Below are 144,179 nucleotides of genomic sequence, written 5' to 3' on the forward strand. Positions count from 1 at the left end.
AAACTGCTATATGGAACAAACACAATCCCAATCAAAGTACCATTAGCATACTCACAAACTAGAGAAAACATACCTAAAATTGATTTGAAGTCAAAAAAGACCTAGAATAGCAAAGACAATTCTGGGCAAGAGGGCATCACAATGCAGACCTGAAATTATAATGCAAAACTGCAGTAATATAACCATCCTGGTATTGGCACACACAAAAAATCCAGGCCTGAGGATCAATGAAACAGAAAAAAGATGCAGATGCAACCTCCAACACACTCAGCCACCTTATCTTTGACAAAGGAGACAATCTTGTTCATTGGAAGAAAGATAGCTTCTTTAATAAATGACATTAGAAAAACCGTCTACATGCCAAAGATTAAAACTAGATCCATGTCTATCACCATGCATAAACCAAAGTCAAAATGGGTCAAAGATCAAAATATTAAAATAGAAACACTAAGTTTACTGAAAGAGAAAATAAGTAGCAATCTTGAAGACATAGGTGTAGGCAGAGACTTAATGAACAAAACTCAGACTTGAAGGCAAGTATTACAAAGAATCCTTTGTAAAAAGCCTCTCTCTTGTTAAAAAGCCTTTTCACAACAAAAGAAATCACTAATAGAATGAAAAAACAACCCACAGTGTGGGGAAAAGCTTACATTATAGTCAGTTGTCCCACAGACAAATGACATCTAGAACATATAAAAAATTGAAAAATCAGATTCCTCAAATTCAAAGACCCAATGCAATATGGTCATCTGAGATGAGTACATAATTCTCAGATGAAGAGATACAAATGGCAAATAAATACAAGAAATAATTGTTCAACATCATTGATCATTCAAGAGCTGCAAATTAAAACAACTCTGAGTTTCCATCTCACTCCAGAAAGAATAGCTATCATCAAAAAATTAACCAACAACAAATGCTGGAGGGGTTGTGGGGAAAAAGGAACACTTCTCCACTGTTGGTGGCAGTGCAGACTGTTGCAATCACTGTTTAAATCAGTGTGGAGATTTCTTAAAAACTAGGATTAAAGGTCCTATCTGACCCAGCTATTCCTCTTTTAGATATCTTCCCAGAAGAATTAAAGATATTCCTCAGTGGTACATGTGCACTCATGTTTATAGCAACACAATTTGTGATAGCTAAATCTTGGAAACAATTCAAATGCCCATTTGAGTAATGAATAAAAGAGGTGTTCTTTTTTTTATAATAGAGTACTACTCAGCTACAAAGAAGGATAAACTGTAAATTTTTATAGTTAAATCGATGCAACTTGAGACAATACTCATAAGTGAAATAAATCCGACCCATATGTGAAATATATTGTCTAATTAGTATGAGAAACTGAATCAGTCAATAACATCTAAAATGTACAACACATATTGTGAAATGTGAAGAAACTGTTCAAAAGAAAAGACAAACTGTGATGTGGGAAAGGGGAAAGAAAGAAAGGGGAAAAGAAAAAAGAAAAAAAATATATTTACATAAAAATAGTCAATGTAGTTATATAGCTATTTTCTCTCAGTTCACTGAAAAGAAAGGTGTGTGCTAATATTGTTTGGACAAGATATCATGCGTATATCTTATACTCTGAATAATTACTATGCAGACAACACTATTCAGTATATTAATTATTATTACTATCCTTTATTAACCTGTTTTGAAACTCTGTTTCTTTGTTGTTTTTATCTTTTTTCTCTTTAAAATTAAAAAACCCCAAAATTCCTATTGCCAGTCATGTTGCACCATCATATTGTCCTAAAGACACAGCACATCGCTTGTGTGTTTGTGCTGATGCTGGTGTAAGCAAACCTGCCACACTGCCAGTCATGCAAAAATATCATATGTGCTGTAGGTACATAACACTTGATGGTGCTAATAAATCACTATGCTTTTTGCTTATGAATTTACTTCAGTTTTATCATTACTTTTAAAATGTATGTTCCTTTTATTTATAAAAAGCATTTGCTGTTAGGCAGGACATTGTGTTACATTTGAAGCAGCCTCATGCATGCCTTATTTACCAATTCTTTGGATTGCACCAAGAGGCCATGTGGAGTATCTGATCCACATCAGCCAGATTTGTGTAAGTACACTCTGATGTTTGCACAAAAATGGTTTCCTCATGATGTGGTTCAGAGAATATATCTTCATCATTAAGTGATGTCTAGATGCATAGCATATTAGGAAGCCATTGGTAACTTCCAAAAGATTATTTCTGCATGGAGAATGGATTGCAAGAGGAGCAAAAAATAAACTGAAGACATCATCCAGGAAGCTAGGATAGTTGTCCAAATGGAGAGCGATGATAATTTATTTCAGTTCAGTGGTACTGCAAATAGAGAAGTGATGGGTACAGGTTGTGCTCCAAAAGTGAGTGGAGAACATTTGCTGATGGATTTGATGTGAGGAAACTACAGAAACATAGAATAACACCCAATATTCAGAAGGAGTGCTTGTGTGATGGAAATTCTAGAGGAGGAGGAGTAGCAGAGGAGACCAGAAGATTAAGAGTTTTGTTTTGACTGTGTTATATTTGTGAATCCTATTAGACATGCATGCATAGATATTTGTCTTGATTACTTTTCTCATTTCTAGGGCAAAATATCCAACACCCAAAGTTAAAGAGTGATAGGTTTATTTATCTCACGGTTTGTGGAGGTTTCAGTCTGTAATCAGCTCACTGCAAGAAAGGGTAGCACGACAGAGGGGCAACAGTTCATGGCAGCAGAAGACAGAGAATGTGAGAGCAAAAAAGGGGAACACAAGCCTCTTTTCCTCCTGTAAGACAGTATGCAGGATACCTGCCCTAGGTAGGTGTAGCACTCACACTGTTTCCATGCCCTTCTCTTGTACAGCCTGAAGATGTTTACAAAGTGAGGACCCTGGTTTCCTGCTGAGTCAAACGACATGCCATAACTGTCTCCTGAGGTATGAAACGAAGAGGTCCACGTGACTAGGGACTGAGAGCAGCCTCTGTTCAGTGTCCAGTGAGATACTGAAATCCTTAGTCCAACAACTTGTAAGGAACTGAATTTTGTCAACAACCTGAAGATGAATCCTTTTGTGGTCAAGTCTATAGATGAGACTACAATCATGGCTTGCATTTTTATTGAAGCCTTATGGGAAACACTAAGCTGGGAGATCCATTTAAGTCATGCTTGAATTCCTTAACCACAGAAACTATGAAGTATCGACAAGATACATATACTAAATAATACACACAGGCTAAAATACATTCTTTTTATAAATCTAATATTGTCAGTTGTGTCTGTATTGCATCTGACATTTGGAAAGTTAAACACAAAGAACAGTACAAACTTTAAACATTAATATCTCACATTTTCTTTCAAATTTTTTTGAATATAGCACTGTAGAATCTTCATTAGAAATCAGCTTTTCCTAGCTTTGCCCTTTATTTGTTTATTCATTTATTTTAAGGGCAAAAGTATAAAAACCATACCGAATTTCAAAACATAATAATAGGAAATTAATACTAGTTAATATATTGTATATTGTTACCTTCAAAGTCATTGTTCAGATTATAAGATTTAGGCATGGATGAACAATCAAACAATGAAAACACAAAGTGTTCTTTTGATGAACTAACATAGATGAGTAGTATAGTTATCTATCTTGTAAACACATATGTTTTGGAAACAGGGTCTCATTATTCATTTCAGATCACACTGTGTAGCTTGGGCTGGGCTCAAACTCACAGTGACCCCCTTCCTCGGTCTCCTGAGTGTTGGCATTACAGGCAAGCACCGCCACTCCCAGCCTTGCTTTGCCCTTTATACACTACAGAGGGGTCACTGTCAGGAGGGGCCAGAGCTTTGTTTTAATCTCCATGCCTAGTATCTAGTATATTTTCGTCAAGCTAGAGGTGAAATCCATAGTGTCATTGCCCTGGGTTCAGCAATTTCATGATTGCAGAATTTTGGCCATAGTTTAAAGTAAAGCCAGAACTAAAATTAGGGGTGCTGTTTTAATTTTCAAAGTAATTTTTAAAGTACAATATATTGGAAAACAAACATGGAGAGTTTTCAGGACATCAGAGTGAACATCCCAAAATCTTAGAAACAACCAAGATGCCCATCAACCGCAGAGTGGATGAAAAAGATGTGGTACTTTTATACAATGGAATATTACCCAGCTATAAAAAGGATGATCTTGAGGCCTTCATAGGTAAATGGAGACAACTTGAGACTATCCTCATTAGTGAAATAAATAAGAATCATATTTATAGATATCACATTGTCTCTCTAGTGTAAAAAGAAATAAGAACTGTAGGAGGAATAAAACCAAAATGTGTAATTGCTATCATAAAAAAGAGAGGAAAAGAAAGTGCTCTAAAGGATATGGCTGCATGTATGTTGAAGTGTGTAGTACTGATAACCATATTATTAGGTTTTTGTTGGATCCTTGAACAGAACTGTTTACAGTCTTGCTGTTTGAATGTCCAGTTTGTATGCTTTACTTTGATAACTTGAACAACTATTTCTAAGAGGACAATGTGTAATTTTAATTAGTGATTTCTTACTGTTTATTTTCTTGATATTATGTATTATTTCCACCCTTTTTCTTTTTTGTTTTTTTCTCTTTAAATAAAATTTACAAAAAGAAATTCCAAAAGCAAATTATCTGAACAGTCTGAAACTCTTAATCTCCTGGAAGTTTGAGAAAACATACACATGGTCTGTGTTGAGGGCATGGGTCACCCTCACAGAAGTAGGCTTCCTGCTGCCTATACATATAATTATTGTGTGTTCATAATTGGCCCTGGAGTGCTGGCTTCTTATGAGGCTCTTTTTTTTTTCTTTTAAAGAGAGCAAAGCAAAACAAAACAGACTAAAAAAAATGATACAAACAACACAATTTCAAGATAAAACAAGGAAATCAACTGTGGCTACCATAATGTGTCCTGTTTTTCCTGAAATAGTTGTCCATATCTTTACACACAATGAATTCAGACAAGACAAAACAAAACAGTATGAAACTGATCAAAACAAAAGAATGAAAACATTATAGGCCTTCAAAACCAGACAATAGGAAAATCAACAATGGCTACCATAATGCACCTTTTTCTCTTCAAAATAGGTGTCCATACCTTCATGCATATTGAAATCAAATGATAAAAAAACAGACTAAAACAAATAAAAAAAGAATAAAAGTATTATTGAACTTCAAAACAAGATGATAGAAAATTAGCACTGGTTCTTATTACTTTTGGGAGGGGGAGAGAATAAAGTCAAATATGGCAAAACAAAGCTGTCAGTCAAAACCAAGGATAGACATAGCACATGATGTAAAACAGAGTACAAGGTTATCAACAATGGTTATCAACGATGTCTCTTGTTTCCTTAAAAAGAATTGTCTATCTCATTAGATATTATAAAGTTGAACAAAACAGTAGAGAACATGTCTCACTTTCTTAAAAATAGCTGTTCATACTATTACAATATAAAATCAATTCTTATAAATCTTGTAGGATAAGTTCTAGGTATGTATAAGCCTGTACCTGTACATCTATCCATTCTATATTAGAGGGAAAAACAAAACAAAACAAAACAAAACAAAGCAAAATAAAAAAATAGAGACAAATACATAACAATAATAAAGAGCCCAAAACAAGAACTATAAAGGCTTTCAAAACAAAGTGGTAGGAACATAACTAACTAAGGTTGTTCTTTTGCATAGTTATCTTCAAAAGAGTTACTAAGATTACCAAATACAAACATACAAAATTGATCCTATGAATGGTAACTGCTTTGTTCCAAGAACTAATAGAATTAGTTGTACAATCATCTTAGCTATCTTAAGTATACAAATTTATATCTGTTTTCTTTTCCCTTCCTTCTTTTCTCCTGTTTTCTGTGAGTTATTTTTCTCCCTTTAAGCAGTTTTTTGCCCTTTCAAAGTATTCATTGAAGACTTTTGTGTCTTGCTTACTCTTTCAGTTTCTTATACTAAGGAGACAATACAGTATTTACACATGTGAGTTTGATTTATTTTGTTTATGAATATGATCTCAAGTCACATCCATTTGCCTATAAAAGCCTCAATGTGATCCTTCTACATGGCTGAGTAGTATCCCATTGTATAAAACTACTACATATTTTTTGTACATTCCTCAATTGATGGGCATTTGGCTTGTTTCCAAGATCTGGCTATTACAAATTGTGCTGCTATAAACATGGGTGCATATGTATCACTGTGATATGATGTTTTCAGTTCTTCTGGGAATATGCCCAGAAGTGGAATAGCTGGGTCAAATAGGACTTCCAATCCCAGCTTTTTGAGGAAACTCCAGACTGATTTCCACAGTGGTTTCACCAGCCTACATCCCCACCAAGAGTGGAAAGAATTCCTTTTTCCTCACAGCCTCTCCAGCATTTTGTTACAGTGGTTTTCTCGATCCTGGCAATTCTTTCTCGAATGGGATGGAATCTCCATGTGGTTTTAATTTGCATTTCTCTAATGACCAATGATGATGAACATTTTTTCATGCATTTATTTGTCATTTGTATTTCTTCAGCTGAGACATATATGTTCATCTCAAATGCTCATTTTTGGATTGAGTCTTTGAATTTTGGGTGTCTGTTTTTTTTTTTAATTCTTTATATGTTCTAGATAGAAGTTTTTTGTCTGAGGGACAGTTGACTAAGATTGTTTCCCAATTCATGAGTTTTCTTTTCACTCTTTTAGAAAAATTTCTTTTAACATGCAAAAAGTTTTTAACAACTGAGATTTTAATAAAAGTTTTTAATAACTGAGATCTCAGTTATTGATTCTGGAAGTATTTCTCTTGAAGCTTGATTTTTGTTCATGAATTCTCTGCCTACTTCTATGTCTTTACGATTTCTACCTACTTTGTCTTCCAGTAGATTTAGGGTTTCTGTTTCAATATTTAGATCTTTGATCCATTTTGACTTTAGTTTAATGCATGGTGATAGGCATGGGTCTAGTTTTAGTTTTCAGCATATGAAATGCCAATTTTTCCAGCATCATTTAGTAAAGAGGCTACCTTTCTTCTAGTGAACATGTTTGGCCTCTTTGTCAAAGATAAGGTGGCTGAGTGTGTTTGTAGTTGTGGTTGCATCTTCTAATCTATTCCATTGGTCTTCTTGCCTGTTTTTATTCCAGTACCATTCTGATTTTATCACAGTAGCCTGGTAGTATAACTTCAAGTCAGAGACTCCAAGCCTCTTGCTTTGCCTTTGTTGAGGGGGCTCTTGTTTTAAAAAGTGAAATCTGTGCTTAAACCTAGTGATATTTCATATTTGGAGAAAATGAAGGAAAATGTGTCACTGTTGTCCTCATTGTTAGTAATATAAGTAGCTTTAGTTTATGCTTTTTTCAGCACATCATAAAGCCATTTTAATCATTAAGATCAGATAAATTAACACTAAAACTTTTAAATGATTTTTATGACAATTGCAAGTTATTTTTAATGCTAAACCAATGGGCCAAACACATTTTCTTTAATAGAAATGTTTATAAATATTTAGATGACATTTTATATTTTGAACTATATTGATCTAGTGCTTTCTTGTGGCACTGCATAGTCACTTTTAAAAAAACAAATTTCTGCCTCATTTCTACCTTTTTTTCTGTTTTGCTTTTTTTTTAATGAAAAAAAGACAACAAAGAATAAACTATAAGAAAATGCTTGGCTGCCTACCTGAAACAGCTCCTATCTTCTCAATAAAATATAATGAAATAATGAAAGTATTCAATATTACCAAAAATGGCATAAACATCCTATTTCTAGAAAGTGAGTTATCCAGTAACTACAAGGCCAATGCACTTACTGTGAATAGAGAAAAATACAGTCATGAGAGGCTCAGAGAACCTTTAAGTAAGGTTTTTGATTATTGTCCTTCTGTCTTGGAGTCCAGGCTTCTAATGAACATAAACCCTGGCAGCTTTGCCTGGAGGCTAACTTTTGTGGGAAGGAGAGAGTATTTCTTAACAGTACAGACCCATGAATACTTGGTTTCCACATATTTGGGACTCACCTTACCAGTAAGAGGGAATAACAACATGATTTCTGGATGCCACTCCAATAATAGAAAGACCATTGGCAGAGGAAAACAGCAAATACCACAGGATCTTAAGTGCATAAAACTGTAATACTTCTCTCCTTCATTGATTGCAAAGTCGGAGAATCAAGTAATGCGATTAGAAATGTACTCAGAGTTCCATGAGACAACAATACCCGAGCATATCTTTATAATAACATTTCAATAGCATGAGGTTGATTCTTTGCTTTTACTGAAGGTGAACCATTTCCCACAGTGTGTCGATGTGTCATCGCATAACTACTTATGACTCTTTTTCCTCTCCTTCTCTCCCTCCTTCTTTTCCAATGTCTTTTATTCCCTCTGTCATCTTTCTTTTGCAGAAATTTATGGATTGCCATCATTCATCTCTCTCTTAGTTTTCCATGAATATGTAGCTGCTCTAAGTCCTTCATACCTTTTTCCCCTGTCAGATAGACTCATTTTGTAAACATTTCCTGTAATTGATGAGTACACGGCATTCCTTTATTCTCTAGGTTTTAAATGTGGTAGATGAGAAGTCTGATGGAATCTGGTTATTTGTAGCCACTTTGCTCTCCTTACTGTTACTTCCATCTGGAAACTGGACAGATTTTCTATTTTTGTGTCTGGACTTTAAAAAAATCATAGTGTATATGTCTACTGAAGGTGTTTTCTCTTCAAAACATTTGAATTTGATAGTCTTTCTTCTGATGAGAGTCTACTTCTATGAATAGTTTAATTACTGGGTTCCCTAGATCTGTTTCTTTGTCTTGCTGGGGCTATTGGGTCTCTTATTTGTTCTAGGACATCATTTTTCTTATCTGACCTACCTAAAATATTTGCATTATACCACTATTTATTTTCTATGTCCTCCAACTTTCTGTCCCTTCTTCTGCTTGTTCTGCTTCTCTCTGCCAAAGCTCCTCAGATACATGACTCTACCTTGGAGATACAGCCTCAGTTCCAACTAAAAGGAGCTGATGTAGCAAGTATTAGAAGAGGCGTGACTGGGGGTGGCGTCTGGCTTTCTTAGAGGTCCACAGGAAGCCTGTTTCCTGTGTCTCTCAATCTTCTCTGTCCCTCCCAGAAGTGGGAGTCAGAAAATTCAAATAACTGTGTAGTGGGTAGGAGAGGTCGTATCGTTATGCTATGAATGTCTATCTCCTTCACAGAACTCAGGGATCTTCTGGAGGCAAGTTCTTCTAGTACCATACATTTAAGATCTTGGAAATGTCTTTTTTATTTCACTTTCACTCTTGTACACAATCCATGGAGGAAAGAGGACTACAGACGCTCCTACCTGCTGTTGACCCCAGTAGAAATGGGTTGATTGCAATAAGAATTATGCTAAAGAAACATGAGAAGCAGTTAGCTATCTTTTTCCAGAATCTCTTCCGAGATAAAAACAAAACAAAACAAAACAAAAATAAAACAAACAAGCAAAGTAAAAAAATAACCTCACTCAGAATGAAGATTCACTTGAGATTCTGACATCTATCTCATGCAGACAGCTCTTGGCTTGACATTCTCTGTCTTGTAAGTCACTATTTGTTTCCATACTTCATTAACATGGTAACTGATGCTCACAATTAGTACCTTTGAGACTCTCTAAAACCTAAAAGACTTAACAGCTTTGCTACAGACAGTGAAATTATCCTCATCATAAGCTTTAGTGTTGCCTGATTTTACACTATTCAGACACTGAAAATGCAAACCCACAGATGATTTCTGCCAGCGTGAATGTCAGACTCTGTTGAAAGGGACCACTTTCCTAGCTGAAAATATTCACTGATTATCTCTGAGTTCAGTCAAGTGGAGTTGTTCTAAGCCTTATTTTATAGTATAGAATATGTTTTTCAAAGTTTTCCTCCATACTATTATCAAACCTTCATCTTTTGCCAAATTCCAGAGGTTGAATTTCAAGCTGATGAAACTTTTAAAGAAAAGTGAGTAGGTTCCTTGCTTCTTTATTCTGTGACTATTTTTCTTACTTTTTAATAGAAAAAATTTTATTTCTCACCCTCTTAGTCTTAGTTGTGGCAATTTTTGAACTGGTAGGGCTGAAACTTGGAGTTTCTTAACTTTCATTTTCTTCTTTTAAGAAATCAAGGAAAGAAAAAGAAATATTAGCAATTTGAATCTAGAACTTAATGGCAATGGAATTTTAGAAAATCTGTTAGCTGTGTAATGTACAGGTCTTGGCACAAAGGTAAGTACATTGCCAATTTCACAATGTCCTTTTCCTTATTTAATAACTATAAGCAAAGACAAAAAGATTTTGATTTCATAAATATTTACACTCATACAATCTTTCAGATATTGTGTATCTTCTTTAATAATTTGCTTTGCTTCTGTTTTTCTGGCTGTAGCATCTAAGAAAATATTTTATATTGAGGAGTTAGAAGAACAGATTTCTGATTCATAAACTGATGAATGCATGTTTTGAAATTGATAAAAATGCCTAATAGATAAAAATGTACTATAATAGAAGTATAACATTGATAGATTGATGACTTTCCAATTTTTATTTGCATTCCAGATTTTTCTCTTAAACTCATGATATAAATCTTACAACCTACTTGGCTTTTTATGAAGACATTTACTATGTATCTTTCACATTGTATGTCAAAGTAGAGTTCTTTCTGTCCAGTTTCCTGCAAGGGCTGAATGCCTCCTCTCAAAGTAATGGATCACCTGCATCCTCAGATGTGATCTTATTTGGAATAATGATGTTTGAATAAGTAATTAAGATAAAGAGATTAAGACAAATGCATCTTGGGTTTAGGTGGGCACTATATCCAATGACAAGTGCCTTATAAACACAAAAAAGCAAAACACAAAGGCCCAAGGCAAAAAGACTGAAGATCAAATCAGCCAAGGAGTTATGCTGCCCTGTCCCTTGGGTATCTGAGGATCAGCAGCTGCAAAAGTCTTCCCTGCACTCTTTGGGTGGAACATGCCTTGTTATCACCTTGATTCCAGATTTCTAGCCTCCAAACTCTTGAGAGAATAAATTTCAGATGCTTTTTAAGCCACTTGTTTTGTGTTAAATTGTTATACGAGTCATAAAAATGAATATACCACCTCCTCTGAAAACTGTTATTCCATTATCTTCCAAATGCAAGCAAATGCTATCTTCATTCACAAAACATTGAGTCCATCTATGGCTACTCTGTTTCGTATCTAAAATTCAGTCTATTAGCTAATTCTGCTGGCTTTACCATCAAAGGTAATCAGAATCCAACTGCTTCTCACCACCACTGACACGATACCCAACTCAGGCCACCACTGTCCTTTGCCCAGGTCTTGGAGGTCGCCTTCCTGTCAGTCTGCCTTGCTATATTCTTGCTCCTCTCTCTTCAAACAGGTGCCAGCACGGTCCTTTTAGAGTTAATCCACACCACTGGGGCTCAACCTGAGGGTTAGAGCCAAAGATGCTGCCAAGTTCTCCTGATCAGCCTCCTCCTAATGAGTTCCTAATGAGCTCCGCTGTGAGCTCATTCCCTGACATTCTTTAGTGCCCCATGAGCTTTCTCTGACTTCTTCCTTCCCTTAGCTTCTCAGTAAAAGCAATCATGACCTGGCACACTGTGTGTTTGTCCACCGCCACCCTCCCCTAGCGTCACTAGGCAAGAGCCCTGTTTTATCTGGTTTTTAGGTTGTTGGATCCCTCGAGCTGATGCTTAGTAAGTACCCAGTATTTATTTATTGAGAGGTCAGACTGTATTGTGAGAGTCTTGCTAATATTCATTTCTAATATTCTTTTTTCTAATAGAAAAAACCAGATATCTCTTTTATAAGTTTGTTTATGATCTGTTTTTTTTTATTTTGTTAACGACTAAATTTTATTTTAAATGCAATATGATTTTGATAGGGTTGGTTCATAGAAGTCTCAACCTATGTAACTGTACCTCACAGGAACCAGAGAACCTGAAAGGAAAAAGTCCAAAATCTTCTCCATCTCTCTGGCATTTTGTCTGCAATTCAAATTTATCACTGCTCTCCTATGTAGATTTTAATTTGCTTTTAAATTTTTATTAGTGATTAAGTTGGTCCAGTTAAAATGTAGCAGGTAGGTTTTTGTTGTTTCTTTTACTTCAGCAGCATTAAAAATACTTATAACTTGGAGAGTCAGAGGGAATGGCAGCCACCTCTCCCCACCCCCCATCCTTCATTCCCCTGCTCTGGGGGTGACAGCTACACCCACTCCTAAAGCTGTCTTTGCTGAGCATCCAGTGACGTATTCATGGCTCAATTCAGGAGCCTCCTGCCTTGTTTTCTCAGTATATTTAGCTTTTGCAACTTCTCCCCTTGGTTGTGGCATGGTTTCTCTCCTACCTATGGGCTGATGTTCTCCACTTTTCTCTGTAGCATCTGTTCCCCTGGCCTTCTAAATATGGGCAGAACACAGAACCCAGCCGGTCTCCCAGGCCTTCTGCACTTCCTTGGAAGCCTTCCAAGATGACATCTCTTGTTGTCTGTTTCTCTTTCTCTCTCTCTCTCTCTCTCTCTCTCTCTCTCTCTCTCACACACACACACACACACTCTCTCTCTCTCTCTCTCTCTCTCTCTCTCTCTCTCTCTGTGTTTTTTTCTTCCTCGTTCACAAACACAAATCTATGTACCTTTCTTTTACACACATACACACAAAACCATATACCTCTCTTTCATAGCCAACTTTGTTAGGACTATGTCATGATTTAGGCAATAACATTTCATGTAAGTATTTTGAAAACTCTCATTTTCCAGCTGACAAGAGGAGAAATGTGCTGTCATTGAAGAGAACTCAAGAATTGTGAAAAAGTAGGTGTCAACACACCCTTCTGTAAGATTTATTTTAAGGAATTGTTTCTGCTGGAAATACACATATATAATTGTTAGTCTTCCTTGTCCATGTTTACTCCTTTTCGACATTGTGAGACTATTCTCATGTCATTTAATACTGTTTTAATTCCTTCCAGGTCCCTGTCAGTAGCTATGTAAGACACGTTTTCTCTGACTGACCTCAGGACAATCTCTGAATACAGAAGGTCCTGAGCAGTTTCACTGTGAGTACCCTCAGGAGTACATTTTATACGTTTTATTTTTCCATTACCACTTCCATTCTAGCAAGGCTTCATCCCTTTTAGTGCTATGAAATGATACCTCTCTAAGGATCAAAAATATGAGATGAATTCCTGCTCCTTTGTCTGCTGAGCCTGGCAGTTATTTTCAATCTGTGTGACCCTTAGAGCTATTTCTAGTGGAGAAAACTGTGGGTGCTGAGGGGCCTGGCAAGAAAGTCACATGGGGAGCAGTTGAAAGGGATGAAGATGTGGAGGTAGAGAGAAGGTTTAGAAGAGGCGGCCACAGCTATCTTCAAACCCTGGACAAGGGGTCATGTCAGGGACAATATGGCTCATTCTAGCACCTATGGAGAGTGGAGATGCCACCAAAATGGGAGTAGATTTTAATTCAATGAAGGAAACCTTACTTTTTAAGATTTCTGATAGTTCAATAATGGAGAAAACCTAAGTTCCCCAATGGCTGCGGGGTGGGGGGTATTCTAGGGTCTCATGGGCAATTGGATGCCAAATTGATTCTCATATTCTCTTTGGGCTTAAGCTACGATCCCACAGTCACCCCCCCACCCCGCCGCTGCCCCAGAATTCTGTACATTCAAATAAAGTCTTAGCTGCCACCAAGTGCATTATCTCAGGCTGATTTTTGAGGTTATGTCAGATTTCATTCTAAAGAATGGCTGATATCAATAAAGAGTGCTGTTATCCTGGATGATTGCCTTTTTCATGAAGTCTACAACAGTCAGATGGTGATGTACAGCTAAACCGATGTACAGTCAGGGTAGGGCTCAATGTACCCTGCAGTGATAACTGTGGTTTCTGAATCCCAGCTCTGCCACTTTGCCAGCTGTGGGGCCTTAGGCCACTTGTCAAAGCCTTCTGGTGATTACTTTACCAGGCTCTTGTGAAGATGAAGTCTTTTACGGTTGGTAGAGTGCATCCAACTCCATCTATGATTAAGCACTTAGGTATTATTGTATAGAAGAGGTAATGCTGAGTGCTCTGATTTCTCAATAAACTCATTACCTGCTCTGCTTTGAAGAAACTCTTAACCTAATGGAAGGTACTCTCAAGTGAAGCAAATATTACTATGAGGTATGTTTATGCTCTGAGGAGGTCTGTGCAGATTCTAGGGTGCCCATGACCAAAGTCTTGAGGGGCTGGAAGGCTTGTGTGGGAGGACAGCTAAGCCTGAACTGCAGAGCAGTTGGTGAGTAATAAACTGGGTCAGTGTGGGCAAGACTTAGGCAGTGAGAAGAAAGAGATCATATGAGAGGAGACTAAAAGTGGGAGAGAAGCCAGTGTGTTCCAGCAGAGTTGGACACCTGCTGACAGTGTTAGGTAGCAGAGGTGCATGGTTGTGAGACTTACAGTAAGGCTTCCTAACAAGAAGAATGAATAACTTTTCATTATGCTTATCTTGATTCAGGATACGCTTCTTTTTCAGGAAGTCTCGTGTTTTAGTTTGAATATCTACAAAGCTTTGAAGGTTCCTTTTATCAGTGAGCCTTCTGCCTCCACTCTGCTCTTGCCTCGTGTCGTAGGCTCCTAAAGCTAATACTCACGTGCATAGACTTAAAGCACCTTATTATGGCTCCAGTTAGTAACTTCCACTGTTTTGAAGGAGTTCTTTTGTTGTACAGAATTCTGCTATGTGCCTGCCTATTTTTTGATGATGAACTAAAATAACCCTAATGAATAATACGTGGCCTGAATTAATTTATTCAGAGGTTGTTCATTTGATCATTTAGAGATAGTTAATTATATAAGTGCTGAGGCATCTCTCTCCCAAATAGTCTCCCAAAATAGAATATTTTTCAGACTTGGCATTTCTGTCTCATCCCAATTTGTTTCCTTATTTTCTCCCTTACTTTGTAAGTGCAGTAACATAAAAATGTTTAACTCAGTTTCAAATATGGCTCTGTTCTTTATAAAGAGCAAAAGATCATGTTTCCTGATTAGTATAAGATATAATACTCTGAATGATCATTTCAGTTATTCAGTTTGGCTCATATTTTCTTTATTATGCTTCCTTTGCATGTTGTACTATTGACATTTGTAGACTTGCTTTTATTAACATGAAATGGACTGCATTTATTATTTATCCTGGTAAACTTTGTTGGCTTCTTACAGCCTTTTATGTCACTTGAAGAAATTTCAAAATGCAGAAAGTCCTTAGTGTTCTAGGGAGACGACAGATTGTTCCACAAATTTATCACCAAATGTGTTTTAAATTTTCTCTGAAGTTTCTTTGATTGAAACAGACACAAAAGTAGAAGCCACTCAGCCTGGGTCCTCGCCCTCTTGCTCCTCCAAAGGAAACTAACATCAGTGCCAGCTGGCAGTTTGCAGCAAAACAACATTAACAATGGGCTTCACTGGTTTTAGATTTTGTTTCCCGTAGTAGATACATGACCCCACCAGAAGGGGGCAGAGTGGAGCAGTGAGAGTGAGGAAATCCAGTTAACTAAACAGCTTTATGTGTTATACCCTCAAGGTGTTTTGTTCTACAATTTCTATTTCTTAAATAAGAAGAGCCAAATACAGTGACATGTAACCACCTAGCACATCTGTTGATAGTGAAATAGCACTGGATGCACTCCATCCAGTTTGCTGTGATTTTTTTTTTTTTTTTATCGGACTGGGGATTGGACTCATGACCACCTGCTTGCAAGGCAGGTGCATAAGCCACTGAGCTAAATCCCCATCTGTGATTTGCAAAGGTCTTCAGTTAAGGGGACCATTGTCTTAGCAACTTAATCACTTCATTTTCTTTTATTCATTTATTTAAAGAGAAAAAATTTTTTAAAAAACAGTAAAAGGATACAAATAATACAGAATTTCAAGAAAAAATATACAGTAAGAAATCACTAGTTAATAGATTACATAGAGTTCTTATTACTTTTTTTAAGAGAATAAAACCAAACGTGACTAAACAAAACAGAGTCAGTTAGAACAGAAGGATGGGCATAGTACATAATGCAAAAATACAATACCAGGTGATCAAAAATGATTACCATTGTGCCTCTTGCTATTTTTAAAAAGAGTTGCCTATATCATCAGGTATAATAGAATTGATCAAAACAGTACAGAACAAGACCAATAAAACCTACACTGGAGACCTTACAAGTATGTGGTAATCATGATTCCCAATCATATTGGTTTGATGTCATATAATGTTTTCACTCATTAATTGCAATGGTTTTAACTTGGGTTGTTTGATTTTAGTATCTGTGATAGCACTTCACCATTTTCTGCAAGGAAAGTTAGGTATTGAAGAGTAAATGAAATTAACCAAGAGAATTCTGTCATTTAGTTTAAATGAAAAGCCATGCTTCAAAGAGTGATGTATTCCAACCTCTGTGCATGCAATTATTTAATCATCAGTTTGCATCAAAGACTTCTCTAAAACATACTACTAAAGTAGGCGCTGACGTATGCTCTGTACATCTGCATCTTGTAGCTGCCTGGGTTATTCCTACAGTCCCCACGTGGGTAGTCAATATTGAAAAGTACTTCATGCAAATTATCGTGAACTGCTAAAATATCTTTTCATTGTTTTTTGTCATTGTGAATGTTTTCAGAAATGGAAATTAAATTTCATTCATTAAACATGCACTTTAAAAATCTTGTTGCTGCTAAGAGGGCTTACCGCAAAGTGACAAAGAAAACCAAACAATGAAATAGTTGTTGACTCATATTGTAAAGCAAACTAACAAAACTAGCACAGAAGAGCCATCGGACTCCTCTGTGCACTCTATGGCAGGACTGTTCAGTCTCTTAAACTCCTTTATTCACTTAAGCTGCACTTTCCCACATTGCCCTTGACAGCACCAACATGCAACTCAGCAGTTTCCTGCACTGCACAGCCTATAGGTAGGTCACACCCAATGGCTAACACGGCCTAGGAGTGTCACATAAGGTCTCTGGGCCGTATTATCTGAGCTGCTCCTTGGATCAGCAGTGTCTTGAGTGGGAAATGTTAGCCATCATAGCTCCTTCACTTTCAAATTAAACATGTCAAGTGGGCATCCTCTTTTCTGGGCACACACTATGTCTCTCACATGTGAGGGACAGCGCAGGGAGAAGCTACAAGCTCAGAGTTCTGCCAAACCCACCTTGGCTTACTGCAATATATCCAGAAACATCAAGGGCGAGAGCTTAACCACAGGACTCAGGAGCATGCAGCTCTGAGAGACAGGGGAGCTCTCTTGCTTCCCTCTGGCTCCTTTATCCTGTTTCTCCACTTCTTTAAATGCTTTTTCATTTTAGGAGCAGTGCCTTGGCTCTCCCACTCCTTACTTGAACTTTTTACAAGCAATAAAATCCAGTTTCTTCCCAGCTTAATAATTTACAGCTTGGCTTTACAGGTTTAATGATGATTGTAACCTGACATTTACTTTTTATTTTTACTCGAAAGAGAAAGAATTTATTTTCAGTTACATGATTGAAAAATTATTCTAAAAAGCACTTGGATTTTAACAACTTTATTTCATTTTTCTCTATCTACTCTTCAGAGAAGATACCAGTACTCGTAGAAATAAGAGGATCAGGAAGACAGAAGCTCTCTTATAACCACAAGTTATATTTTAGAGAATACCTCAGAGAAGGCTAGTTCCGTGGCACTGTATTAATTTACTTTTCATTGTCTTGAAACTTTCTAAAATATATCTCAGTCTTTGTGTTTCTCCAAGTAGAATACAAACTCTTGGAGGGCTTTTTATCATGTGGGTATTACTCCAGAAATTTCAGTCTAGTTCCCAGATTTATTTAGCCCCTATATTTACTGCCATGGTAGTCAATAAACTTTCTCTGACCGCGGCTACCTGTACACAGGCTCCCTTTATCACTTTTCATTGGATCCTCATTGCCTTTGAGCCCAGTCAGTGAGTAAGGAAACGCACTGGAGGTTTAGCTGCTGGGATCTGGGAATGCGCCAAGAGGAAGCGCTGTCTGTTCACTAAGATAAATGAGACTAGGTGAGTTTAGTCCCCACAGCAACTTTACCTCTTTTTATTGAATTACAGCTTAGGACAGGGAAGTACACAATTTTAACTTTACAATATGATGATTTTTTTTTACACCTTCATGCACACGTGCAATCTTGCATCTAGAAGCCTCTCTCTTCCACCAACTCCTCCCATCAGCCAGCAGGAACTCCTCCTAAATCAACACCATTTGACTTCTTTAACCATAGGTCCATTTTGTTTTTTAAAGACTTAAAGAGACTTACAGACACTAGTATGTGGCCCTTTACTTTGGACAGTGAAATTTTTAATTAAATTATAAAAGGTAGTAATTATATAAATTACATAAAAAGGTATGTACATCTTTGGATTTTTTTAAAAAACTAATTTTAGCTAGCATGTAGATGAAAAAGTAAAAGGTGGCCAGCACACTAGGCTCTCCCAGCAGGTCTCAGCCATTCAATTCCTCAATGCCCAGGACAACTACTTGTGATTGTTAAGTGTAAGTACTGGGTGAAGAAACTCAGAGCAGATTATTAAAGCTCACCTCTACGTGTGTCTGGCCGAGCTGTGGAACCATGACCTTGTGTGCTATATCTGGCTCTAGTTGCTTATTCCCTGACACTGTTCTGCTCTGCTTCCTGGCTGCCATGAGCTGAGTATCTTCGCACCCTTCCACCACTATGCTTTTGTTGGAGTCTGTCAACCATGAGGTGAAGCCATGAAACCGTGAGCCTATGAAACTGCTCCTCTGTGAGGTGTCAGGTATTGGGAAAGCTAACATACCAATTTCCTGACTTCTTTAGTGTATCTTTACATAAATGGAGTCATGACTTATGTATAGTTCTATGTTTAACTTCTTTTCACCCAAAATTATATTTGGTAAATTCATGTAATGTGTATATTTGTTTATTCTTTTTCCACTTCTGCGTAGATTTCAATCATAGGTATATATCACCATTTAAAATTTTTATTAAATATTTCTTGTGACTTTTAGATTGTTTTCAGTGTGGAGCTGCTATGAGCATATTCCATCTTGTTTTCTGAATCTGTATCTGTACTTCTGGGGGATACATATATACCTGGTAGTGGAGCTGTGCATGTGCACGTTTGGAAGATACTACCAAGCAGTTTTTCAAAATGATTATTGATTTCCTTTTTATATCAGTATTGGGTGAAAGTCTGGGTTTTTCTCCTTCCTTACCAACCAACAATACATAGTGGTATATTCATAAGCTGACTATGTGCAGGGAAATAAAGCCTTACCTGTTGCGCTTATGATCTAAATATGCGCACTATGGCCAACTGGAAAATACTAAAATGACGTCATTAAATTCAGGGGTAGTTGAGCTATGCATGACCCCTCCTGCATATCCTTGGTTCTTTGCCCTTATCAGTGTGGCCCTTCTTTCTGACAAGGTATGGGATGGTTTTAGATTTCTTTTTTCCTGATGATTAGTGATTGTTCAGACTCTTTTCTAATATTTTTAAAATTCTGTGCCTTTTTCTTATTAGTTTGTAATTCCTTATGAACTCTGTATAAAAGTCTTTGTCATAGGCTGGGATTACACATGTGTGCTACCGTGCTCACCAACAGAATCCTTGAGAACAGAAGTTCTTGGCTTTGCCAAGTGTGCTGGTCCCAGCTACTCCTGAACTTGATGTGAGAAGATTGAGTGTCCAGACCGGCTTAGCTCACATGGGCAGATCCCATCTCAAAAAAAAGGAAAGTTCTTTGTTTTGATGAATCAAACTTATTGATGTGTCGTCTAAAAGTTAGAGTCTATAGATCCTGGTTAGAAATCTTAGCTTGCCACAGACCTGCAGAGGGGAGAGAAGGGAAAGTGGGAAGTAACAATGATAAAGATATGATATGTGTTATGTTTGTGCACTAACTCCCTGCAATGAATGTAATCATTACGTACTGCAAACATCTACAAATAAAAGTTAAAAAATACATAAAATGAAAACTCTCACACTACATATATGAGAAAAAGAAAAAACCTTTACCTACCAAAATCATACTTTTTTTTGCTTTTTTTCCTTCCAAATAATTGATTTAAATGTAGATAGGACATCAAGAAAACACTGGTTTCCTTTGGGGTGTCCAATTTATAGAAGATACCATTCTTTCCCTGACTATTAGCATTATCTTGGAAAGAAAGCAGTGTATTTTTAGCATGTGGGCCTTTCTCTAATTATCCAGTTTGTATCTTTGATCTATTTGTCTGCCCTGTGAATACCTCTCATTTTATTCCCTACAGCTCTTGGATTGGTCTTGCTGTCTGGTTTTGAGTCTTCCACTTTTGTTTAGCTGTTGTTTTGTTTTTCCTTAATTGGCTATTTCCACAATAGTGCTGCTTAACTACCCGACACTCTGAGGCACTCAGCGGTAGGTAAGTGTTTGTGCTTGCTCTCTGGGTTTGAATGAACTTGAGGGCTTTCTCTTCCCTTCTGGCTGCAGGTAGGTAGGTAGTGAGGATGACCTTGCCCGAGGTGTCTCATCTGGACCTGAGCCAAGGGAGCAGTGGCTGCACAGTAGTGGCAAAGCCCAAGGGATTGCATACACACAAACACATCTCCTATTCACACTTGCAGTGTAAGACACTTGGCTCAGTACCAAAACTGAGATTCCAGGAAGCATACTCTATCCAGTATTACTACAGGGAAAGAATTGGGACTCATAAGCTAATCTAACATGATTACCTTGGATATTCTTGAACTTTTGCATTTTCATACAAATTTTAATAACAGGTCAATTTCCCACAACAAACTGCTAGGATTTTGGCTGACATGTAGTAATCTCATAAACTGTTTGCTGATTATTACTACCTTTATACTATCAAGTTCTCCAAAACAAGAATGTGGTGGAAACTCCCATGTACTTCTTTAACTCTTTTGTCAATGTTTTATAGTTTCTGGGTAGAGGATTTATGAATCTTTCATTAGATTTTCTTATTAATGTTTGATGCAAATTGGTGCATTTTGAATAACATTTCTTTACTACTTTATATTTTTATTTTTATTTGAGGTAGAGGGACAGTTTTTATAATGATTCTATCTGTGATGATTTATTAAATTTTCTCTGAATATTAATCATCTGTTGGAGATTTATTTGGATTTTTAATGATCACAATTATATTTCTGTTAATAGTGATAGCTTTATTTTTCATTATATATGTTTCAATACATAAATATATGTATATGTATATATACTTTTTTCAGTTTAATATAATAACTAGGATTTGCAGTAAAATGTGATAAGGGGCTTGACTGAGATGTAATTGACAAATGCTGTATGTAAGTATATATAGATATCCAACATGGCTTGATATATGCATATATTAAACAAATGTGTTCCTTATTATACATACTTACTATTTTTCTTTTGTAGTGAGCACTGTAGATAGTATCTCTTAGCAGCTTTAATGTACACCATATATTATTTTAAAATTTTCTTTGTCTCTGAACTTTGGGGGAAAGATCCCAATACTTACCATTAAGTATGATGCTTAGAAAAGGCAACTTGTGATCTTGGAGAAAAAAATGGCGGCTTACTAGGAAGCTTTATAGAGAACCTCTCCAGAGAAAACAGCTCAGAAGCTAGACTTTGACAACATGGAGAGGGCCAGACGATTGGAGCATGATTCTCACTAACCCAGGAGGAAACCAAACAGAAAAATAAAATTAGGAAGAGGAAAGAAAAGTGCAGGTGGAGGGCTGAAGCCCAACATTCTCACTGAGACCAGTTCCGTGCTGTGCTGGGCATGCTGTGGAGTCGGATGATTCAAGGTCGTGTTGATGCCGTAGCTGCCAATAACGGGAGTGGGTGAATCCCGGGACCTTGGCAGGAGGATGCGACACAGTGTGGAGTGGAGCCAAGGTGGAGAGCTTTACTGGCTCTCAGTGAGTGCTGGAAATTGGGTCCCCTAGTGTAGGTGGCTGATTGGAAGACATCTTGGAGTAGGGCAGAGCGCAGCACCATGGTGGCATCAGTCAACCACCCCTATCCCAGAGAGGACTGGTGGGAGCAGCTTGGGCTGAAGCATGGTGTTGGTTGGGAACCAGCAGCCAGGGATGAAACTGTTCCAACCCTATGACATCCCCTACAGCACAGTGTAACTTGCTGAAGGCGCCTCCAGATTGACTGGTTCAGAGGGGGTGGGCCAGCCCACAGCATTGCTGTGCTCACCTCAGATATCAGCAAACTGGAGAGAGCAGCAAGCCCCCAGACAGCATGCTTTACAAAATTTGTAAGTAATACAGAGAGGACCTGCGACCACCTCCACACACCTGTCTGAAAGAAACCAGAAACATGACAAGAGCAAAAGATAAGACAAAACCTCCAGCCATTAACCCTGGGAAAATAATCCCAGGAGAGGTAAATACAGGAGAGAACCAGTCCAGCAATAATGCAATATTAGCCACAACATTAGAAGACATAAAGAAATACATTCATGACTTCATAGATGAACTTAAAACTGAAATTCTAACCCAAATGAGGCAAGAAATAAAAAGGTTGATTAAAGAAATGCTAAGCCCCTCTCAAGAGAACACAGAGGGAAGAAGAGAAGAACTCAGAAAAGGAAGAGAAACCTTTGGTGAAGAATATAAACAAAATTTAGAATACATGAAACAGATCCAAAGAGACTAAGAGGAAACTAAAAACTCCATTGAAAGCTGGAAAAATGCCCTGACAGAAACAAAAGCTAGTCTTTCGAAACTTGAAGAGAGATTTACAATATGCGATCATGAAAGAAAAGACCTATTAAAAATAACAAGGAACCAAAAAGTAACAATTCAAAGGCTAGAAGACAAGAGGATCTATAACTTAAGAATAAAAAACATAAACAAAGAAGCAGGAGTAACCACAAACAAATTACAAAGTCTATTCACAGAAATAATTAAGGAAAACTTTCCAAGCATAGGAAAAAGAAATGATATCCAGATAAACGAGGCATACAGAACTCCAGCCAACTACAACCAAAACAGATCTACACCCAGACATATAATAATCAAGATTCCAGAAACCCACCACAAGAATAGAATATTAAAAGCAAACAGAGAAAAGAAACAGATCACCTACAAAGGTCAAATCATCAAAATAATGACAGACTTATCAACTCAAACTATTAAATCGAGAAGAGCCTGGGAGGAAATAGTCCAAGCCCTGAAAGAAAATAACCTCCAACCAAGACTGATGTACTCTGAAAATTTCTTTCTCAAAATTAAGGAAAAACAAGATGTTTCCAAGATAAAGAGGAACTGTGGGAGTTCATGGCCACTAATCCAATCCTACAGAAAATACTAAAGGATATTCTAGAGAGAGAAAAAAATACCAGGATTCCAGCATCAGTGGCAGAGAGGCCTCAATGAACAGGGAGGACATTGAAATGAAGGAGAAAAATGAACAAATAGTAACAGAAAAGTAGAATAGTAGAATTGAGGCAGAGAAGTGGGCTATAATTTTTAACATAGATAGCGTAGATACACTAACAAGAAGAAATACAGGCAGAGTAGATTAGGAGGCAGGATCCATCGAAATGCTCTGAATAGGAAATATACTCAACCTGAAAGAAGGTTAATAAGCTGAAAGTCAAAGATGAGAAAATGGTGCTCTATGTGACAGGGAACCAGAGAAAAATAGGGACAACTCATCCAGCAGTCACAGATAGGTTGGAAAGTTATGACACTTCTGTGCATTACACAGCTAGAAGGAAAACCTTGTGGCTTTAGTAAGTAAAGGAGGACAGCTCAAGATCAAGCTCAGGGGTAAAAAGGTTCAGCAACACTCAGATAGATAACAGATTGACTCCTAATCTAAAAACTAAAGGAGTTAGTGGGACCCAAAATATACAAAGCATCCTGAGAAAGGGAAAGGTGAGGAATTGCCTGAAAGGAAGGCAGAGGAGATTGTGTATCAGGATTTAAAAGCCACAGTAGCCTTATTTTGCTTAGTTTGATTTTATTTTGTTCTGATCAGTCTACTCATACTAGATTTGAGGGCACAGATAGCTATCCCCAAAATAGCAGGCTATACCACAGTAACTACACTTAATTTCCTATTAACTTAAACTGAAGCCCTGTATTACTTACATTGTCTTAGTATGACTGATCTTATTTGAAGCTGGTTTGTTAAACTGCTGTCTTGCCTTGACTGATACTATTCAAATTTGGTATGCTTGATGGTGATAAGCCTAAGAGTAGAGGCAACTACTCTGAAGATAACAAGTTGTAATAACATACCCATTCCAGTTTGATTATTAACTGCTTTTGAAGTCCTACAATGTCTCCAAAGTTGTGTTCTTATTAAACTATCTATGTAATGCTATGTTCAATTATATTATGTCTGATGATGTGGACAACTCTGTTGAAAATAACAAGAGAAACATAGTAACTACTGTAGATCACCTAATATTGTGGTTTTATATGTCTTTTTCATTCCACGTTTTTCTAAGAACTTGTTTTTTTGTCTTTTTATGATCTGTTTTTCCCTATAATATAGAAAGGATAGCTATACATGTAGAGACTCACACATGGGGAGAATTTCTAAACAGTTTATAGGAACAGAGTATATAATGCACGATACAACGAACAGATACTCTGAAGAAGAAGAGACACTAAGAAACCCAGTGGTAACTCTGTTATATTATAATATAAAATCTAGCAAAACTATCATTCACTGTTCAGAATGATATTAGTCTAGTCTCTTATGTTCAATTTTAGAGTACGTAAAGATAAGGACAGCTACTATGAAGGGAATGAGGGACATTATGGCAGTCACTATTAACTTCCCTAATGTCAGGTCTTGAAGACCTAAAAAGTCTTCATCATCTTGTTATGATTAGATTAGTTCTATAATGTTCAGTATGTATTCACTTGTGTGAAGATGGGGGCAACTATTTGGAAGAAAACGAGAGACAGTAAGACATACAGTGAAGATCTCCAGTAGACTTGCTTTGAAATCTGTGCTTCTTAATATTGTCTCCTTAAGATTTGTTTTGTTCATTTTGTTATGTTTAATCTTACCCCCTTTTAGATATGGGCAGTTCTTTTGAAGATGGCAAGAGGCATTATAGTAGCCATTGTTGATCACCTTGTATTTTGTTTTTACATCATATACTATGTCTATTCTTGTTTTAACTGACTCCATTTTGTTTTGTCACATTGGTTTTATTCTCTTCAAACAAAGTAATAACTGTAGGAGTAATAAAACCTGAAGTGTGTAATTGTTATTATAAAAAAAGAGGAAAAGAAAGTGCTCTAAAGGATATAACTGCATGCATGTTTAATTGTGTAAGGCAGATAACCATACTACTAAGTTTTTGTTTGATCATTGAACAGAACTGTTTGCAGTCTCACTGTTTGAATGCCCACTATGTGTGCTTTAATTTTGTAACTTGAACAGCGACTTCTAAGATGACAATATGTAATCTATCAACTAGTGATTTCTTACTATTTGGGTTTTTTTTTTTTTTTTTTTTGAAATTCTGTATTACTTCCACACTTTTTTCTGTTTTGCTTTATTTTCCTCTTTAAATAAAATTCTTTTTTAAAAAAAAGAAAAGACAACTTGTAAATGGCCTTTATGAGATGAAGGCAATTCAATTCTTTAACATAAGATTTGAAGGATTTTTTCCAGTTTCCAGCTACTTATTCTTTATGTAGTTCTATGTTATCTGAACTCAGTTTCTTTCTTCTTAAATTCTCCTTAATATATCTTGTTAGTGATGAAATCTTCCAAACTTATATAAATGAAAATGTCTCTGTTTCATTTAGGATTTTAGTAAAACATGGGTAATGTGAAATTTGCCATTTTAAACATTATTATGCATACAATGCAGTTGTTTCATTATTACTGCTATCAATCTCCAAAACTGCCTCCAAGACTTTGAGTGTTCTCAGTGCCTCATACATGTAGAATCACCTAGAATGAGTCCTTTTTGTCCCCCTTCTCCCAGTGGTGTCCCTCTGTAGACCAAAGTCTTTGACACCTGGGCCACTGAGAGCCATTCAACATCCAACTATAGCAGTTACTGAGCCACTATGTATAGGGTGTAATGTATAGGGTTCTAGTATCTCTACATCCTCTTTGAGACTGTTCATTTCCTATGTTTGTCTTTTTTAAAAATAATTTCCATTCCAGTAATTGTAAAGTGGTATCTTAGAATTTTTATTTGCATTTCCCCTAAAAATTAGTGATACTGAGTATCTTTTTTAAGGTACCATATGACCACTGGAGAAATGTCTATTTAAATTCTTTGCCAACTTTTTAATGTAAGGCACACTTTGGTGTTGTTTTTGTCAGGAATTATCTATTATGTATAAGGATCTCTAGGCAGATGTATGCTTCATAAGAATTTCCTCCCATTTTTAGAGGTTGACTTTCATTGTCTTGATAATTTCCTTTGATGCACAAAACTTTTAACTTTGGATACTTTTATTTTATCTATGTTTTTGTTTTCCTATCCATGATTTGGCTGTTTCCATCTTTTAAGAATTGTGTAATTGGATATAGAATTTCAGATTGGGAGTTATGTTCTTTAAACCCTTTTAAAAGATCATTTCACTGTTTTCTGATGAAAATCCATCAAATGACTTCTCCTTTGAAGGTAGTTTTTCTGGGCTATTTTATTTGTCTGTTAGGTGTTCATTTAACTAGGTAATTTTTATTTTAGTGATCTTTGCTGGGATTTTTAGAGCTTCTTCAGATGTTAACTGATGTTTTAAATCAACTTACAATACTTGCCCTTATATACTTCATATGTCTCCATCTTTCTCTCCTTTCCGTATGATTACAAGTGTTTCAGGCCTTTTACTTTGCCTACATGTAGTTTAACACTATTTTCTGTATCTTATTATTTTTTCTTCATGTTTAAGTTATATATTTACTATTAATATTCTTCCAGGTATTAATATCACATATAGCTCTGTCTAAGATTTGTTAAACTCATGTATTGAAGTTTCATTTAAGATTGTATATATATTCAATTCTGTTACAATTTTCATAAATAAAGTTACTGATGTTAATTTTAAGATGTTCATCTGTAATTCTTGTATCATGGTTACTGGAGGTTGTTTCCTTTTTTGTTTTTACTTTTTTCTCTTTTGGGATTTGTTGTGTTAAAATTCTGCCTTTTAGTGTACCTTGTAATTTTCTTTGAAATATAAATGTTTTGTATATGGCCTATTGCTCAGAGAATGGTTACCATTTTTTTAAAAGGGAGGTAGAAACTAAAACCTATTCCAGATGAGAATCGTGTCAGGACTAGACATTCATTATGATAGGACTATTCTATCTCAGGATTGCTTCTGTTCCTCTTTGAGTTTTCCATGGAGAGTCTGCTGTGAGAGTTCCTCCCTCCTGAGAGATTATGAACTTTAATTTGAATCTGTGGCCATAGAAAACAGCAGAAAAGTGAATTCAACTAATGTCGTGCGAGGGCGGTCATCTCTGGAGTTCTACGAATTCTGTCATTCACCCCCATGTTATTGTCAATAACAGCGCTGGTTTCTTCGATCCCAACCCATAAAAACTTGAATTTTTAGCTTCTTACCTTGATCTAGAGGCAAAAAATGAACTCAGAGAAAATGCAGCCTATTTGGCTGAGGATTTCTCTTCTCAGAGTCCCTGTTCTTCATTGATTTATAGTTCTTAGGTGCTCTCAATAAAATAATTTTTGTTTTATTTTGTTTTTGTGGTTTTTCATGTTCCTGTTCCTGCATTAAAACTTGTTCTACTATAAGTTAGTCCATCCCACCCCAAGTCAAAAGTACATATAGTGAACATTTAGTGCATCTGTGGTGGATTAACTAATGGGAAACTTGTAACACCCAGTTAAACTGAATCCATGTGGATTTGCAGGTAGAAGGTCCAACTGAGCCCTGATGCCAAGAGAGAGAAAGGATAAAAAGAGAACTGGAGATTTATTCTCCTGGGAGAGCTTGTCACACTGGTTCTCCTGATATGAACTCATCTTTCTCATCATCTGAGGAACTTGGTCCTTACTGTCACTGAGAATGGTTATGGTTTGTTTTAAGGGAGCTCTGGTCCTTACCTGGAATGTGGCTTCCTGGCTCCAGTGCAGATCCCTCAGCCTGGTGGTACAGATCTTTCATATCACTGCTGCAGACTTTCTAGCTTCCACTGCTGAGATTTGGGGCTTCCCAAGGCTGATTCTTGGTAGAGACTTGCATGAGACACTGTCATGAACTCTAGACTTCCAACTGAACTAGTGGAGGACATTGCTGTGAGCTCTAGATCTTCAGCTGGACTTGTGCAGGACATTGTCAAGAGCTCTGGGTCTTCAGCTGGACTTGTGAAGGACATTGCCATGGGCTCTAGGTCTTCAGTTGGATTTGTGCAGGACATTGCCATGGGATCCAGGCCTTCTGTTGTATAATTTGGTGTGTGGACAGATCTCTTGTATCCTTCTTCATTTGACTCTTTGGGTGAATATTATAAAACAATCTTATAAGGTATATGTCCTTTATTAAGTCTATCCACTTGTAAACCCAAACAAAAACAGAATTTAAATATACAATCTAAAATTACCCTTAATTATGAACAAAGTGAATAAATTTTTATATATTTTTGCCAGTAAAGGACTAGTAAGATGTTATATTCATGCATTTTTAGTTCTATCAAAATTAGAAACAATTAGAATAAACTTATTTTGTGAACTCTTAGTGTCATCTATAATAAGAACCAGAATCTGAAATTACTCTATTGTATCAGATCCAGTTGACAAGTTTTTGCCTTCTGAATAAAGCATATATTTTAAAGTAGGAAACTTCTAATATAACAAAGAAAGTTATCACCATAAGACCCATGAATTTTTTCATTTATTTAGGAAAAAAAGACAGAAAAAAAAACAAAAAGCAAAAGAGAAAAACAACAACAAACCTAAAACAATAACAGTATAGGTTTCCAAAACAAGATGGTAAGAATTTAACAACAGTTGTAATATTGCATATTGTTACCTTCAAAAGGGTTGCTCAGATTACCACATACAGACATGTAAAACTGATCTAATCATATGTGTATTAACTGTTCTTTTCCACAACTAATATAATTAGTAGTATAATCATCTTAGCTATCTTATATGTATATGTACAAATTTATGTACATATAAATTTTCCCTTCCTTCTTTCCTCCTTTCCCCCATCCCAGTTACTTTTCCTCTTTGAGCAGTTTCTTACCTTTACACAATATTTATTGTAGATTTTGAATAGTATTTGCTCTTTTAGTTTCTTACACTAGAGAAACAATACAGAATTTATCTATGTGAGTTTGATGTACTTCACTTATGAGTATGGTCTCAAGTCGTGTCCATTTATTTATAAAAACCTCAGTGCAATCTTTCTTTATAACTGAGTAGGATTCCACTGTATAAAAATACCACATCTTTTTTATTCAATCCTCAATTAATGGGCACTTGGGTTGTTTCCCAGAACCAACAACTGGTATCTCATCTTATTAAAAAGTTTTTACATATCAAAAGAAATCTCCAACAGAGTGAAAAGAAAACCCATGAATTTGGAAAATATCTTAGCCAACTGTGCCTCAGAAAAAGGATTTCTATCTAGAACATACAAATAATTTAAAAAATCAGGCCCCCCAAAGCAAAGACCGAATCCAAAAATGAGCATCTGAGATGAATATATGCTTCTGAGATGAAGAAACAAAAATGGCAAATAAATACATAAAGAAATGTTCAGCATTGTTGGTCACTTGAGAAATGCAAATTCAAACAACACTGAGATTGCATCTCACTCCAGAAAGAATGCCCAGGAGGGGCCGGAGGGAAAATGGAACTCTTCTCTACTGTTGCGGAAATCAGTGTGAAGATTCCTCAGAAAGCTAGGATTAAAGGTTCCACTTGACCCATTTTTTCCCAGAAGAATTGAAAACATCATACCACAGTGATATATGTGCACCCACATTTATAGCAGCACAATTTTTAAAGCCAAACCTTGAAAATCCATGAATTTTACCGAATATTTCTCGTCTCCATTTTCCACACAATGTTATGGACTTTTTTTTTAGTGGTTAACCATTGTCAGCTTTAGCTATCTGAAATACAGTTTTAAACAAACAAAAACAGAAACTCTTCTGAGAAGTGAGTAGTTATATAACATTACCCATAAAATTTTAATTCAGAAGGAAATGGAATCTTCAGACTTGTAATAGTGACTTACGTTCTGTGTGATGTTAGCTTCCAACTTTGTAAACTAAACTTTTTGGTTTCTCCTTAAGAAACTTTGGTCTTCTTAGGTTATCATGAGTTGAAAATTAGAGAGATGTCAATGGACAGTGGGAGGACAGGGTAGAGGAACATTGAGGAAGAAGAGAGCTTAGTTCATAAAAGGGCACAGAAAAAGTGCCTACACATCAGGGAAATAGGAAACAGAGCCCAAAGCAAATCATGTGAAAACTGTGCACCTCCACCAACTTCCCCACTGTGTTAATAAAAAAGAACTATGCACTTAATGATATCCTCCATTCTCAAGGGACAGTTAAGTAATTTTTATATTAAATATTAATATTGGTCTTTATGTTTTCTATAGATTTATATCAGTCTTTGTATCCAGAGTTCCTCATTTCAGTGTGAGATGAATTAAGTGAGATGCTGCTTATACGCTTTCCGGGGACAAAGCTAAGGACAAAAAGATTTGGGGTCAATACCCAGAACTGCTAAATTTAGGTAAAGCCTTCACCCTCATATTTAATTTTTCTCTGAAACTAGAAATGTCATTTTTTTTCTTCCAAAGTGTTTTGAATCACTGTGTTCCATTTAAAGTTTTGATTGCTTTGTTAGTGTCAAGGTGATTTCTGCACAAAGTAATACAGGATTGTTGGAAGTGATGGCTGCTCATTTCCCATTCTTTGAAAGGCACTGTTTATTGCTGTAAGGAGATGAGACATTTGCTGCACATTTCTGGAGTGAGCTCTTCTGATGTAAAATACAGTGTTCTCTGTATCTTTTGTTCCCTGAATAGCTCTGTGATTTAAAAGCGTGACTCAGAGGCAGAGAGGAAGGAAGAAAAGGTAAAATACATTAAAAGCAGCTACCTAATTCCTACCCCAACTTCTAGTTCTATTGTTTCTTTCTTAGGAAAAGCATCTCTTCACATTAATCTAGTTGATCTCCTCCTCTGAGAAACTACCCATGAGCCCAATGACTTTCCTTCGTGGGCACTGTGCTATCTACCATCTCACCTTGTTCATTCGTTTCATCAATAAGCTCAGTCTCTGCCTCAATTTAGGCTACCGACGGACTCTGAGAAGGACCTGGGGAGCCCTAACCTGCTGACGTGTGTGTGTAGCATTAGTCCCTTTTGCTTGAGTGTTGGCGCACCCCTGAACACCCTCCAACTTATAATAGATGGTGGTTTATCACTTCCATAATAACGCTATAATGCATCTGATTGCAACTTGTATCTTGGTAGCAAACTTTGCTCCTTGTTGGCTTTGTGGCACAAGCAGCTATATCGTGAGGTAGCCCTTGACCAAGCTCACGAAGAATGGGAATGACAGCTCCCTGCAGCTGACAACCAGCAAAGAACAGAGGACTTCAGTCCAAAGCCTACCAACAGCTACTTCAGTGACCTTGAATCTGATCCTCCACCAGCTGAGTTCAGATGAGACTCATGCTGACCCATCCTTCACTGAAGGTGTATGAGACCAGGGGCTTATGCGTGGAAGGCAAAGTGTGAAATACTGAATAATATGCCCAGCATTTGATAGGAATATATGCCTAATGAGGTTGGAATTTAAATTTATAGGAGATAAAATAATAATTGTATTTTTCTCTTCTCCCTGGACCTCAAGTCACTTTAGTGCCTCAACTATTATTTTATATGCTGTGTTAAGTTTACCACAGTTAATCTTAGAGAGAGACAAGGAGATAAAAGTGAGAAAGAATGGAGGGAGTGTGGTGCTGAGCTGTATGGGAAGCTTCCGCTGGTGAGCTCTGGGGGCTTCGGGAGCCTGCACAAATGGCCTCTGAGCCCTTTCCTACATAGCCGGTACCCAGAAGGGCCCAGCAGTCTCACTCAGCTCAGGAGAACCCACATCTGTGCTCTGCACCTGCCTGCCCTGCGGACACACTTGCAGTTGTCAGACTTTTTACCACAGTCCAGCGTCACAGCCTTTTTCTTCTCCACGTGTGTTCAGAGACAGGGCATTGCAGAGGTCAGCTAGGCCCAAGTAGCTTTGCACTTAAGTAGCTTTGCACTTAAGTCTTTTCTGTGGCCCATCTCCTTGGACATGGATAATGCCATGCCCTACTCAGCCTTCACTTTAGTGATTCAACTCAGTGCAGTAGGTGTTTACTGAGCCATGCTCCACATGAGGCTGAGTAATTTGGACAAAGCAAAAGACAAAAACAAATATTATAAACAAATCCTGCTTCTCGGGAGCTCACTTTCTAATGGAATACATTCAAATAGAAAGGTGAGACTGACGGGAAGTGCAGACTACTGGGGGCAGTTTGCCATGCTGGGCACAGATGGCCCAGGTAAGTGTCTCAGAGAAGTTACCAAAAGGTGGGATGCTTAAGTGTGTGGTTTCCTCAGGCAAGAGTGTTCCAGAAACTGGAGGCACTAATGGGGTGCAGGCAGTGTGTTCGAGAAACAGAGTAAGTGAGAGAGAGGGTGGGGAGTGATGAGGGCGGAGCGGGTGGGAAGAGGGCCCAAGAGACAAAATCTTGCAAGTGATTTACGCCCCTGACTTGTACTATCATACATATGGGTCCAACACAGGATCCAGAAAGAGGGCTGTGATGATTCACAAGAGGAAGTGACATTCAGTACTGTCTCCAGTGACGGGATCTTGCTTCGGAAGCAACCTCTTCCAATACTGCGGCTCCATGTAGATGACCCCAGTCCTTCAGTCTTGGCCACCTCTACTCTCCCTAAATGCCAGGAATCTTGAGTTCTCAAAGCCTTTGGGTTCTTCAAGGTAGCTGTTTCTCACAAACTCCAACCCAGCCATCCCTATTGTGCTGGGCATGGCCTATTCATTGTTCTCCCACTCCCCGAGTCACAAGCGGTCCATTTCCCTCCCATTTCCCTGCACTCCATCCACACCTTCCGGAGGGAGCTCAGATCTCCAGACATTCAGCTCCATAAGCCTGAGCAGGATTATTTTCAGACATTGGACTCATCATACTTTCTCTGCTGGATTGAAATATCTTACTATATCACAGTCTTTCTCTTACTCTGTCAATATAATTATTCTGTCAAAGGTACTGGGCTACATACAGCAGATAAAAGTTGGGGGGCTGCTCTCAGCCCCCTGCTCAGAGGATTTCTGTCTGTGTCAATTATGTAAGGCTGTGGAGCCATGCCCAACAGTTTAAAACATTATTTCATTTTCTGTGGCTCAGGAACCTGGACATGAATTAGCAAGGTTCTCAACCTGTGAACCCCACCAGTGCAATTTTACCACAGAAGACCTTGTCAAACAACTGTACAGTCGATTAAAATGAATCTTCTTTTTATTGCCTGTGAAACACCTTAATTCTAAAATGTTTGAATAATAAGCTGGTTTTCTTTGATATGAAACTGAGGTTTGTCCTTTATTCTTGTCATTGGTAGTGGGAAAAGAATTAAAGTTTTGTACTACATTGTCTTTGAGAGTATTAGTTGATAGGACTGAAAATGAATTTTTGACAATATGAATCTGAAACATTTTAATATATGATATATGGATAGTAAAATTAGAATGCTAGAATAAAGGCTCATCTAATATAAAACATTTTGTATATGAAATACAAACTAGTTTCATTTTAGACAGTGTAAGTCCTTCTAACTCCTAGGTGGGATTTTATTTGATCAACAAATGAAGATTTCTAAATTTTGAACTTCAGCTTTATTAAGCACTTTGGTGTGTTGCAAGTATTATTTGACTCCTAATTAGCTGCAGAGTTCAAGATTTTAAAGGTCAATATTTGAACTATTGACAATACCTTCACGTGAATATGCATATACATAACACACAGAAGAGTTAACTAACTTTGTGCCTATTAATTCACAGGGTCTTCCGAGGAAGGTGATTTTGTCAATCCCTAGTACAGTGCGGGACTGGGCTCCTGGCTCCTAAATGGTTTCTCCAAGCTGGATGATATGTTAGTTTCCTCTAGCTACAATGACAAAGAACCACACATAGTGGCTTAAATACCAGACATTCATTGTCTTTCCATTCTAGGGGCTGGAAGTCTATAATCAAGGTGTCAGAAGATCAGTTTCCTCTTATGGGATATGAAGGATCCACTGTTTCATGCTTCTAATTTCCAGTGGCCTATTGCCAACATTTTTTGGTTTTTACAATCCTCGCCCTGGTTCTGTCTTCGTGTGTACATGGGTTCTCCTTTTGTGTATGTATGCATCAAATTTCCTTTTTCATAATAAGAACGTAGTCATATTGGATCATATTGGTCCACTGTACCCCACAGTGAAAATCTCACCTTAAGTAAATGTATTGTTTCAGAAACAATTTCCACTTCAAATAGTGTCTGGTTCTCAATGCTGGGTATTAAGGCTTCAATACATGCATTTTTGTTAGACACAAGTCAACCCATGATGGGTGAATTCATGGAGATAACAAAGTGCTGACTTTAGGAGTGGTAAATAAATTATTGTGCAAAGTAGCTTACATTTGTCTCTTTTTCATTATAATTGAGATAGTAATAATTTGAAAGGAACAAGCTTCTAATGCTACTTGATTCAGTTACCTTCACTCTTTCATGTCTCTCTGGAAGGTAGACTAGTGGCCCCTGGGTGATGTCTACACGGTGAGTATGAGAATCTACATGTGTTACTCTATGTGACAAAAGGGAGCTTGCAGTTAGAGTGAAGCATCTTAAAATGGAGCGATTATATTGGATTATTCATGAGAGTCAACCTAGTTAAGGCTTTGAAGTAGAAAACCTCTTCTGACAGAAGTAAGATAGAAAGGTGACTTGGGAGGACAGGAGTGAGGGAGCTGCAATATCACCAGCTTCAAAGACGAAGGGAGTAAAGAGTGCAGAGGAGAATGATTAGCCTAAATCTGAGTACAGGCTCCTTGATTTTAGTTCACAGGGACTTGAGTTGGCCCTTTGACTTTTAGAACTGTAAGGTAATAATTTTATCTAGTTATAGGCCACTTCTTGGGGTTGGTTTTTTTTTTTTTTTTTTTTTTTTTTTTTTTTTTGTATTGGGAATCAAATTCACAACTTTGTGCTTGCCAGGAAGGTGCTGTGCCACTGAGCCATATCCCTGGCCCAGGCCACTCAATTTGTAGTAACTTTTTCAATAGGTGCAGCAGAAAACTAATCACTCTCTGATTAGATCCCCATGTGTCCATTTACGTAATCTCCTAAACAAGGCCCTGCACTGGTTTTACATAAATCCTTTTATAAATAGTGTGAAATATAAAATCACATTGCTGGTTTGGCAAACCGCAATTATACCAGTTTGATTGTGTGTGTGTGTGTGTGTGTGTGTGTGTGTGTGTGTGCGCGCGCGCGCGCGCGCGCGCGCGTGTGTGTGTGTGTTGTTCAGTCTGAGAACAAGCTGAAAATATATAGAAATCTAAATTTAACCCCAATCTGTTTCTCAAGTACATTATATGGGTTCCCTGTTTCATTAGAGTCGATAAATCATATCTGGCCTTATACTATGTGTACTTCTGCTGTGAGTCAATTTTTGTAGTTGCCTTCATGTCCCTGGTAGTTCTTTCCCTGAAGGCTGAGACTTAAAAAACTAAACTTTATTTTGAAAATGAGAATGCAGGGTTGCCAAGACATGGGAGGAAGTTTGGCTGAGTTGTTTAAATATTGTGTCGGGTCCCCTAGGGAGGTACTCTCAGCCTAAATATCAGAGGCAGGTGGTAAAAATTATAATGAGAGAACTTTCTACAGTGACAGATTGTGGAATTGACAAGCAGACCTGTGAAGTAGCCAGCATCTCTGCAGGGGATGAAACCACACTGGATAAAAGCAAGAGATGTTATCCCCACTGAGAAAATTACAAGGCAGAGAATCCAGCCAGGGTTTACCAGGGTATTTCTCAGCAGCCAGGGAACACTGCGAGAAAGGGAAAATGTGTTATTGCCTCAGTCAAAGTCTAATAGGAGTTCAGTCAATTTTCCTTCCTCAATTTTTCTTCTTCAAGGATAGACGATAATAGCTTGTAGTTTTATGAAATAAGACAAGGGTGATTAGATGGAAGTGATCACTTTTCTGGTTCCTTTACCTCCTATTTTAATACCACCCCGTCATGTTTAGCTATTGGTGAAGGAGTGCAACTCCCCCTTACACACATACATGCACACACACACTAGCACACACCCAAGGAGCATATTGAAATTTCTGACCCCAAAGTAGTCACGTTAATTTCAGCAGAGTGCTGTCCTGATGATTTCTAGAGTTAAGAGGCCCCTGTGTTTCATTCTGGTTGTAGAACAAGATGTATTTTGTACATTGATAAGTTAGTAATAAAGACATTGTATTAATCTGCTTTCTGTTATTTCAGTGACATTTCCAAGACTTGGTGTATTATAAAGAAATGGACTTTATATAGCTTATGGTTTTGAAGAATGAAAGTCCAGAAACAGTGTATAGGGGCTCTGAAACCCCCTTGGCTGTGTAGCTCATAACATGACAGCAGGAAATTGTGGGACAGGCAGCCGTCCCAAGGCGAGGCAGAAAGTCAATGTGACACAAGGGCGGAGGAGAGTGACAGGAATCCTTTCGGAGGGCACAATCTCCTCCATTGACATAAGGGCTTTCCACTTTGAGTCTTCTCTTGAAGGTCCCATTATGTACTGTCATCACCACATTGAGGACTGAGTTTTCAATGCACAAAAAGTTAAGGGACACTCCCAAACCATGACAGTAACTATCATTTAAAAATACAATGTATAGCATGACGGAAATATGCATAGTCTTCTCTGTCCTGCATTTCAAGGGAAAAATGATCACAAAACAAGCTTCTATCAGTGTGTTATTATTTTGTAAATTTTTCTTTAAAGTCACTTTTGAGGTCTGGTGTATTGTCAGCAAAGACAGAATATCTCGCTAGACTAGGCACCCCATTCTGTACACACTTGGATCTACGTTTAAATTACTGGGCCTGAGCCATTCATAAGATATTCAGTTAACAGTAACATTTTCTCCTTAGTGATGCTTCAGAAGGCAGCAACAAAGAATAGCATATTTCAGAAAACTGTCATTCAATAAAAGTGAAATTAAAGATGATACCCAACTAAGCAAATTTTACCATCACATGCTGTGTTTCTCAGACTTTGGAAGTAACTTTGTCTCTTTCCTTTTACATGCGTTTTTAATCCATTCCATTAGGCAATACCATTGGATCTAACTTTAAAGCAGATTTCAAATCTAACCCCTTAATATCTGTAATAGTAAATCTGTAGATGTTCTGTGCATCACTGGAACCACTGTAATACCCGCCTAAGAGGTCTCCTGCTTCTAGCATTCCACCACTGTTGTCTACACAGCTACCAAATCAGTACTTCCAAAATGTAATCCAAATCATGCTATGCCTCTGCTCAAGACCTGCAGTGGTTCCTATTTCAGGGTAAAATCCCAAATCTTTGTCCTATTCTGCAAAACTATGCCATGTGGTTCTCCCACGCCATCCTCCTCTCCCCATGCATTCCACTCCAGCCACCCTGGCTTCCTGGCAGACACTTGCATCGTGTTCCTTGCACCTGATTCTCCTCGTCCTTCAACATATATTCAAAGCTCATTTTTTTGCTTCTCTACCAGCTTTGGCTCAAATTTCATTTTTTTCAAGAGATTTCTTCTTTAAATGTTCTTCTTAAAATGCACTCCTATGTTTCTCTATCCACTCATCTAGTCTGTATATAATATCTCATGGTACTTATTGTTATATGACATAAAATACCAAAATCAGTGTGTGTTATGTGTGTATATATGCCCACATAACACACACTGATTATTATTTACTTTTTCCTCTAGAATGTCAGTTCCTTGATGATGGGAAATTTGCCTATTTTATTCTGTTGTTTTCCAGCCTTCAAACAGTGCCTTGCATAGGAAAGATGCTCAATAAAACTGGTTTGATTAAGAGCATGGTGACTAAATGAAAGAGGTTTGATAAATTAAATGTACATAATCTGAACAAAAATTAACTGAAATAAACTCAGTTACCCTGCAGATATGTCAATCCATTAGGCAGCATTATTCCCATAATTTATTGTAATTTTATGTTACTAGAAAGCTTCTTTTATTATTTTGTGTTTTCATTAGAATATTAATTCTGATATTAGATCAGGTGAAGTTTCGTTTCCTAGAACAAAAATGCCATGCCACTCTGGTCCTAGGGTAAGTAGTTTCCAAAGACAATGACCACAACTTTTTTCCATGCCTCAAATTTATCTTTTCTCCTGACTGGTAACTTCTAAGATGATAAAAATGGAAGCCTGTGAGGCCTTAGTCTAGGACTATGAAACAACACTTCTCAACATATTCTAAACAACTCAGTCAAACAAGTCAGAAATTTGTCACCACATGTATAGGACTTTAGACTAAATTATTGAATGATAACAGTCTAGAAACAGAGAGAGAAGGCATGTGAAGGAGAACTGAGTTACTCTGTATGACAATCAGTGCCAGTTTACCAAACTATGGGTCAGGCTGTGTTGGACCCTCCAGTACCAATGAGCCACTTCAGCTAATATCATAAGCAACCAGCATTTTTCTTTTTAAGAGCAGAATATGTTTATTGAGGGAAAGAAAGCTGTCTGGGAGAGAGAGAGAAGGGATCCCCTGTGGGTTACCAAAGACTGTCTTTTCTAGGGACTTTTATAGAGCAAAACCACACTGTGAGGTAGGTCCAAGACGGGGAAAAACAAAGGAACTCAGAAGATGGGCATGAGGTGGAACAGAGCTGTGGTCTACCACTAAGATTAATTGTTCAGGTAAAATTGACCAAATCAGGACAAATAGGGAAGCAAGTCACTTAGCAAATGAGCATGCTTAAAGAGTAGTGACTTTCTGTAGGGGTTAGGATGGGACTTCTGGCTTCTTTAAGGTGAGCTATACCTATTTAGAATATCAATTCCTGATGTTTATACTTAGGCTGTGGTTGCATTTGTTTTGCTTTTTGTCTTGAGATCTGGCCCCCAGAAGGAGGTACTGTCTCCTCCGAGGTTTGTCACTTCCCCAGGGGAGGCTCAGATCCTGTAGCTATCCTGGCTGAAGCTTCACCAAACACATGCCCCACCCAATCACTAAAAACCAAAATGGCTGTAAGTCTGAACTGTTAAATTCTGCAGTGCTTTGCTATGCTGCAGCGGGTAACCAAACAACAGTCTGAGATAGTCCAGGAGAATTTCAAAGCTTTGAGTCTACTCCTTGAAAATTAATATTACACTTAGGAACATTGTAGCCATATCTATGTATCTTTATCTGATTTATATCTATATTCACACATTTTCTGTATTTGTTTTATTAAAAGATTAATATAAAAGTTAAATACCCTGTTGATGAAACCTTGGTAATCATATTTCTACTACTGTTGTATAATGTCATGGAAGCTTTGCAGTTTTTAAATACCACTCATTTGTTTGTTTTATTGGTTGATTTATTTTCAGTGAAGCAGAAAATTTTTTCCTTTCCAAAGAAAATTATAAAAAGTGTTTCCATATTCCTCTGAAATCTCAAATCCCCAAGACATCTAAAGTTCCTCTGCCCACCCCCTCAACCTTCTACTCTATTTTGAACAATTGATGAACTTCAAGTAAATACGTAGCCAGGATCCTGATATGTTTTGTTTTGTTCCATGGGGTAGTCAAGAAAACTTAAGGCGACTTGTAAGATGCTCAAACTGAAAATCTCAAGCATATTAGTAGAAATCTTAGAGTGAAGGAAAAATACAGTTGAGCTTTCTCAGGTGTCCGTTGTTGATTTTTTCCCTTGTGGAAAGGAGAAACAAAAGGAAAATATATGGTCTTGTGATCTATTATTTAAATCAACATTGCCAAGACAATGATAGATTCCTGTGACTTGGGAAGCTTCTGAGAAGTGATCTGTTTTGGTAAATGTACTTTGTCCCTCCTCTCAATAGGTTTAAAAATCTGTCATGGCTCAGATTTATTTCAAAATGGCTCTTCCAAAGTCAGCTCTGCTAAGAAGCAGTTTGATGTGGTACAGAGCAGTCAGTTAACAGAAGTAAATCGGCACAAAAATAAAATGGGATCTGTCCTAGGCATACGTGACTTGTGGTGAGAGCCACAGCTGGCTTAAAGACAGATTAATCTTTAAACCAGTGGCAACAGCTGAGACCAGCAAAAACTGTGAAATTCTGTCACCTCAAAGCAAGACAACATGGCGGCTGAGGACCTGACATGAAAATTCCTCGTACCTCGGTGATCGCAGTTAACAGACAATCAGGTTACTAGTTAACCATGATCTGTTCCTGTGCATTTTTCCAAAAACATATTTCTCAGTTCTTGAACCTTGACTGCATCAGCAGTTTACCCCCACTTCCTGCAGCCCACTAGCACACCCTTAATCAAGCTGGGTACCTAACAAAGGTCAATGGTACCACGCTGCATAGACTTAGCCCATCATTGGGGGCTAGCCATTCTGGTGCTCCTTGTAACTAAAATAAATCTTTTCTGTGTTTTATTCTGTTGTCATGCTCCTTGGCGAGGGTCTTGATACAGCTGGTCATTGCTTAGTAGAAAGGGAGGCCTCCACTTCCATGTGTGATTGCAGTGAGCTGCCCAGGCTCATTTTGACACACATTCAGGGGATATGCGCTAAGTCTGCTTTAATACAACAGGAATCTCAAAGTCAAACACATTTCAGAAACTGCATTTCTATACCATTTTATAGATAAGAGAACAAAAGGGAGTGAAGGTCAGAGAATAATACCAAGTCAGATGGCTCAGGGTGAAGTCCCACAAATATTAGGGGCCACTGGCTTAGACAGTTTGCACTGCCTTTTTAACCATGCGTTTATTTATAAGAACTAGCAAAGCGTACCTTGGATAGCTGTTGGGATTAAATTGGATCAAAACATCTAAAAAGCTGCTCAGAGTCTTCTTAGAGAGATTATTGTTCTGTAAGGAGGTTAGTTTTATTACTCTGAAAATAGAAAAACTGTGCTTTTGTCAATCATGTGAAATAGAAAAGCAAAATCCAAAGAACTGCTTTAGCTTTCTGCAGGTAAGGGAAAATAATCCACAGCAGAAATGAAAATAACTTTTAAAATGATTTTTTTGCTAGTGAGAAATGTATTTTTATTGTTATTTTTCCCAAAAAAAGAAAGCCGAATAAGTTGGTCATATGAAAGACTACTAATTTCATTCTCAATAAATATGCATTATTGATTGCATGTGATGACATGGATGTAATTTTTATGACTCACTAATGACAAACTTGTCATGTAAACTTAAACTCAAAGACTTCTTTTCAATTAAAAAGGTATTTTGATATTGTTTGGGTATTTCTGAACGTTCATTTTAGAAGGAATGTGCTTCTGAATTTTGGTAGTATAATAACACCTATCCACCTTTTCTTCAACTGCTGCCCTCACGCCCTTCGATACTGTGCAACATAGTATCTCGGCTGATAATGCTTTTAGATGTTTTCAGCTTTCTTGGTTAAAAAACAAAATGGAAAAATGTAGAAAAATATTCAAAAGAAAGACACCCATACTTTTTTCCTGAAAAGACATACTTTCACTTGCTATGTAAATAGCCATAGATATGATTACCTATATATTTTTTAACTTGAGTCTTATGTTTTGTTCATCATTTTTCTTAGATTTCTTTTTTTTCCCTTTTTCCCTTTTTTGAAGGTATTGGAGATTGAACCTATGGTCCCTCGGATGCTAGGTAAGCTCTGCACCACTGAGCTATACCCTCAGCTGTTTTTTTATTTTTTTCTTTTTTTTTGGAGATTCTATCTCAAAAAAAAAAACCTAGTCTGCCCTTGAATGAACCTGGGATCCTCCTGTGTCAGCCTCTTGATTAGTTGGGATTACAGATGTGCACCAGTGTACCTGCCTATAAATTACTTTTAAACTGATATTTAAAAGACATTAAAAGTTAATTCTATATTTTCACTGTTTCCCAAGATATTTTTCATTTTAATATTTAGTGACCACACACTCATATATTTCTCCTTTGTAGGTGACTGTGCTTTATTTAACTGATTCCTATTACAAAACTTTGGGCTATTTTACTGTTCCAAAATTATAATTTACACTTGTATATAAACCCTCACATACATCTTTTAATGATTTCTAAGGCATAAACTCATCAAAGGGGCATCAGGTTCATTATGATTCAGAAACTTAAGCTCCAAGCCTTACCCTGAAAATTTTAAAAATAATCTCAAGGTAAAGAGACTTAACTCACTTACGACTACTAATAAAAAACCATGTTAAGTTTTGTGGCACCTGGCGGAAATGCAGGACTTTCTAGACAGAAGGAAAACCTGTGTGCTACCCCCACAGGCGTGAAGCAAGAGGAGCCAGTCGGTGACTCAGTTTGATTGCAGCTGGGTCCTGATACAGAGGCTGAGGAGAGATCAAGGTGCCCTGCAGACTCAGGCTTATCTTGCAGAAGATGGGGAGCTGCCTCTCAAAGCCTCAGTGTTTATACAATGTGCTCCTTCTGCCCTTTTAGAAGATGACTGGACAACCGGAAGGACATGGTTTGAGATACAGTAGGAAAATGGAGACACAGAGAAGGCCCCAGCTCATGGGCTTGAATTTGCGAACTGAGAGACCAACAGTACATTAGAACAAGGGAGCAGGGGCCAGAGGCCAAAAGACAGAGATCAGGGTATGGTGCTAATTCTGGTCCTCTGAGAAGCAGTCTGCATGATTAGCCAGGTTGTGGGAAGGAGAAATGGAAGGAAGGGTACGGGAGTGCTAGGGACCACAGCACAGTGCTGAGGAGGTGTGGGTCATGCTGAATGCAGGTTCCTAACAGACACTGTGCTCACATAGCGTGGAAAGGAGCCTGAACTAATATCTCCTCCATGCTCTGAAGTGGCTTGAAGGAATCCTGGGCTGCTTCAAAGCCAGTGGTGGGTCAGTGGGGGGACCGAAGCTCCAGCAGCTGTGCTCCCTCCCACAAGAGTTCTCCTGAGGGTTAGCAGGCTTCACCGTCCTCAGCTCCATTCATTTCACTGTAGTCAGCCAAGATGACAAGGGCAGGGCTGGGGTGAGTAGGTTGGAGTGTAAATTTGATTGTCTTTAGGATCTTAGGAGATTGGTGCTGTCCATTTGTGGGCATGTCTGATTGGGTCAAGGAAGTAAGACTTTGGGTACTGTATGTGGTCCCTGGTACATGGCTTCTTGGGTACTGTCCTGCTGCATGGCTTCCCAGCCACCCTAAACTGTACATCTTTGCTCCATCACACTTTTCCATTGTGATGTTTCTGCCTTTGTGTCAACTGTCCAGGGACTGATTCTCTGGAAACTGTAAGGCAAATTATACCTCTCCTCCTCTAAGTTACATGGGGGGTTAGGTTTTGCATCCTAGTGTTAGAAAACTTTACTAGTATTAAACCTAAATTAAACCTAAAGCCTTCACACTAAAGCTACATTTCCCACTTTAAAATTTTTTTTTATTTTGATACAAAGTCTCACCTACTTGCTAAATTGCCCAAGCTAAGTGCAAACTTGTTATCCTCCCTGAGTCCCCATAGTGCTGGGATTACTGGTGTCCTTTTACATTTTTTTTAACTTGTTTACATAGAATATGCACTAATATTGACTACCATCTTGCTTCAAAATATTGCATAAATGGCACCACTGTGAACTCATGTTTTGAAATCATTCTTTCTCATTCAAAAATATATATTTGATATAACTATGCTTATATATTTGTATAACTACCATACAAAATTTTAATTTTAATTTTTATTAGTGCATGTTCATTCATTATGTGCTGAGAAGTCTGCTGTAATCCTAAGAGGTTCAGCCTTATAAGCGATTTTTTGCTTTCTTCTGACAGCTTTTAAGATTTGTTCTTGAGTTGGTCTTCTAAAATTTTGACTATGATAAGTTATGGAGAGTTTCCTTCTGGTTGTAATTATTTGGGGTTCTATATTCTTCAGTTATCTGTATGATGAATTCTTTTTTTTTTTTTTTTTTTTTTGTACCATGGATCAAACTTTTGACCTTGCGCTTAAGGCAGGTGCTTATACCATGGAGCTAAATCCCCAGCCCTGAATTCACTTTCTGTACTTAGTTTTTTGCCATGATTTCTGTTGATGAATTTTAAAAATTCTATTTTTTGTGTCTTTTGACATTTCTTTAATTAGTCTTAGATTAGTCTTCCTGTGTTGCCTAGTAGCCACTGGGTCAAATTTTCTTGCTTTCATGTTGTTTTGAAAATACCTGAGTGTATGGTTTTGTGTATCAGCTCTGCCTTCTAGATCCCATAGATCTAATAGAATTCTTTAGTTCTGGAATTTCTATTTGATACCTTTCATAAACTCTACTTATTTGGTACATTTTTCATTCACATTTTGAAAGGTTTGGGTTGAATATTTGATGGTTCTTGAAATGAAATGCACTGATCAGTTTGTTTATTAGTTCCACTATCTGGGTACGGTGTCTTTAACCTAACTGTGTTTCTTTGCTTTCTCTTTGGTCATTTCATGTAATTTAGCCATTTAATATTTTATTTCCTCTCCTCTGATGCCCTTTGAATCATGCTTTGGGAGTCTTGAGAGTGTTTGGGAGTTTGAGATCATTTTGCTGATGGTTGAGGTCAACTATTTTGAAGAGACTTTGTTGTTGACGCAAAGGTCCTTAATTAGATTCTGCTTTTCATGATGAGATCTGGTTCTATTTGTCAAGACATATTGTGTACCCTTTTGATCAATTCAGTTTAATATGATTGTGCCCAGTCAGTATGTTGCAGAGAGAATTCTTACTGGTTATAACAGCATCATAAATTCCAACCATACATCCATCATGAACATTGTTTTGACAAATTCACCCTTTTATCAATGCTTCTTAGACTGTACTCCTATAAATGTTTTTTTCTGGTGAAGGAAAGAAGAGAAGGAGATAAGAGAACTGTGAATAGATGAGAAATGAACCAGAGTTTGGATTCTGTAGGATTTATTTTATAGCTGAAGTAAAGAGCTACTGTTGAGGGGGTTTGAGAGAATATTTGTGGGTACTGGAGGAGGAATCTGGAGAGAGGGAAGTGTAATTAGAGGTTAAGGGACACTGTGGGATTGTGCAGATGGTACTACTTAATCTAAAGGATTGATTACTTCAAGTTATCTTTTATATATCTACTGGCACCTCCTCTATAAATGCCATATGAAAAATGGAAAGAGAAACTGGGGTTTTAGCTCAGTGGTTCAAGCACTTGCTTTGTAAGCACAAAGTCATGAGTTTGATCCCCAATATCTAAAAAACAAAATAAAGCAAAACAAAGAAAAACCTGATAGCTACTTTGGGGGCTGAGGATTTAGCTCAGCAGCATAAACACATGCTTTGCAAGCACACAGTTGTGAGTTCGATCCCTCGTATTAAAAAAAAAAAAAAAGATGGAGAGGAAGAGGATAAAGATAAGGGGATAAGAAATTAAGGAGAGAAGAAAATAGGAAACAACTTTTTAAAAATAAACAATGAAAAGACTTTAAAATTAGATTAAGAATATATTAATGTGAAAGAAACATGAACCATAATGGAAGAGAAAAAGGAAAGAAACCCAAGATAAATACACAAGACATCAAACAAACAAAACCACTGCACACACTACAGTGTCCCCCTGCTCCAAGGGCCACAGCTAGAAACTGCAAGCAGGCAGGCTGGCTCCCCTGCAGACCACATGGTTCCCGGGTAGCATGGGAGAGAGCTCCTGGGGTCTCTCTGGGCCTGTCTCCTGCTGTGCTGTGGGCATGGCTAATGCAGGCCTTTACTTTTGTCCCAGCATCCACCCACCTGGATTAATTTGGGAGGAAGACGATCTGATATAGTTTGGTGAAGACGCTTTTCCATTGACTTCCTCCGCCTGCTCCCTTCACTGCAGAGCAAATCCAGTCATCTTTGTTTTCTCATCTTTGTTTTGCCTACTGTGTCCCTGAAGCTCTCTGACCTAGGCACCGCCTTCTGACTCTCCCCTCTCAACCCTTTATCTCTGCCTGTTGGCATGCTCAGCTTTCCGACACACAGATCAGTCCCAGGCTTGACAGACTGCCTTTTCTTCCATTCAGAATGCAGGGCAGCAGAAAGGATTTCACACTGTCTCTAATCTCTCCAGTGTTTGGGGAATTGATGGAAAGTTGCTCTCTCTGGACCACACTGAGGAATCTCCTTTTCTCACCTGTGTCTCTGGGGACGCCGTTGGCAGTTCCCAACAGCAAGTTCCGTGTTGCCTATGGCTCATGGTATTCACTCACTCTCTGCTTAGCGTGGGAATCTCCCTTGTCATTGCTTAACAGTGGGCGATGGGCAGGATGCCACAAGCACATGGAGGTCCCTGATGCTCAGGGGCTTGCCTGTTTTATTGCCATAGGTTCTTTTTCTTCCCCAAGTGTCACCCATTGTGGTCTGCAGCTTCCCTGGGGTCCTGAAGTTAGCCTCCAAGCTAGGTTTCCTCATTCATGTGTGTGACAGAGTGTAGGGAGCTGCCTATTTTTGGAGCCTGACCTCTGAGGTGCTGGCATCTTTCCTCAGTCTGTTACAACTGGACTGGAATGCATGCTGGGGAGAGTGTGAAGGAGCTGCAGCAAAATTACTGAATTAAAATTAGAAATTATACAAAACTCCGAAATGCAAAACTTCAATTCAATATTGAAATTCCAAGCCAGCTTGTTGCATTGCATTATAGCTGCCTTCTATGGTTATAGAAAAGTAAGTTTTAAACCTACCAACTGTTAACAGTAGGACTATGAGTGATATCTATTTTATTGTTTGTATCTTTCTGTTTCCCAAATTTTTCATAATAACTATGTTTTTAAATGTGTTAATAAGACGTATTAAGACATCAATGTGAATAATTAGAGTGCTTTTTCATAAAAGTACCTGTTTTGGTTTCTGTCTAGATGTTTCTCCAAAGCCTCACGCAGTCACAGGGCTTTTCTAGATCGAGTGTGTGGTGCTGGGATAAAGGATGTGTGGTTAGCTAATCAGTCCACTGATGGGCTTGGCACAGTCCTGAGCAGGGGTAAGGGTGTGGGTGCTGCACCAGCCCTAGGGTGGGTAGCCTGCATGCAATATAAGAGATAGAAAGAGTCTTGTCTCCCATCCTTGTTGTTATCCTACAGACTGCCCACCATAAACTGCTCTTCTCTTTCATGTCAAATGCCTTCAGAGCCAGCTGATTATAGACTAAAACTTTTCAAACTGTGAGCTAAATAAACCTTTCCTCCCTTAACTTTGGAAGTCAAGTATTTTGTCTCAGCAATGAAAAAAAAAAAACCATAAGACACTAACTGATTAGGAAATTCATAGGTAAATATGAGCATGAAATATGATCCTAAAATGTGTTTCCAGCTGAGATAAAGAGATCTGGGGGAAGCTTTGGGCTTGCAGATATTTTCTCACTGTTTGCTAATGGTCTGGTGGGTTTGACAAAGAAGGGAGCTTACTGGTTTTTCTTTATCGAGACTTTCCAAACAGAGCTGAAACAATTCTCTTGGGTTTTCATGGGGCCCTTCTAATATGTGCTGATGAAAATATACTTGTCATTTTTCATGAGACAAATCATTGATTTTGTTCATTCTATAAATGAAAGGGGTTATTTTGTTCACAAGAAAGCTCCTTTGTTTGGAATGTGTTCCCAATCTCAGTGTTGGAATCTCAATGCCCAGTGCAATAGCATCCAGAGGTGGAATATTTAAGAGGCAATGACGTTGTGAGGGAACTGTCCTTAGGAGTGGATTACTGCCAAAATATTGTGGGTGCCTTATGTGGGAATGGATGGCTGGTGAAAAGATGAGTGCCACTTCTTCCTCCCCTCCTCTCTGTTTCCACATCCACTCACTTGCACTTCTATGTTTTGTCATATGATAACATCAACAGATGCCACCTTCTTAATGTGGGATTTCTCATCCCCAGTCTCTGGTATTTTGTTATTGCAGTAAGAACCTTATTAAGCTGTTATATTTTCTCCAATTTTTTCTTTATTGGGAATTTATATATATCATGATAAAAATATATAATATATATAACTTATTTTCCCATTTATTTTCCTTACATTTTTAACAAAAGTTTTTGTCCACTTCCAGGCAGAGATTAGTAAAATTTTCCCCTGAATATTCATAACCAAAGTAAAAATAGAGGAGCAGAATATTTTTCCATATTTTCCTTAAACTTAAAAATGTTGACTTGTATAATTTTGAAATATTTATCTTGGAGAAAAGTCAGGAGTCATGACATGGTGGGAAAGTTTCTCTGCTCTATTGTTAAAGTTTCTGCCATTCAGAATGCTGATAAATTATCTTCTTAATTCATAAACTCACTTAAGTTGAGGCTGTAGGGCCCTGGTCACTTACCACAATATGGAGTGAGACAGAATGATAATATTGATGGGTGGCAAGTGTGCTATGTGTGATGAAGAGCATTGTGCATGAACCAATTCCATTATTTTGTCTAAAGTTACTGTAAGTTAGCATTTGGGATATTTGTAAAGATGTATAAATTTGACCCAGGCAGATAAAACTAAGTTTGTTGCTACCCAGATTCAACATTGTATCTCCCTCCATTTGAGATGTTTTTTTCTATCTGTTTGCTTTCTGCATTGCTGCACCTCAGACCACACACACACACACACACACACACACACACACACACTCATGTTTGTGGCAACTGTGTAGACACAGTTTCTCCCGGCGTTGCTCGTGATCCTTACACACTGATGGTCCAGATGACTTGTGTGAACTGCGAGGGTACTTTACAGTCCAACAACATCAAGTGACGAAAATTGGTTCATTGAGTGGGAGAAAGCACTCAGACTGCTCTGTTCCCTGGAAACGTTCTGTATATGTGCATGTGAGTGAGACAGATGCCAAATGTCTCACACTCAGAAGGCCAAAAGACTGATTCAAAAACTGTTTAAACTTGTATTATTGATACATGGACTACTTAATGGAAATGGTGATTGAATAGTGTTGATGCATATAAAAGGGAAATTCAATTAAGAACATTATAGTCTGACTATACAAACCCAGTTTTATTTCTCAAGAGATAATATTAAAGAATAACTTTGGATAGTTGAATAGTAACATTTCCAAAATATCTTTTGCAGTAATCTATTTTTCTAAGTGCTACAAAAGCATGACTAATATTATTTTCTAAACAATGGTTTTTAAACTATTTTAGGTAATACTGCCTCTTTTACAATACAATTGATGAAAAATGAGTATTAAGGCATCAGCTGTCATTCCAAATGTTTTCTGTTGTTGTAGTTCATTTATCTCATGCTATAGTTTCTAATTTTACCAGGAAGAAACTGCTTACAAAGAAAGTATTTAGAGATGTTATAACCACATAACCTCTTTAATAGAAATTACCACTTTATTGTATGTTACATTGTCCAATACCATTCCTCTTGACAAGAGAACAGTTACAGCTCTACATGGTACAAAGACACTTGTCATTTATTGTTTACCACCTAGTATCTAAAGAAGGAGTTTTCACTCAGGTTATTTTAAGTTAGGTGTTATGTCACCATTATATAGGGAAGAAAATAGACTCTTAAAAACTAAAATTATGTGTTCAAGGTTGACTATCAAGAAAGCTATGGATGCAGGAGTCAGTCAGAGATGTTGTGGCTCCTCCCTCTGTGTCCTTTCATTTTCAACACAGTCTGTTTCAAAGAAGGAAGAAGACAAATCAAATGGAGTAAGAAGAGACAAGAAAGTGACCACTCACGCCAGCAGCGTGAATGTAGTTGAAGAAGCACACACAAGTACTAGAGGCCAACAGAACTGATGCTCATTATCAAGAAAGCAGCAGTTCTGGTTCTCTCACAAAAGGGCCAAGGGGCCTGGAGAGCTGGGCCTGGGGATGGGACTCCCTTTCCTCATTTGTCTCCCTCCAGCAGGAAGGCTCCAGGGCAGGTAACCATCAGGTACTCAGGACACAGAGGATGTTTTGGACAAAAAGGTTAGCTTGAAAGAATATGACCAAAAAGCTTACTATTTTTGCTTTATTGAAAGGAATGAATAGTTGATTAATATGTAGTAATTAATATTCCCCACAAGGAAATAGATAATTTTAAACATAAAATTTCAAATGGTAACATTTACTGTAGAGTGAAAAAGACAAAGAAAAGAAGAGAAAAAAAATAAGTTGGCTATTCATATCATCATAGCCATCAGAGTGGTAATATTCCAGGGTGGTGGTATATAGTAGCTGTATATCACCACAGAAAGTGTACAAAAGTAAGATACAGAAAAGCAAGAAAAAAATACCACTAAAACCAGAATATGGGCCCAGAGTTCTAGATTTTCATTTCAGTCTTTTGCCTTCAGGGATGAACTTGAGTCATCTGTAGCTAACTGGAAGCAGCCTGAGACCATGCTAACGGGAACACAAGAGACCTACAGGTTAGCTATTGTACGGTTTCTTCTATGGGAGAAACCCAAATACAAATAAAGAGCAAAATAAAAGACAGAAAATAGGAAGTAGGGAGACAGATCCTTCTCAAATGGGAAAGGGATCAAGAGATGGAGGCAGGAGGCAGATGAGGAAGAGAGAGGAATGAAAAAACCACTGAGAAGTGTTATGGAGATGCACCAACTCCACACAAGGAATGTAATCATTATGTACTGCAAATATAGACTAATAAAAACTGATGAAAAGAAGGGTTGAAATAAGTTCCGTTGAAATAAGTACACCGTGATGAATTAAAAGATTAATGTTTGCATGATTAAAGTGAAGAAGATTATGATAATGCATTTTTTTTTTTTTCTGGTGCATGAACAAATGTGGAACTTCAAAAGAGAGCCTACAGAAAGACACTTGGAGAGATTCTTAGATCCATGTAGCTAACAAAGCTTGTTTAGGGCTCTTATGCAAGAGTTTTCTAAAGATACAAGATTCCTCAAAGTTGATTTTCCACCCTGACTTGGTTGAAAACCTAAAATTTCTTCTCTTTTAGAAGATGAAACAAAGTTAGCTTTAGTGTTGATTCTTTACTGGGGGAAGCGAGGATGCGCTGTCCATGGTATCTCATGAGTAAGCCACTCTAAACCCATAACGTACAAGTTTTCCAACCTGGGTTCCTGAAGCCCAGAGACCCAGGAAGCCCTGTGGATAAATTAGGGTGATGTCCAAGAATGGAGCAGACAACTGAGGTTCCGCTGGACCATGGCTGTGTGGGTTCCCATCACCTTAAATTATACCACCTTAACTTATGTCTGTCTTGCTTTGTTGTTTTCTATGGAAAATAGATATTGTATCATTTCTTACTTAAAAAAAAGTTTGGCAGAATTTTTGAGAGTAAAAGTGAAAGGGGAATGTCTTAGTCCTTTGGAAATAAATGACACTGACAGTTCTTCTTTCAATTTAATTTCTGCTGCTTGCGTCGAGGCATCCAGATGCCATCTTCGATTAGATGTACTTAAGATAATTCTGATGGAAAATTCAGTATTTTGGCCACAATTATTGAATCAGTGAGTCGGGAATATGATTAGAAATAAATTAACACAGCCACCTGACTCCTGTTAAGGTCCCCATTTATTTGATCTTTGATGCTGTCCCAAGTAATTAGTGATATCCATCTCAAACTTATCATGCCTTAACAATGTTAAACAGACTTTTATTTGAAGAAAATTATTTTTTCCACATAGGACAAAGAAATAACTCTTAAATGTGTCTGTGAAAAATTTTAGTAATGATTTAGGTTCCTAATCTTTCTTCTTTTTATGGGAGAAATCCTATTTTGATTCTGAAAAAGGAAAATTAGAGGTGACCAGAAAGAGCTATTCCAGCCCAAAGCACTTAATTGTGTTAAGCCATTTTAAATTTAAAATTGATCGTTTTCTTTGAGGAAAACTCCTATCCCTATCTGTTTAATCATGGGGAACATTTAATGATGAGAACTTTTTCCTTATACTAAGTTCACTAATATTCCACCTATCAGGCATTGCGTGGGGGCACTGAATATGCAGTGATGAATGAAGTTAAGCTCCAGTCTTAAGCACACTAAAATAAACACTGAGACATGCATATTTTAACCTCTTAGCTCTTGACCTACCCTATGAGTTGCAAAGAGATTCTCAAAATGTAGAGCACTGTAATGGGTCTAAAAATCTTTTTCTACTCCAGGACAAGTACTTATGATTTTTTAAAACTTTTTTTTAACCTTTTATCGGTATTGGGTATTGAACCCATGACCACCTGTTTGCAAGGCAGGTGCTTATGCCACTGAGCTAAATCCCAGCCCCTTCATGATTTTTAAAGTAATTTTAATTTCTAAGAAAAAAATTTTTCATATTATATAATTTTAAATTTTCTTTTAATCTCATGACACATCAATTATTTTTTCATTTTTCTTAATCACTGTTAAAGTGTTAAGCTCAGAATTAAATGTGATTCACAGAACAGCGGTTTGTTTTGTCCATTAAAGTCCCAAAAGAACTCTGAAAAATTATGTACTCCTTTGAACATTTAGAATTAGATAACTAAAACTTTTTCATTGTAAGTATAAATAGTTTCAGAGGATATAATTGTACATAACTGAAAATATTAACTCTAAAAATAAAAGTGTTACATCACTATTTTTAATGCATTCAAGTAACTATAAACCTCAAATGATATAATACTCACCATTGTCCATTTTGAAAATACACACATGTTCCGCTGAGATTTAGACTCACTTTTACTTCTTCTTGAAGCATCCCATTTCATCCACAGAAGTTTGTCCTAATGTAATATGTTTAAAATCTTATAATTAATGACCTAGTTATTCCCTGCAATAATGAAATCAACTTAAGTTTTTAGTTTTTGCAGTGACAAGGATTTATGTGTTAAAATTTTGAGACCACACTATAATAAAAATAGTATATAATTAATCAGTCCACAAGCATGTTACAAATCCTGATAAATGATTATTAAATGAAAAATAAACAATGTTTTGTAATGACTTGAGCAATACTGATATTTGAATGAATTAACCTTGATTGAATAACTGGCTTCATTGTTCTTTTCTTTCTTTTTGATTCACATGAAGTGTTTTAAAACTTTGAGCAACACATCATTGTGAACCTGGGGTGAATGGGATCTATGTCTTCATTTTGTAGAACAGAAAAATGATGAGCAAGATGAGGCAGCGGAGAAGAACTTTGGCTGTGGACGCCTGCTCAGGTAGACCAGGTTTGGAAAAACAACTAAATATGTGTGGTAATAATCCAAAAGTGAATTTGTTCCTTTAAAATCTTTGTATCTCCCCATGGTTGAGCAATCACGTTACTAACTGTAGATCAGCACACTAAGGTGGACTCAGACCATGTAGAATGAGATTTTCACCTCTCTAATTTTAGAAATCATTCTTTTACTATTACAATTTAGGATCATCTTAAATATTTCAGGAGCCAAATCTTATTCATACTTTATATCAGCATCATGACTTACTTTCATGTCTTTTTCAACTATGCTTTTGAGAAGTTATAACCCTCCTTCACCATGTACTTATAGGAAAGAGTAAATTGATCTCTGTTGGATTTAATCTTCTTAGATTTGGCTATTTCTTCAACATGGGAAGACATTTTTGGATTGTGATTCTGTCTTCAGCTCATATAGAGCACATTTGGACAGTATAGATACATATTCCTAGGAACTAAAACATGTAAAATTTTCCTAAGATTTTGTTTTCACTAACTAAGATATATTTTGACTATTCTCATTCTGAAGAAAACGTGTTTGTTGAGGTGGTCTATCAGAAAAAGCCTTAAAAAGGCTTTAGACTTGTGAGAAGTGTTCCGCTTTTATTTCAGTCTTTCTAGATTATTCGTTCAGTCTTTCCAGATTACTGGTTCACTTTTAGAAAATACAAATGCCTTCTGTGTGCTGGTTTTACATTAATCCTATGAAATCAGGGATGAAGGGGATGATTCCACCTTCACAGAGTAAGCATATAAGAGTCAACAAATAGCCAGTGCAGTGCAGAGTGGGAAGCATTGTGAAAACAGAGGTCTGAAGTGGCCGGAAGTGCCCAAATATAGGGTTTGATTCATCTGGCTGGAAAGTGGGCAATAAAGGTTTCTCAGCCTGGGTGGTTCAGGAATCTCCACTAGTGAATGGAAGTCAGCGTGCAAAAGAATTCAGGCTGTGTAATGAAGACAACAAAGTGCATTGCTAAAAGAATGAATAACCCACAGCGCGACAGTGTCAAGGAGAGAAAGTATTTCAAATTGTTAAACTTATGGACTAGAAAAGAAAAAGTTCAGGATGAAATATAATGTGACTTCTGGGAAGAAATATTAGGAGAAAATGTAATTTATTTATTTTGATGTTGAAGTATAATAACCAAAGATAATGATGTTTCTTTAATTATGTGAAAATGAAGATCCCCATCAGTAAATGTGTACCTGGCACAGAAACAATTACAACCCTACCTCCTAATACCGATATTTTCAATGTTAGATTTCTAAGGAAGCTAATTCTTGAGTACAGGCTGCCCATTCTTCTGTCTCGATCTTGAGATATTTTTGATATTCTCTAGCTTGTAATAGCAAGATCCCCAATCTCTTACCTTCAGAATTTTCATGGCACTTTAAACATATTATTCCATAAATATTCCTCTATAAATACCTTATAGAGCACACAATAGTTTGTGGCCTCAAGGGAATCATGAGCTGCAGAAGAATAAGGTCTTTGTGTCAGTTGTGTATGTCTGTACTTACAGAGGTGTCTGCCATATTTGAATCTTAAGCAATATTTTTGAATAGAGTTTAGAGGCTGAAAATAAGGCAGTGTTCATATTGAGTATCACAGATACCACTAGAAGAGAAAACAATATTGAACCTATCAACTGTATATGAAAATACCATGATTGGATTAAAAAGTTAATAGTGTGAAAAAGAAAGGATTTATAGGGTTTGTTGTTTTGTACATTTTTGGTTGCCCTCGATAAGAGACTAGATTTCACTTAGTGACCAGCCCTTCTCAGTCTCCAGTTTACTAACTTCTGACCTCAAATGTTGCCTTCCATAACTGCATCAACTCCTCATAACATCTATCTATCCTTCTATCTATCTATCTATCTATCTATCTATCTATCTATCTATCTATCTCTATCATCTATCCATCCATTTTTCCATCCATTCATCCACCCACCTACATGACAATTGGTTCTGTTTCTCTACATAAGCTGGCTAATGCAGAGGTTCTCATGAGTGCTGCACTGAGATCTAGGAGCAGAGCGGAAGGTATAGGTACTGAACCTTTTGTGATGAGAGTAGCTCGCTGAAAAAAATTGATAATCAAAGAAAATAAAAAGGAACGCAATGGTGGGCAATCTTCTGAATATTTCCAATTTCTCAAATGATTATAGTCTTAAACTGACATTTGGTTCATGAGACACTAAATTCTCTCAGTAAGTGCATTTATTTTTCCTTAAAGAAAGTTATTTTTTACCTGTTATTTGGAGCCAGATGAAATGCTGCCAATGCAGATACTACTTCTACTTTATAAATGATCAGTTTGAGCCTCAGAGAGCAGTGAATTAACCATGACAACACAGTGGGAAGACATATCCAGAAACTAGAATTCAGTCATAACTGTACAACACACCACCTTGTATTCTACATACTGGTGATATAGCAGAGAATGAAACAATGATTTATGGAACAAGACAGCAAGAATGTCATTCAAAGCTGATATAACTAAGTAAGTGGGTATGCCAGTTATTGAGAACTGGTATGCTGAGTTGGAATGGGATGTTTTTTGGGGGGAGAAGATAGGCAATCAAGAAATCATGTTGTTTGAAAGCCCACTGTCCAAATGAAGATGGGTATTAATTAGTAATGGACAGCATGTGGCATTGAAAATAGATGGTTAGGAGATATTTTTGATATTTAAAGCCACATGCAGATAGAGAAAAGGTCATGGGAATATCCAACATATGGAAATAGATAAGCTAAGGTGTTAATCAAAGGTGACACAGAAGGTACCTCATGGTAAACTACAAATATGCTCTAAAACAAAGTGAAGAAAGTTACAAGGAAAAGCGATAATGGCTACTTCTATGCTGTGTAATGGGAAGACTGAAAAACTGACCATTGGATTCAGTGATGTGGGTGCAATCAGTAAACTTGATTAAGAGTGGTTTTAGTGTAGTAATGGGGATAAAACTTGGGTTAGCATTAGTTCAAAGAAAAGTGGTAGAGAGGCTGTGGCATCATGTACAGATCTTTTGAGAAAATGTTTATGAAAAGCAGCAGAGAGTTGAGACAGTAACTGAAGGAATTTTAGGACAAGAAAGATTTGCTTATGATGAGGAGCATCACAGTGAGTTTATGTGATGATGGAAATTGTCCACTAAGGGAAGAGAGAGAGAGAGAGAGAGAGAGAGAGAGAGAGAGAGAGAGAGAGAGATCCCTGGATGAATTAAACCTTTCCTTGGCCTCACAAATCTTGTGGTGGTATCTCTCCCACTGGATGTCAACTTCTGTGCCCAACCTATATCAGATTTATTTGAAACAAACTCCATTGTTAGATTTAGGGTTGTGACTCAGGAAAGCCACCTGCTCAGATTTAAGGTGCTAACTTGAGACAATGTATGAAACATGCCATCAACCCATGTCTCTTTAATAAAAACTACTGATGGAAAATTAATTCACTGTATTTTTAATTTGGTGCACTAAGCTACACTTGACTAGCAATTGTATCCCTTTCCTAGAAACTCAAACTTTATGCTTGTACAAGCTTTATGCATGGGGCTGACTTACTACTAATGGCCACATTATAAAAGACTAATACTTCAGTTCACCAAAGCACTTTTTCTTTCTAGTTTTCCTTCTCTCCTTAATTTATGTTTTTATATTAAGGAAACATCAGTATCAACTAAGTTAAAATTTGATTTTCATGGCAAGTGAACCTAAAGTTACACCATGATTTAAATAATACTGGGTTTCAAAAACTCTATATTTATAATAGGTCAACTCTACATATGTAAATTGCACATGTTCCTGTTTGGAGACTTTAAACTGCTGCTCTCTGATTTATAATTTTAGGACGAAAGTTGAATGTAAATGGATTTAGAGGACATACAACTTCTCATTTTCCTAAAGCTCATCATTTTTTATTGTATTATCTTTGGCTGTTTCACATGCTTCATCCCTGAATGCATCAGATTTGAAGAGCCTTGCATGAAATGAAAGAATCTATAATATTATATTGAATTTAACAGATTATTGTCAGGAAAAATAATTTTGCTCAGATAAACTAAAGAGACTCACATTTAGATACTACTTAAGAGGACAGGTATGGTTAAGTGTACAAGCCAGTGACGGCAATGAAGGCCAAGGTCATGGCCACTGCTGGACCTGAAGACCAAGGGAAGCAAAGAATATTACCAGGGCCCATGAGAACTCAGAGTTGTAAAGGAAGAAACTGCACAGGTAAAGTGGGGGAGGGCAGCACCTCAACTCTCTTTTCTCCTGCTGTAAGGCATTGCTTTGTTCTAATCAAACCCATTTGGAAGCCATCCCAAAAGAAAATATTCATGCGAGTTATAAGTAGAGGTCTGCTACTTGGAACTCTGAAAGACAAATGGAGAAAAATAAAACCTAAGTTAAACACAAGTTTAGACCACATGCTCACAGATATTTACAGGCATGTATAGAAAATATGTAGGCAATTTTACTTGTAGATGAGTCTCTGATGAATTCAGCAGCTGTAACCATTAATCTTGATTTTTCAACTTTATTGAGTTAATTAGATTAGAAAAACATGCTACTGAATGTGTTGGGGTGTTCGTGGAGGTGTAACCTTGAGTTCTTTGTATAGTTACTACCCCATTCCTCTCGGGCACTGATCCCCCACTTCACGGTTGCCGTGAACTAAGCAGCTTTCCCCTGCCACACCCTCCCATCCTGAGGTTTCTGATTCAGAGCCTGCTAACCATGTATGGAATCTGAAACCGTGAGCTGAATTAAACTTCTCCTCCTTTAAATTGTGAGTGTAGGTATTGTGTTCCAGTGAAGGCTAATACAGCAGCTCTTCATACACTTTAAATGCTGAGGATTTCAAATAAATACAAACCAGGAGGTAATTTTGCCACACGTTGCCCAGTGCATAGGCTGACATTGCAAAATCTACCATTGCTACTTCACTTACACTGTAACGTTCTGAGACAGCATTTACTGTTTTAGCACAGATCTAACCCTGAGGAATATGGCCTTTTTCTGGCTAGAGTTTCTCACTTGAACTTGCCCTTGGACTTATACTGAACTAGAAGTCGTAAGTCATCCAATTTTCTTTGAAGCAGATCCATGCCATTTGGTTGACACTAGAATCTACCAAGTCTTCCTAGGTCTAAGGGCCTGGGATTTACCCATGTAAGGGCTGAGATCCTCTGGAGTGGCACCTTTATTTGAACATCTCCTCTCTGTCCGGTCACATACACATATGGATACAAATTTTAATTTGACTTTCCTACAGTCCTTTATTAGCACCATTAGAATTAAGGAACTAAATTTAATGTCTTGATCACTAGAAGTATGTCCCAAAACCTGTCTGATAAGTTTTATGGGGGTTTCCAACCCCATATAAGATATTTTAAACCTTGACATAAATACACATTACTATCTGTTTAAATAGCCAAGGCAATTGATCATATTTATGAGATCCTTCTACAAAAAGGTAAAATATTTTATTGGAAACAAACACTTGCATTAGCACTAGAAGGGAAGAATCTGTCTTTTTTTTTACACTAATATTTCCCTTACATAAACTTGTGTTTTTGTTTTTTTCTTTCTCCAATATAATCATCTGGCCTTGTCTGAGAAGCTTGGTAAAAGAATGCTAACTTGAGTAGATATTACTTGCATATCACTTACATATGTCACAGAATCCAATTAATTCTTCATTATCTTGTTTTGCAAAGCATGGATAGTCCCAGAATTATTATGCCTTCTGGTGAAACTGGAAACTTCAATAATTTCTCTGGCTCAACATCCTTAAGGCTTTTCCTTGGCAATGGATGCATAATAAATGTTCCATGGTGAGTTAACATCTAAGTTATGCTTTATCAATTAGTTTTGCTGTATGTATCCCTTCGTGAATATGGAAACTATTTACTGAATTCATTGGTAACTTCTCATAGAATATTGTCCTCATCTTGGCAGGGCAGATTTTTTTTTTTATTTGTGCATAAAAAGTGCCAGTGGTATAAGGGGTAAGTATATCTCAGGTCAATTCTGTAAAACTTTTATTCTGTTAATCTGTTCTGATTAACAAAACAAAAGCTTTAAAATCATTCAAAAATTACCAACCTGCACTTTGCTTAAAGCTAAATGTTACTATCCCATTTTTAAACCATTTTGATTTTTCTTTTTCTTTTTTTCTTATTTTTTATTAGTATATGTTTGCTGTACATAATGATAACATTTAATATGGGAGTCGTGCATGTGCTTTATGTCTTAATTTTTCTTGGTTCGCTATCTCTCCTTCTCTCCCTCCTCCCTCAAACTCTTTGTTTCCTAATCATTTGCAAAGGTTCTATTTTCATTTAGCAAAAATAAGAGTTTGATTTGTTAATTTGCATATATATTTACTGTGGAGAAACCAAATTATCCCTTTCTATAAATTTTCATCAATTCAACATGAGCTTTCACGTGATGCTATGAATGAGAGATCCACAGCATTTCTGACTCCCAATTAACTGATTTTTGACACACAATTATCCTTCATTCCAATGACAGCATCCAAGCCATATTAAATGTTTCTGAGCAATTTAAAATATATCTAAGATATTTCAAAGAAAATATTCATTTACTTTGGAAAAGAACAAAAGCTTAGATACAATCAGCAAAGTTTGATGTAACTTTGGCTAAGAGTAATTAGTTTCTAGCTATGAAGAAGCTCACTTACAGGGGCCTAGGTTCAAATCAAATTCAGAGTTTGTTTATAAGAATAAATACACAAATTAACTGAAGACTGAAACTCCCTTGCCCAACTTCTGATCAGGCTCTATGAGATTCCAGGATAAGCAGTTGTCTAGTACATCCAGCCGAGATAGTATTACTGTGAAATAGCTCTGCCATGAGCTCCTGTCTCTTCCCCCTTTCCCTTCACACCCACACACTGCTTTTCTTATTAGCCTTTTCCTCTGGGTTAGACCATCAGCTGCGAAGAGACTTGCATAGGGAGCAAATATATCCCCAAAGGATGGCATGGCAAGGCATTAGTTCTTATCACACAATTAACCCAGAGCAGTGGACTAGCTTGAGTAACTATCACCCAATAGAGCCCAGAAAAAGTAGAACACTTGATTTGTAGTCTGGTGTGAGGAATTGGGGAGAACAGCAGGAAAAGAGAAAGCATGAAATGTGGGACTAAAGGGAAATGTGGGCTTCCGTGGACAATTCCCATGAAGCTGAGAATCCAGTTGCAGCATATTATATGGAAACTTAGCCCAACTAGCATTTCTACCTGTTTTTTTTACACTTTATGCTGTATCTTTGAACAGGAAAATTTATCTTCATACTTTTAATAAAGGAACTTTTCTATCAGTCAGTCCAAGAGAGTTGCTTTAAATATTTTTCACTATTCATGTTGATTATTTTTTTGGTGCATGACACAGAAGTTTTTTATCATGCTGATTATAGATTTAAATGTTATTATCGATGACTGCTACAGTCTGAATGTTGGTGTCCCCACAAATTCATATGTTTAAATCTAACACACAAGGCAATGACATCAGGAGGCAAGGCCTTCAGGAAATCATTACATCATGAGAGATTTGCCCTCATGAATTACATTAAAGCCACCATAAAGGAGGCTTAAAGGAGCATGCTTCTTTTTCATGCAAGAACACAGCAGGAAGTCATCATGTATGAAGGAGACAAAGACCTTTACCAGATACCAAATTATCTAGTGCCTCAATTTTGAACTCACAAGTCTCTAGAACTATGAAGTCTCATTATTTATGTTGCTGAATCTGTGTTGTTTATTTTTAGCAGCTTGGGTAAACTAAGACAATGAGCGATTGCTTGCAATATAATATGCTTAAATTACCACAAACCTTTTTAAAAAATAACTTTTTCATTTTAAGGAATATCTGAAGTTTCCCTTACTGGTGTTGAAAATTATGATGCAAATGAAACAATGATTTACATCTTAAATTGAGAAATGCTGGGTCTAGGAGCCAGAGTTCTAGATCTGAATCCATAACTCATTTGAGTGATTCTTACTAAAAGTCCTAAAACTGCCCTGAGATCTCAATAGTTTCTCCGAGAGATCTGAAGTGATAATAACAAGAACACTAACACTGAGCATTTATGGAGACTTAGCACACTACATGCCACCCATGTGTGAGTCATCTTAATTCCCTCAATATGTGGTTGGCACTATTGTTTCCCACCTTGTAAATGCAGAAACTGAGACACAGAAAAATAAAGGAGCTTGTCTAAGACCACAGTATTGGTGTTTAACTGTACCCAAATCAGTCGACCCATCTCCAGAGTTTACACTTACTTCTTTCCTGCCTCCTGACACTCCCAGTGACTTCTTTGATGGCCCAATCCTAGCAAGATAAACTAAAAAAAGAAAATGACAAGAAGAGACATAAAGATACTCTTTCAATTTAATTTTTTTATGAGAGAATAGTTGGTTCTATTAGATGACAGAGATTATAATTGATGGCCCTGCACCCTATCATGATGAATGTTCCAGTTTCTTAGGGTCACTCCCCCCCTCTTATCAGAAATTACTCCTTTAAAATATGGTTTACATGATCTTTTTCCTTCTGACAGTCGTACTCCAATTCACAATTTAACAATAATGCTTCTATCTCACACCTCTAAATTTATTTTGTACTCATTAAGATTTTCCAAAGTGCCAAAAATCTTGAGGGACAGTAATCACCTTATTTCTTACTATTTGAGATAGAATTTGTCCATCAGAAGACTAGATCTATAAGTACAATAGAAAAGCAAAGTACAGTGAGGGACAGTCTAAAGAACAGCTGACTTTTTGTGCTATTTTGAAACTAGAGAAAAAAATCACAGGTTCCTTTGCTCAGTTTGGACTGATGTTTTTGTGTGAACAATTAGACTTTTCTTCTTTGAGATGTCTGTTCTCATGATTAAAACAGAAATCTGTCTTCACCTCCTCACTACTCTACTTTCTGCTCAAAACCACAATAATTGGATGTGGATCTAAGGAGAAATGTCATGACCATTACAGGTGTTCCTTATTCATTAAATTTTGAAGTCTAAATTTTCTTTACCAAAGACCAAATAATTCCAATCTGTCACCCATAAGCCAGGGAGATAATCCCGAAAGTAATCATCCAAATTGTTTAGCAAGTCCATTGCAACTGGCTTAAATTAAAAAGGTGCTCAATTCAAGTGATTGGTGCAAGGATTTATTCCATGTGTTCAAAAGTTATCATTAAGATCTCTTCATTTTCACCCAAACTTTCTGTACTGTGGCAATGAAGCTCGGCTGACGTCCCCTGCAGTCATAGCTCCAGCAGAATGAAGACTGTTACTATTATAACAAAAGACTGAGTCATGAATCATGGACCTCCTTTTATGTGTAGGTACATCTCTATAACAATCATCGTGGTGAGATGTGACAGTTAAACTTGATTAGGTCAACTTCATTGTCTTGAGAGCTGAAACAGTCATGCTTTGACCTGTATTGTTATGTTGTTATGTCCTCTTTTATCTCAATCTCTCCCTTATTCATTAAAAAATTATTTAGTTATTTTTATGGTTTTTTAATTAAGGGGAAAATTTTTTAAAATTAGCAGGATATATTACAATAACTTTTTTTGATTTCCTATTAACTTGTTTCAAAGTCCTGTAATATTCCCACTATCTTGTTTTGACTGATTAGACTCTGTTCCATTCTGTATGATAGTATCAAGTTTGAAGGTATAGGCAACTACTTTGAAGGCAATAACATTCACTAATATGCCCATTCTGGTTTGACTATTATCTCCTTTGGAAGTCCTGTAATGTTTACAATGTTTAAGTTTTATTGGTCTTGTTCTCTACTGTTTTGTTCAACTTTATAATACCTAATGAGATAGACAATTCTTTTCAAGGAAACAAGAGGCATTATGGTAACCATTGTTGATAACCTTGTACTCTGTTTTTACATCATATACTCTGTCTATCCTTGGTTTTGACTGACAGCTTTGTTTTGCCATATTTGACTTTATTCTCTTCCAAAAAAAGTAATAAGAACTAAGGAGTAATAAAACCCAAAATGTGTAAATTTTTTTGTAAAAAAGAGAGGGGAAAAAAGTGCACTAAAGGATACAACTGCAAGTGTGTTTAGGGGTGTTAAATAGCTGACCATATTAATATTTTTGGTTGGATCATTGAACACAACTGTTTGCAGTCTCTCTGTTTGAATGTTCACTTTGTATACTTTGATACTGTGACTTGAGCAACTATCTCTAAGATGATAATGTGTAATCTATTAACTGATGATTTCTTACTTTTTTTTTGTAGTTCTGTATTACTTGTACCCTTACACTGCTTTGTTTTGTTTTGTTTTTTTTTTTTTTCATTTTCCTTTTAAATAAAATTAAAAAAAAAAAAAAAAAAAAACAAAGGAGTGGCGGAGCACACTGCCTGGCATGTCTGGTCTTGGTGGGTCAGAAAGATGTGACTTGGCGTCTATGTCTGGCCCTGCTCCCCTTCTCTATTACCGTGCCCTGTTCTGCTTTCTGGACACCATGATCTAAGCATCTTTGCTCTATCATGTTCTTCTACCACATTGTTTCTGCCTTTCTGACAGCTAAACGTGGACTGTGTCCTCTTAAAATGTGAGCCAAATAAAAGTTTTCCTTCTTAACTCATGGACCTGAAGTAGCTCATCGGTGGGAAGGCTAACTGACGCCAAGTGAGCTAAATATTTTGGTAAACATGGCCTGAGTCATCTGCCCATCTATGAAGTAAAGAATAAGAAAACGTCCCAGTATTAAAAATTGAAAGTAGGAGAGGGATAGGTTCCAAGAAAACTTAGGTGCCTTTACTAAAGGAATGGAAAACAGATGCAAAGTAATTGATGTCTACTATATAATCTATGATAAAAATTTTCCTCCTCCATCTTCTGCAACCTTGTAGCTCAACTAAAATTTTTTTCTTAGCGTCTGAGATGAGTAGAAAACTCTGTTCTTTCAAATGTGCCAAGAAGATCACATGCTTTTATCCACTATTTGGTGAAGATTTTTGCATCTAAGTTCATTAGGGAGATTGGCCAGTAGTTCTTTTTTTTGTTTTGTTTTGGTCAGATCTTTCTCTGCTTTTGGTATTAGGGTAATACTTGCTTCCAGGAATGACTGGGAGAATTGTTTCTCTTTCAATTTCATTAAAGAGTTTGAAGAGTAGTAGTATTAGACTTTTTCTAAATTTCTTGTATAATTCAGCAGTGAATCCATTGGTACCTGGGATTTTCTTTGTTGGTAGATTTTTAATTACATCTTCATTTTTATTGACAGGTGTTGTTAGAATATTTATGTCTTCTATTTTCTTTTTCTCTTTCTCTCTTTCTTTCTTTCTTTCGTTTCTTTCTTCTTTTTGGGGGTACTAGGATTTGAACTCATGGCACTGTGCTGCTGAGACATATCTCCAGCCCTTTATATCTTCTTTATTCAGCTTTGATAATTCATGTATCTACTACCTGTCCATTTCTTCTGTTTTTCACCTTATTTGTGTAGAGATTCTTGGAGTAGGCATTAATAATCTTTTTGATTTCTGCAGAATCTCTTGTTTTCACCCTCTTCATTCTTAATTGCATGAATTTGAGTCATTTCTTTCCTTTTTCTGATAAGGTTGGCTAGATATTTGTCAATTGTATGTAATCCTTTAAAGAACCAGTTCTTCAATTCATTGATTCTTTGTATTATTTTCTTCATTTTCTCCATAGAATTAATTTTCTCCATAGAATGAACTTTGGCCTTCATTAGTTTTTCTTTGTCTAGAAGATTGAAGTTCAATATTAGGTTTAGTTTACTCTCTTTTCCTGTTATGAGAGTTCACTACTGCAAACTTAACTTGTATTTATGAAGAAAATTTATGCTTTCATTGTGTCCCATAAGTTCTGATATGTTGTATCAGCATTATCATTTAGTTTTGGAAATTGTATAATTTCTTCTTTATCTTTATCTGTAACCCATTGATTGTTCAGGTGTATGCTATTTAATTTCCATGTGTTTATGTAGTTCTGTGGTTTCTTTTGTCATTGATTTCCAATTCCATTGCACTAAGGCCTGATAATATGCATGGGATAATTTCAATTCCTTTACATTGACTTAAGCATGTTATATGAACTAATAGGTGGTTATTTTGGAGAATATCCCATGTACTGCTGAGAAGAATATCTATTCTGATGTATAGGGTAGATCATTCTGCAGACATCTACTAAGTCTGTTTGTTCACAGGTTTGGTTCAGTTCTAATATTTATTTGTCAATGTTTTTATCTAGTTGACATGTCTTTTTGTGACAGTCAAATATTGAAGCCCCTTCTCCATTACAATTATGTTAGTGCGTTTTTTATTTTTCATGTCTGTTGACATCTGTTTTATATAGTTAGGTGTGCCAACATTTGGTGCATACATATTTAGGATTATTATCTCTCCTGGAGTTTTCCCTTAACAAGCATGTACTGTCCTTCTTCATTGTGTCAGTCTGGGCTTGACATTCACTTTGTTTGCCAATAAAATAACTGCCCCTGTTTTTTCCAGGTTATTGTGCATCTGAAGTATTGCTGCCTCTGAGCTAATCCCCGGCCCCATCCTTTGACTTCCAGTCTATGGATTTCTTTTTGAGCTAAATGTGTTTCTTTTGTGCAGCATACTACTGGATCTTGTTTCTTGATCCATTCTTCCAGTTTGTTTCTTTTGATTGGTGAATTGAGACCATTTACATTGATGGTTATAACTGACATGCATTGACTTATCCTTGTCAGATTATTTTCCTGTTGTTGGTTCTCTCTTTCTACTCTGTGTAGCTAATTGCTTGCCTTGCCTTATTCCCGTTGATGTTGTTGAAATTGTAGTCTTTGTTATCTATTTCTAAAATATCCTTCAGAATATTTTGGAGAGCTCATTAGGTGGTCATGAATTTCTTCAGTTGTTTTATGTCATGGAAGTGTCTTATTTCCCACTGATTTTGAAAGATAGATTTTCAGGATACATCAATCTGGGTTGGAGGTTGTTTTCCTTCAGGTTTGAAATATTATACTGCAGACTATCCTTGACTTAAGGGTTTATGTTGAGATGTCTGCTGTGATTCTGATGGGCTTTCCTTTATAAATGATTGCTTTCTTTTTCTCTAACAGTTTTTAATATTCTGTTCTTGTGTTGAATTTCTGGAATCTTGAATATTATATGCCCTGGTGTAGATTTATTTTGGTCATGGCTAATTGGAGTTTATATGCCTCACTTATGTATATGTCAAGTTCTTTTTCCATGCTTGGGAATTTTTCTGCCATTCCTTCTGTGAGTAAGGTTTTAAACTAATTTGTTCTGTCTCCTGCTTTTTCATTGACTCTGATCAATCTTACATCATTCTTTGCATCATCTAGCAACCATTGGATTGATTTTCTATAGTGTCTTGCTATTTCTAAAAGTTCTTCCTTTCTGTGATCACTAACCATAATCCTGTCTTATAGATCTGTTATTTTGTCATCACCTTAGTTTATTCAGCTGTGTATATTTTCAATGGAATGTTTAAACTCTTGGATATCTGTTTGAGTCTGTTTCATGGATTCCACTTCCCTCCTATGTTGGACATTCATGGTTCCCCTCATTTATCTAACACTCTCTGTTGTTTTATTTGTGTCTACTCTAGATTCACTGAACAAGTCTTTCATTTTGAATAATATCTTTATTTTTGCCATAGAGATTACTTGTAATCTGATTTTCTCTTTGTCCTTATTCATCTGGGGTTTATTTGTTGTTGTTATTTTGTTTTGTTTTGTTTTTTTACTTCTGCTGATGCCACTCTGGTAGGTGGCTTCTGATTTCCTCCATCTCCTTGTCCCATGGACTTGTCTTGGAGATCTTGCGTTGCATTTTGCTTCTGTGTCTTGTCATTTTTTATTTTGAAAATTTTAATTTTTTTTCTGTATTGATGCATGCAAGTTGTTTATCTTAGATAAATTTATCACCATAGGTAATATTAATCTTCACTCAGAAATGTCTATTCCTCAGAGATGTCTTCTAAATGTAGGCAGTTCTTGGTCTTTATTTTTATCCCATGATCTCACTTTTCTAATTTATAAAGAATGAGAAGTTGCTTTCCATATGATTCAGCACCTTGTCCTTTGGTAGTAAAATATGGGGATGATTATGACTCCAGAAAATCATGATGTTATCATATAAGGGAGACAAACTGATCACAAAAGGTGTGATACCCTGTCAAAAATGTACCATTAGTAATAAAAATAGCATAAAGCATAGCCTAAAAACTGATAAATTATGGTAATTATTAATTTTTATCTTTAACCATAGGAGTAAGATCTGCAATTATGTAACAAAATTCAACATAAACCAGGAACTTGTACACATTGAGTTTCCCTTTAGTATAGTGACTCCCCTGATGGGCGGTGATTCAAAAGGGATGGGGGAAAATAGATAGATAAGTGAAGAAAAATATGGTAGAAACAAGGCTGAAGGACAAAGAATGATCATCCAAGCTTTAGGAAACTGGAGAGAAAAATTTAAGCAGAAAGCAAAAGAATAATTAAGCAAAACACAAAGACTAAAGTCAGTGTTACTCACATGAAACTATTCTAAAAATCAAGAAAGATAGTTGAGGAAAGAGAATAAAAAAGACAAGCAAACCAAAACAAAACAAACAATAAAGGTAAAAAGCCAAACAACCAAAAAACAGCATAGAAAAAAGGAAAACAAAACAATGACAATAAAACCAATAAAATTCTCCTGCTTCCTCAGTTATGTGGTGCTGTCTTAAATCAGAGCCCAAAACTGTGCTCGGTAAACCCACTGATACTGAATGTGGATTAGTGTTAAATTTGAGGCTGATCTCAGCCTTCATATGTGAAGGCTTGGGCCAAAGTCTTTAATCAGCAACTTTCTTTATATCCTGTGGCTGCCCACCCATGTCTCCTTACTCTGTTTGTCCCTGTATTGCTCTCCCAGGTTCTGTGTGGCACCCTCAGACAGAGACAGCCCAAGGCTACTCCAATTTCCATGTACACCTGGCCTCCCCTACCCCTCTGACAGCTTCCCCTGTTACACCCCACTGTTATGTCCCTCTCCTTTCAAGCTGCTGGAGCAGGGCAGTGGGAGTGCTGACTTTATTGCCCTGCAGCAGTCCAAGGCTTCTTAAATTCCATATCCTTCTTTCTACCACTTAGTGGAATTTGCCATTTGTTGTGACCAATAAAGGTATAATGTCATCATAGTTTCCCATTTGTAACCCCTGTGCTGTTTGTCACTCTTCTATACCATCCTCCAATGAGAATCTAGAAGGGCAACTGCTGACCTGTTTTACAACTTGCAATGAGTTGATGCAGAGATCAGGACGTAATAGGAATGTCTCTCAGAAAGCAGTTTGTCACATATTTCCCACCATCTTGTGCAGTCAGATAGTTAATTTTGCCTAGTACATCGCAATGTGACTGATGGACTAAGTGTAATTACCTCAGGTAAATTAGAATCCATGAGAGAATGAGGTACCATTGGTATAGACAGAATGCAGGGTTCTGCAGACTGACACTAGTTTCCTTTTAGTTTGTCTTGGAGGGTGGTGTAGAAAAGTGACGAATAGCACAGTGGTTAGAAATGACCAACTATGATGTAATCATCTCTGAACTTATCAAAAAAAGTCACATTTAACTCTTGGTGAATAAGACTTTGTGTTCTTTTTTACATAATTTCAACAATGGTAGAGCAGGGAATTTTCTGCTCATCTGCTGCTCAGTAGCTAAGAAAAAAATTAATTAAGTTACAAGATTGCAGAAGATGAAGGAGGAAATCTTTCTGCCACATTATACAGTAAATATCAATTATTTTACATCTCCAGTATCTTTCTAGTTTCCTAATATGACATCATGACATTGTATTGATTTTTTATGTGCTAAAATACACTATAAAATATTGAATTAGAGAATAGTTCCTTAACCCTTATTTTTTATGACCACGCACAGTGGCTAAAAATGAAATCTGTAGTTTTACAGGCCCATACCTACACAATTGGTAAAGCATATTAAACACAGAAGGAATTCAATAAATGTTCTTTGTAAGAATCAGTGAATACTACTTAATAGGCTCTTAGAGTTTGTCTATGAGAATGGTCTCTCTTCTCATGCTGATGTTTACATGTCATATGCCATTAAGTCCTCTCAGTGGCCTGTGTCCATTCAGGGAGGTTTGCAGTCCTTCCTGATTGTTTGATGCCTATTTGATGGTTAAGTTTAATTGTCTTCATGACAGGATTAAGAGAGAAGGTGAGTCAGGAGGCCTCTGCATAGACCACTGGTGCTCATAGCTAAACGTGTTGTTAGGCAGTAGGGTCCATCATGAGGGAGGTCCCTGAGGGTGTGACTTTGGAGGATGAATCTTCCACTGCACTCTTTCTGAAACACTCTGCTTCTAGGCTACCATAAAGTGATCTCTACCCAGTCCTTCTGTCATCTTGTTTCATGTTTCCATGGACTGACATCTCTGAGCTCATGAGCTAAAGTAAGTGTCTCTTCAAGTTGTTTTTATTAGGTATTTGCTCCTAGTGGTGAAAAGCTAATTAACACAGCCTGTAATATACTATATAGGCATATTTTGCATATCATGTATGCTTTTCTTCATCAGCCACTCAAAAACGGCCTACATTTTGAAATTTAACCTTCTCATGAACAGATTCTGACTTAAGCGTCTTTTCTATCAAAATGTATATAATATGACCCATTACACCTCAAAAAAGATTTTAACTCATGTGAAGATGTTAATGACCCTTTGTACTGCTTTACCAAGTACACAGATTATGAAAATAGTGTTTAAATCAGACTTTAGACATCATAGATAACAATATCAACAATATCAATGGCATGTGACATAAAATACTTCTTTGTTCCCTAAAACTTCCCCTTGTTCCTCAGACCAATCGAGTCAGCAAGCTGCTGCTCTTCCAGAACACTGACCGAACTCACCTTCCATTGTCCCTGCGGGGGCTCCTGCAATTCCCTCCTAAGCATTAGGAAACAGGTACCAATTCTATGATGATCAGAGAGCTATAGGTGACTTGACATAAGTCCTACCATTCAAATCAGAAAAAAAAGAGATTAGACTCGAGGATTAACATTTGCGTTCTAGAGAATATTTTCTGAAAATGTGTGAAAACACTGGTACCCAATCCGTAAGAGTTTAACGAACTTATTGTCTGAATCTAGAAAATTCAATACCTATGATATTTCAAGTATTCTAACACAGCCAGCTGCTTCCCTATCTCTGCCCATGAACTCTAACTAACTCATTACCGGAAAATACAGGGAAAGGAATATAATATAACATCTTTTTTAAAAATTTTATTTAAGGAGAAAAAGAAAAAAAAAGCAGAGAAAGGGTACAAGTTATACAGATTTACAGAAAAAAATAAACAGTAAGAAATCACTAGTTAATGGATTACATTTTGTCATCTTAGAAATAATTGTTCAAGTTACAAAATTAAAGCTTATAAAGTGGACATTCCAACAGTGAGACTGCAAACGGTTCTGTTCAATGATCCAACAAAACTCAGTAATATCATTATCTATCTTATACACTTAAATATACATGCAGTTATATCGTTTAGAGCACTTTATTTTCCTCTCTTTTGTACAATGACAATTACACATTTTGGGTTTTGTTGCTCCTACAGTTCTTATTACTTTTTTGGAAGAGAGTAGAACCAAATGTGACATAACAGAACAGAGTCAGTCAAATCAAAAGGGTGGATGTAATAGATAATGTAAAAGCATAATACTAGGTGATCAACAATGGTTACCATAATGCCTCCCACTATCTCTAATAGAATTGCCTATATAATATAACATCTTTAGAATGGGTGTGTGGGAGATTCTTAGATATAAAAGAGAATTTTTATTTACAATTTAAAAAGAAAACTACAGGTCTTTTGGTTAAACTCCTTTGACAGAATTTCCTAGAGTTGCAGGATCACTACTAAGCTCCCTGTAAGGGATGGAACTACTTCTTAGTTTCATGTTGCAAATAGTAAAACTGGTGTGTAAATAAGCAAGTGTTGGTTTTAACTCAAGGAGACTTTGCTGGTGGGCACTGTAGACACTTTGAAGAGAATAATGAGAAAAGCACAGCAGCCTGCTATCAAGGGATCTGACAGTGTAGAAAAAAGTAACTTTGTGTTACCATGAGGATACCTGAAAATGAACTCAAGATTGGCTCCTGAAGAGAAGCAGATGACTCTTCACCTTTCACTTGACCTAGTGGAGGACAGAATCAGCAAGGAGTAAAAGCCTGCTCCGGCTCATGACAGGTGAACTCACACATCTTTACCTGAGTGAAAATGCTCTTCTCACTGCCATCTGAGGTCACCCTGATACCCTGTAGACCTGACCTCGACTTATACCGCTGTGCTCTCATTGCCCCTCGAAAAATCCCCCTTCTTCCCTGACGGTCTTTCACAACCTGACCTACCTATTTGGTGTCTTCTTCCTCCCGAATATTATTACTTAAGCATTTACACTCAATCCATTGCATCGTGGTATTTCCCAAACCCCAATTCTTCCTGTAATGCTTTTGAAATTGGTAACGTATCAATGAACCATGTGGGGCAGTATTTACTCTTTTTAAATTTACAACTGGACTCACTTTTGTAAATTGAAGCTAAGTACTTTTCACATTTTATCACTGTTGAAAATGGAAAAACATTTTACTGGTCATGAACACAAGGTATCCATGGTGATAAACACAAGTGAAGCCAAACCTTGTAATTAAATCTAGCACCACACTGGGGCATCCTGGGCCTCTCAGTCTGATGCCGTTCTCTTGAGGTTGTAAAGTGAAACAAACCCAGTCCGAGAATGATATCAAAAATCCTCTAGCATGAAGTGAGATTTCCTTCTGTGAGTGGTCAGAAGAATCAGAACAGTGACTTTCTGACTCACGATTATTCCTTTGTTCTTCCTCAGTCTGAGATAATAGCACACACTGTACACTTACGATCTCCATCATATTAGGCATTGCCCTTTATTGTCAGATTTGTTTATGCCTGTGTTTTAATCCCCCCAACTACTAAAACTCTTAACTGCCTTCACTACTGACAGATGTACTGTTCCCAAGGATTAGTTAATGAGTGTGGAAACTACTCACCAAAATAAAGAGCATAAAAACACTCTGATATTTCTTATTACGATTCTATTGCAAACAGCTGCTGAGCAACTATTTATTGCACATGCCAACCAGGTGTTTATGGTGCAAGTGCTGGGCACACAGTGTGAATAAACACAGGAAGAGGAAAAACCATAATACCCTGGTAATAGCAAGATAAATGAGTATTGTGAGCAATAGGTTTCTTTAGAGGTTTGACATATGATCCAAATCTGATTAAAGTACTAAGTGTATTAAACCAAATTCAGGAGAAAATTTCTCTACCAGATGAAAAAGTAGAATGTCAGATCTTAAAAGGTCAGTGGGTATTTTATTGAGTCTACTGATTAGTGTTAAAAAATTGCTCCCTGATCACCTTCCTTTGAGGTTCTGGCATCAGAAACTTGTGGTTTATTACATGACAGCATATGATCATTAGGAGGGATTTATTTGGAAAGAAAAAGTGGAGACATTCTTTAAGCCACTTACAGCTGGGCCATGTTTTTCCATCTGTAAATTAATAATTCTTAGGTTTCAGGGTCACATTAATAGCAAACATATGCACAGTACTCACCCTATGCTCAATGCAGCTCCATTACTTTATGTATTCATGAATTGAACACCATAAGCACTCTTATGCAAAAGTACATTAGTTATTTTCCCCATTGCTGTCATGGCAAATTTTCACAAACTCAGCAGCTTAAAACAACACAAACTGACTGTCTCATAGTGCCATAGGTCAGGAGACTGAGTGGGTTTCACTGGATTGAGATCAAAGTGCAGGCTTTTTTTCATTTGGGAGGCTCTAGGAAAGGATTCATTTCCTAGCTCATTCATGTTTAGAAGAATTGAATTTCTTGCGGTTGTAGGAGCAAGGCCTCTGTGTGCTTTCTGCCTATCCACTGAGAGCTGTCTCAGCTTTTAGAGGCCACCTAAGCCCTTAGCTATTGGCCTTCTTCCTCTGTCTCCTCTGTCTTGAATTTCTGCAGACTTATTATTGCAATTCTCTCCCATATTCTTCTGTTTTATTTCACTCTTAAGAACTCATGTGACTTATTGGACCTATGTAGAAGATCCAGGATAATTTTCCCATTTAAAAGTCCTTAGCCTTTATCACATTTGAAAAACCCCCCTTCACCAGATAAGGAACATACTCTCAAATCCTGAGGTTTGGGGTGTAACATCTTTGAAGGGCAATGACTCTGCTGGTCACAGTAGAACACTATTGTTACCCCTGTTCTGCAGCTTCCCCTTATTTTTTTCTTTAACTCATAATGGTAGGATCTTCTCCTGCCAAACGTGCTTTCAAGAAGGAATTTGTACCTGGGCTTGGCTGTAGGATAAAGTATGACCTACTGCTGGAAATGTGCACCTCAGAACACATTTGTAATTAGATGAAAGGCATTCTCCTCCTCTAAAGAGATGTGAATTAGCCATTTTAACACAGGAGCTATTTTTTCCTAATTGCTTCTTACTACCAATCACATATTTTGTTTATATTGAGAGTTGTTCTAGTGAAATCTAAAGGAGTAATCTGAGGCTCATCTCCCATTCATCCACTTGACTCAGAAACTGTAAGGAAGCGTGGCTGGGTCACCATGCCTTTCTGCTTTGTCCCCTGTCTTCATCACCTGGGTTTCATAATTCATTATCTCAAACCCAGACAAGGAAATCCAGGGAAGCTGCTTCCTTTGCCTGGTTCCTTGTCCTTGCTCCAGCTCTCAACACAAAGCTTGTTGCAGAGAAGTGTAATAGAGAGCTTCACACACGGTTGCCAGTGCTGTCTTTTGTTATTCGTACACTTGAATAATTCCCTCCCCTCAAACGTGGCAAGCAGTTAATACAGGACCTTCTGATGACAGGGTGTGGCTAGTCAAATCATTTCTATGACTATATTACAGGAGATTTTCAACTCTGTGTTGCTAGCAGACTCTACATCTTGGCTTGTACTTTGATGAAAGAAGCTGCCATGTTGAAGAAATTGATGGAGCAAGAAACTGAACGTGGACAACAGATTGTAAGGAATCCAAAGATGATAAGAGCCACGCACGCTTGGAAGTGGATCTTTTCCAGTCAAAGCATGAGATGATGACAGCCCTTTGCTTTAGTTCCCAAAGCAGAGCATCTGGCTTCCCTGTGCCCAGATTTCTGACTCATGGAAGTTGTGGGCTATGATACCATAATATGTGCTCTCTTAAGCCATCAAAATTTGGGTTCTTCATTATACAGTTATGGATAACTGATATGAGCAGGCATTTAATATGTATTTGAGGAATGATTGAATGAAGAAGACTAAGTAGAAGTATTTACTACTTTGTTCATTGTGTGGTGGGTTCATAGTGACAGTGACAGGTAGCCATGGAGTTGAAGAGATTTGAATAACACTGTAGCCTGTGCGTAAGCTGCTTATGCAATTCTAATTTACACCCCTTGGGAAAATTCCAGAGTACTGGATGTTCAATTGTTTAGTTACTTCATGCAAAGCTGAAAGCAAGTATTGTTCATTGAATGCTTAAAACCAGATGCAGTTAGTTTTCAGCAGTACACGTCCACTTCACACTCTATTTGCCCTTGGAGATGCATATTTTAGAAAAGACCGTGGGCCCAGGAAGCTTCTGCAAACCCCATCTAGTGAGCTCTGGGCAGAGGCACCAGCTTGCATGTCTGGTGTCCTCACTTCCCTTACAGTGACTGTGTATTCCTTCCCCTTTCCTGTTTGGCTATCCATATGTTAGTAGTAAAGACTGATTCCAAAGCACTGCCTGGGCCTGGAAAAGTTGACCTCATTCTGCTTAACGATATATATCCTGCTTATAGTAAGGAGAAGCTCAGCGTACTAAAATGAAATGCTTCACTCCCACCAGAGCAGATTCAAAATTCTAAGTGGCAAATATCTAGGCAATTTGATGTACCACAAATTTCTAGTGTAAATATGTAAGGGATGTGTGAGTCATAAGGACCATTTGGCCAAGAACTGTCACCTTAGTACAATTTTTACATTACTTACTTCTCACCTGCATTTACATGGCCCAAAATATTTCTAGCACTGTTGGCTCTTTTGGTTGTCCTAAATGTCCTTTCTAGTGGAAAGAGATTTTTATGTTCACTCTATAAGTGAGAACAAGATGTTAAGTACTTTCACCAAGTGAACACAGCTTTGTTTAGAGAGTAGGTACTAAACCCAGACCACAGGCCACAAGAGCAGAGTTCATGGGTGCAAAGTGTGGAATGAAGCCTTTATTCTAGGCAGAAAGTTTAAAAGGGCTCCAAAAAATTTAGTGATTGAAATAATTAATATTTTAACATTTCTAACAACTGAAGACATCAAAATCTTAAAGTTGGTCTGAATGATTTTTCCTTTTGTCTCAGGTGCTACTATTTACTTCCTGGAGCGTTTCACTTTCCAAGGTCTCAGGTAAACTGAAATCCACTCAGGAAACAGCACTATCTTCCTGAGACTGTGGTTCACACCCACTCTCCTGTCCAGCTGTAGAAAACTTCAGATAATCTTCTTCCTTTGGAATAGGGCTCAAGCCAAATATGATTCCCATTTTAATGATTCCTACTCTGCAGGAGCAGAGTGGTATTTTCATCACTCTAAGTCGCTGTCTCCACTGCTTTAAGGAAATGCATCTGCAGAGCAGTCATCCCAGTTCTCCAAATAAAGGGAGGAAACGATCTAGGTGTTCCAAGTCCCTCTAGTCCACAGAGGAATCATGTAGGATTGCATCGTTGTCAGGAAGACAAGTTCTGGAGCTAGACTGGGTCAAGTTCTAGCTATGTGGCCTTAATTTTATTTTAACTTTATTTGAAGACTTCTGGTTCTTTTTTAATAATTAAGTTTACTGGTACAGTTTAGATAAGCATAATGGTTGCATTCATTGTAGGGAATTTGTACCTGTACATGATACATCTTGTTCCCTTTTTCGTCCCTATTCTCCTACCCTCTTTTCAACCTCTCTTCCCCTCTTTATCTGTTTCTGTTTTATCCTCTTTTTCTTTATATTTTTTCTTTTTCTATTCCACCCCTGCTCAATTCTCAGGTTCATTTTTTTAAAAAATTTTTTAAAGAATTTTATTCCAAGAAAGACTAAACAAAACAGAAAATGGGTAGAAATAATACATACTTTCAAAGAAAAAACAAACAGTAATAAATCACTAGTTGATGTTTACATATTTTCCTCTTACAAATAATTGTTCAAGATACAAAAGTGGAACATAATAAGTGGGAATTCAAACAGCGAGACTGCAAATAGTTGCGTACAATTATCCAACAAAAACATAGCAACACATGGTTATCAATCCTATACATTTAAACATACATGCAGTGATGTATATCTTCATTTATGTTGAGATAAAACAAACCAAAGCCATCTAAAATCACTCTGAACAAAGAATACTAGCATTGCTGGATTTCACATCATGACACTCCGAGGGCAGCACTGTGTACTGTAGTGTCTCCTTTTCTTCAAAGTATTTGTTCATTTCATCATGTATCATAAGAACAGTTCTTGTAAACTGTTTATAGGTTCTACGCATACATGATTCTTAACATGTATTTCTATCCTTTCTGTATTACAAAGAGAAAGAAAACAGAGCAGGACAGAACAAGATATTCCTATACACACATAAAATGAAAGACATATAAAACCGCTCTACAGGAGTTCTACCACAATTACTGTGTTGTCTCTTGTTATCTTTGATAGAATTGTCTATATTATCAGATATAATATAATTGAATATATCAGTACATAACAGTATTAATAGAAACACAACTTTGTAGATAGTATAAAACTACAAAAACAGGTAGTAATCAAATCAGAATGGGTATCATAGTGAATCTTGCCATTTTCAGTGTAGTTGTCTATACTCTCAGACTTGATACTATCAATCACAACAGTTTTAAATAAAATCTGTTGATAGCAAATAACAATCAAATAAACCAGATTTAACTAAGATCAGTCATGATAAAACAGTATAAGTTATACAGGACTCCAGTTTAAGTTAATAGGAAGTTAAAGAAGATTATTGTGCTATATCCCAATATTTTTGGGATAGCTGTCTGTGCCCTCAGATCTAGTGTTTATAGACAAATTGGGACAGAATAAGTTCTATCTAAGTAGAATGGTGCGAGTAATATGGGCTTAATTCCTGATACACTATTAACAATATCTTCTGCTGTCTTTTTTAAGGTTATTCCTCTCCTTTCTCCCCCAGGGTGTACTGTGCATTTTTGGGTCTCACCAAAACCGTCTGTTTTAAACTGGGGGGGGGGGGCTGCTATTTACCTAAGTGGTTCTGAACCTTCTTCCTCCTGAATTTGATCTCTGGTTGTATTCTTTTACCCATTAAAGCCTGTCTTTCCAAACTATCCAGAAATACTGGTCTAGTTGCCCCTATTATTCTCTGGTTCCCTGTCACATAGAGCATTGTTTACTCATATTTGATTTTTGGTCCATATACCCTTTTTCAGGTTAATTATATTTCCTATAGAGAGTGTCTCGGTGGACCCTACCTCCTGATCTACTCTGCCTGTGATTCTCTTTTTTTAAAATTTAATGTATCAAGGCCATTTATGTTAGATTGTAGCCAATCTTCTCTGCCTCATTTCTGTTGTGCTCTTTTTCTGTCATTAGTTGTTTGTTTGTCTTCTTCATTTTGCTTTCTGCTCCATTCATTGAAGTCTCTCTGGTACTGTTCCTGGTACATTTCTCTGTCTTTAGGATGACCTGCAGTATTCTCTGTAGAGTTGGATTGGTGGTCATGAGTTCTGCCAGTTCCTCTTTGTCTTGGAAGCATCTTGTTTCTCCATTAATTTCTAGAGACAATTTTTCAGGGTACATCAATCTGGGCTGGAGGTTATTTTCTTTCAGGGCTTGGAATACTTCACTCCAAGCTCTTCTTGATTTGATGGTTTGTGTCGAGAAGTCTGCTGTAATTCTGATGGGCTTTCCCTTTTAAGTAATACATTTCTTGTTTCTAATAGCTTTTAATATTCTGTTCTTATATTGAATTTCTGGGATCTTGATTATTATATGCTAGGTATAGTTCTGTTTTGGTTGTAGGTGGCTGGAGTTCTGAATGCCTCATAGATCTGAATATCATTTCCTTTCCCCAGTTTGGGAAATTTTCCTTAATTATTTCTGTGAATAGCCTTTGTAGTTCCTTTGTTTGTACCCCTGCTTCTTCATTTACATTCTTTATTTTCAAGTTATAGATCCTCTTGTCATCTTCTAGACTTTGTATTGTTACTGCTTGTTTCCTTGATATTTTTAAGAAATTTTCCCTTTCATAGTCCCACATTGCAAAATTGTCCTCCAGTTTGGATAATCTATCCTTAGTTTCTTTCAAGCTGATTTGCCATCTTTCCATAGAGTTTTTAATTTCCTGGTAATCTCTTTGAATCTGCTTCATGTATTCTATGTTTTCTTAAATTTTTCATCAAACAATTCTCCCCTTATTTTGTGTTCCTCCATGCTTCCATCTGTGTCTTCTTGAGAGGTGCTTAGCATTTCTTTTATTAATGTATTTATATCTTGCTTTATTTGGTTAAATATTTCACTTTTGAACTTATCTATGAGGTCCCGAAGATATCTCTTTATGTCCACTGCCATGTCTGATATTGCATGTTTGCTGTTCTCATTCTCCTTTGTATTTACCTTTCCTGGATCAGTGTTCTCAGGATTGGGGGCTGGGGACTTTTTCTTGTTGTTTCCTCTTCTCATATTTTTGGCTTCTTCTATACAGGTATATATAGGAGGCCCCAGTTTCTTTCTTTATTGGTTACAGTTCTTCTGAAGCACATATGCTGGCCCCTCCCCTCTGGGTCAGTCAAATGCTGAGGCCTTCACTGTCTTAGTGTGCACCGCCAGGCATGGGGAGTTGGTTTGGGATAGCTTATAGCTGGGTCAGCTAGGGGCATGACCCAGGCCAAACACACCCCACCAATCCCTTCTGGGCACAGAGCAGCTGACTGAAGTCACTGCTGCTCCTTGTTCTTGCCAGTCTGCCCAGTCCCAGAGTATCGTCTGTTGGAGCCTCCTTCTCTGTGGTTTGGTTTTAATCCCATCACTTACCACAGGTGGATGTGGTTTCTTGCCAGCTCAGCTCTGCATTTGGCTCTTCCACCCTGGATCTTAGTGTGACTGTGTTTCCAGTGAGTCAAAGCAGCGGGAATTCAGGTGGCTCAGTAAGTTGTGGCTGTGTGAGTTTGGCACTGCAGCAGGAGCACAAAGTCTTTACCTGTTCCAATAGTAACACCAGGATTGTATGTTTGATTGATTCTTCTCACCTTAGTTTCTTCCTGGGTTGAGATGATCCATCTCCCTCTGTTTGGGACTCTCACGCTATATTGTTTTGGAATCTAAGTTGACTATCTCAGGGAGCCTCTGTAGCCTGCTGTTATTTATCCACTATCTTTACCCCTCAGGTTCATTTTTTATTTTCAGAAGTTTGGGTTTTGTAAATCTATTTTAATGCATAATTCAGAATAAAAAGTTGCTTTTCCTTCAACTATCTGAGTTGCTTCTGGTTATGATTTGATTGTTAAAGAGCATCATTTAACATCTTTCAGTGCCTCTGAAATTGCTGTTGCACCAAATGACACCATTTCTTTGCTCCCATTGGTCCCTTTCACTGATAATGGTGTACTATTCACACACCTAACTCCCACACCATAAATAATCCCAAGGAACCACTGAGAGCACAGGACGTGGGCAAGAGGCTACACATGACAGCAGAGATGTGTTTATCTTGGTTTTCATTTACCTTGACAGAGCCTCTAAAAATCCACTAAATTAAAAATATCCCCCCCCCCAGAAAAGAAAACAGGGGCAGGGGTTTAGCTCAGTGGGTAAGTGCCTGCTTCATAAGGTTGTGAATTCAATCCCTGCTACAAAAAAATCCATGTTATAAATAAAAAGAATGAATTATATAAGTGAAACTCAGGGATGTTCTCTTCAGGATTCCATGGGGCAGGAGCTAAAGGAGAGAGAAGCTAACAGAAAAGGTGCAGGCAGGTCCTGCTCTTCACAGACAAGTTTGAGTATAAACCACTTTTGTGGGGAGAGTCAACATATTCCTCGGGAATATTCATGCATACATCAGCAATACTCATGTGGCTTCTTGATATTCTCTATGAAATCATAAATTTGGACAACTCTGATTTTTCCTCTTTGTTAAAAGCAGTTGTGCTGCTCTTAAACACAAATATCAAAAGTACCACAAATGGAAAAGTTTAAGCATTTGTTCTCGAATAAGGAGAGGAGCAGTTGAGATGTCTAGTAGGTCTGTGTGAGTCTCTGTGTGAGAGATTTTAAATATTGTGATAAACTCCACATAACATCAAAGTTACCATTTTAATGTGTCTTACAATTTAGCAATATTTAATATCCTTAGTGTTAAAATACCACTATTATGACATAGTTCCAGAACATTTTTGTGATTTCTGAGAAAAACACCATACCCACTAACAGATACTACTCATTCTCCCCTCTCTCCACCCTGGCAACCACCGGTCTGCTTTTGCATCTTACAGATGCTTAGTCTGGAAATTTAATATAAATTAAGTCTTTTAACAGGCGGTATTTGTGTGTGACTTCTTACACTTCCCATAATGTTTTAAGGTCTGCCATGTGGCAGTTTATATCAGCTCTGTATTTCTTTCTATGACTAAATAGTGTTCTACTATGTGGTTATACCACATTTTACATAACCATATATTATGCAAATTTGGGTTATTTATGCCTTACTAACATCTCAAGATGTTAGGAATTGTGTAGTTATGGATGTTCATGTGCAAAGTTGCTATTTGAACTTCCTTTTTTAATTCTTTTAACTTATTGAATCATATGGTAAGTTTATGCTTATCCCAATAACCAAATTATGTTCTACATTTGGCATGTGTTTTAACGTTGTCATTTAACAAGCTTTTTAAAAATCATAAATAAATGTTGAAGATATAATTACCAGAACACACACATGTATTTTCAAGGACATATACACATCTAAGACATAACTAAAACTATGAATCTTTTCAAAGTGGCTGTTCTAGAAATTAGAATGAAGTCCCCAGTTAGATGGTAAAACTTTGCACTCAACTTCTTCCTATTTGTTGATGAAGAAACCTTAAAATTAGCTCAGTTCTATTTTTCAATAATCTAATTCCTGGCTTAATTTCCTACTAATCTAATTATAAGGCAATTCACCAAATGGAGAGTTCAATGCCAATTCTAGAGAAATAATTTTATCACTTATTAGTTTGTGTCTAGATGTGCCCCCAAAGCCTTATGAAGTTATGAGGAGTGGACTTTTAGAGGTGGCTGAATCTAGAGTTTGTGATTAATTCATGGTCTAATGCTGGGATTAAAGGGCTACACCTGCCTTGGGCAGGTAGCCTGCATACAATATAAGCAACGAAAAGAGTCTTGTCTCCCTGTTGTTCTTTTTGCCATCTTCCACTAGAATGAACAGTTGCTCCTCTGTCATGTGCTACCTCTCCTGGAGGTCAGCAGATTCTGGACTGAAAGCTCTGCAAACTCTGACCTCAATAATCTTTTCTCCCTTAATGTTGGATGTTGTGTATTTTGTCTCAGCAATGAAAGAAAAGTAACTAAGACATTGACCCTGTGATTTATCCCTCAAGTTCTAATAAACTTGGTTATTGTGTATCAGAAACCCAGAGGATAGTCAACTCCCAGATCATATCAGTTTACTGTTTTGTTTGTTTATTTCATATTTTAACTTACTTGAATCCTGCGAAATAAAGAGATTTTGGGGAAAGCAAGGTTCAATTCTTTGATCCAAGTGCTCAGAGCCCAAATCCAGGTTCATTGTATTTGTGAGGAATAGATAGTTCTTTCTTGGCTGTATCTAGAATAGGACATGAGTTATTTACAAATACCTGTACTTTCTTCTCAATCCTTTACACATGCATGTGCACATACACACATACACATTAATCTTTTTGTAGCCATTCACCCACCCACCTCAGTCTTCTAACTCCTTTATTCATTCTTCAAATTCTTCTTTCCCTAAATCACCCATCTGGGCTAAATGTTCAGCCTATAGATTCCATGACATCCTATTCATGTTTCTATGTCTGACCTCAAAATATCAAGAGGTCCCTGATATCCCTGCAAATGCCATAGAGATTAGAGTTTTACCCACGAAATCCATCCTTTCTTGTACTAGAACCCGGCCAGTGTGCACCTGAAGGATGCCAGAAGAGATAATGCAAAGATCCAAAGAAACTTCTCCCTGCTACCAGAAACAATCTATGGTACTTAGCCCAAGAAACTACAGTGTCAGTCTATATATACAAAGTGGCCTATTACGTTCAAAGTGTCACCTGATGGAGTCATAGGTACCAATTGTTTACTAATGATTACATAAGAAAGAAATAACCAACATCATGACTGAAACACGATTCAAAGGAGGGAAAGCCCTAAAGATCATGTATTCTAGGTGCATTTGCCCTGGCATCTGTGCATACACAGAGATACACAAAAACATCACCCAAAACACCTCCAACAGATGCGTTTTCTGTGGCGTATTGTCTTTTTGGGTGCACAAATCTTTTGAACAGAGACAAATAGAATTTTTTAAAATTCTGGTTCCCCATTTTGTATTTTTCCTTACCTTTTGTGTACTTCTTTTAAGGGCCAAAACATGGTGTTGAATAAGGGGTATCTTGACTCCTGCTGAGTTGTTCAGAATTTATATAACCCTAAAGGAAAAGGTAGGAGTGCTGGCAATTTTCTTTTAATATCCCCTCTTCCTTTGTCCTCTGGCTATTGCTGCAAAATGTACCTCCTCTGTAAGAGGCTCCCTTGAGAGCAAAGAAAATACAGGGCTGTTGGTGAAAAGCCCTGAAGGCCACTGTATCTTATGTCATCGTGGCCGGGCATCATGTTTCATCCATTAGTGTTAAGATTAGTGTTAAGAAGTGAGACGGTTGTCATGGCATCTCAACACAGTTATTTAAACTGAAAAGAGAAGGTTAGGCTTTTCCTAACAGAAAATGAGTCTGATTTTGCTGGTAATGAGGACTGGCTGGCTTTTGCAATTAGATTAGCTTTTCAGGCTGTCTATAACTTGAATGAGCTAAATCAGCAGCTCCAAGGTTATGAGAAAAATAAATTTAAAGTATAGACTAAGACAACACAGCTTTCTCAAAAATATTGTATTGGCAAAGGTGAGCTGAAATATTTCCATTTTTCCCAGGCTTTCTGAGTATATTTCAATAAACACTTTATCAATGGAGGATAATACACCACAAAGTTTTTCTTTTGTTAAAATATTGACTTGTGTTAATATAGGTTGAAAGTGTGAATTGCCTTGAAGACTTGAATGGAGCAACCTCAGTCCTAAACCCCTCCCCTGGGACCTGGGACCTCTCTGCCATTCATAACCCAGAATTATAAGGTTGAGTCTCACACTGCAGGTGTCTGCAGGACCTTACTTTAGCACAAAGGCTAGTGTTCAGCCTGCCCCTTAGATTGGTCAGTTCATCCTCTTATGAATCAATATTTGAATATCACTCCTAATCATGAATATAATTAATAGTAATTAATTATAGTAATGCTTTTGTGGTACATTGAGCAATGATTGTAACAATGAGTAACAAATTTTGCAGTTCAATTAGTCCTAATTTTTAAAATATTTTAACTACAAATAAAAGATGACCTGCACTGTCAATGCAGTGATCATGAAAATTGATTGTGGGGATTAAACAAAACTATGATGTGATTTAAACAATATTGGATGAAATTTCCCTAATAAAATTTCCATTCTTAGTCTCATATTTTGAAAACACTGATTCTCAGGTCTTATATTTTTAAGATAAGCAACAAATTATATTTATGCTGAGCTATTATTTATACCTAAGCAATTCTTATCTTTAACTGCATGAGCTAACTGGGAGAAAAAGCTTTATCTGTATTATTAGTAACGCTTGTAAAGTGGAATATTACTTTACATAAATAAAATTTAAATAAAGCTTACAAAATAAATGAAAATATATAAAACATGTTATCAATATATGGAATAGTTTTTAAACAATGAAATACTTGTATTCTTGTGCTTGTACAAAGCACAAATATAAACATATTAATATAAAATATGAATATAATTGTGTTGTCTTGGTCATTCATGATTTCTAATAAATGATGGTAGAATCATGAGAAAAATAACACAGAGAGCCTTGTAATGCTCTGTAAGGAGAAAAAGTAAATTTCAATTTATATATATTTTTATTGTAGAAGAGAACTATAAAATTATTAATAAAAGACTTTTAAATATAAAAATACATTTACTTGGAATAAAATTATTTATGTAAAGTAGAATGAAAATAAGAGTTCACAGAGATATTTTTGACTTCTAGAAAAGTTTCTTCATGTATTTAAAAGCAGATGATATATAGTATATCAAGTTAATATGAGGTTTCCATTTGCCTGGAGACATTTAAAAGGCAGGAACAGTAAGCGTAGCTTTGTTCGCACATCATTGTTTTGGCCTTCATGATGTTACTTTACGTGAACAAGCATCAGACTTACCAAAATCACTTCTGGACCTCTGAGTTGCCATAGCTCCCACTGCAGACTTAGTGCACTCCAGTGCCTAATTCTTTGCACACAAACTGAAATTTAAAAGAGTCAGCTACTCAGTATCACGCAACGCACACACTAAGTAGAATCCAATCTCTCTGACTTTTAATCAGGGTTTAAACTACTCTCAAACATACATATGTATTTTTAGCTAATTGCTTACTGGACCAGGTGACACATGAAGGCTAGTGCTTGACTTGTTGGAATCTCTGGAAGTAATTGCAAAGCTTCAGAAAGCCTTGGGGAAGAACAGAGGCTTTAGAACTGACCAGGTTCTAGTTCTGCTCGTTGTGATAGGCTCTTAGGGATGTTTACCTAATTCCCAGGTCAGTTCCTAATCTATAAAGTGGAGATTAAAATCCCTGTCAGAGTAGGGTAAAGTTAAGGTGAGGGGATTAGAGATCATGGTAGAACACACATAAAAAGTGTCCAGTGTGATAGCTGGGGTATTTTAGAAAATCACATCACCAGGTTTCTTCTGGAAATTTCTCCATTTTCTGTCTCTGCTTCCAAATGTATTTGTCTGCTGTGCTGTAGCTCATATCCTTCATCTCCTTGAAGGATATGTGAAGCTAACAGTTTAAAGACAGAGAAGTGATTTTCATGCTGTGAGCCATAGGAGCGCTGAGGAGATAATGTGCAGGAGAGGGGGCTCGGAGGGAAGGACACCACAGGACCGCAGCACCTCCATTAACAAGAGCAAGCTCACTTGTCTCCTCTTGTGCTGATGACTTGATTTTGTTGAGGAAAGTGTCTGCCTGGACTTCATGGTCCATCTGAATTGAGAACCCCTAGAGACACAGTGCTTAGCCCAAGCAAGCAGAGCATGAAGGTGAGAATTTCAGGGGCCGGGCCTTTCTATTTTGGGATATGTTTTGAGATGAGCTGGGAGATGAGGATGTGTGGCAAAGTTAGCAGCAAGTAGAGACCTCAGGGTGAATCACGATTAGAGTACATTGCACGATGCAGAATATTAATGCAGAGGCAACTTGGGATGCAGATGAGCAGCAGATGCTTAAGTATCTTGATAAAATTCAAGGTAATTCTTATAGCTGACTTTAAATTCTATGTGTATACACGCTTGCCACAATTGCCGGCCACCATGCCATTTTACAAAAGATCTGTCTGTTGCAATTGTTCCCTGCCTTGGTAACTGGAACACCCTCTTAGTCATCATCCCCCTGCAGCCAGTGGAAGAAAACATTGAAGGTTACCAATCTTATTCTCCTGTTAACTAGGAAAATGATGTCCTTAAGTTTTAATAGAACAATTTAAAATTCTTGTTAACTTAGTTTTTCCTTATGACTTTAGAGATATTTCCATTGTGTCCTTTTCATAATTGAGTTGTAGACATTGTGTGTATCCTTGACCTTTTATAAAAGATGAACTTTTGTACTCTTTGAAAGTGGAATGAAAATGTTAGATACAAATAGATTTGTCATTAAGTCAGCTATAAGAATAAGTCTGACCAGGGTGCTCTAGGGCCAGAAGAAATTCTTTAGTGGGCTCTGGAGAAAACATGCACCCTTCCTTCACCATAAAGTATTCTGGGGAGTAGCCTCGATAATTGTAGAACCTACATAATGTAGTTTCTCCTTGGTTCCTAAAGGTCTTTTATGGAAGAGATCACAGGTAGTCTATTTTTCTCTTTTCCTCATTCTTTTTTCTTCAAAATTATATGTCATGTTTTCTAGTTCATAGGAGAGGTGATTGTTCTTATAACTGCAATTTTAGTCTTATTCTGCTTTTGCAGAAAACACAGGTCCCAGAACAAAAGTTCTCTGACTAATAATTTCTGGGACGAAGCAATACTCCATTTAGAACCACAAACAAAGAGCACCTGTCCCTTTCTTCCTTTCTTGTCTTTTCCTCTCTGAGTACTCTGAGCTGTTAGTATCCACGCAATAATTTAATATTTTACTTAGAAAGAAATACATAAGCTCCTTCATTACAAAATGAGCATAAAATGGAATTTTGGGGCAAACAAAAACCAGAATGCTATCTGGAAAATACTATAAACTTAAATTGGAATAACTGATGATGATAGGTTAAGGGACCAATAGCATGTAAAACCATAGACAAGCTTTTCCATAAGACCTGTGGCTGTTGGGGTTTGGATAACCCCCAAGACAACACATTCTAACAGGGAATTAGAGGAGCATAGGCATAGTAAGAGATGTTTCCAAAACCTTGGGCAAGCTAAGGAAAGGTCAAAGCTGCAAGTGCTGCTAGGCCTGCAGGGCAAGGGAAGGGGCAGTCTCTGAGCCTGGGTGCTCACTGGGTGCTCACTGGGTGCTCAACGTAGGACCTGCAGAGTGAGCTACATGACTCAGAGTTAAGGGAGCACAGTGGGGAGATGTCACCTCACTTCTTCCCATGCTTGCATCTTCTGTCACACTCCGGACTTCCATGGAGCTGGACACACGGAAAAGGTGCTCATGGGCACATGAGGCAGGAGCTCAGAGAGCCAGCAGAAGGTACTCAGCCAAGATCTTGTTCTCGCATTTTAGTCCAGTTTATGAGTATGGCTGACTTAATAATAGACTTTAAAACCAGTTTATGAGAGAAGCAAAGAGATCTCAATTTAGACATGCTTAAAAAATTCTCCATGAAAAATGAACATAAAACACACTTACCAGACCCTCAGTATTCTAGAAAGCCATTTAAAATGTTTGTTTCATGCAATATTCACACAATAGACAAGGTAAGCAAAGCGAATTTGAAAGATAATCTTCAGGTTACAGATATTCCTCATTTAATCACCTGCTTGATTATCACCTGCTCAAATTTTAGAGTGAGGCACACTGTTTGGTCTTAGACTTGCTGCTCAGACTTAAGACTCTTCTTTTGCTGTTATGGTCATTACAATTCTGCACATCTTGTTTGTAGAACCTCAATGTCTTTTTTGTATAGTTCACTTGTTTAGACTGCACTGCAATTTTTGCTATCATACTACACAGCATAGCACTGCAGATCTGTATTCTGACATCCATTATAGTATAGCATGTAAGAGTTATGCAAGCAAAAGCAGTCATCAAACCAAAGTTTGCTTTCACCAGGTCTTTGTTTTGAATACTGTAACATAAATATGTTTAGCAACCAAAATCCACCTAAGAAGCTGGTCACAAGAACTGAACTTGGTCATTAATTGAGGAGTACTTATATTTTCCCCATATTTTAGCCAATGAACCTGAAGCAAACAGAATGTAACTAATATGCCAAATGAAGTGACTGGTTTTTCCATCTTTTAACTTCTCATTCAGTGCTTTTATTTTGACTCGGACTTTGCCTCGCCCTTCCCAGGGGACAGAATTACACATTTACTGGAAATTCTCATCCATCCAAACTTCAGTGAATATTTCAAAAAGCACATGCAAGCAGAGAACACTTGTTCCCACATCAAGAAGCCCAACAGCGAGGATTCAAAAACCTCAAGGGATAACACAGGTCTTTACCGAAGATCTGGTTTAGGTAGGCAGCAACGGAAGAAGAGAATTTCAGCACACAATACAAGTCAAAGCTTCAACACTGCCTTCCAGTCTCTCTTTTAAACTCTACTCAATGTCTCCATTATCTTTGTAGCTAAATAAGACAGCAGCAATTCTTCCAGAAGTAGAAGAAAGAGGTAGAGCTGTAATGATGCTTATAGGAAAAAAAAAGATAATTGTGTCACATGTAAAGCATCCGCAGATCATGAATATTGGCTGATGTTCATACCTCTACAAAATGATTCCATGTTAATCTTCATTTCTTCATTTCTTGTTTTTCATGTGTGTGCCCATACATGCACTTATGCATTTGTCCTAATTCTCAGGATCTAAAATTATTTTTTACTTGCTTTTATACAAGCACCTATAAATAGCTTAAGGTTGATGTGACATAAGAAAAATACACAGTGTTTTTGGTTTACATCAGATCTCTATTTAAACCTATTTTAAAATATCAATTTATCATTCATTGATAGTTATGTAAAGAAATGGAAAGTTTTATTCATGCTTTTTGTTTATTTTGATTTTGATTTTACTGGTAAGAGTTGCCCAAAACTTTGGTATAAACTTTATCATTTATGACATTCCATCTCTGGACAGTGACTACAAAGGTCATTTAGGTATGTTGGAGGATTTTAATATGTTGTTTTATTAACTTCAGTAATTAATTTTATTAATTAATATGTGGTTTAGCTTTTGTTTTAGGAGTAATCCTCATTTTATCAATTTCAGGCTGCCAAGAAGACTTGGCTAGTAAAGATATTTCTTTGATCAAGATTAATAATGTATTTGAAACCTAGTACATAATCCTTAGGAAGGAATTCCTGGTAGCTGAAACCATAAAAATTACTTTCTATATGATCCAAATTTTAAGTATTGCTTACTCACATGCACACGATACTGGAAGCAAATGCTATAATTTACTATAAGTACTATAAATAATATTTAATTTTTATGAACTTTATTGATGAACTTTTTTACTGTACTTTCCAAATTTCTTACTGGAATGTGTTTTGCAATCACAAAACAGAATTTATTCTTTAAACAAAAAGTAAAAATGCTATTTTCAAGTTTAATTCCATATCCAGTAAGTGATCCTTGATTGCACAAGCACCAAAACAACTCCTTGCAGAGTGACCAAGCCTAAAATAGGCCTGACAGAAAGGAAAGGAGAGAACAGTCCCTACTTCTGGAAGGAACATTGCAACTGAAACAGTCTGAAAAGGAAAGGTGAGTGAATACAGTAGGAGAACATCAACAGGCTGCAGTGTATAGTTTTTGCAGTAGAGCAGATAGGAACATACAACTCAAAATACAGCTCTGTGTTATACCACAAAATATCAAACCTCTATTCTTGTAAATTTAATGCTGTTTTTACATGCCTTGTATGTATGCATGCTCTATGTAGAGCCATGTTTTTTTAAAAACCATCTGGGTTTAATAATGTCTGCTTGTGTAGATCACAGCTTTTGTCTATGGAAGCTAATAACTCTTCATTTTATTAGAAAAAATGTGGTCTAATTTTTACAGAGTTTTGGCCACTGATATAAGTACTGGTGCTTTAAATACAGGATCGAGATGAAAATGGTTTAGGACATAAAAGTATTTGCTACCCTATAGGAAGTCACGCGTTTATGGTTAAGTAGGTTTGATGCAGAACCGTAGATCAGTAACCGGCTTCATGTCAACCTGTTTAGGATGTTCATACTTCCACTGAACGCACTGAAATTCTTAAGGAAATTATCTATAATCACTCCACAAATAAACCACCGCATGTAGTTTTTTGTTTCTTTTATTTCTAATTAATTTTGTTGGTACACTTTGGACGTGCATAAAGATCATAATATTATAGGGAGTTTGTACCTATACATAATGTATATTGATTCTTCTTTTTCTATTTCCTCTCCTCCCTTTAACTTTTCTTCCCTCCTTTGTTTCAGTTTTTCCTTCTAGTCCCTTTTCTCCTTTTCTCTTTCCTCTGCCTCCTTTGTTCCACTTTTCATTTGATCATTTCTTCCTATTTCCCAAGATCTATTTTATTCCATTTAGATAGAGAATTTCAATTGCTTTTAACATGTGTTTTGAAAATAGAGCTTAGACATGGGACATTTTGGATTCAGTGAAAGAAATTAAAGAAGACAAAGCTTTAAGGAATCTGAGAGTACTTCGAATTCCAAATTCTTGGTTTAAAGATGGGGCCAGTACAGTTTGCAGGAACTTCATGTCTCTGCTTTGTCGTTTGTTGACAAGTAGAAGATTCAGAGTGATGTGAAATTGGTGTCCCAGCTGCTCAAGGTCAAACACAAAAGGCATTAATGAAACTCTGCATCCCGAGTGACAGGAGAATGGGAGTGTAATGACACCAAGGCCTTCTTCTCGCTTCAGGCTTCTGGATTCTCCCTATAGGCCTGCACCTGTGCTCCAGCTCTCTTTCTGTTTAGGCCCTGCTGGTCCAAGCTTTTCCTTGGTTCTGGAAGTGAGTCAGTATCTTTCCTCTAAATACACTGTTTACTGAGAACAAATCCGAAGGAAGTTTCCATGACTCACAGCATAGAACCTGAGGCGTCACCCAGAGCAGAGAAAGAGTTGCTTGCATCCCACAGGTCAGTAGGCAGGACACAGCTGTCTCCTGATTCTCTAGAAAATACATTAAACACTTTTTTAAAGCTGCGTAGGAAAGCTTTGTACTTGATCTATTAACAGGCTTGCCTTAACTCAGTATCTTAAACTTCCTAATTTATCTCTGGAATAACAGGTCAAGTTGACAATTCAGAATGAATGGTTTTATTCTCAACAGCAAATATGACATAATTAAATTCTGTGGACACTGAGTTCTCATTCCTCTTAACAGGATTTTCTCTCCCACTCAAAAATTGTTTATCAGATGATTTCAATGTTTTATGCCCTTTTCTTCAAGAGCTGGTAATTCAGTAGTTGTTTTTAGTTGTCCTGAATCAATATTCTTGTTCAGACTTAGTGTAACCAGTACTTGGAAAATATCTCTGTGTAGCTTGATTTCTTATTAACAGCTAAATAAATTATGGGCTATTGAAAACAGATAAATATTCATAACTGCAACACTTGGTGATTTAGCTGGTGTGTCACAAATTCTATTAGACTGTGGTCTGAATGACACTCAACCCACCAAGATCTAAATAAGGAAAAGATGAATGCAGTTCATCTAAGAGGCTATTTCAGAGTGTATCACATATACATCTTACTCACACAGGAATCTCAGTCAAACTGGAATGACCCAGGAGCTCTGTTATCTCTCACTCATTTTCTAATTCTGTCTTTGCTATTTAATAAGATAAATGGCACCTGGGGTGATTAACATAGTAAGGATTATTTATTAAATTATACAGAGCAAAAGAGACATTTCAAATAGATGTTATATGAGTCTGGTACTATACAAAATCTGTAATGTGAAATATTTTTATATCTAAATCTCTGATAGTTCTGTTATTATTTTAATTTTAATCTTTATTGGCCATAAGCAGAAACCTGAAAAAAAATGAAGCTATACATTTTTAAATTGTTTTTGAAACTGTGTGAACAAATTATACATCCTCTTTCCTTTGTCCCAAATTTTGCATTGTTTATGTTTTGAGAAGTGTCTATTAAGTGCCCACTAAACATACATTATTCACATAATGCATGCTGAGTCAGTGGCTGTAGTTCAGTACACTTCAAGTTGCAGACATTGTGATTAAGGTGCCTCTGTACCAGTTGCAGCTCAGTAGTATGGGGGTTTAGACAACCAGATAAATTACTATCATATAAAGTTTTATAAGAAAACAGCAAATCAATTTGGGGCATAACAGAGAAACTATACCTAATAAAAGAGAATTTGAGATGTTGTATTATTGAAGAGCAGCTAAATTATGCTACTGTAATAAATTAATAACAGAAAAGTAATTAAGCTAATTGATGGTACATACCTGTAATTCTAGAACTCTAGGGGGCTGAAGCAGGAAGCCTGCCAAGTTTGAGGCCAACCTAAGAATTTAGCAACTTAGTGAGACACTGCCTCAAAGTAAGAAACAAAAAAGTGCCGAGAGGTGCAAAGACTTTGGGTTCAATCCCCCCAAAAAAAGTAATTTACCAGAGCAAATGTTTATTTTTCCTTATTGTGTGTCTTCTGCAGGTTGGTAAAAGTCTAACCAGTGTTCTAGGATGGTAAAAATCTATCATCTTGTAGCTTTGCCATTTGAAACACCTGATTTCCAGAGTCTCTAAGGTACCAGGCACAAGAGGTGTCGCACAGGGTTTTAACTCAGAAGTGCCGCGGGGTGCTTTCACTCACACCTAGCTGCTAGATCCCTTCATGTGGTTCTGGATGACTGTAAGAAGGCTGCACAGTTTAGTGTTTTTGTCTATTTGGCAATGAGGAAAAACTGGGTATGGATGAGCACCAGCAATTACCATTTTTCTGGAGGAAGCTGGGGCATTTAATGTGTTCTCTCCTTGAAGAAAGAATGGTGAGGAAGACAGCATGTGTATAGGAAAAGTCTGGAAGGAATATTCAATAAATAGACAGATTTTCTTATGACGTGAGACAAGAGGGCAGAGAAGAATGTCCGCAGAATTTACAAGTAGGCTTAGAAACATTGCAAAAGGCTTGATATCTGAAGGGAAGATGACTCCCAAGTTTAGAGGATGAAGAATAATATCTGACCTACATCTTATTGAAGTCTCCTCTGAACATGGTGCAGTGAAAAGAATAAGGAGAAATGGGAAAGAAAGAAAGAAAGAAAGAAAGAAAGAAAGAAAGAAAGAAAGAAAGAAAGAAAGAAAGAAAGAAAGAAAGGGTTTTGGATATATTACAGCAGATGAAATAAGATGCTGTAACAGAAAATGTTCGCCCCAGTCAGTACACTGCAATTTGGTAGTTTCCGTTCCAGTTCTGGTTGCTTCTGTCTCTTGGAAACAACTGGTCACTATGGTGCACATTGTATAAACCAATGCCCAGCTGACGAACCATTCCGCCTCTGTACTTCTACCTTGCTTATCTCACATAAGCACTAGACCACCAGTGATGAGGGCCTGATATTCAGGGAAAGATCCCAACCAGTGCCTATCTTTGTAAATAAATCTGCTTTCAAATCCTGGGTGTTGTTTCAGTGTTTCTGCTTGCCATTGCAATGTGAGAATCTGAAAAGGAATGAAAAAAGAGAGGAAAAATAGAACATAAATGGTGGAGGCATCCATGCAACTCAGCATGCGGCTGCACCTGGAGAATGAAGTCAATGACCTTGGAACTGGAGACCCAGGGACTGGAACTGGTGGTACCAACCGCAAATACAGTGAAGCAGGGAAAGGAAATGTTTCCAAGCCAAGCTATGACACCGTGCTAAAAAATATGGAACCCATTCAGGAGAAAGATAATTTTACATATGAATGACAGTATTGTCAAATGTCCTGAATTTAAAATCTTAGCTCTACCACATGAGATTGTGTACATCACTTCGCACCTGTGAACTTCAGCTTCCTCATCAGAAAAGAGTGACAATAAGAACAATGTCTTCATAGACACATTGTGACCATGAAAATCACTACTTATTGTAAAGTCTTTTGCACACAGGAGGTGCACAATGACTTTTAGTTAAAAAATAATTATGACGTAAAAAGGATAAAACCAATAACAAATTTTTAAGAGAGGAGAGTGGTAATTAAATAAGGTGCTTATAATGGGAAGACATATAAGCAGGAAAGCACAACACAATTTGTTGAGATCTTATTTAATGAATGCTGTCCATATGCTTTTAGATACACATCAGTATTCACTACATTCAGAGATTCTTTTTTGATAGCAGATTTTAAATATTGTTTGAATACTGCCACTTGATCCTTGCTGTAAAAAAGCATAAGTGTATTAAAGACATACTACTGACTGTGCCAGCGGAAGGTCAAACAGATCAATCAAGTTCTTTAAGTCAAGGGAACAACACAATAAATGACTTTCTTTTATCGATTTGGAAAAGGTTGAAAGTTTATGCAGCAAAAAGTCAGTGATGTAGAGCACTACCCACCAGCATTTTGCAGTGGGAGGCAGGATCTTGTTGAGGAAAGAGTCCTAGGCTTGGAGGATACTAAATATTGCTCTGCCGTAAGTGTGGTCTGAAAGTGACATTGCTGCTTTACCCAGTAAGACAGAGGGCACTTTAATGACATGATTTGAGACACTGTCATATTTCTATGAAGCAAAACATGGCAATAGGTACTGAGATTGATATCCTCCAAGCCTGGGTGCTCAGAGTAAGCATTGCATAGCTTTAAAATACCTAGAAATGTAGAAATTTCCTTCACATGTGGATTTTTAGGTAAGAGTCTCTATTCATAGTACAACCAAATGCACAAGAGGAATTGCAGTCTTTATTTTGTAGGGAACATCTGAAAAGAAATGTAGCTTATAAGAAGTTAATAGAAAAGATTATAGGTTTGTTGGCCAAGGAAATGTCCAAATAAGCAAGTTAGAAATACCTCAAGGGGCAAGTTAAATGTGCTAGTAGAGTAGAAATATGTGTATGAAATATAGCTGCAAAACTTTGAAAAACAAATTTCAAGCATTTTAAATTAAACCTATTATCAGAAAATAGTCTCTACAATTTCAGTCCTTTTCAATTGACTGAGACATAATTTTATGACCCAACATATGGCTTCCACTGATGAAATACAGAAAAATATAAATATTTTTATAAATATTTATTATATATATTATATAATATTATATATTATTATATATTATATAATTATATATTATTATTATATATTATATATTATTATATATTATATATTATATATATTATATTATTATATATATTATATTAATATAAATATTTATTATACTCTTTTCTAGGACACCTAGAAAATACCAGTTAGGTCAAGGAAGATGGTAGATCTTTGATGCTTCTATATAGTTTCCTTTCTCTTCTCTCTTCATTCTTTCTTGGTTACTTTCAGTTTAGTAATCTTATCAATGGTTCAGAGATAGATGTTAAAGTCTCCTAATACAGCGGCAGAATTGTGTTTCTCTCTCTTCAATGTGTTAATTTTTATTCATGTGTATTAAGGTTCTGTGTTTAGATGCATAACGTTTAAAAATTTTAAATCTTCCTGAAGAATTGACCCTTTTATCACTATGAAACTCTCTTCCTTATGTGTAGTTATATTCTTTGTCTTGAAAATTTTTATCTGATACCAGTGCAGCCCTAGAACCTTTTTGTGCTTACTGATTACATGGTATATATCTTTTCAACTATTTATTCCACTTACTTGAGTCTTTTATGTTTGAACGGCATCTCTTACCATTTGTGTAGTTATTGATGTTTGGACTCGGGTATTCTTATTTTATTATTTTTAGTTCAATTATTCACTCACCACTTCTGATGTCATTCTTCTTTTCCCCTTTTCCTGACTTCATTTGTGTCATCTGCATCTTTATAAAATTTATTTTAATTTAACTGCTGGCCTTAGATATATCTGACCAGCACATTTTGCATATATATTATGCATTGAAATATGGCTAATGTTTAGAATTATATAATCAAAACACTACTTGCTATATTTGGTATATTAGGGTCTTTAAAAAATATCACATATCATTTTCTTTCAGAAACATGGAAAATTTACAGGGTGCCAAAAGAGAAAACCAGAAATGATGGACTGGAAGCGAAGAAGAATAAACAGATATGATTTAGCTTGAAAAAAGAAAGCTCAAGAGATAACATTTCCTTTAAATAGACAAAATGTTTTCATGTGGTGACCAGATGTTTTCATCTTTACCAAAAGAAAAGCATTCATTGTGACAAGGTGGAATTAATGGTTGGGGACACATACACTAATTTTTCAATTATTCCATGATGTTAAATCTACTAATAAATGTTAAATAACATATTTGCCTTAGTGTCTTTAAGCAAGTACTCCATATGTCCTTGAAACCTGTCGTCCTGCCCTCATTCTTACTGGAGATCCGTGATCAACTTGCTTTTGATGATTTAGTATGGATTTACTAGATACAGAGGAAAGAATTAGATGATACTGGTAAATATTACAATTTTGAAATCCCATGCAAAATCTACTACCCCTGGCATTCTTAAGGAAAAAAGTTTGGCACAAAGTCATAATTTTATTTAGGGATAGAACTACAGTTTTAGCAAATAAAGTACAGGATGTTCACTTAAATTAGAAGTTCAGATAAATAATGAATTTTTTTGTATAAATATATTCCATTCAATGATTAGGACATGCTTATACTAAAACTTGACTTTAAGTTTATTTGAATTTCAAATTTAAGAGATTGTGTTGGTGACATTTTTTCTGGCAATGTTCTTTGGGGATCAGTAAATAAAAATTATTTTTAAAATCTGATACTTAAGGCATTTTGTGTAAGAGAAAGGAACTAAATGATTTTATCATGTATTTGACTGCTTCTCTTAACTCACCAGATATATTAATAACTTTGGTCAGAGATGTATGTGCCTGATATAATGTGCAGCTTTACAAATATTTACAACTCTTTACACAACTTTCACTGGAACATCCACAACCATTTACCAAGAGAAATATAATTTTTAGAAAACTTACTATAGGTTTTCATTTATCACTCGTACACATATCTACACTCTTATGAACATAAAAATATATCTGAAAACATCTACCCTGCTTATTTGAATACATATTCTATTTGGATGTCTCATAAATTAAGCAATATAATTAACACTTGTGCGTAAAATATCAGCTTTCTCTCTCTTCTGACTACGAAGTTCTCAGACATCTATAGATTAGAAGTCACTGGATACTGGACAACTCAACTCTGCAAGTTGTGATAGCCTCCCGAAAGGACTATCATCAGTTCCTTCTCTCTTCTCCTCATAAAAGTTTGGAGTATAATTACCTTCCCCTTGAATGTAGGCTGGTTTTAGTGATTTGTTGTCATTCTAATATACGTGAGGTTAAATCATAAGAAAACATAAGTTACCACACAAGTCATTTGGTGAACACGGAATCTTGGAGCAGTCTTTCTCAGAGCCATCTGCCACACTATGAAAAGCTCAAGCCACAGAAAGAGTCCACATTTGCTGACTTAGCTGCTTGTGTTCACTTACAAGTAGAAGCAACTGACCGTTCCTCCAGTGACTAATCCTGGGTGAAGGCTCTCTCCCTAATCAAACTTTAGGTGGTGTCTTCTAAGTCTTCTCCTTGACTATATTTGAATCTTGGATCCATCTGTGTTGTTGGTTTTAGCAAGAATCCTTCTAAGTCAATGTAGAAGAAATTCTTTATTGCCTACTCCTGATATGTGACCTATCTTCAAAAAGAATTCTGTTTGATCAGTCTAGCAAGATCTCCTTTCCCCATGTTTCCTCTTGGTAATTTTCCATCCAGTAATACCCTCAACTTATTCCTTGGTTAGAAATTCCTAACATATTCAAAAGAGCCTAACTCTTTACTGAGGAGTCTTTTCCCTATTATAATCGGTTTTTTTAGTATTCTTTTTTCATTTCTTTCCTTCTATTACCTTTTCTTTCTCCTTTCATGTCCCTCTCTTTCCCTCTCTCTGCTTCTGTCTGTGTCTCTCTTGCTTTTCTTCAATTCTTTGTCTTTCTTTTTTTTTATTTTTTGTTTTTCTTTCTTTCTTGGTTTCTTTCTTTTTTTCATCTTTTTTTTTCCCTTTCCCATTTTAACTCTAGTTCAGCTCTGTCCAGCCTTTAGAAAAGTGTCCAACACAGTTTATTCTTTAGGTGACGATAACCCCACCTGAGTCCATGAGAAACCCAAAGTGTCAGCTTCCCAGACAAGACAGTCAACATCTAGAATTGTGAGGAATAATGATGAGTTATTGTTTTAAACCACTGAATTCTCTAGTAGTTTATTTTGTCACAGAGAAATGAAATACTTGTTATTTAAGGATTTTTTGGATGGTGACATTTTCATTAACAATATATCTTTGTGGATGACACAAAAAAGATGCCATATATCTTTTGGATCAATATTAAATGCAATTTAAAAATATACAAATGCTTTCTTAATTCAACAGTACATAACTGATAACTTTCATAGTATTTATAGATGAATTAAAATTGTTATAATTTATATTATTTTACCTCTTATTTTAAAAAAAGAAAAACCATTATCATTAACAACTACTACTTAAAATTTTCTTTTTCTTTGCTATTCTCATTAATATTTTCACTGGGTTCTTTAATTTATTGCTCTTAATAAATGTGTGGTACTGTTTTTACGATCCCTGTTTTACTAATGATGAAACTGAGATCCAAATGGGTTAAGTGATTCATTCAGTATTTCACCATCAGGATTTAAATCAGTGACTTTTTATTTCTAATTCCTGGCTCTTCTCCAGGAAATCTGGCCAGATCCAAATAATAAACCAACATCCAAATCTGGAAGTTTCCCCTATTTGAATTCTGAGGCTATTACCTTTCTGAGGGATAAACACTGTTTCACTTTTGGGAAATTCATATTGGGAGAGATTTGATGTTTTCCTAAGAAATCACACAACAAAGAATTCAGATTGAATTTCACTCTGGAGATTACAGTGCTGGTTTTTTCAAGATCCAGTTTTGAATTTTGTTTTAATGAGAACACAATGTGACAGTAAAGGAGGAAATATGAGAACCAGAGAGGGGAGGATCTGGATCCCTGCAGGTCTCAGGGTAGACAATGGTGCAGAAGCCACAAGAATTCTCATCTCCTGCTGCCTCAAGCCAAAGCAGACTCCTGCCTCTCCAGAGGTCTCCAGCCAAGGATGTGACCTGCTGAATATGCATGAGTTCTTTAGGGAAGCACAGTAGAAATACCTGCAGTGTGTGTTAAGTCGTGATGCACTTCATAACTAAAGCGAAGTCCCCACACCAGTCGCCAGCTGTAGTGAGGTGTGGCTCAGCGGCAAGACCTCTTTTCTGGGCAGTCTCAAAAACACTGCTTGACAACCAATTTGTCATTTCTCCCTTCATGTCCATTTGTTTCTGAGAGGTACTCTGAAATGCTACTGTCCAACAGGACATTCTGCATTAATGTGAGTATTCTCTGATTAACACTAGCCAGTGTGGTAATGGCTTCTAGCCACGTGTCTGTTGAGTATGCGTGATATGGAGAGGGTGACTGAGGAACTGAATGTTTAGTTTTGTTCAATTCTGATTAATTTAAAGAGCCATGTATGACTATTTGCTACCAAGGAAGCACAGCATAGACTACAAGATCCTTTCCATTTTTGAAAAAAAAAAAAGGAAATAAAGTTAAATATTCTTTGCTTTTTGAGATAGGAATTTCTGTTGCTTCTGGGTCATGATGCTGTCGGAAGAAAGTTTCATGGATTTGAACTCTTAAAACCGCATTCAAGCTTTCTTATATTGGAAAACTAAGTAAGTTATAATAATTCTTGTTCCAAAAATTTTAAAAAATAAGCTGGGGAAGGCTTGTTGGATAAAATACTGGATGCCCAGTTGAACTTAAGATAAACAACCAACGATGTTTTTCAAATTGGTGTGTTCCCCAAGCAACAATTTCTGGAATAATATGAAGTGTTATGATTGCTTATATAAAAATACAAGCTTAATTAGGCAGCTTATATGTTTATTTACTAAATCCAGCAACCTTAGTTGGGAGAGGAATATCAGTCACCTTCTTAACTTTTTTTTTTTTTAAAGGAAATAAAACAGATCAGTAAAGTGAAAAAACAAATCAGTGATAGAATAGTAGAAAATCCACAGTTATTACTATATTGCATGTTATTATCCTCTAAATAGTTCCTTATACTGCCAACCCCAGGCTTGCACAGTCAATCAAACAACATGTTGTTTCCCTACTTCAGTTATAATCTCAGCCTATGTTGCCTCTGGTTGTTTATGCGGGTTAGGACTGGGGGGATAGCTACCTTGCTGCTTCTACAGGCCAGCTGACAGATTCTCCTCCAGCACATGATGGTGACTGCTTGACTTCCTTGCTGCTTCTCCCCGGCTGTCAGGGCCTTTGCCAGCACACAGCAGGCTACATGGCTTCTTTGCTGTTTCTGCCTGTCTTGCAGGGTGTTGCCCCTGGTTTTCTCCTTTTTTTCTGGATTGCTGAATTATCTCTCTTCATGGGCTTCAGGTCTCCTTTCAGATCTTTCCAGTGACCATGGAACCCACCTCCCCACTCCTTTTCTTCCTCATGGTGCTATCTTCTAGGACCTGGACACCAAAACTTGGAGAGACTCTTTCTCTGTTGCTCACCATTCTGCCATTTTCATGGAACTCCTCAGTCAGCTTTTTGAAGGTGGTCTGTACTTCCCCAGCACTGGAGGAAAAAGCAGTGTCCACCAATAGCAGAAAAGAGCTGAGGCTCTAGTTGTGTGGGTAAGGTGGACTATGCGCCATCCTCCACAGCAGAGCAGATAGCAACTTTGCATAAAACATTCTAAGTAGAAGAGGCCTGCAGGAGCCTTCAATCTGTGTAGACAATTGGTACCTGTGAGATTGGGAAGCCTGGAGAATTCTCACAGATTCTGAAGTTGTGTGAAACAGTTTAATGGTATAGCATGTGCTCATCCATGAGTGTGCTTAGCAGTTACAATGCCCTAGGTTCAATCCCCAGCTCCAAATCCCACCCTACCAAAACCCAATAACACTAAAACAGAAAATAACTAGTGCTCCCTACGTGCTGTTTCTTCACTCTCAATCACAACCTCTCTTTCTCTTCATAGATAATCACTATACTGGCCTACTACTGCATAGATTTAATTGTAATTAAGTCTGTTTACAGACTTTCTACAAATGAAATCCCATGCTGTGTCATCCAGGGTGTAAGTTTGTTTCTGGAATAAAAAGACAGACACTGGCAGTCTCTCATCTCCTGGTGTAATCAAAGGTGAAAATCACTCCCACAGGTTTCAGTCTCTGTGGACTACTGTGCTTATAGTTCTTCCTTCTTTCGAATCAAGATTCTTTGAGCCCAACTGCCTGATCCTTGGGCTCTTCTCTGGATCCTACTCCTCAGTGGCACTGGAACCTCAAACTTGGTCCATTCTGTCTAGAAGTCTTGATACCATCTCCGTCTTTCTGGGTATCTCATGTGCTCAGGTAGAAGTTTCCTCCTAGCTTCATATTTTTCACTGTCTCTAGTCTCTATAATTCTTTACTGCTGCAGGAATTCTTTATGTCTTCAAATTGTTCTTTGTTGCTGTTTTTAGAATCTGCTAGTTGTTCTCGCAGAAAAACCAGTCCGGAATATCTAGTCTCCTATTTCCTGGAGCAGATTGCTTAATACGCGAGACCTCAATAGATTCTATGAATTGTGAGCAAGACTAGAATCTGATTAACCTCAGATCTAGCTTTACTTTCAGATCTAGCTTTACTTCTGCCGCAGAAAGGTGAGTTTCTGGGCTAGGGAAGAGTTTTCTAGGGCTCAAGGAATAATATGAGTTTCATTTCAAAAAATAACAAGAAATAATCATGGATTTATGTGGTGTTTATGCTACCTCGTCTGCTCCAACTAGGAACAGGAGAACTCAATAATCTGAAATATGCTACAGTGATTTTTCTAAATCTTATGTATGGCTTTGAGATCATGAGTTTTTATGTTTTTTGAAATGAATTTAACTTGTATTATTGGATCACAATTGCAGTCACTGTCAAAAATCCACTTGTTAATTTAAAATTTCTTAACACTAAATGATTTAATCTTAATAAATTAAATAAAATCTTAATAAGAATCTATACAGATGTCCAGGCACATAGCTTAGTGGCATAAAAGCACCTGGCTGCCAAGTGCAAAATCCTTAGTTCAATTCACATTACAAAAAAAGAAAAAAAAATCTGGAATCTATACAGAGTAAGAGCGGGGTCTTCCAAGGCACCTTTACTCCAATTATCTTCTTTTCCCAAAATTGCATTGTTCTTTTTTATTTGTATTTTTAAAATTTGTACGTGTCTGTACATCTTTATGGAATGCATTATACATGTATACAATGTGGAATAATCAAATCAAGATAATAATCACTTCCATTTCTTCACACACTGATAATTTTAGGTGCTGATAATTTTGTATTCTTAGAAACATTTTAATATATATCAGATGGTTTTAATCAGTAATTGCTCTAGTGTGCTAACAAAGAATGAGAAATAATTCCTCAGGTCTGTATTTTGGTGCCTCTTATTGATCTTTCTGCTTTTTCCCACTGCCCTTCCTAGTTTGCAGAGACCACTAGTCTGTTTATTTATGACATTAACTTCCACAAATAAAGAAGGATGTACGGTGTTTGTCTTCCTATGTCTGGCCGATTTAATTTAATCATCTCCAGTTCCATGCATGTTGCTGTGAATGAAATTTTTTAATGGATGGACAATATCCCATTGTGTATTTATAACATCCTTCCTACTGGAGGACATCTGAGTTCATTCTACATTTTAGCTATAATAAATGGTGTAGTAATGTAGAAGTATACTTATCTTTTCTGATACAATAGCTTTATCTCCTTTGGGTAAATACCCAGTAATGGAATTGTTGAATCATATGATGGTTCTATTTTTAGCTATTTGAGGAAACTCTATACTGTTTTCCAAAACTGTTGTGCTAATTTATGTTCTCAACAATAGTATGTAAGAATTCTCTTGTGTCTGAATTATTGCCAGCACTTATTATCAAAATATATTCTAGATTTTACCTAATTTTGAAATTAGTTAACACAATTAGGTTATTGACTAAACTTAAAAGTGATATGCAGTACTTAAAACGATAGTGTCACGTACTATCACTCCCATGTTTAATGAAGCACAAAGCCAAGACGTGGCATCAATAGAGGTGTCCATTACTGGATGAAGTGACACCAAAAATGTAATATTTATACATAAGGGAGTATTACTTAATCATAAAACTCATGAAATCTTATTATTTGTAACAATATGGATAGATCCATGAAAGATAAGTGAAAAGATCCATGCACAGAAAGCAAATATTTCATATTCTTCTTTATATGTGGAAAGCAAAGTAAGTGAACTCACAGAAATAAAAGTATAATAGAGTTCACTAAGGCTATAAAAGTCAGATGGGGGGTGTCTTATTCACTACCTTCACTTATGGAACAGTTAGGCTTGTCTCAAGCGGGGGGTCACTGAGTTCTGAGACACCTTCAAGGCATTTTTCATCTTGTCCCTGTACAAAGTATTTGGTTTCTCTTTTTTTATTTAATTAAGTTTATTGGTACAGTTTGCATATGCATAATAATCACATTCACTATAGGAAGTTTGTACTGTTAACAATGTATCTTAACCCCTCTTCTTTTCCCCAATGGTTTCTTTTTTTTTTATTTTGAAAAGAATAAAACAAAACAGAACAAAGCAAATCAAAACAGAACACTGCAAACAACACAGAGCTTCACAAGACAATCAGATATCAACAGTACCTACCATAATGACCCTTTTATTTGAAATAGTTGAGCATACCTTCGCACACAGTAATATCAAACATAACAAAATAACCATTCAAAACAAAACCATTCAAGAGAATGAAAGTATTACAGGACATTCAAAACCAAATAACAGGAAATGAACAATGACTACTATTAACATCTCATTTTCCTTAAAAAATTTGTTTATACCATCACACATAATGAAATCTAATAAGACACAACAGGATAGAACCAATCAAAACAGAAGAACAAAAGCATGGTAGGACTTCAAAGCAGATGATGGTAAATCAGCAATGGCTGCCATAATGTCTTGTTTTCTTCAAAGTAGCTGCTTGTACCATCACACATAATAAAATCAAACAAAGCAGAATAAAACCAATCCAACCAATGAATGAAAACATTTTAAGAGTTCAAAGCAATATAATGGGAAACCATGATTACCGTAAAATCTTATGTATTCTTACCATTTCTTATACTAGGGAGACTATACGGTATTTACGCATCTGAGTTTGATTTATTTCACTTATGATTATGGTCTCAAATTGCACCCACTTATTTATAAATATCTCAATGTGATCATTATTTATAGCTGAGTAGTACTCCATTGTATACAAATATCACATCTTTTTATCCATTCCTCAGTTGATGGACAGGTTGTTTCCAAGATCTAGCTATTATGAATTGTGTTGCTATAAACATGGGTGCACATATATCACTGTGGTATCATATTTTCAGTTCTTCTGAGAATATGCTCAGAAGTAGAATAGCTGGTCAAATGGGACTTCCGATCTCAGCTTTTTGAGGAATCTCCAGACTGACCTCCACATTGGTTGCACCAGTCTACACTCCCACTAGATGTGCAGAAGAGTTCCTTTTTCCCCACAGCCTGTCCAGCATTTGTTGTTAGTACTTTTCTTGATCCTGGCCATTCTTTCTGGAGTGAGATGGAATCTTAGTGTTGTTTTAATTTGCATTTTTCTAATGACTAATGATGCTGAACATTTTTTCATGTATTTATTTGCCATTTGTATTACAATGATTTATTTTTGATGGTGCTAATTTCTTCACCAACAATATCTCATTTGCTCTCAAAAACATGGTTCCTTCTAGATTCAAATTTAAATTTTTCAGATTTTCTGTTTTGCTTTTGTACTTGATTGTCACTGTAAATCTGCTAAAAGAACTAGCAGTGCCCATCTCAGTCTGAATGTTGAGCTTTCTTGGAATTTTCTTCTCCAGATTAATTAGTCCCTTACCCTTAATCTCAGTTTCCTGTAAAGTATCAGAACGTAAGCAAAATGTAGATGAGTTTTCTGACAAAGTGTATTGCACTCCAAATCCTTCCAAATTTCTTTTCTGATTCACTTCCAAAGGCTTCTGAACCATATAATCAGGTAGAATCACAGCAATGACCCCATTCTTGGTATCATATTCTGTTTTGGTCACTTTCTTCTTCCCTAAGAAAAATATTCGACAACCACAATTTAAAGTGGAGAGATTTATTTGACTCTTGGTTACAGTCAATGATCGACTGATTCTTAAGCAGAAATGGCATAGCAGAAGGACTAAGGTGGAGGAAAGCTTCTGATACCATGGTGGCCAGGAAACAGAGAAAGAGGGGAGGAGCTGGGGAGGAAGACAGAGCTTTGCAGGTCACATCCTCAGTGATACATCTCTTTTGACCAAACTTCACCTCCTAACAGTAATATAGCTACTGCACCTCTGTGATCTAATCACCTCCCCGTAGCCACTCCTCTGAACCCAGAAGTTTTTGAAGGGGAGCGTTTGATATCCAAACCACAACACAGGGTGATAAAGTGATATTGGTTAATAGGTGTCAAATTATGCTAATTATATAATAGACATTAAAATGTATGAAAGGCAAATTCTAATGTTCTGCAACATAACAGGGTGACTAAAATTCTCAAGAACTATTTTATAGAGATCTAGAAGAAAGAAGTTTGGAGGTTCCCAGCATAAAAGAATGATATTTAAGAATACTATTATGGTTTGTGTCTAGATGTCCCCCACAAAACTTCATGCAGTCATGGGGACAGGCTTCTAGAGTCTGTGATTGATTCATGGTCCAATGCTGGGCTTATGGGTGTGAGTGTTGAACCTACCCTGGGCTGGGCAGCCTGCGTACAGTACAAGGGAAGCAAAGAGGCTTGCTCCTCCCTTTTTGACCCTTTAGCTCTTGTTGCTTTCGCTGTCTTCTGCCACTATGAACTGTTGCTCTCTGCCATGTGTCATGCTGCCTTGGAGCCAGGTAAGTGTGGACTGAAATTCCCACAAGCTTTCCTTCCCTAATTTTGGGAGTGGGATCTTTTGTCCCAGCAATGAGAGAAAAGTAATCAAGACAAATACAAAAATACTAATTACTGTGCGTGATACACAGTATTATCACACAATATTCCATAAATATATACAAGTATTATTTGTCAACAAAAAACCAGACGCCAAAATATATTCCAAAATCGGGCTGGGTACTTAGATATATTACTCTTCAACACTCCCTCAATTTTGTTTTGTTTTGTTTCATTTTTCTTTCTTAGAGTTGACCTTTGAATTCAGTTTTGTAGCACTATGCCCTAAACTAAAACCAAGATGAATCAAAGATCTAAATGTTAAAACAGATATATTTAACCTACTGGATGATACACTAGGTAGAACTCTTGAACACATAGGCATAAGCCAGGACTACCTGAATGGAACTCTAATTGCACATAACACTCTTGTTTTGAAGGTCTGTATCACTTCCACTGTTTTTTTAATTGGCTTTATTCTGTTTTATTTTATTTGGTTTTATTCCAGCAAAAATAAAAAAATATGATTGTATAAAATTAAACATCTTCTCCATAGCAAAGGAAACAACCAATACAGTGAAGAGGCAACCTAAGAATGGGAAAAAAATGTCAGTTATTCCTCAGAGAATAGCTAGAATTTATGAAGAACTAAAAAAAAAAAAAAAAAAAAAAAAAAAAAAAAAAACAAAAACAAACAAACAAAAAAAACACAAAACTCTCCAAAATAAAAGAACTAATTAAAAACTGGGCAACTGAAATGAATAGATGCTTCTCAGAAAAAGAAGTATAAATTGCCAATAATTACATGAAAAATGTTCAACATCTCTAGCTATTAGAGAAATGAAAATTTAAGTAACACTGAGATTCTACGTTACCCCAGAAAGAATGACCATCATTAAGAAATCAAATCTTAACAAATGTTAGCAAGGCTGGAGGGAAAAGGAATTCTTCTGCATTGTTTGTGGCAATGTAAACCACTGTGGAAATCATTGTACAGATGCCTCACAAAGCTAAAAACAGAAATTCTATTTGGCCCAGCTTTTCCCCTTTGACGTATATTCCTGAAAGAGTTTATTCACCATATTATAGTAATAGATATGTACTCATGCTTAGAACAGCACAACTTATTATAACTAATCTTACAAGCAGCCTATATGCCCACCAGTAGGTCAATGCATAAAGAAAATGCAGTATTTATCCACAATGGAGTGCTGTTTGCTATACCCAGGAAAAATGTAGTCATTTTAGGAAATGGATGAACCTTGAGACCATAACATTAAGTGAAATAAATTAGACACATAACCTTAAACATCACATGGTGTCTTTTGTAAGAGAAACACAAAAATATAAATAAAGGACAAAATAAAAGATAGATAATAGGAAATAGGGGATCAATATTTTGCAAATAGAGAGGAGACCAAGAGATGGAAAGAGGGAGTGGGATAGGAGGAAAAGGAGATGGTAAAAGAATTAAGATACATTTTGTACCTGTACCAACTCCCCATTAGGACTGTAATCATCATATACTGCAAATAAATGTTAGTAAAAACATAAAACCTGAAAAATGAAACAGCTCTATGGGAATACAGTTGTTATACTTGTAATCAGGGTGTTGTGTATCACCAAGAATGCTTTCCATGTGTCCTACAGTTTCCTTATAGCTATCCCAGAAATACATTTTTCTTGATTTAAATATCAAAAATGAAAGCCTTTAGTGAAAACAACAACAACAAAATAAAATGAAGCGCCATGAAATTCCTCGTGTCTACCACACTCCCCTCGTAACAAGAGCAGGAAATAAAAAATACAATATTGAGGACATATGAGATGAGTCGAAATATTCTTTGTTTCCATATCTTTTGTTGTTATCATGGATTTAATAACTTTCTGGCTATATCACTAGAAGGAGCACTGACATATTTTCATTCTGGATTTCTGAAAGTATTATTTTCTCCTGTCTGGACTTTAATTTTCTTCCTGGCCATTGTCAATAAAAAAAATTGTCAATAATTTTATTAGTTCTCAAAGACAAAAGGTGGAAAAATATCTTTCTGTGTGAAAACTATGATATTAGCCCAGGAAATAATCTATGAAATTACTTTTGAACGTGATATATTTTTTCAACATCTTCAATATCAAATCCCTCTGCTTTGAAACATCAGGATGTTACAATGATTTAGCAATTTTACTGATTAAACTCATACTTCATCTCTTTTCCTTGTATTAAAATGACTTTTAAAGCACTAGAACGTCATCCCACAAGGACAGGGAGCTTCCTGTTTCCTTCACTGGTGTCTACTGCACGTTAATTACAGTGTTTGGTACATAGCAACAACCTTAGTAAATACGAGTTGTCTGAACAAAATGCATGAAAGCGTAGAAATGCAGAATGTTAAAGACCAGATGCACTTCAGAGGTCCTAGAGTCCAAGACCCATTCCACAAATAGGAAACTTTCAAGTAACAGCCTGCCAAGGGCCACATTCAAAGTCAGAAGAATAACTGAAGAAACACCTCAGCCTTGTATTTGATCTCACAATCAGTGATCTTGGCCCCCTGTTCTGGTAACTACAAAACCCAGGACGGTCCTAACAAGTTTAAAACTAAATTATTCTGCCCAGGTCCCAGCCAAAAGGATTTTCTGTAACCCACGGGCAGCCTTCAGCCACCATCTCTTAGGGACGGCAGAGGCTGTGCTGGCGGAGCTGCGCCCTGCCCTGAGATGCTCTCTTTGGAGCATCCGAGTGATATTTACTGTAAGGACCACGACTCCCCCCAAAATTACAATGGCCATCCTCAGTGACAAGGAGGTCCTGAGCTCTTCCAACAATAAGAACAGCCGAAGTGGGCCACCAGTTTTCAGTCCACCACACACCTACTACTTTGACTTTCCTAATAAGTGTTGCAGGTATCTATAACTCTTCCAGTGTTCTAACCATGTCTTTCTTCTTTTTCTTTGCAGTGATGAGTAAATGATTTGAGTAATATGTATTGGACACCTGCTACATTCAAAGTCTCAAACACATGCCGTCTTCTTCAGTTACATCAACAATTCTAAATGGCGGGTACTACTGTTAACATTTCATAGGGAATGTAACATTATAATAAATGTTGGCCTTGAAGCTCTTAGAAATGAAATTGAGGCTCACATAGCTAGCAAGTGGAAAATGAAGTTTCTTTTATGGATCTTCTTATTTGAAATGCATTGATTATTTATGGCCATAGAAGAGAAACACCAAATAATATAGGGCCAAAGTGCTGTCATGGGACCTTTGAACAAGACAGAAAAGCATTCTGGAAAGACGGGCTTAGAGATCTTTGTATATATAAGCTGGAACCTCATATTGGGCAAACAACACAAATTTTCTGACTTTATTTTCCCTTAAGTGTAATGTAAATGTATGGTTGTCATGAGGATTGTAAAAGGTGGCTTAACGTTCCTTGCACAGTGACTGAGACATGGAAATGAGAGGTAACTGTAATTGTTACTAGCAGTAGTATCAGTCTTTATTTGAATACCTTAGTTGTGGATTGTAAGGGGTTTGCTTCAGTATGTGAACAAGTGTTCAGGAACTATCTGCTGTTTTCTCAACCAAAGCATGACAAGTGCAATGTAACAATCAGTATCCATAGAAAGTATCCTTTAACTAAAGCAAATCTACTTTGCTTTATAATCAGATGAGCTTCCAGGGAAAGGATGTGCAGAAAACATCTGTTTCAGAGAGCACATTTATATGGGACAATGGCAGCTTAGCTACAGAGATGTGCTACAGCTAGAATACTATTTCAGTTTAATGAAATAATAAACATACATAATAAATTAATACAATGCCCTTTCTTCACTAAGTATGTAATTAAAAATATTTACATGCATAATTATAACTTTTATTCAGTTTAATAGCTGTTGCTTTCCTTACAAGATATAGGTATACATATAAAAAAGTAACGAAAAATAATTCAATTATTTGAAATCTTTTTTTCAGATTCTAAGTGTTAATGACTGTCATCCTATTTGAGATCACCATTCCAGTATTCATTAACCCATGGAAATCCCATTAGTGTAGCTAGGATTGCCTGTAGGCCTTTTTGATAGGATTATAATCATGGTAGTAGATTAATTGTATCTCATGGACATTATCTAATTCAATTTCAATAAAGTATTTCAAATAGAAACATTTCATGGGGAGGAGTCCATCTAACTGGAGGGTAGGTAGGATCACAACTTGGAAGTCAGCTCATGAAGTTGATGACCAAACCATACCCAATTCCTGAATGACATAAATTAGTGAGGCTTGGTGGTGGCAGCCATGTGATAGCAACTTACACACCTAAACAAGTGAGTGTCCCATTATCCCAGGCGGCAAGAAGTGATTAGACAACTATGCTTTGAGGAAAAATAGAAGCTTTTGTGTCCATCCCTGGGTGGGGGCAGGAATCCTCTCTAGCCTGACTCTTTTGCCCCTGCTTTTGCTCTTTTCTTTCTTCTAACCTGGAACAAGGATGTAAATGGACCCCTTTATGAGGTCAAGGATACAAACATGACCTCAGAGGGAAAGAAAGAAAGAGCCTGGATCTCTGGTCAGAGTTTGTGATTGTTCTCAGTGTTAGGCAACCTTTTCCAGACTTTTTGTTCTATAAGAAAAGAAAGCTTTTATTATTTAAAAATCATTCATTTGCTGATTGCAGTTGCCAGAAGCTGAGTATGATTTTTAAGTGAGATTATTTGGGGCAAGTAAAACTAGATAGACCCATTATTTGGCAAATATAAACCACGAAGACTAAATCAGTCTCCTTGGGTGTTAAGGAAGAGGTCAAGAGAGAAGGAAACTTTAAGTTAAATGAATTTGTGCAGAGCTGGGTTGTGCAAGGCTTGTGCAAGTGGAGACCGTGCATTGCTCCAGGTGCACAGCAGAGCAAGGTATATAGAAGACCAGAGACACCAACCATCCCATTTGCTGGGCCCAGTACCATTTTGAGCACTGAAAATCTCACATCCTACAAAACTGGGATCATCACCCTATTGCAAGCACACAATCCATTCTGACATGGAGGACCAAAGCTGGGGCGAGGGCATTTAAAAGGTTGTGCCACAGTATCCTGCCCTCATACCAGCCCTCTTCCAGGGTTTTGTTAATTGTGTGAATGGAGCAAAAGTCAAATCTGTGGAAAACAAAAAGTTGGGTGAGAGAGCTGTTGGAATCCAAATCCCAAAGTATCTTTCCATGCTAGACACCACTAGAGGATTGGTCTAAGTGTTTTTGTTATGACCCCTGTAAATGCCAGCCAAGGTGTGGTATGCATGGATGGGTCAGGAATTGGTGAACTGGGATCTCTGTTTATTCTCCATAGGACGTGGTTTCCACAAAAGCTAAAACATTCTTAGCCTGCCATGGACAGAAATAAGATAAAGTTCAGGCTAGAGAGGAGATGCTGCTCAGTTGCTATGTATAGCCTTTTGTGTGTAATGCTTGGGGGCATACTTTCAATGCTGTCTCAGCTCTAACCTGGCTCCTGTCCAGAGGACATTGGTTAGAACTGTTAGTGCACTGTTGTGGCATTTGAAGAGGGCTAGAAAACTTGGGAATAGAGAAGGAAACTCCTGGAGAGACAGATTAATTCTTTTCAGGTTCTACCATGGTTTCTCTGGATAAAAGGTTACATTTACTGTGTACCTAGATTTTTCCCCCTTGTTATTGCTATTCTTAAAATGAACAAAGAGTTGCTTAGAACAATATGATTTATCGTTTCTGGAGGTCAGGGTCTGACAGTCTCATTGGACTAAATCAAGGAGTGGATGAGCCTGTGGCCCTTCTTAATGATGTCAGGAGAATCAATTTGCTTTTTTCCTGTAGCTTCTAGTGGCCACTCACACTTTCTTGGCTCATGGTCCACATCTTTCATCTTTAAAGTCAATAAGGTAGCAGTTGTCTGAGCCCACGTTCCTCATCATATCAGTAGTTTTGTCCAGCCTCTTCTGCCTCCATTCCCATTTTTATAGTTCCTCTGACTACACTGGACCCACCTAAATAACTCAAGATAATCTTCTTATCTTCTGAAAGACACTCCTTGGCTGAGTAGAACACTGTGATTGTGTGGGGATGGGATGTGGCAGTTTGAGAGGCAAAATTATCTTGGGCTACTTTGATCCCTTTAATAGGCTTTTGCTTTCATCCTCTGTATCTAATCTAACATTCTTATGGCTATTCAGCAGAACTCTTGGAATTTATTGCTAAGTTTAGCAGACCTCTATCCTCTGCTAACTCCGAAACTTGGAATGTTATAAGATAACATCTGAAACCTATAAAAATATTTCTCTACTTTGCTGTACCTTCCTGCCTAATGCCTCCAACAGTATATTTGTTAAATGTATAGTTGTATGCTTTTCTTTATTCCATGGCTACAGACATTCATGTAACATCTTCCATGATAAAACATGTCATTCAGGGTGACTTGAATATATGTTCCAAGTGATAGTCATTCATATTTAACAAGGGATAAACTATTCCTTTATTTCTTTTAGGGTTGAGTGGTTAGTTTACATGAACACAGCTGGAATTACATTTGCAACTTTAATTTCTATTTGTTGTATAACTTAACACATGGATGTTTTCAGGAAATAGGAGCTGGCCATTTTGGGGGGAAAGAGGGCCACTGCTTTACCTACCATACTCTGTGTAGTCTTCATAGTTACAGATGCAGAGCTATAGTTGTTGGGCTAAATGTAAAGGTCTATGAGTGACAGCTTCAGAAAACAGAGAGGGTTTTTTTATTACCGTAGGCGCTCAATCCAATGCTCAATTAATACTATGCTGTAGAATTTCACCATTTGCCACATGAAATTGTTTAAATGTTAGTTTTAACCAACTGGCTAGTTCCCCACTTGCACTGGACAGATTTCAGGAGTCAAGTAACTACCCATGGCCCCTGCATGAATGCAGACAGAAAGGATTTGGGACATAACAGAAACTTGCTTAGAGTGGCTGCTGTGTCCTCTGTCCTCTGAGTGTGGTTCAGGAGTCAGCACATCAGTGCCAGGGACATCTGCATGCGCTCTGAAGTAAAATCTAAGCATCTGCTAAAGTTCCATGGGGTTCTTGGAAGTTTCTCCCGGAAAAAACATATTTAAATCATTTGATGATTTTTAATTTTCCTATTTTCTCTGTTGAGAACATAAATATGGTATGTAGAGAATTGAATGATGTTGTAATGTTATTTTTAATTTGAAAAATCATTCCAAGAAAGGAGCAAGTAATAACATAGAGAATATTTTATGCCAACGATCATCCTCCTTATGTTATATAAGGAAATAGTGACTTATAAGTACTAATATTTTGGGGGTCCCACTTGAAAACCACCCCAGTGCCCCTCAAACAAAAATATATGCAATGGACTAATACTCAGCCATAAAGAAGAATCAACTTGAGACATTTGTAACTAAATAGATACAATTTGAGACCATACTTATAAGTGAAATAAATCAGACTCATATGTGTAAACATCATATTATCTCCCTGGTGTGAGAAACTGAAAGATTAAATAATGTCCAACATCTACAACAGACATTGTGAAATGAGAAGAAATTGTTCAAAGGAAAGAGAAGCTAGGGTGAAGGAAAGGGGAAAAAAAGGAAAAAATAATACAAGATAGTTATAGTACTAGTGTTATGAAAAGATAGGTTTGTGCTAATATCATTTGGATAATTTTTAATGCTCATAAATACTCTGAGTAACTACTTTGGAGATAACAATACTCAATACAGTAAGTTACTCTCCTATTATTTTGTTTTGAAATTTTGTTTTATCTTTTTCCCATAAAATACAAAAATGAAGTACTAATATATTCACTCACTTTAAGAGACAGATCTATGTCAGTTAACATCAGTGTTCTACAAGTCACTGGAAATGCATACAGATGAGTCCTTACAATAACTTTCCTTATAATTGTTGACCTTTTTATCACGCTAAGGTAGAAGTTGCTAAGGAATAACTGCCTCTCACATTGTGAATCTGGGCATCCTTTGAGGCCTCTGAACACTCTGTGAGATGCTCAGCAGCAGGAGGAAGCCCCAGCTTCCAGTCAGGCCCTTGGCCACAGAGGTGAACAGCCCACGCTCTCAGTGTGAGGCCCTGCCAAGCCGTGAGGGCTGGCAGGTTAGGCACATTACACGCATGTTTGACTGACTTTCAGCTAGCAATGGGTGTATTGGGATAAAACCCCTCTGGAAGCTGAGAAGCAGCTACTGCTGAGCAGCTTGCTTATGATCTGGTATGAGCAGGTGGGGAAGGGTTTTGCTTAGCAGCTCTCACTTGGCTCCAATGTGGTTGGAGATGTCCATCAGCGGGCGTTGTGGTCAGCTGAAAGCTCCACCTGCCTGGCAGCCAGGGTGCATGGCACATGCGGCCAGCATCTGATGCTGCTGTGGGCGGGAGCATTTTTACCCTATCTCCCTGGTATTGTCTCAGCTTCAAGGGATTCCTCATACAGTATCAATCTGCGTAAGTGTCCCAAGGATACCAAATGGAGATTCCATAACATTTTTGGACCTAGCCTGAGAAGTCAGGCATAGGCACTACCATTGTCTGTTTCTTAGAAAGATGTTCATAGGGGCAGCAGAGATAAATGCGAATGTGGGCACGAAACTTGCCTTTTAATAGGAGATGTATCAAATAATTTTCAGGCATGTTTGAAATCTACCATGGCATCTAAGAGTGAAATTTGAGCTCAAGGATTCTTATTTCACTGCCAATACTCGTAACCACTGTGCATATTATGGTTTACATTATTTTTAGAAAAAGTGAATAACCTTCCTGTATAATTTTTAGCAATATTAAGGAAAAAACTAAAATTAGGCAGTGTTAAATCTCTCTTTCTCTCTTTCACCCACACACACATGCACAAATATATATATAATTATGAAATATTTACAAAATCCATGCTAGTTGGTAGAGTTGATCCTAAGGCATTTTCAAAGAACACGGAGTATTTCTGGCTTCTCCTTGGTCGATCCTCTATGGACATTCCAGCTGTTTCTCTTCCGCTTTCAGGGTCCTTCCATTCTTACACTTCTCTTAGACCCCATGATTTGTGGTTCACTCTATGGTGTCTACTGCCTTTCCTAAATGTTCTATTAAGTATTCACCCTTCGTTGATGCAAAATGTGTATGTCCTTCCTCCTAAATGTAATTATGTTTTAAAAAGGATAGATTTCTAAACACTAGTGGGATTAACAGTGGAAAATTTTGGAATTGTATGACCTTGAAAGACTTTAACTTTGTATTATTCACATACATAAAAGGAACAAATTTTGCATTAGTCATGAACTAACATTTTCTTGACCCAGCGTGAACACTTTATGCATGTATTATAGAGATACCATGGTAACATAAAGTCTCTAAGGGCCTCCAGAAGGGTTCTTGAGTTTCCTGGGCTCTGCCACAACAGTGTGTCAACCCTCAGAGACAAAAATGGCTCATAGGAAAGCCACTACAAGGGACCTTTTCTCATGGCTCATTTCAGCTCTTAGAGACAGGTCAGCTCGTGGTCTCTGCTCTGCCTAATGAATAATTGCTTTGTGTTTTAATAGTGATGGCTATTTAGAACATAAGAGCATAATTTCCCCATCAAATTGGATACCTATTATTCTAATGTTCTTTCTGTTTCAGAGGAGAGGTATCTTACCTTTCATTATTTTAATTTTGGAGACAAGAGAATTGAGGTCTGATTTAATTTAATTTTTCATTTAATGAAAGAAAAGACATTAGTAACTTTCCTTAAATTTGTACAGAGTGAGTTTTGAATTATACAACTATTTCTAAAGGATATCTGGGGCACATCCTTAAAAGCTAATGTTAGAATAAAAATGGATATGCCAAAAGATAATGTTAAAATAAAAATGACTGTAGTTATCATTTGTTTAGCAACAGAAAAAACTAGGTTCTTAGCTATGAGCTTTTCATTCAAACCTCTGAAAAGCAAATAATGAATAATGAGCCCTGAATTTTTGCTCGGGTCAGTCTGACTTTACAGCTCAAGGTTGCATAAAGAAAATACCCTTTTTAACTAGACACTGTAGATAACATTACAGATTGGGTTATTATGAGGGTGTCTTTGTGAGTCATCTATTGTATTTCAGAAGTCCCAGTGACATTGGCCAGTTGGCAAAGAACTGAATTACTCTTTAGTCAAAGTTAATGGAGTGCCCTGTGTATTTTGATCATTAATTTTAAATATGTGCTGGGAATGGTGGCACACGCCTGTAATAAGTACTTGGGAGGCTGAGGCAGGAGGATCACTGTAAGTCTGAGGCCAGTCTGGGCTACAAAGTGGGTTCAAGACCAGCCTGAACAGCATACAGAAATCTTGTCTGAAATAGGCAAAATAAGAATAATAATTTTAAATATGTGCCTAACGTGTCTTGGGACTGCTAATGAATGTATCCAGAATGCCTGTGGGTACAAGGTTTGGGAAGAACTGGTTGCTTGAGGCTACTAGTTATTAATAAGTTCATACCAGTCTTAGCCTCCTCTGTAAATAGTCTGACATTTTTCAGTCTTACGAGAGGGAGTAGTATTTTAGTGATCATTCTGGAAGAGAATGAGAGTTAAAACTGGAGGGAAATGAAAGACACACAAGGAAACAGATGCTTCCAAAGGCTTCTGGGTAAAAATGGTGAGCATTCATTCTGCACTCGGGAGCCAGGGAGTTGAGTCTACACAGTCCTTTGGAACAACTGCTAGCAAAAGAAGTAAACGCTCCACTGTAGCCAAATGTGTAAGACACTTTTGGAAGTAGAAATCTCATAAAAGTCAACTTTCAGTGTTATCCAAACAGAAAATTAAAACTAAGCTTTGAATCTAAGCTACGACAGGCACTTACAAGTCAACGTGTTGCTTCACAGACTCTGAGCCCTAACCAATAGCAAATCATGAGCCAAACATGAAAATCCCCTTTGAGAACTACATAATCCTGAAGCAAATCTGCAACCCTTTGGTATGAAGTTGAGAAGACAGTGAGAAAGAACATTGAAACTATGAATACTGCTATGAAAATAACCAAAAAAATTAAAAGGTTGACAATTATTTTGAAATATTAATTATCTAAAACCAATGAGCAAGGTAAATCCTTATAGTTTTTATCAGGAGGAAAAATAAACCAGAAACTGCATGGGATAAAAGAAAAGTATCAGCTATAAATATCAACTTGATTACTCATCAATCCAAAACTAGTATTTTTTTCTACATGTACTTAAAAAACTGCAATGGCAGATTTTGAGAATTTATATAGCTAAATATGCATGATAAGTTAAGAACTGTAACTGTTGCATAAAGGATAGGGAAATAAAAAGAAGGAAGGTTGAAGTCTTGATCCTGGCCCTGGTCTTCTGTTCTCCGAAGTCTCATCCAGACTTGGTTCACTCCAAGTTACTCTCCAAGATATCTGGTCAACAAAGTCACTCTCCAAGTTCTCTCTCAAAGATACTGAGAACAATTGATGAGCGTTTCTTGAAAACATAGTGAGAGAGCGTAAAGTATGGAACCTCAGAATTCTTGTGTAAATCCTGATTGAAAAATATTTTCCTCAAAATACTCCTGAGTTCATCTGTGAAATTTAGGGTGTGGGAAGAATAGCTGGGGCTAAGAAAAGAGCGAAGTTTGTGGGTGGAATTGCCAGGTGTTAGACAAGGTGAGAGGGACCAAGACAGGCTGACAATGGGCAAAAGCAAAACTCAAGAAGAACATGAGTGGAACTACTCCGAAAAGCAGCGGTCAGTCAGTAAAGCATAGGGTCAGATTATGAAAGGAAGTATGGAATTAGAAATATGGTGATGCTGCAAAATACAGACCAGAAATATTCCAGCAGGAAGCACCAAAGATACATGATTAGTGGGGAATAAGATTCCTCCAAATTGAATGACCTCAAAGCTCTAAAATGTACAAAATAAATCGTAGCTATACATGTAACCAAAAAAAAAAAAAAAAAAGACTTGGCATAACTAATATTCAGAGTTATTCCCTGGAACTATCCACTTAAACAAGTCTTTCCACCTCTCTAAATATCATTTCATTCTAAGCAGGAGAAATAATTATGTACGCTTGTGTAATTAACTGAGAAATTACATGAACTGTTTAACAAATATCAACCCCTTTCTCAATTTGTTAGCCACTCTGAAAAGTCATTTCTCAGTATTTTTCTGAAACCCTATTTTTGCAAACTTAACAGTAGTAATGCACTCACATTGATATAGTATTTATTATAACCCTCTCTATTCCTAATAGAACAAATGAAGAAGTTACCTTGTGCATTTAATTTTCATAACTACATGGATTTTGACAATCATCTGTCTTCATTATTCTATTTTAATGACTCATCTTCATGAAGATGTTCTTTTCTTCCCTACAATAAAGCCAGACTGCCTTCAGGAAACAATGGAAAAATTTCTAATTATCAGAATCCCCCATGCAGATCCACAGTACAATTTGAACATTTCCAAAATATTAACCACTGTGTATGAAAAACTTAACATGAGATTTGAAGAACAGATTTAATTATTTCATTGTTAAAATATATCATTTTATCTATCATCGTATTCATTTTCATCTTAGATACCTACTGTGTTCTGGGGTAAGGATAAGACCCTTTGAAAACAAAAAAACTGTGTCCCTGTGTTTTAAATCTGTTGATGCTGAGAGAAGGGATGTCATATAGTAGAACACATACACACACACACACACACACACACACACACACACACACACACAAATCCTCTGAGGAGTGCTGAAAAATGCTGTTACTCAGGGGTCAGCCACCCTGCCTGTCTCTGTAGTATATTACAGTCATGATGATCCTCCAGTTCCACAGTATTAAGGTAATGTAAAATACCTGCAGACTCATAAGCTTTGGAGACTTTATATGAAGTAAGAATTCCTTTTCATAATAACTTTCTTTACATTCTGTTTCCAATTTGATAGCTTCCTGTCCCCATGATTTCATGACTCATATCCTATAATAAGCAACAGAGGCTGTCACTGGAGGAAAGTAGCATAGATGTTTGCTTTTTGACCTGATTTGGGATTCCTTGATAAGTGGAGGCCTGTTATTTTAGCCAAGAAGATTAAAGGCACCCTCTCATAAATCAGGATACCAGTGACAACGTGAGGGTCATCAAATGTAACATAATTATCGTGGGTTCACAGTTCTGAGCAAAACAAGTGAACAAATACAGGAGAGAATGAGAAAAGAGCCAAGGTCAAGCATTTCATGTCTGGCTATATGCTTTTACGTATCAGTCTGAGATTTTGCAGTTTCAAGCTGTATGGAAACCCTCACCCAAAATATCCTGCATTAGAGAGTGCTTCAATCTTCCTAAAGAACACTTTGCTAAGGAATGAAAGAGGGAGAAAGGCAGGCCACGCTGAGAGTAGGAAGGGATGAGAATGGAGAGAGGTGCAATGTCTCTCAATTCTTCCACATTTGTGGTGCCCGTAATGAGCTCTGCAGACCTCCCAGCTCTGCATATGGTGAGTGGTGTGAGTCATACTGCCCCCTGTGGACAGGACTGCACACCTGGGGGTTTAGAGAACAGAGATCTCAGTGGGTTACTGATCAGGAAAACTTTAAGTGGTAAGAATTTGGCCACCTAGAAATTACAGGTTGCAAAAGCCGTAGCAAGGTGTTTTTTAACATAGAAGATGTAAAGTTGGCCCACGTGGAAGGAACTTAGTGATTACACTTTCTCCCTCACTCTAGTCTTTCCATAAGGCTTGTATCTCTACCTGGCAAAGAGTCAGGATTAGTTTAGTGAACTGAGTTCTTAGTTCTGAAATGCAGTGTCTTTATTTAGCTGAAGAAATAAATTTTACCTGGCTAATTTACGTGTCTCCTCCTGAAACTATGTAGATAAAGTCATTGTTGAAAAAGATGATCTGATAACCACCTGGCTACTTATAAATTTAATCACTAGAAAGAAAAAAATCAGCTTTTCATGCTAAGAGTGTAACTAAAAGAATAAGGGTCATATTTCCTTCTTTGTAATCAGCTTCTGCTACTTTATCCATTTTGCAGGATTTATGGCTTACACGTTTCAGTGTTGCTATGGTTATCCCAGCTTCTTCCCCTTGGCCTTTTAACAATGAATATTTTAGAGATTTTGTACTAGGTACCCTTTCTAGTCCATGATATGAATCTAAAATCAATATTTTCCCTTCTATTTGGTTATTTATAAGCATGTAAGCTTAGCAAGCCAAAGCCTGAAAGGAAGCTTATTGTAGTTAAGGAAGAATTTTAATACAGGTGGAAATGGGACCCTCAGAAACAAAGGTCTGCTTGTGTGGTGCGAGGTGGTGATGTTCGGTCCCTCCCTGAACCCAGTTTGATGAAGATCTGCCCTAACTCTACCCTGCATGACCCTTGCACACTTCTCATCTTTCTTCTGTCTTCAGCCAGGGAACTATGACCTCAATCTCTCCGGGGTCTCACCTTACATGGAAAAAATAAAATAAAATCTTACAACGGTGTCTAGAAATGTGGAACTCAGGAAGACGCTGTGCAACATATGGGAATGGGTAGCAGGTCACACATTATCGAGTATCACAGAGAGCTGTGAAGGTCTTCTTGGACAATTGCACCAGCTTTCAAAGCCTAATAATGTCCTGAAATATTGTTACAACGATCAGTGTTTAGATCAAAGAGTAAATGTTGGGAGCAAGGGCAGAGATTTATAATCTCCGTTGTGATTTTCCAACTTCAGTTTGCAAAACTGTATTTCAAACCATTTCTTCTTCGGTTGTTCTGTTGACTGGCATTTAAAGATAACCAAGCCAAGGAGCAAGGAGCCTGTAACTCCTGCTAACTTGCATTTGACACTTTTGTTTTTGAGACAGTATCGTTATTTAGCCTAAGATGGACTCAATTCACCTCAATATTCCCGCCTCAGCCTTCCCCTTACTCTCTGCTGAGTGGCGGGACCCACAGGCCTGTGCCACTACACCCAGCTTGCATTTGACTTTTGCTTTTAAAAATAGAACTCTGAATGTATACTTCTCTTGTAAATATTCATATTGAAATTTACAAACAGATCTAGGTTTCTAAAGGAATTATTTAACTTCCTTTTCCCCAAGTGAGAAAACACTTTCGAACTCCCTTGAATTGTCTTTAGTGCTTCTCACATTTCCAGACCCTGGCACACCAGGCTGACGTGTGGCTGGTTGACAGCCACATCTTCTTTCCCAAACCCAGTCATCATTGCCGTCACTTGGCAGAGTGTCTGGCAAAGCCCAAGTGTGCCAAAATGCCTTGGGGATTGGAAATGACCATTTTTCTACCTTGACTGCCTTGAGAAATATGACAGAGATAGAAGCTGATTACAGAGTCTCTGAATTCTCTGTGGGTCAAGGTATAGGGTCAGTGTGAGGCTATTTCCCTAAATCCTCTCTCAAGACCAGTATTCCAGCTGATCAGTTATGAACTGGAAGCACCATTCTGCCTAGTAAATTTTCACGCTGTCCACGTCTGCTGCCCCAGTACTTGGAAAGCACAAGTAATAAACTACAGCATTTATGATTATCATGCCTAACCCTTATTGTTACAAAAGGTTAACAGAATGACTTTAACAGAATGCTGTACCTACTTTTTAAAGTCTCATAAAAGGGAAAATAGGAAGCAGCTTAAATAATAGGGCTTCTTGCAAAAGAATAAAGCTAACAAAGACAAGGTTGGCATGGCCAGACTGCTGGGGAGAGTTTAGTGGTTTGGTGTAGTAGGCAAAGGGTTGAAGTGGGATTGCAGCAGAATTAGAGGTAACAGAAGGAAGGATGTTGGACATAATTTCTAGAAGTAAAGGCTAAGAAAGAGCTTGACCATACTGAACCAGTACATGGGAGCAGAGAAGCAAGAGAGTTGTCAGGGAATCAGATTTGTGTTTTTAGGAGAATCATTCCAGAGACAAAAAGATCCATTGAGGAGAGAAAACACAGGCTGCAGGATGACACACCTGAGAGTTTTATAGCCATTCACATGGAGATACACTGAGGGAGCAACACTACAAATGAAAAGGTAGCGATGGATGTAAGCACTTTAAAAGAAAACAATCCAATAATATTGGCCATGTAGACTATTCCAGTGAAAGTGTAAATAACCACATGGCTTCCATATTTAAAGGTTGACAGTAATAGTGTTTACCAAGAATAGGAATACAGGAGAAACAGCAAGGCAGTTTTGAATATGTTGAGTTTAGAAGAGAAAGGAAAGATAGTCAAGTTAGTTAACAAATTAAAAGTATTTCAAGCTACAGAAGAAAGCCAGATATCCTCACTTGTCATGTCCAACATTGCAATGAACTCTGGTTCTGTGTTGGGTCTCAGGGGAAATTTCTATGCAAAATCATGGTCAGCCAAGTATCTATAATGAGAACACGCAGTCTCAGGCATGCTTGCCTTCTCTCTGCAGAGCCAAGAAGAGAGTGAGACAAGCTGTCACATGCTTCGTGCTCTTTCCAGACCTGGACTGAGGGTCTCTTGGGTTGCTGAGTGAACATACAGCTGTACCCCTGAAATTTTTCACATTTTCAAGGAAAACTTAGCAACATCTATCAAACAATACTGGCCTAAGTTTTCTGGCATCGCCAATTTGTCTGCACTTTACACATGGGAGTGTTAAGAATTACTTTTGTCCTTGGGCTGCCATAAATAATTACTGAAACACTAAGGATGTGATAAACTAAGACAGTTTGGGGCCCTTTGCAGTATTTTAATACTCTGAACAGTTGCCTCCTAAAAGCTCTCCTCTCTAGAATCATATCCCAGAATTCGTCCAAGTACTAGTTGTGAAGTCATGACAGTCTCCACAAGAATTTTTCCTACTTGAGTTTGAGCATTCAGGAGTGAATTTACCTGATTTAAATTGGGATGATCTCAAATGGACTTCTTTTGAATTTTGTTTTGCGTGTGTTTGATGCTGGCCAGGTCTCTATGTCAACCATTCTATAATTCTTTTAAACCCAGTGACCTCCACATTTGCTCAAGCATGGAATACATAAAAAATCATTTTACTTGACAACAAGCATAAGTAAAAGAGAAAAAACTTCTTTCTTTTACAAAGTTTGAAAATCTCTTTAGATGAAAAACCTAGAAGTAGAATTTTAAGAGACCTTAGCATTTCATTTTTCACAACTCCTTCTCACCATCAATAATAATAACAAATGTCAGCCATTAAAGCAAGGAACAGAATCCATAAAAAGGAATCACTTTAAATCTGAGCCAAAATATCTGTTGTAACCATGGATATTAGCATTGTTCAGAAGCTTAGTGAGATGCGCAGCTGGGTTTTTGATCCTAATGACTCTTTCATTACCACATCCATATTTTCCTTATTATATCAGTAACACTCTGTGAGACACTGTCTATCAAACTGCTGCTGCTGTCCCCTGAAAATGTGTGCAAAAGAATCACTGCTATAATATAGATTTCCTCAGCTCTGCTCTACAGATTCTGATTCTGATAGGGTGGAGTTGGGTCTGAGGCTATGTTATCTGGCATTCAACTTGTCTGGACTTTACAAATGGATGTGTTTTTTTTTGTTTGTTTGTTTGTTTTGTTTTTGTTTTTGTCTTTTTCCTTTTTATCGGTACCAGGGATCGAACTCACAACTGCCTGCTTGCAAGGCAGGCGCTTATGCTGCTGAGCTAAATCCCCAGTCCCACAAATGGAAGTGTTAAGAATTGCTTTTGTCCTTGGGATACTGTGAAAGAATTACCAAGAAAAGGAAGGTCCGTGTTCACCGCACCACACTTTTGAGTAGTATTACACAGGGAGAACAGTCCATGGAAAATCAGATAATCGTTGTGTAGCTGCTCAAAATTCTCAAAGTGTCTGCCAGATCCAAGGCTTCAGAGCTCTGGAGAATATTTTCACCATGTGATACTTCTCCAGGGAGCCTGATCAAATTTCCAGTCAAAGGCACGAAGTTTCCCTGTCATTTTCTATAAACTTAATGGTTTTTATAGTTTCCCTTGTAAGAAAAATAAAGATGGAAATAACAAATTGTTAAGTTATATATTGTTCTTGATTTAATCACACAGAGAATGAGTTATTTCAATGAATGGAATCTTCCGTACTTTAAAGTTCCCATGAGTCATTTTTGCCCCCAAATTATGCCAACTTACTTTCAAAATTTTGGCACTGAATAACTCAAGAGGGATCAGCCTACACAACCCCTTTCAAAAGAACTAGTGGAGTTGTGATTTGGCTTTATCAATGCCAGTTATATCTGTTAGACTTGGGAAGAGAGGCTATTAACAAATCTAGAATGCATCCCACCTTTGAAAAAATTACCCAGATGAAAGCAAAGTCTTTGTTTATCTTCCACAAAAGATGGGATGTGGGGTAGTGACCTGCTTCTTCTTAGATAAAGAAAAACCTGTCACAAGCAAGCCAAGTGCTCAAGTCTTTGGATAATAACTGTCATGTAATGCTGCTTTTTAAGGTAGAACAAAGAGATGATATAGACCCTTGCTTTCTATCTCTGATGCCCTGAAACCTCTGCTTCCATGCTCATCTTAAAGGCATTAAAATGAAGCCCAACCTGAAGAATAAAAGGTTATTGAAATGTTATTGGATTATCAAAAATATTGAAGGTGCATGTGAAGTATTGAGGAAAATAGCAACCAAGTTAGGAAAGAGAAATCAGATTTGGAAGGAAAGTGTCTAAATTTAGAAGCCTGGAGGCAGACTCCTTAGCTTTCAAGGATAAAATTGCTGCCCCCTTCAGTGTGGGTGGTTGATAAAGAATACTGTCTATGAGCAGAGTCCTGTGGACTTAGTTTCTCTCTGCTACCTACGACTGATAACCTTGATAACTTATTCAATCTCTTCAGGCCTCAGTGTTCTTATCTAAAAGTGGGAATAACACTGATCCATGCTGAAGTGCCTTAATGGTTGGGTATAGCTCACCCAGAAAATCACCTTGGAATGCCTTATCTATGATTCTGCCTCAAACGGGTAAAACCATTCCACCTCTTAAGTTTATTGTTAAGGAGAGATTTCTTTCCTGGGAAAAGATGCCTGGAGATTCTATTAGACCAAATCTACTACAATCTTAGCATTCCCATGACTAAGTTCTGGTGGACATAGAACACGTTTCTCTGCAGCATAGGATAAGCCAAATCCATGGCTGCTAGCTGAGAGACCAAATGAAGGTACTAGATGCAGTGTACATATATCATATTCTCCAAAGGGAGACGAATCTATATCATGCACTCATGCAGGGTCCTGATTCACCAGCCAGGTGAAGAGCATCTTTACTTGGGAAAGATAACTTCAAGAAAGACTCCAATCCAGGAAGGGTGGCTCCGTAGGACAGGGTTGCGGGGGAGTCTCATCTTTCATAAAGCATAGTGGAGAAAAAAAAATGTCAGCAAAACACAGACTCACATGGGCAGGCCAGTAAAATAAATAAACTGGCCCCAGGTTACAAAGACACAAAAGCAGCTCTGGTGGATGAAAATGGCCCACTTTTGAGTGTTCACAGCCTCCTCAGTGTTCCACAGCCTGTCAATAACCTCCAGGCTGACGCTACCACCTACTTAAAAGGGAGGCTGTGCCTCCCATTACACATACTGAAAGAATGAGGACAGGGAGTAGGTGTGCGGGGGGAATGGATTAATCCAGAGTAGGCAGCAGGGTGTGTGGAAGAACGTGGAAAAAGTGGCCCAATAGCCTCAGAGTGCAGGAGGAAGGGAAGGAAGAGAAAGGAAGATTATTTCTGTGAATATGATGCTTTGCTTTGTTTCGCTCATCTTTTATGTGTTATGGAAGTGAAGGATATCAGGTATTTTAGCAATATTTTTCATTCCCAGGCCAAACTGAAATAGTAACTCTTGAAATAAAGCCACACATCATAAATGGTAAAAGTTCCATGATGTGTGACACAATGACCCAAATCTTGAAGAATGATCAAATCTACATTGAAAGAGTTCAGTTGTTTCCAAATCCTAATCTTGGAAAGAAGGTTAAGCAGATAAAGTCCATCTTAGCTACCTCCTGAATTCTAAAGATGCATACTTCCCAAGGTTGGCAAAGACCCAGGGCCTAAGGCTAAGACACTCATTCTTTTTTCTCTGGATTCTATCTTTAGCTCTTCAAGCTGGAGGCTCCGTCCAGGGAAATATGAAATAACTAGAATCACTCTTCAGAAGAATAGCTGGAACAACCTGAAACCAAGCCTGCTGACATTGGCCTCTGACACACACCAGAAAATTTCTTCCATAATTCCATAGCAAAAGAACAGTAACTAAATCAGAACTAACCGGGACCACAACCAAGACTTTGAATAGGATTTGTATTGATATGTACTTAAATTATTTCCTGCTTCTGCCTAGTGTTAAATAGCTTGCCTTCTCCAAAATTTAATAGTTCTTGGTGTTGAGACCATACGTTCCCAATGTAATACCACATGAAAAGGCTGATTAATATGTTTAGAAAAATGTTGCCTCAGTATTTTGTGGACACAACAAGCAGGTGGAATTACAACTTCTTTCTGAGTAACTGTGTAGCTGTCATTATCCTGAGTCATAGGGGAAAAGAATTTTGTGGAACCAACAATGAACCTGGTAGAAAATCTATAAATGAGAGAGGAAAGATTATTTTTATTACCTTGCTTCAGTAGTCAGCTGGGCTTGTAAGCCTACTATTTTTTTCTATCACTGTACTGATAACCAACCATTATTAAACCACATCATGAATTAAAATTCCAAACAGAAATATAATTGAGAATGAAAATAATAACGAAATAGTAAAATATCAAAGGTACAAAAGAAAATAAATTTTATGAACAAGGTTTCAGGAAGCGAAAGCTTTAATTCATCATAATTTTAAAAAGTAGTAAGAAGCAAAGATTACATTTTAAATGATTAAAAATGTAATAAAACTAAATGAAAAGGAAAAAAGAAAACAAATACCAGATACTGAAAGTTAACAGGTACAAGACAAATCACAAAAGTATAAAGTGTTGAATTTTAAATATGAAATAAAATCTGGATTGTAAGAAATCAGAGGTTGTAAAGAGAATTTAAAATCATGTATAGTAATCTTTAAGAATGCCATCAAGTGAATAAATAATTTTAAAAGAGGAGTTTTAAATTAACAATCTTAGAAAATAGAAAAGATAGGTAATCAAATAAGAATGATGAAAGAAGAGGAGAGAAAGAGGCAAAGAAGAAGAATTCTCGACTTTGACTGCATTCTGGAATTATCTCAGAGTTTTTGAAAAAGGCTCATGTGAAGTCTCATTGCCTGCCAAATAACAGGATTTCCAGCAACTGGCCCCAGGTGGGAACATGGAGTGGTGAACTACTGCATCAAATTCACGTCCTTCAACACGCATCCGAGTGCTCAAGTTCCCCGGGCTGAACATGCTTTTCAGTTCATGCACACTTACATCCACACTGTCTAGAGCACGTTCCAAGTTTGAAGGCATCTTGTTGGTCTCATAGATTACAAAGTTCTGTCCTCTTCAATGTTCAGAAGAGTTTCTCTGAAATGTCAGTTGAAAGTTGAAAACAGATGTCATTTGGGACAGACTGTCCAATGACAATCTGCCTTTAAAAGCACTCAGGCAGAGAAAACTTGAAATCCTATCTTGAGTTCAAAATAGTGCAACACAGTGCTCCACCTGGAGATTATACTGGAGGCTGCTAAACCCAAGGCTTCTCATCTCAGTAGCATAAATGGAGTCCCAGGAGTGACTGCACGTCAGACTCACCAGGGGGAACTTAAGTTTTGGGTTTTTCAAAGTTCTTTGCTCATAAATTCAACGCCATCATTTGGGTTTCTTTTCTACATTGTCACTCTTAATCTGTTCACTCACCTAACAGCTTTAGCTGGCAATTACATGCCAGGCAATGTGCCCTGGCACTGATAGACTAGAAATAAAATATCAATAGGCAGAAGCAGTAAGTATAATCCTGTGGTTTAAGTCATACAATAGCACATCCCAGGTGCTGTGAACATACCTAGAAAGGAAAAGAAATGGAAATCTTTCTAAGCCTGAGTGAGAGTTTTCTAAACAAAGAAGGGAGGCTCCTTCAAGAGGAAGTCCTTACCTCCCTTCTTTGGAAGGACTTCCTCTTGAAGGAGTTTACACAAAAGATTAAGAGACTGCTACATTTTGAGTAATCTACATACCAAAGAGTACAGAGAGTGGAACAATTAAGTTGGAGAGACAGGTAAAAGCCAGATTCTCATTTTGAGTTTATATTATAATAGGACTATTCAGGAATAGCACAATATGCTTTTGTTTTTTAATAAACACTTCACTAGAAGTAGTAAGACTAACTTGTTTAGGAGATTGTTTAGAAAATCACCATAATCACCCAGGCAGAGATATATAAATACTAGTGTAAATGGAGATGAATGCCATATGAGATCTACTCATGAGACAAAAGCTACAGTATTTTCACTCTTAGAGGGATTTGTGAAATACTGAGAAAGGGAGGTGTTGAGAATAACCTCTGTCCAGGGTTAGTAGTGACTGTGGTTTGAAATACGAAATCAAAGGCAGCCAATGAGTGTTATGGAGTGAATGTAGTCATGCAGGACTCTTAAGAGGAGAGAAGTCCTCAAGAGCACTAATGTTTCAGAGCTAAATTAAGTTGTTAATTCATCTTTTCCACATTTTTATTTTTCTTACACTTTCGATGTTAGGATTCTCTAGGGCAACAGCATAAGTAGAAAATATATGTAAAATTATATAAGTGGTTTAGTTGGTACACTTACAAGATAAAAGGCAGGAGAGTCCACCAGGGCCATCTGAGTATCAGAGAGCCAGAGGACTGCTGAGTTACTCAGTCCAAAAAGATGGAAGCCACAAAATAAGAAGGATTGAAAATGTAGCATCAGTCCCAGGAAAAAGTACTAGAGGCTCTCTGGAAGGTTGCTGGTCTGACTTTGCATTGGAAAGCTGAAGAAACTGAGGCCTGTGTTCAAAGACAATGGAGAATACTAGAGCTCTTCAAAAACGGGAGAATTTTCTTTTTCTTTCCCTTCTTATTCCCTCCCTCCAACTAATCTATTGGTTGGTAGACCTACATTTGGGGTAGGTCTTCTCTCAATTCGCTAGCCTATGTGTCATTGACAGACATGCCCAGAAACGTGCTTTACAAGTTTGTTGGGTGTTTCTTAATCCATTTAAATTGATATATCATGGTCAATACTCACACTTTCTTAATGTGGTCATATAGTGGACAGAATGTTCTAAATAGATATTCAGAGATGAGTATGGATGAATGGAGAAATGAATAATTTTTTCTCTTTATAGTTGGTGATTCTTTATACTCTTATAAGAGTATAATTACTCTCTGCCACAAGGTAATTGAAATTTTCTCCTGTATCACCTTCTGGAAACATCTTGTTCTATTTTTCTTACCTAGATGCATAATCTTCTTGACTGAGAGTACTGTGTTTGGTATTAAGAAAGTCAGGGTTCTTTTTCTCCCCCCTTATTAGTATATAGTCCATCAATCTAATATCATTCATTCAAAATATCTTTTCCTTCTAACCTCTAAAGTGTCCACTTTTTGTATGGTTTTGTTAGGGGACTTTGTGTTCTGTTCCATTGGTCTGTCTGTCTCTTCTTGTATAACTACAGCACTGTTTTAATTAATATAGTTTTCTAATAAGCTTAAAATTCAATAATATAAATTCTTTAATTCCTCTGGAGGGCTTTGGTTATTCCTTTGTGCTTTCATAAATTTTGGAATCAGTGTTTTTTCTTTTCTTATTCTCACTTTTGGAGTTAAACATTTAGACCTTTGATTTAGTCTCAGGTTTTCCTAATCTTCTAATACTCTGATCACATGGGGCTAAACTGTCACTCACTGCAAAGCTTTATCTATATCTTACAGTGTTAGATATGCAGATTTTTTTTATTGGTACCAGGGATTGAACTCACAACCTTACGCTTGCCAGGCAGGCGCTTATGCCACTGAGCTAAATCCCCAGCCTGATAATGCAGATATTTTAGTTATCATTAAACTAATATTCACTGACATTTTTTGCCTGTGAGTTATTTAGAAGTACATTGCTTAATTTTCAAGTGTATTTTCTACTTATTTGTATTAGTTCTTTTTAAAATAGTTTCTATTTTAAGACAGTTTCAGATTTTTAAAAATTGCAAAAACAGCACTAAAAGTCTCATGTATCTCACTGTGACTTTATTAACATTTAGCATTAGGGTAGTACAGTTGTCACAGTTGCAACAATATTGATACACTTATTAAAAACACACTTTAGTAATACTTCCTCAGATTTTACCTGTTTATTTTTTATCTGATCCAGGATCTCCTATATTGGATGATGCCATGTAATTTTTAGTCTTCATGTTTCCCTATGCTCCTCTTGATATGACAGGTTCTCAGACTTTCTTAATTCTGATGACCTTGGCAGTTTTAAAGAATACTATCCTGGTATTTGGTAGATTGTACCTCTGTCCAGATTTGTTTTTTTTTTTTTTTTTTTTTTTTTTTTTTTTTTTTTTTTTTTTCAGGATTAGACATAGATTCTTTGTTTCAGGATGAAGATCACCGAGGGCAAGGCATTCTCCTCACACATTACGGGTATATGCCATCAGTGTGCCTTGTCCCTGTTGATCCAAAGCTTGACCAGATGGATGAGGTGGTGATGTTAGGTTTCTACACTGCTGTTATCCGCACTCTTCATTTCCATATCATCATCTTTGGAAGGAAGTCAGTGTATAAACTCACACATGCGGTGTGGAGAGTGAGGCTCTATTCCTTGAGGGTGGCCTATCTGCATTCATTACTTAGAATTCTGCATGGGAGACTTTTTTTTTCCTATACCATTTAAATATGTAAGAATGAATTCATGAATATTCATTTCATGCTTTGGGTTATAGTTCAATACTATTGAATTAGTTGTTCAAATTGGGACCTCTTTTAGTTACCTCTTATCTCCATCATTTTTAAACTTTTAAAAAAAGAATTTGAGTACTTTCATATTTTATGGCAACAAACTATGTTCCAGGCTTATTTTTCCTCAAAAAGAAATTTCCTGGCCAATCCTAGAATCAGACAATTCTCCAAGGAACTTGAGGTCATTTTATTAGAGAATGGTAATAGAGACAATATCTGCAAGGAGGTGTGCTCTGAGCTTTGTTCCTGGACTTTCTCAGAAAAATAGGTTTATATCTCTGCACCTGGGCCTATGTGATGTGATTTGATGGTATTTGTGCATGCCACCCTACGAATCTTCAGGAAGCTAAGCTTGAGCTCGTACTGATAGCCCCAACTCCACCTCTTTACCACCTGGATCATTTTAGCCTTTTTGCTGTTTATTGGTAATTTTCACTCCAACAAAATGCCTTTCTTGCTCTTAATAATTTCCCTTATTCGGAAGTCTGCTTTGAGAAAAAGCCAATATAGTCAATCAGATATCTTTTGATTAGCGTTACATTAGTTATGCTATAACATAATGTGGTATATCTTTCTTCATTTGTTTGCTTTAAATCGGATCTTTATAGTGAAAGTGGATTTCTTGTAGATGATATACAATATTGTTCTGTTTTGCTCGCTCTGTTCTTTCATTCATATATTTAGACTATTCTTTTCTATCTTAGCAGTCTTTAAGAACAGCCTAACTAAAGAAACTTTTCATCATGCCAACTCCTGAGAGTAAGAAAATATAGGCAAATTCTGTCTTTTTCTATTGATCATCTCTATGTCAGTGATTTGGAAGTCATTTTCACATGATAAATTCAAAGTCATATGCAAATGGGAAACTAAATGTAGTAAAAACAGGATAAAATTGAATAATCAATATTTAACATATTAAATTATATTAAATAGATTTTGATTTTATTAAAATTATAGTGACTAGTAGTACTGAAACCAATATTTTAATGTATCTTTTTAAAAATGAATTAATATTTTGTGCTACAGTAGTTTTAAATTCTGGTAGCTAATCTAATAATTTTTTAATAAGTGCTATCATTAAAATTTGACATCTCATCAGATACAAATAGAAAGACTCAAACTATTGGTTTCACTTGCTGAATAATGACACTTTTAATACCCACATTAAATTATGCAAGATTTCTTTTAGAGTTCTGGAATAAATTCTTTTCCTGCACTTTTCTATCAGTCCTTGAGGCCCAACTCACAAACACTTGTCAGAAGGAACTATGTTTTTATCCTTTAAAATTGAATTAATAAGCCACTGGAATTCTTTGGAACATTGTTAAACAGAAAATTCTATTCCAACTTTATAAATATTCAAATGTGAAGATTTCTATGAGGGACATTTTACGTTGCTTTCTACATAATAAAAATATTTCAAATAGGCTGTTTCAAAATAACCTTTCGGGTGCACAAGTTCTTCTTTTATGTTAAAATGTCATCTTTACCTTGAAGGTACAGATTAAGTGTATTTATATTTGGTAGAAATATCTTCAAGGTAACATAAGGCTACAAAACACTTTTCATCGTAAGAAAGGTCAAAAAACTTGGAATAATAAGAACTTTCAACAAAATAAATATGTGACTCATATTTAAACTCAATACTTTGCTACATTTGTAGTTGACAAACCCTCTGTGTGTGGTAACCTTGGCTGGGCAGTGTATTCTGTTCTTTAAAACCTTTATACCATATTATTCCCTGCAGCAACTCTGTCACACACTCATTTTGCAATTGAGGAAACCTAGATGTCTTTTAGGGCAAATTTCTCAGAAAAATAAAAAAAGAAAAAGAAAACCCAAAGTGAGGATTTCTTTCTGCAGCTGAGAAAATCCCAAGGGAAAGAGGTAAGGGAGCGAGGAGACCAGAAAGAAGGGGAAATGCAGGCAGCGGTGCAGGTTCAGCCCTCTCAGCTTCAGCCTGAGTGCAGAGCATTCCTTGAGCATAAACTGCACCAAGTTTGTGCATCTTTAGTGCAGAAGATCTTGACTTTCACAGTCTGGTTCAACTAGAAATGACTGTACCACCTCAGAGGGATTTCTATCTAGTTTTGTACCAGTTGTGACAGAGGATTCTCATAGAGTGTCCTTTGAAGGAAGTCACAGACAACAGGAACAACAACAACAAAAAGGAAGGAAGCAAGAAAGGAAGGAAGGAAGGGAGACAAAAAACTGCATGGGAGTGAGAGGATATGCCCACAACCTTCCACAGGGACCTCAGAGAATGGCAGTGGTGGCACCACAAATGTCATCTACAGCCAGCAAGTGACATGAATAGCATTCAGTACTGTGTGTTGTTCCAAACTGTGCTATTCATCATGACACTGGGCTCCCTGAGGTGACCGGCAAATCTCAGTGGAAACAGACTTGGGCAGTGATTGATCCACAAGCTCTGTTAGCTCTTTACTACATCTTCAAGGTCTTTTAAAGAACTGTACTGAACTGGTGACACCCTGTTGCACTTGGACTCTTCCGCTATACTGGTTTTGATTTATTTTCCATGTGATGTTATCCCTGTAAATTACAATCAGAATTATTTTTAGATTACAAATTAGCTAACCTGAGAAAATACTTCTGTTTCCCATTGTTGGTTTTGGTATAGATATTCAAAAACGTATACCTCATGCCAAAAGTGTAGGTATGCTAATTTAAGCAGTCTACTGCTTTATTTTTTTTAAAAAACAAATTTATTTAAGCTGCAATGACATTGACATGGGAGGGAAAAGCTAACTTAGATGATCCTTGGCCATATCTGACCTTGGGATTTAGAGTGTGTTTTTGTACATCATTGTGGGAGTTAGTCTCACTGAATGTGAATGACTGAATTATTACTGGGGGTGCTACTCCAGATTAAATGACTCACATTTGCAATTTTGTATAGAAAAAGAGGTAGAACAGGGATATAAGGAGTAAATTGTTTCTCAGAGGGAAAACAGATCATTCAAAGGAGGTAAACAGACATTGAAGAATTTTCAGTAACAAGTCATCCATTCCCTTTGAATTCCAAGTGCAATGGATGACAGATTTAACTTTCCCCCTTTCAGACATGGTGAGAAGTATCACCTCTAAAATGTTTCCAACCATTCAGTGTGGTATTTAATATATGTTTGCAAATCAGGAAGAAAGGGTAAGAAAAGCAGGTGGTAAGAACTTATACTTGATACTTGTACCACTCCAATTTTTTATTGGCTAAATCAAAGAGGAATTACTTTCTTATTACTAATACTAAATTAGAAGCTTTTGGTTTTTATACCACTGAAAATAATAACAAATAATATCTATATGGAACACTTATTAAGTACCAGTGTTTTATACATATTACTATTTATATATAAAATTCACATGTGTTAATTTATTTCTATTTTATTGTACAGGAAATCGAGGCACACAGAGGTTAAATTGTACAATGCTACACAGCATGGAAGAGGTAAATCTGGGATGCACCCATTCTGGAGTTTTAATTAGCAGGGGAGGATAACTGAGGAAAGCCAGAAGTTAATCTATACAGTGGTAGAGTAGAGCCTTGCCTACCTTTGTATAAAATTTTATGTCAATTTTAATAGCAGATTAGCACATAATACTCTTATTTTCCTACATCTAAACTACTGGTACATAATATACAAAAAATTGTTCCACATGAAATACAAACTTTAAATAACACTAAACAATGAATGAGGAGCTTGGAAAACTAAAAGTTTCTTTCCACAGCAATTACTAGATTTTTTGAGAATATCAAATTTTTTCCTTTCTACTCCTATCCCCTTATTTTTTTTTGGAAACCACCAATAAAACTAGAGGGCAAAGAGAGTTCAAAGTAAACAGAGATTTCAGTGCCTCAAACCTTTTATGGGCATGAAGAAGGCTGAGAAATCTACTCAGTTAAAATCACAGACCTTCTTATCAAAAATGGAAGATGGCTCAGTCAAGTGACCAGAGGGCAAAGTTAAGAAACATCAGGAGATGCCAGGGAGAACCTCTGAACCACCAGTCATGGCACAGTGCCATCCACCTGTGTCCTGTCTGTCTCCTTTCTTTTGATCAGGCATCTCCTCCACAGCTGTAGCATATGTTAGTATTGTATTCTTTAAGGAAAAAGGTAAAACAAAATTTCAAAATGAAATAATAACAATAGTTAGCATTGTATTTTGAAGGTTCAGAGTGAGGACAATTTGTCTCTCATTTTTAGAAGTCTGCAGTCGAGATAAACTGCCAGAAGACCACAGTGAGGAGTATCAACCATGCTTGGTCTGGTTCGCATAATGAGATTCTAGACCTCAGGCATAACCCAAATGCTGTAATACAATGAGATTCTGATGACCTCAGAAGAGCACTGAAGGCATTCTTCAGGTGGGAACTTGGTTTACCACTGAGGTCAGAATTTACCATACAGAAATTGCCAGTTGAAAATTTTGAACATTTTCTCTGTTGGACTCTAGCTGTTACTGCATGCTACCAGAGGAAAATTATACTAAGATAAGAAATATCAGCTAGCATGGCAAAAACGAGTTAGGGCTTTATCAGGGCCTCCAACACTTGTATGCATTCACTGATGTGGGTGTATATACAGTCAAGTTTAAATTGAAAGCTTCCCGAAGTCGGACTGAAATAAATAGCTGTCATGATCATACATCTATTTTCTTAAGATGAAGAATATTTTTCCTGGAGATAGAATTTGTGTTCTCCTATAATGAGAGAGTTTTTATGGCTACTTTTACACCAGTTAGGATATTGTGATTCAGTTCTGCTCAGTGGATTCGCAGTGAATCTAATAGATACCCTTCTCAAGTCTGGTGCATAGAATCTTCCTGTTAAATTCCCAGCTCTCTTTCTTTCCTTCTTCAAGTTATCCTTGACCAAAGCCACCTTGAAAATTGTATATTAAGACAGCAGTGGTTTTATTAGCTTGAATAATTTTTCTGAAATATCATGCATACCACTTAAAATTTAAAGTTATACCACACAATTAAAAATAATAAAACATTTGGATATATTTTGTTTGTATATTTGCTATGGTTCAATATTTTTCTAAAGAACATATCACTAATGCATTTTGAGGTATTAACTTTCTTCTGGGTAAGATTTCTTCCTTTCCTTATAATATAAAATATAGTAATCAGTAAGTGGTAGCTTTAATGGCAAGAGACTCTCAGACTGTTTCATTCTCTCCATCTTCATGACCAGCAACATAATCCAAGCTGCCATCTTCTATTGCCTGGATAACTATGATAATTTCTTCTTACAGCTGTCCTTATCACCTTCCAGAGTCTCCAAGCTTTACCAAAAGTCATCTTTTTCTGTGTTCATAGTTCGCATCCCACCCATCAGTGACCTCACATTGTATGACCCAGGCTGATGTCAGCTACATTTTCTGGACCTAAGCAGGTCAGTTACTCAATGCTCAATTATTGAATGCATGTGCTCTTTCTATCAAGAACTCACCACTTGGTTTAAAAACTTAGTGACACTTTGAATGATCTTGAGATTGAGTAAAGTGACCTCACTTTAATATTTTTATTGTATGCTTTTTCACTTTGAAAATGTTCTCAGTGTTTGACTATGTTACCAAATATTCTTTAAGCATTATATTCTTATAGATTGAAAAGTATTTTTATTCTCTAATGAACTAAATGTACAACATTAAAAGTGAGCCCCAGGGTAAATTCTGGACACAGAATGATACTGTTGTGTCAGTATCTGATCATCAATTGCGACATCTATGCCACTCTGATGCAAGTGAAGGGATTGTGCAAGTGTGAGGTCACATGGGTTTCTCTGTATTTTCCATTCAGTTTTGCTGTGAACCAAAAACTGTTCTGAAAATAAAGTCTATTAAATACTAGTAGGGTCTGGAGGTAGAGCTCAGTGGTAAAGTACTTGCCTACTTGCCTCATGTGCCTGATTAATTCTCAGCACAAAAGAGAGAAAGAGAGGAGAGATACAGAGATAGAGACAGAGACAGAGAGGAGATCTGCTCCTTCTGTTCCTACTATCTGATTTTATCTGCTTTTTTCTCAATCCACACACAGCTACCCTACTCACATACCACCAGGATGGAAAAGTTGTCAGTAGAATAAAACTCTTGTTAAATCACAGTCCAGAAAGGAGGGATCAGCTACAGCTGCCTTTCCTTTAGTTCCTGGATATTCTGCTGGTACTGCTTGGTTGTTTGATCCCTTTGGAAGCTGGGAGTGAAGACAGTCCCAATTGCAATCTCTTGAAGCAGACATTTAAGAGCAGAAACCAGACCAGATAACTAAAGAGGTAATTAGGTAGGGTGTCAGTCAATATTTCTGTAGAAGACTAGATAATAAGTATTTGAGGTTTTGTGGGCCTTACTGTTTGTACTGCAATCCTTCAGCTCTGTTCTTGTAGCATAGAAGTCATGAGCAGCATGTAGATGCATAGGTGTGGCTATATTCCAAAAAAATTATGTGTCCGAAATCAGGAAGTGGGTCAGATTTGACTTGTATGCTGTAGATTGCCAACTCTTGGACAAGAAGAAACAGAGGTACCGTTTCTTTCACCTTCCTCCATTCACAGCCTCCTGCTATCTTTAAATGCGAAGTGAATCTCCTGAAAACATCATATACTTAGGCTACCAAAGACAGGAAGGCATTTTCATTGGGCTTTAACCAAATCAGCATTATTAAAAAACAACCTAAGGAACTCCAGCCAGTGTTGCCCATGGGGCAGTGCTAGACCCAGGTCCCTCCCATGACTCCTGCCATCCCAGCAGATGACCTTGAAGGACTCAGGAACTCCTGCCAGCAATGTAGGCAGGCTGGGCCAGAACTGAGCCCCTCCCATGTCCCCACAGTCCAGGCCACCCACCTCAGGACCTAGGAATGCCAGCCCATGATACGCACCCCTGAAGTCCCACCACTGCCATTGGGAATCCCCCCACGTCCTGGATCTAGTATTGCTTTTGATCTTCAGCTCCCACACCTCCCTCTAGAATTTTAGACTGCAGTAGATTAACCATGCAGTACTGAGGGGAAACTCAGTAAGAACTCAGCAGGCTTCCATCAGTGAGGTGAGTTTGCCCCCAAAATAGAATAGAGTTTGCCACCTTCAGTGGGTAACAGGAGCAATAGAGAAGCCCACTCCAGAAGTATGCCATAATTGAGCTTAGCAAGTGGGTGGGTGAGTCCTTCCTCCACACAGAGAATATCAGGTAGGTTGAGGAGGGTGCCAGTAAGACCTCCCCCAACCTGGAGATAATTAAGGAGGCCTGTGGGACACCAGAGACACAGTAGGGTCCCAGCCGGGGCAAACACTATAAACAGGGAGATCTAATGACTCTGAACAACCTGAAGACATAATAACAGCAGGAACTAGGGGTTGATTTCCATCAGTACTCCTAGGGTTGGCAGCCTAGGAAGAACATAGGACTCACCCAACAGGCCCTGCAGGGGGAATCCAGTTGACTGGCCCACCTCTTCATTGTGGGACTCAGCAAGCGGACAAACATCAACCTTACTTTAGGACCCCAAGATGCACACTACCAACAGTTGGCACTAGTGGGATTGAAGGAACAAATATTAACCTGAAAGGAGAAAATGGTAAAATGAAAAAGGAAACACAATCTCAAACATTTAGTCCACCAGGAGCAAGTACAGAAGACATTGAAATACAGGACTTCAAAAGTAACACACTGGAAATCTCTGAAAAAAATAGCGAGTGAAATAAAAAGCACCTCCATGAGGTGATAGAGGAAATCAAATTAGAAGTAATTTCTCATGTAAAAACAGAAATAGCAACCTTAGTAAAGGAGTAGTTCAGTGCAGCTAAAGAAGAAATAGATTAAAAAGGTACAGGAGCACGAGAAACCAATTGAAACCTTGAATGAACAGTACAGAAAATAAGCAAAGTGCATGAAAAAAACTCAAAGAGATATCCAAGAAACAAAAAATTCTATTGAAAGCTGGCAAAACTGTTTAAATGAAGCTGAGGATAGAATTTCAGACTTTGAGGCCAGGATCACAAATAGTGATCATGAAAGGATAGAACTTTAAAAATAACAAAGCAGCATGAAATGACAATCCAACAGCTTCAAAATGATACCAAAAGAATCAATATAAGACGGATTCATGCTGAATTATATAAGAAATTTAGAGAAGATTTGATGCCAATACTCCTTAAGCTCTTCAATGAAATTGAAAAGGAAGCAATCCTCCCTAAATCATTCCCGGAGGCAAGTATTACTCTGATACCAAAACCAGAGAAAGACCCAACCAAAAAGGAAGACCATAGGCCAATCTCACTAATAAACATTGATGCAAAGATTCTCAATAAAATACTGGCAAATAGAACACAGCAAATCAACAAGATTATACATCATGACCAAGTGGGATTCATTCCAGGCATGCAGGGATGGTTTAACATATGCAAATCAATAAATGTAATACACCACATCAACAGAGCCAAAAACACACCACATGGTCATTTCAGTAGATGCAGAAAAAGCTTTTGATAAAGTCTAACACATGTTCATGATAAAAATCCTTCAGAAACTCGGATTACATAATGTCTGCCTCAATCTTATAAAGGCCATCTATGACAAACGAACAGTCAGCATTATACTAAATGGACAAAAACTGAAAGCTTTCATGTTAAAATCAGGAACAAGACAAGGAGGTACACTATCACCATTCCTATTCAGCATAGTTCTGGAAATATTAGCCAGGGCAATCAGATAAGAAAGAGATATAAAAGGAATAAAGATAGCAAAAGAAGAAGTTAAACTATCACTATTTGCAGATGACATGATACTCTGATAGAAGACCTAAAACAACTGCATTAAAAGGCTACTGGAGATAATAAACAAATTCAGCAGTGTAGCTGGATATAAAGTCAGTGCTCAACAACCAATAGCATTCCTGTGCACAAACAGAAAGCTCACTGAGAGAGAAATTATGGAAATAATGCCTTTCAGAATAGCATCTAAAAAACTGAAGTACTTAGGAATCAACCTAAGAATGTAAAGCACCTATATGCTGAAAATTATGCTATGCTAAAAAAGGAGATTGAAGAGGATATTAGAAAATGGAAGGATATTCCTTGTTCTTGGCTAGGTAGAACCAACATTGTGAAAATGGGCATACTCCAAAAACTGTTGTACAGATTTAATGCAATCCCAATCAAAATACCATTAACATACCTCACAGATCTAGAGAATACACTCCTAAAATTCATTTTGAAACAGAAGAAACCAAGAATAGCAAAGACAATTCTGGGCAACAAAGGCAAAGCAGGAGACATTTCAATTCCTGACTTGAAACTATACTACAAAACCACAGTGATAAAATCCACATGGTATTGGAAAAGAAATAGACCTCAGGATTAATGGAACAGATTAGAAGATTCAAACACAACTAAAAAGACATTCAGCCACCTGATATTTGCAAACGTGCTAAGCATATTAACTGGAAGAAGGATGGCCTTTTTAATAAATGGTGATGGAAAAATTGGCTCTCCACATGCTAAAGACTGAAACTAGATCCCTGCCTATCACAGTGCACAAAACTAAAATCTAAATTGATCAAAGATCTAAATATTAAAACAAAAACACTAAATCTACTGGAAGATGATGTAGGTATAAGTCTTTGAGTCTTAGGGGTACTCAGAGAATTTATAAACAAAATGCAAACGCAAGGGAAACACTTCAAATAATCAACAACTGGGATCTCATATTATTGAAAAGTTTCTGCACTTTGAAAGAAATCACCAACAGGGTGAAAAGAAAGCCCACAGAATGGGGAAGAATTTTAGCCAGCAACTCCTCAGACAAAGGACTTATATTCAGAACGTATAAAGAATTGAAAAACATCAAGTCCCCCAAATTCAAAGGCCTTTTCCAAAATTAGGCATCTGAGATGAACACACATTTCTCAGATGAAGGTATATAAATGGCAAATAAATACATGAAGAAATGGTCACTATCACTGGTCATTTGAGAAATGCAAATTAAAACAGCATTGAGATTTCATCTCACTCCAGAAAGAATAGCTGCCATCAAGAAATCAACTGACAACAAATGTTGGTGAGGCTGCGGTGAAAAAGGAACACTTGCTCCATTGTTAGTGGGAATGTAGACTGGTGCAGCCACTCTGGAAATCACTATGGAGGTTTCTCAGAAGACTAGGATTGGAGATTTTGTTCAATCCAGCTATTCCCTTCTGGATATTTTTCCAGAAAAACTGAAAAGGTCATATCACAGTGATATATGTGCACCCCTGTTCATAGAAGCATAATTTGTAATAGCTAAATCTGGGAAACAAACAAAATCTCCATCAACTGCAGAGCGGATGAAAAAGATATGGTATTGTTATACAATGGAATATTACTCCGCTATAAAAAGGATGATCTTGAGGCTTTCATAGATAAATGGAGGCAACTTGAGTCTATCCTCATTAAGTGAAATAAATAAGAACCATATTTATAAATATCACATTTTGTCTCAAGGGTAAAAAGTAATAAGAACTGTAGGAGTAACAAAACCCAAAATGTGTAATTGCTATTGCAAAATAAGAAAAGAAAGTGTTCTAAAAGTTATAACTGCATGTATGTTTAAGTATGTAAGATAGATAATCACATTACTAAGTTTTCATTGGATCATTGAGCAGAAGTGTTTGCAGTCTCACCGCTTAAATGTCCATTTTGTATGCTTTAATTTTGTAACTTGAACAACTATTTCTAAAATGACAGTATGTAATTTATCAACTAGTGATTTCTTAGTATTTTTTTGAAATCCTGTATTATTTCTACGCTTTTTTCTGTTTTGCCTTTTTTTCTCTTTAAATAAAATTGTTTTAAAAAAGAAGAAACAGAGAACTTCTAGTTCATCTATATAGAGAATGTTCCCTTGGTCACCGAATGGCTCTGTTACATTCCACGGTACACTTGGAGTTTCCTACTGATGTCCGTTTATTCTTCCTAGTTTTTAATCATCACAAACAATGTGTAGTGAGTAACCACGCACATGGATCATATCGTACTTGTGAAAGTGACTGTTAATTTCCAAAAACGGAGTCCCTGGGACAACATGTATATGCATTTGCAATTATGATAATGTTCAAAGTCACCCTCTATAAGAGCTATGCTAATTAAAATTCTGAACTACGGTGTATGAGAGTATGTTTTCCCCTAGAGTCTCATCACATGGAACATATTAAAATATTTGGATCTCTGCCATTCTGATGAAAGAGAAAATATATACCTGTACAGTTTTAATTTGTATCACTTGTACAAGAAGCGAAGCTGAGAATCCTTTCTTATTGTTGAGCTGTTTTTGTGTCTTTTCTGCAAAACTGCTAACCTCCTACTTGATCCATTTTTCTCTTGGTTTATTCACCATTTTCTCCTTAATTTCTCAATATTGTCATGTAAGTTCCAAAACTTATTTTCTTGACATATTATGTGCCTTTGATTTTCTGTGGTAGTTTTCACCAAACAGATTTTAATTTTATTTAAAATTTAAATATGTTTTTAAAATCAGTAGAATGAATTAACCTTTTCTATTTTAACATCTGAACTTCATAGTTTCAGCAGTAGCAATTTTTTAATGAATTATACGATTCAGTTGAAGTCTATCCTGGTGTGCAATATAAGATCTTGATCCTAAATACTGTCAATTTATCCCATTATCATTTATTAGATGATATCTTTTCCTCAGTGATTGGAATGCCGCACTAAATTCTGGTGTGTATTGTAATTTGTTTCTGAACTTATATTCAATTGTCTCCTCATATGCATGAGCCATCCTATTTTAATCACTAACATTATCTTTCTTACTATTTTATATTTGTATGACTAAATGTTTGTATTTTTTACTTAATTTGCTGACTTCAAATTATATTCTTTTGCACCCAACTCTTATGAAGGAAGCATTAGCTAATTTACCTTATGTCTTTTCTTCTCTTCCTCTAATTATTTTTTTTATAATTTTTACATTGTTAGAGTATATGGTCTTTATATTATTTTCTGTTATTTTGTTTTCCTTTATTAGTACATATTTGTAGTACATAATGACTACCTTCACTATAAAGAATTGGTACATGTATGTAACACATTTCAATGCCTTTTTTCTCCTTTTAACCATTTCTTTTTATTTTTCTGGAATGGAATTTATTTTTCTGGAACTTTTAAGTTTCATAGTTAAAAATATCTTAGTTCTATTATTGAAAATGTGTTATTTTCCACCAGTTTGTGTCGCAGTACCCACAGTGGTGTCTTCTTTAGTTGATGAAACCTGAAGACTATAGGAAGGTGGGAAAGCACAGAAATCAACAAATGTACAATAAATGCATCTGGCAGTATAAAGTTATAGGTCTCTGGTATTTCAAAGAACAGAGCAAACACAATGAAAACAGAAAGGGGGTAAAGTAAACGAAAGGACAAAAGAAGTCATGTGTTAGAGCTTCTGATAAGCAGCAAGAGCTTTGGGCCAGTTGGGTGGAAAGGTGAATGGAGAGACCGGTGTCTATTGTTGGAAAGGGAAGCAACAGAGTTTTATAGTTTCCAATTTCAGAGCTGAGAAATTTACTGGAAGATCACAAGAGCCAAATTGTGACCTAAAAATGAATTTGATGAGGTGAGGTCATTGTATACAAAGTGGTCAAGGAACTGACATGGCAGAGTGTTTAAAGGAGCATGAACACAGACGAATGTGAGCAGTTGACTCAGGGAAATGGCAGGAGTCACAGTGGGGAGAGCTTGGTTGTCAAACATCCAGGACTCATTAAGAGACAGGTGGTGCTGTGTGCATCATAAGAATATGATATTGTAAGTGATGACGGAGGGATAGCTATCCGGAAGTCATCTTGGGAAAAAAGAAAATTGCATTGTGCCTT

The 144,179-nt window shown here is 36.9% G+C and overlaps 1 long non-coding RNA gene across 3 annotated transcripts; it reads left to right on the top strand.

The window, feature by feature from the left end:
• Positions 1–11,622: 11,622 nt before the first annotated feature.
• On the top strand, positions 11,623–110,498 carry LOC134475435 (uncharacterized). Of its 3 annotated transcripts, none has more exons than XR_010046549.1 (6): positions 11,623–11,728; positions 12,792–12,845; positions 13,004–13,090; positions 53,340–53,403; positions 59,147–59,263; positions 109,333–110,498. It is a non-coding gene; the product is annotated as an uncharacterized LOC134475435 (long non-coding RNA). The 3 variants fall into 3 exon arrangements; XR_010046548.1 differs by lacking the exon at positions 109,333–110,498 and adding an exon at positions 96,275–96,553; XR_010046550.1 differs by lacking the exon at positions 109,333–110,498 and adding an exon at positions 74,468–76,584.
• The last annotated feature ends 33,681 nt before the right edge of the window (positions 110,499–144,179 follow it).

The sequence above is a fragment of the Cavia porcellus genome, unplaced genomic scaffold (assembly GCF_034190915.1).
Source record: "Cavia porcellus strain 051 isolate PalLab524CR breed Dunkin Hartley unplaced genomic scaffold, mCavPor4.1 scaffold_1, whole genome shotgun sequence".
NCBI lineage: Eukaryota > Metazoa > Chordata > Mammalia > Rodentia > Caviidae > Cavia > Cavia porcellus.